Below are 144,179 nucleotides of genomic sequence, written 5' to 3'. Positions count from 1 at the left end.
TCTTCTTCCAAGCCCAACCCGCCTCTCTGATGTCATCTCCTGCTGACCTGTCCTAGCTCACGCCATCATTCCCACCCCCATGATACAACATCTCAGCACAAATGTCAGAACACACTGCCTTGACCACCTCCCTGACTTGGCACATACCATCAGCTGTCTGGGAGTCACTCTCTCCGTGCCTCCCTAGTCCTTCAAGTGATGCTTGTGATGTGTGCAATTGTTGGATTACTATGTTGTGCACCTGTACATTATATGTTAACTCTACTTCAATAATAAAATTTTTTTAACAATAACTTGAGGCAAAGAAATAATAACATGAGAAACTGTGTAATAGTTTACCTAGTTGCTTATTATTTATTATCTTATTCCTCTGGAACGTAATCACCAAAAGTCAAGTATTTTTATCTGACACATTGAGCACCATAAACTTGGGCAGCAGAATAGGACTTTGTACTTAGTAGACACTCAATAAACTTTTTTGATTGGATGAATGAGGAAAGAAAGAAAGAAAAAGAAAGAAAGAAGAAAGAAAGAAAGAGAAAGAAAAAGAAAGAAAGAAAAGAAAGAGAAAAAAGAAAGAAAGAGAAAGAAAAGAAAGAAAGAAAGAGAAAGAAAAGAAGGAAGGAAGGGAGGAGGGAAGAAAGGAAAGGAGAGGAAAAGAGGGAATAGAAAAGAAAAGAAGAAAAAAAGAGTCACTCGAATGTCACATAACCCTAACCCACACCCTCCCAGGCAGAGCCTGTCCCTCATCCTCCGTGCCCTCCCAGCACCTTCTCTATTAGAGCACTTAAGCCTTTGGGTGCTGATTGTTTGCACTGAGTTCCTTGAGGCAGAGACAATGTTTCATTCATTACAACTGTAGTACTTAGTAGGTGCTCAGTAAATATTTGTTGAATGGCCGATGTTATGTACTTATTATTTGTCTTTCCCTCCCAATTCATCTGCCAAAGTGCTAACCCCCAATGTGATGGCATTAGGAGATGGGGCCTTGGGGAGGTAATGAGAATCAGATGAGGTCATGAGGGTGGGACTCTGGTCTTCCCTCATAAGAAGAGAGGACAGGGAGCTCTCTTCCTCCCTCCCTCCTTCTCTCCCTCCCCCTCCCGCCCCTCCCCTCCCTTTCTATTTCCATCTCTCCCTCTCCCTCTTCCCCTCACCCCACCCTGCCATGTGAGGACACAGCAAGAAGGGAGCTACTTACAAACCAGAAGGGGGTTGTCACTAGCAACCAAATCCACCTGCACCCAGCCTCCCGAACTGTGAGAAAAATAAACTGCTGTCGTGTAAGCCACCTAGCCTTCTGTGTCTGGTTGCAGTGGCCTGAGCAGATCCAAAGGGCTGGATGGCTGAATAAATGAAGGGGACACTTTCTACTGGTTTCACCAAGGACTCTTCCCCAGACCTGGCCACTGTTACCTACGTGGTGTCTGCATGACACCCCATTGTGGACAGGCCCTGTCTGTCTCGTTCCCCTGACACCGATGAGCTGCCTCTCAGCCTCCGACATTTTCCGGGGGCACATCATCTGCGCTCTCTCCTCTTCCCATCCACTTTCTCCATAATTGCCTTTGACTTGCTAGAAAGTATGAAATTTACTGTTTCCACCCTGGAAATTCCTTGTCCCTTTCTTTTCCCAGGAGCCTCTTTGAGTAAATCCACCTCCGCCTGTCATCTTCCTCGTCCCGACTCCTCGCCAACATCACCCCGATCACAGTCAGATTATTCTCTCTGGGAGACGTGGTGCTTCTTCGGTTGGAGGCTTAGCTCCAGCCCGAGCTGCGATCCTGCGTGCAAACCCAGGACTCTTTAGATTCTTCTCTGGTTATGTCATTGCAATTTCCACAGGCTTTCTCCTAAAATGTTCATTATGCAGTACCATCAAGCATACCTAACTCACCTAGATTAGTTCGAACATACATTAGGCTGAAATGGAAATGTCACCCACCCGAGACTTCAGGCTCCCCATTTTGGGGTTAGCCGTTGCTCTCCTTCTACAGATGCAGAAAAAAAACTCGTGTCAACACACAAAATGCTTGGCGAAGAACTGAAATTTTCTCACCATACTCCTGACATTTCAGTAAGCCTTGCCCAGCGCACCCTCCCACCCTCCGTGCACAGAAGTCTGAGAGCTGCAGAAATTGCAGGGCAAGGAGCTGAGTGTTTGCTTACTTCCTCTCATGTCAAGGAGCCTAGAGAGGGAGGCTGAAGCGTGCCTGGATCACTTTCAGTAAAAAAAAAAAAAAAAAAAAAAAAAAAACCTGAATTTGGATTGGGAAGGTGCAGGGGAGGAGGAAAGCCCAGAAGGTACATACCAGCTCCGTAAGGGCGCTGTTCCATAGTGTAGCCCGCAGTCACTGACAGCGAGGCAAATTTAAATCGACTAAAATTACGGAAAATTTTAAATGTGGTCCTTCCGTCACACGAATCACATGTGAACTGCTCAAGGGCCTCGTGTAGTGGCTACGGTATGGGACAGCGCAGATACAGAATGTGTCCAGCATTGCAGAAAGTCCCTTGGGGCAGCTCTGACGTATACAGTAATCTTTACAAGGAATACCAAAATGTGAAGTTCCTCCTGTTGAAATGAGTGTTGGGAAAACAGGGAGTGAACTTTGGTGACTGCCAGAAGCGTGATTTATTTCTTTTTATTTCATCACCCGTGGGTTCTCTGTCAACACGAGAGAGGCGAAAGACTGAAAGGCAGAGAGAAGGAAATCCAGTCAGATGGTTATCAGCGCTAAGGTGTCTCATGGCACATCAAGAGAACCCACTGTTTTTTCCAGCCAAAGAAAGCCACGGGCCACAGGCCAGCTGGTTTGAAGTCCTGTCGGGAGGTGGCACACACTCTCTCGTCCGAAGAGGTGGCTTCTGTGCCATCGTACAGACGTGGGTCACGGGTCACGCAGGTGTTTGATGTGGCAATTTAAAAGACCCAATATGAAAGAGGAGAGTGATGTCACCTTTAAACAGTTCCTAACCCCTCTTCACGCAGCACTTCCTTTTCTTTTTATATATTTTTTAAAGATTTTATTTATTTATTTGAGAGAGAGAGAGAGTGCTGGAGCAGAGGGAGAGGGAGAAGCAGACTCCCCGCTGAGCAAGGATCCTGATGCGGGGCTCGATCCCAGGACCCCGGGATCATGACCTGAGCTGAAGGCAGATGCTTCACCGACTGAGCCCCCCAGGTGCCCCACAGCACTTCCTGTTCTTCAGGCCATGTTGGATGAGTGGCCAGTTGTGCAGTAACTTCCGTGGGCACCATTGCTGGGGAAGAAACACTCATGTGCTAAGGAACGGGCTGCACTATAGCCTAACTGAGCCTGTCGGGAGAGAAAGCCCAAGGGTCTGCAATCCCAAGGAGGCTCTGGTATTTGGATTCTGGGGCTCATGACAGTGAATGCACGCCCATGTTCTTGGCTTCTCTACTTCCCAGCCTGTCTCTCCAGGTTTTTAAACCATTATTCTGTTTAGTAAGACTTCATTCCTTCCTCCACTATCCTATAGTTAAGTGCCCAGTGCGTCTTCTACCACCACGTAGAGTTTTCAAGACCTCTTAACAGCAGTCCGTCCTGCAGGAATAGCCTTTTCTTCTGGGGCTTTACAAAACGTCTGAAACAAATCAGCTTTGCACACTCCTCACTCTAGCCGCCCTGTGTGGTGGGCTGGCCGAAGTGCAGAATTATCCAAAAAATCTGGAAACGAGCGGGACCGCTCATGGCAGCGAGACCCAACCAGGGCTAACTTGCACACTATCCATGCGTTCTTCCTCATGAAATCCTAGCCAAGGGTGGTTACCACGAAGGCAGGAATCGTATCGACTGCTTAGCAACAATGGCCTGGCAAACTGCATCCAGTAGATCCACAGACTGGCAGGATGTCTGAGGCTGGTTACTGTTTGTGGGGAAACCCACCTGTCATTCCCTCTGCCCCCAACTCTGCCCAGGAGAAGGACGATGATGGAACTCAAGCCCGGGCTTGGAAATAGGCCTCCCGCACCGCCTGGGCTCTCTCTGCTCCTACTGACTTCCCCTGCCCACCTACCCCCCCCCCCCTGCGCTGTCACTCACCCTCTCACCAGAACGAGGAACAGAGAAATGTCCCTGCACCCACATTTGGGAGAGGGCAGGCTTGTTCACCAGCTGACGCCAAAGCATAACCATTGACTCACGGGGATCCCTCAAGAAGGCTGTGTGCATACTTGTGTGTGCACACACATACACAGTCGCGGACATGCACACACAACCTTCTCACACATGCATTCACACTCATACACACAACATACAGCCTTCCCCCACGCACACATACACAGACACCCACTCACACATGCGCAGACATCCACACATATACACCCACTCACCCCACGCGTGTACCACGTGCGACACACACACACACACAACATACACACTCACATACATACCACACGCTCGTATACATACACCTCTGCTTTTGTATACATACACACAGAGCCCTTTGGCCTGGACACCCAGGAGGCAGTAGCAACTGGCCTGAGCTCAGGGTGGAGAGAGGGCTATGGTTCAGTGTTTTAGGCTGTACCTGCCACATTGGCCTATCTCTCATTAAAAGATAAATAATACTATTGACAGAGTATCTTATGGTCTGTGATGTTACAGCTATGGTATATACAAGGTTGATGATACCTACAGACAGGAGATCGGTGAACAGCCCAACAACCAGAGAAGAGACAGGGAGGAGGAATGTGAAGCCCTCTAACCGAAGGGCAACAACCTGCTTCAGAAACCGGCCCCCCAGCCGACGGGTAACAGGCCTGCGCCCCGCGCTGGTGTGTAGTCCCATTCACACCAGCCTCAGGCACTGCAACGTCTGTTAGGCCAGTAAGAGGCTCATGCTGCAACCTGCAGGCATCCAGCTGTTTCCAAGGACCTGAGAAGAAATAAGGGATGATGGAACTGCAGAAATGTGATTTTTTTTTTTAAGGTGGTGCTAACCGGCTAATAATATCTGGGTTTTCGGGGTGTGCTGCACACACTCGAAACTTCTGCAGACGTGAGCTAATTAACTTGAACTCGGAGGTGGGTGTGCATAGGAACTGTTAGCGCTTGAGCTTGCAGACTCACTTTTTGTAGCAACACGCCAGGTAATTGCTAACCACATGCTGGGCCTAAAATACCCGGATTTAAACCCACAGCTGGGGACCCCTGAGGCCGTCCATGCATTTGCGTTAGCATTCTCCCTCTCCCCTCCCAGCTCTGGGTTGCTGTGCATTCTTCTAGACTCCAGCACCACTCAGCTATCTTCCTCCTCTGCAAAGCCTTCCCCAGCTGTGCTTGCCAGCAAATCGATCCTTCGCCATAGTGACCAACTCTCCTGGTTGGCCCGGGACTGTCTCCATTTTAGTGCTGAAAATCCCACATCTAAGGAAACCCCTTAATCCTGAGCAAACGGAGACCATTGGCCACCCTGAGTCTCTTGCCGCCCTACAGGATTGGTAGCATGTGATTTTGCTCCTATTCATACCATATGCTGTCTAGTAATACAACCCACTGACATAGACTGAGTCTGTCCCAAGATTATAAACTCCTAAAGTCAAGGGTCTTTTATTAATCTCCTTGGTACACCTAATTTAGGCACCAAGAATTGCACATCGACTTCATTTCTTTTAATACCAGGTCTCTGCTTTGACACAGTTCAAATTAAGACCCCTAAAAGGTTTTGCCCTCTAAAGACAGGATGAGCTTTCCATCAGATGGTGTCTTGAACCCTGATCCTCAAGGTTGAAGGTCCAGACCAAGAAGAACCTAGGGGTCTTTCCCTGATTAGTAGGACAACCCTCACTGGGCAACTGTCTGTCAGTCCATAGAAGTTTTATTTAATATACATTTCCAGAGCCCCCTCCCAGAACTTTGGATTCAGGACTGCAGTTCCCCTGATGGTTCTTGATCCCGCCAGTCCTTGAAAAACAGAGTAGAAACTCTTTAATTGAACCCAAGTGGGACTAGCTATTGTTTGCTGATCAAAAAAAGCCCCTTACAGTGAAGATCCAGATTAAAAAAGTAAAAAAATACATTCTTGTCTTAAACACTTCAGTTTACCTTAAAATACATAAATGTCGGGGTGCCTGGGTCACTCAGCCATTAAGCATCTGCCTTCGGCTCAGGTCACGATCCCGGGGTCCTGGGATCGAGCCCCGCATCAGGCTCCCTGCTCAGTGGGGAGCCTGCTTCTCCCTCTCCCACTCCCCCTGCTTGTGTTCCCTCTCTCGTTGTCTCTCTCTCTCTGTCAAAAAAATAAATAAAATCTTTAAAAAATAAATTAAAAAAAATACGTAAATGTCCATTCCTTCCCCTGTTTTTTGATGAATGCCCAAAGCCTTTCTTGGGTCTGGGTTTGCTGATTGGATGGCTTTGTTATTTTTCTTGTATAAATCACATCCATATATTTCTAGTTTTGACTTCTTCAAAATAGAATGAGAATTTAAAGATACTTGTGAAGTGTTCTGAGTGTGGATTCCTTCCAGATCCTTGCAATGTTTTTTCAAATCTCTTTACAGTTGTCGCAACCATACCAAATTAAGCAAAACTTCTGAGCAACTTACATTTGTTGAGCCTCATGGCAGCAGGCAACTCAGTTCTCAGAGACACAGCTCCACAAGGTAGATTATATCTTTTTGCACAGAACATAAGTTACATGAAAAAAGAAATCGTTGTTGCTTTGCTCACCAATTTATTCCAAACATGAAGAATAGAGGCTGGCACGTTGCAGGTATTTAATTTGTTTTTAAAAAGATGATGCCTGGGTGGCTCAGTCGGTTAAGCATCTGCCTTTGGCTCGGGTCATGATCCCAGAGTCCTGGGATCGAGTCCCACATCGGGCTCCCTGCTCAGCACGGAGCCTGCTTCTCCCTCTGCTTGCTGTCCCCCCTGCTTGTGTGTTCTGTCTTTCTCTGATGAATAATTAAATAAAATCTTTATATTAAAAAGAAAAAGATGCTTCACAGGGCATCTGGGTGGCTCAGTCAGTTGGGCGTCTGACTCTCGATTTCAGCTCAGGTCATGATCTCAGGGTGGTGGGATCAAGCCCTGCAGTGGGCTCTGTGCTCAGTGTGGAATCTTCTTGACATTCTCTCCCTTTCCCTCTGCCCCTCTTCCCACTCATTCTCTCTCTCTCTCTCTCTCAAATAAATACATCTTTTTTTAAAAAAGATTGTTCACATAATATTTATTACAGTGATAGTATGACCAGCTTTCAAAAATGTTTGAAAGCTAACACAAGAGACTCGGTAGGCACAGCAGATAAATTAGCAAGTGGGTGAGAAAGTGGTCAAGCAGCTATGAGCATGCAACTTGCCACAGACATGGATTAGCGTGTGTTTTGGAGGTGATAGGAGTGTCCGTTAAACTGGGGAGTCCATTAGGTGAAGATTTGTAATGAGACCCCTCTCACTCCTGAAAAGATAAGAAGCCTAGGTCAACTGAGGGCTAAGAGAGAGTCAAGGAAGGAATCATATAGAATTTCAACGATTTTTGGTTGTCAAGGAGCTCTTCTCCCCCCCCCAAAATCATACAAAGTCTTTCAATCTGTTTGAAATAACTGGGGGTTGCTGTGGTTCCCAACTGGGCATAGACATCCTACCACGGTTTTAAGACCAAAATATCCCTCTGCTACTTATGTTCTTTATTCATGCCCTTCTTGGCCAAGAAGGCATTTGAATAAAAGCCTTTGAAACCACATCTAAAATGGTGTCATGGAGTCAGATGGTCTTGGGCAGATCCTAGTGTTACATCAGCGATGTTGATGCCTCCGACAGGAGTAAGTGCTTCCCTGAGGCTAGAATGGCAGCGAGTTCTGTACATGTGCATTGCCCTGGCAGGAAGACTGCGGTGGGGGCAGCAGGGGAAATGGCAGAGGAGAGGTAACTGAAGGCATTGAGGTCTTGGGGAAGCCACATATCCAGGTGGGCTGTGGTTCCATACTCTCCCGTGTGGTGCAGTTGTAGGCATTTCCCCGCTGCTGGCTTTCAGGCTCCAAGCCTAGTTCTTCAGGCCTCCAGAAGTTTCCATGAGTTAGATATCTGCTTTACATGCCACAGAAATTCCTTTTCTGCTTAAATCCACCAGTCATTCTGTCTTGCATACAACTAAGAATACTGACTGTGTGAGATTCCGCACTTATGAGACTGATCCTCAAATGCCCATTCTATAACCTGACCCACATCTCAGTCCCGAGGCCCATGACTTGACTGCCTTGAATTAATCTTTCTCCCTTCTTTCTGTTTTCACATTTCAGCAACCTCTCTCGATCCTGACCCTTGCCTCTGCTATGCCCCTTTACCTAATCCTTCTAGCGGCTCATCCAACTCCAGAGCCCCAAGGCACCTGGAAGAACGGAACTTTTAGACTCTGACAACTTGGGTAAAGATAGGGATTGTATTTGGCTTGAACAAAGGCTCGCCAAGTCTTATTACTGTGCTTCTAAGTTTCCACCAAATGTCCTCCCTCTCTGGCATTTGCTATTTTTGTTCTTGTTTTCATTCTTGTTTTCCCCCATTATCTGATGGCCTGGCTTCATGCCTACAGTTTTTGCTACAAAAGAGTGTCTAGCGATCCTCCTGTTACCTGTGCTGGCATCCAAACACTCCACAGGGCCCTCCACACTGGGACTGTCCTTCCTGGGTGGTTATACATTTCTAGGGCCCCCAAAGGTAGCCTCAGTCTTTCCTACTAGGCCAGAGGTGATTCAAGGGACACCAACTAGTACTACATCAAACACATTGGTCACTACACCTGAATAGGAACCCCAGAACAACCCAGGCAATCCCAGGCCATATTCCATACCTTCCTGAAATATGCCACTTGACTGTAGCCAAGGTGGTCAGGCTTTGCCTCCCTGGTTTGAGCAGAATTGTTCAATTAGGGATTCTGAGGCTCGACCATGAGTCCCAGGGATCTCCTTCCCATTTCTCCAAGGAGACTTGGAGTCCTCGTGCAAACAGGACTTCTGGCAACCTTCTAGAATCCCAGTGTCTTCAGGAGGGCAGACAGGTTAGCCTAGATCATGACTCTCATTGCACTGAGACAATCAGTACGGTCAGTGGGGAGGCAAATTGTCCTGTTTGTAGCACCCAGGAACATCCTGGTCTTAGCACGGACAGTCCAGCCTCCTAGGAAAACCTTAGCCTCAGGAAAACCAGGGCAACTGGTCACCCTAGCAATCAGCCAAAGTGAAATCAAGAATGTCTACAAGCTGAGGTCGACCACAGGTTAAGGCAAAATGATTTGATGCCCTTAATGTTGGCACAAAGCAGTGTTCTTTCTTTGTATCTACACACAGAGCATCTTTTTAGACCTGCCAAAATGCTAAAGTAATTATGTTCCCTCTTTGTTGTAGCTTGAAAATATTCACAGAAGTCCTGGAGCCTGCTTTCTTCCAGCAGACTGACTACTTAGTGAAGCATTCCTTGCTTAGCTGCTTCAATCTTCCTTCTTTTCATCCTTTTAGCTGATCTCTTCTGAACCTCTGCCAATTTATCAGCATCTTCTTGATACTGTGGCACTCCAGATTGAACGCCAGGCGCATTTATGTAGGCTTTCACCTCCCTGTCTCATTATGTGCCCCAAGCAGCAAATGCAGCAAAACCATGTAAGCATCTTATCCAATTATTGTAATTGCTTTCAAGGCACACGCACACAGAGACAGATATACTCTGTTAGTCAAGAGAATTAAACACCTTCTGAAGGTCAAAAAGCCACATCTCTTTGGGTTAGAAAATGCAGGGCAATAATCTTGGAAAAAATGATGAGCATAGGGGTAGGGAGGACAGCGGACAGAGCTCTGAAGTTCTCTGCCCCCACCAGCTTGGACCCTTTGGAGAAGGCATTCCACCAGCCTGACTCTCCGTTTCCTCATGAATAAAAATGCGGGGGTTAGACAGGTGATCACAAAAGTCCTTTCCATCACTGCTATTTGGGGAAAGACAAAGACTGCTTCAGGGTAACGCCTTACCCAGGGGATCTCAGTGGGAGTGGGGCTGAATCTGAATCACCTGCAGCACTTTTGTGACCTACACCTGCTTCTCCAACTGGCCTCCTACTGACCCTCCAGGGCACCTTGACATTTGGAGACCTTATGAAAGCTTGTCTAGTGATTATGATGGCGACTGTGGTAGGAAATTGTGCCCCTTCTAGAGCCCCGGAACCTCTGAATATGTTAGGTTTCAGAGAAAATAGGAACTGAGGTTTCATTTAGAATTAAGATTCCTAACCAGCTGACCTGAAGATAAAGGATACTGGATTAGCCAGGCGAATAATGCAGTGTAATCACAAGGATTCTTAAAAGTGAAAGGGATAACAGAAGCAGAGGGCAGGGTGTTTAAGGTGAGGACTCCATCTGCCTTTGCCGGCCTTGGAGACTGCAGAAGGAGCCACAAGCCAAGAACGCAGGCAGCGTCTAGAAACTGGAAGAGGGAAGGAACAGATTTTCCCCTAGAGCCTCCAGAAGGAACACAGTCCTGCTGACGCCGTGATTTGAGACCCATTTTGAACCTCTGACCTTCAGAAATAGAAGACAATGATTTGTATTGTTTCAAGCCACTAAACGTGTGGTGATTTGGCGACAACTGCAACAGGAAACCAATGCAGTGACCTCTGGGGCCAATGTGGAACACGTCTGCTCACTCTCACATACAGTTCCTTACACTTGTCACACACATCCTCACATCCTCCTGTGGTCACACTCCGACACATATCTCCGCTCAGCCGTACTCTCTCTCATACACACACACACACACACTCAGGTACACTCTCTCACACACTCTCTCTCACACACTCAGGTACACTGACACATACTCTCTTGCACATTCACATACTCACACACCTGCACACTCGCTCCCCGAATGCACACCCTCACACCCTCACACACGTACACTCGCTCCCCAAACACACCCTCACACGCTTACATACACGGACACTCACTTCCCAAATATACACACTCACATACTCACACACATGTACACTCAATCCCCCAAAACACACACTCATGTAGACTCTCACACAGTCACGTACACTGACCCCCACTCTCTCACACATTCACATACTCACACACATGCACACTCACTCCCAGAACGTACACACTCACTCAGACCTATGCACAAACTCACATGCCTTTAAGAACTAATCCATTCAACTGTTCAGGGTTGGATGGGATATCTATGGACTTTTCAGTATTCCCAAGAGAAAACTTTAACTCTTCTAACCGTACCAAGAAACAACGTGCAATGAAACAAGCTATGGAATGGGGGGGGGGTTCTGACAACCCCAACTTCAGCCAGGCTCACCCACGGCCTCCCTGGTCACAGTCGTGTGGTGACTCCACACGGCCCTGCCCTCTCCCATAGGAGAATCTCTCTTTCCCAGGCCTTGGCAATCTCCTCCCACTGGACATAGAGAACTCTCAGACCGTGAGGTTAGCCAGGCCGGAAACCACTCTCCCTGTTCCTTCCCTTTCTTTCTTTTAAGCTTTTATTTATTTATTTGTCAGAGAGAGAGCACAAGCGGTGGGCGGGGGGGCAGCAGGCAAGGGGAAAGGGAGAAGCAGACTCCCTGCTGAGCAAGGAGCCCGATGCGGGGCTCGATCCCAGTACCCTGAGATCATGATCTGAGCCAAAGGCAGATGCTTAACCGACTGAGCCACCCAGGCGCCCTTCTGTTCCTTTCCTTTCAATCAGTGTCTCTCCCCTCCTCCAAGATACACTGGAGATGCTCTTCCTGATACCAAGATCCGATTTTGTTTTCTTGGCTTAAAACTCCCGGAGGCATTTAGTGCACCATTTTGTACTGCTGTTGGTGGCGCTTATTGGGGTCGGTGGCGGCTGATCTGATGGGAAAAGTACTGGGCAGCGAGTCAAGAGGCTTATGGGCAAGTCCCAGCTTATCCTGTTATTTTGTGGTCACTTAATTACAAAATATGTCACTCTCCACAAAGTAAGTTAGGCTGCTGACCTCGAAACCCTGCATGAAATGCTTCCTCATTATTAGTGTGTTTTCATTCACAGGGAATGTTCTGTGCCCCCCAGAAATTAAAAAGCTCCTTCAAGGCATGAGTTGAGCTTCTATTTATTTTTAATTCACCCCCACACCTATAAAATGTGCCATACCCTGTGGACGTCCAGTAAATGTAGATTAGCTGACGGCTGGCTTCAAATGGAGAAAGCATGATTCGGTTCAAACTTTGCAGGTCAGGCACTACTGGGGAAGAGAAACTGCTCTGTGGGCGTGTTTGGTTCTTCTTCCTATCACCAGTGACATTGCGGAATCTGTCTAAATTTATAAAATAAATTTTGGCATGCTATAAAATAATTATTAGCATCATCTTATCTTCATGCTGTAATTATGTTTTTAAGGCAGAAGGTGTTTCGTGTGAAAACTATTTAGACATCCTTTTTTTTTGAGAAGGAAAGTGCTATGGACTGAACTGTGCTCCCGCACCCACCCCCCCAAAACCAGGAGTTGGACGCTTAACAGGCTAAGCCGCCCAGGTGCCCCCTCGAATTTTTGAAAACAGAAAGGAAAATAGAAACTTGATGAAATTTAAATTTTCCCTTCCCTCACTGCTATGTATCCTTCCAAAAGGTTTTCCAAACAAAAATATATGCATATAAATAGATTTTCATTTTATTTTTTTTAAAGATTTATTTATTTGAGAGAGAGAAAGAGCACGTGAGCACGGTGGGGAGGGGAAGGGGAAGAGGGAGAGAGAAACTCCAAGCAGACTCTGCGCTGAGTGCAGAGCCAGATAATGCTAAAACTGAGGGCCCACAGGTGCCTTCAACCTCATGGACATCAGTGGCTCCTACCTGGTACCTGAACCGGAGCCTCTCCCAGGTGACATCGTTCTCAAAAATCTGTGCTTTTTTGGGGCACCTGGGCTAGGTGTGTGCCTTCAGCTCAGGTCATGATCTCGGGGTCCTGGGATCAAGTCCTGCATTGGGCTCCCTGCTCAGCGGAGAATCTGCTTCTCCCTCTCCCCTCGATTCATGCTCTCTCTTGCTCTCCCTCTCTCAAATAAATAAAACAATAAAAAATATATTTTTTAAAAATCTGTGCTTTTGGCAATGTATGCATTTGAAAAGAGTATTAGTGGGTCAGCCTAGATCAGTTGCCGCTATTCGGAAAAAAATTAAACACTAAGCACACACACTCACCCGTACGCACCCCACCCCAGCTCAACTTTTTTTAATAAGGATAACAGAGCCTGCCTCTGTCTCAGCCCATTCAGGCTGCTATGACAAAATACCATAAACTAGGGGGCTTATAAGCAACAGAAATTTATTTCTCACAGTTCCGGAGGCTGGAAGTCCAAGATAAAGTGAGAGTCAATTCAGTGTTTGCTCCCTAGACAGCAGTCTTTTTGTTATAACTTCATATGGTTAGAGAGGGAGAGAGCTCTCTGGGGTCTCTTTTATAAGGGCACTAATTCCACTCATGGAGGCTTCACCCTTGTGACCTCATCACCCTCCAAAGAGCCCACCTCTTAATGTCATTACATTGGGGTTAGGTTTCAGCATATGAATTTGGGGAGGACACAAACATTGAGTCCACTGCAGCCTCCAACCTCCTCTTCAACAGAGATAAGAAAAGCAACCCTTTGTCTATAGCAGTGGACTATCTTTACACTAAATATCTGAATCATCTACTTTACTGTTCTGAAATGAAATCCATGCATAGCATGGCCAACCTACATGTATCAAATGCTCGTATGTGGCTACAGTAGAAGACATCAGTAGGTATTCAGGCACTTGCCTTCCCTGGAAAACTCCAGGAACAGGACGATTACAACTGCAGACTAAAATGGGGGTGTTGCATTGGCAACTCAAGTCCCATGAGCAGTGTTGCCATTAGCAACGTTCCCACAAAACAGAATGCAATGTTGTTTCAATTTATATGGTTGTTACCCAACTGGGTTCATTACATATTAAAAGTGTATAAAAATAGTAAAATATAGAGTGGAGTTCGGGTCAAGGATTAAATAACTATCAACACATGTTTCACTTACGTGAGTGACCAGCAAGACATTCAAAAGTAACGCAGGCTGGGGGCCAAGCCTTCATTGTGAGAGAAAACTCCACACACTGTAGGATGACTAGCAATCCAGGCTTCCTCCTGCAATTATTGCGACTACAAAAACTGTCCCACAAAGACTTGGAGAAATTGGAACCCTTGTGCTTTGCTGGTAGGCATGTAGAATGGTATAGCTGCTATGGAAAGTAGTAGGGCGGTTCCTTAAAAAACTAAACATGGTGGGACACCTGTGTGGCTCAGTCGGTTAAGCGTCCCACTTTGATTTTGGCTCAGATCATGATCTCGGGGTCATGAGATTGAGCCCTGTGTTAGGCTTTGCTCTGAGTATGGAGCCTACTTAAGATTCTCTCTCCCTCTCCTCGGCCCCTTCCCCTCCCCCACCCCACACGAGGGCACTCTCACTCTCTAAAAAAAACAAACAAAAAAATACTAAACATAGAAGTACCATATTTCCAGCAATTCTAATTCTGAGTATATACCCAAAAGAATTGAAAGTAGAGTCTCAGATCCTTGTACAGCCATGTTTATAGCAGCGTCATTAATAATAACCAGAAAGTGGAAACAACCCAAGTGTCCAGCAACAGATGAATGGATAAACAAAATATGGTGCATACATACAATGGAATATTGTTCGGGCTTAAAAAGGAAGGAAATTCTGACACATGCTACAACGTGGGTAAACCTCAAAGAGATTACATTAAGGGAAATAAGCCATTCACAAAATGGCAAATACTGTATGATTCCATTTACGTGAGCTGTCTAAAGTAGTCACATTCATAGAAACGTAAAGTTGAATGGTGATTACCAAGGGCTGTGGAAGTAGAACAGGGAGTTAATGTGTAATGGATATAGAGCTTCAGTTTGAGTTGATGAAATGTTTTGGGAAAAGCTCAACAATGTGAATGCCCCTGAACTGTCACTTAACAATGGTGAAAATAGTAAATTGCATGTCGTGTACATTTTACCACACACACACAAAACTGGAGGAGTTGATAATAGAAAAAAATAAACACCACCAAAAAACACGCTTCACAGATCTCCAAAACGCTCCAGTGGAACCACCTGATTAAGCATCAGTGCATAAATATGTTCCTTAAAATAGAAGGCCCCAACCCTGTACTTGGAATGGGGAGTGATGGGAGAAGTGTGAAGTAGAACATCTCAGGGATGCCAGGTTGGTTTTATCTCAAGTGCCATTGGCCCCTGGAAGGGGCCCTTCAGCCGAAGGGCTGTGTTGAGAGAGCATCTAAAGCGACCTTTGAACTCTGCAAGGAAGAACAGAACAATCCATCAGCAGCACCTTCCATGGGCAAGAGAGGAGGGAAGGCTGGCCCATGTGCCACATGTAGGCAGGCCAGAAACGTAAACCTTCTTTCTCCTATGAGTGGAGCCTAAAATCAAAATAGCTTTCTAGCAGTAAAAAAAAAAAAAAAATGCAACGGACATACCAAGCTTTATTTTCCTACATTTCACAGAACATTTCAGAGTTTAGAGCAAAGAGGAAAACATTGGGTTCAAATATTCAAAGCCATATATACTTCACTGAACGAGAGTGACTTCCTGTGACAAAGAAATAGAAAAAAAAATAGAACTGCTTAGGAGATCCATAGAGCATGATTTAAGGAGCTGTCTGGAGGAATTTACACACAGGCAGCTCCCAAATTCAAGAATTGAATAAAATTCTTGTATTTATTAACTTTGACCACGTTTTCCTTCTATGCATAGTCTGCCCTCTGGTGACATTAGCAAGCAGCAAACTCGTCTGGGATTGAATTTACTGAGGGAAAAGGAGCAGAGTCAAGTTGCTGCCCTGAGATCTTCCGATAATGGAGGAAAAACAACAATGCTGTGGTTGCTACTGGGGATGACAGTGATGATGGTGATGGTGATGTTGATGCGGGTAGTGATGGGGGTGGTGGGGGGCTGATGGTGATGGTGGAGGTGATGGGGGTGATGGGCATGATGGTGCTGGTGGTGGTGGCGATGGTGATGGTGATGATGGTCATGATGGTGGTGCTGATGGTGCTGATGGTGGTGGTGATGGTGCTGGTGGTGGTGGCGATGGTGGTGGCAGGGGGGTAATGGTGATGGTGGAGGTTATGGTGGTGATGATGATGGTGTTAATGGTGGCCATGATGATGGTGATGGTGGTGATGGTTGTGGTGGTGGTGGCGATAGTGGTGATGGTGCTGGTGGTGGTGATGATGATGGTGGTGATGGTGGCCATGATGATGGTGATGGTGGTGGTGATGATGGTGGTAGCGATGGTGATGGTGGTGATGGTCATGATGGTGGTGATGGTGGTGGTGATGTTGGTGGTAGGGGGGTGATGGTGACGGTGGTGGTGGTGGCAGTAGGATGATGATGGTGGTGGTAATGGTGGCCATGATGATGGTGATAGTGATGGTGATGGTGGTGATGGTCGTGGTGGTGGTGGTGGTGATGATGATGGTGGTAATGGTGATGGTGATGGTGATGATGATGGTGGTGGTGTTGGCAGCAGTCATACCTAATACATATGTAGCATTTCCCTATGCCTGGCTTTACTACAAATGCTTTACATGCATTCATTAACTTAATCTATGGGGAAGGTACTTTTATGACCCCCCTCTAAATGTGAGGAAACTGAAGCACAGAGAGGTTATGCCACTTGCCCAAAGTAACACAGCCAAGAAAGAAATGGAGAGGCCACTGACACCCTGCTCTAAAGTATTGATTCAACAAATTTTCCTAAATAGGAACAAGAGTTCTATTTAAAGTTTCATTGAGGTTCTCTTTCAAAGGAAAACTACAACCTGGTAAGTGAAGGCTATCGGTCATTCACACATGTGAATCAATTACTCCAAATACTTGGGAGTTTTCACTGAATGGGGGGACAGAGGGGTGGCACTGGAGAAAAGGGCTGGGGGGAGGGAGTCGCTGTAGTTGGGGAGGCTTGTCTCTAAGCAGCCAGAAGGCAGACACACTTGAGTCAGGAATGGGATGTCTGAAGGCGGGAGGGTGAGGCTTATGTGCCTTGTGAATTTCCCAGGAGACTGCCAGTGGCACGTATGGCCTTGGTTAAGTCTTCTCAGACCATCTTGGATTCACTCCTTGAATGGCTGGTTATAGCACTTCCCCAGGACCATGTACTGGTTAAATTGTCCCTGGAGATCATTACCACAATCATTGCACCATGCAGCAGCCTCCCCCCAAAACCAAAGCATGCATTTAGGAATAGGCTTAGAGGATTTTATGGTTCCACGTCCTGAGTTTTAACAAAAGGAAGAGGGGGCAGTGTTGGGGTGGGGGAGAAATTGATGCGGGGAGACTGGCCCTAATTATCATGACCTCCTCAACAACTGGCAGAGCATAGATGCTCAGTAAATGTTTGCTGATAATAACTAAAGGGATGAATACGTGAACGATGCCATATTGCTGTTCAACATTGGTGACGTCACTGTCAGTATCCCTTAGCTTCCCTAAGTAACTCATTTGCAGCCGTATTTTGCATGGATTTCCCCCCAGATGCTGAAGTCACTGCATCTCTGAGTGGACGACAATACTAAGGGGTTGTGGATGACCTCTCTGTTATAAAACAGCATATGCTTTTGCATGGATATGGTTAATAGAATCATGTCAATAGTTGGGATTTAAATATACATGCTTTACTAAAGACGTGCTGTGCTTTGTAGGTAATATCAGCCAATGGTGAGTATTTCACAGAGTTGAAGTAGGGTGGGTGAAAGAGTGACTGGCTCAGTATTTTTGATTGAGGGATCAGGGGTGGCTTCCTGGAAGCGATGGTATTTAAGCTGAGAATCAGATGCATCAAAGGAACCAGCCATGAGAAGATGGGGAGCCCACGTGTGCAGTGTCCACGGCACGGGAAGAAGGCGGTGGCATGGAGCGTAAGAAGGAATACGTGAAAGATGAGTCTGCAGATGCAGGAAGGGTGTGATCAGGTGGGTCTTACAAAGCCAGGGAAGGGTCTTGGCTTTTGTTTTAAGTGCAGCGAAGAAGCCTTAAGGGAAAGTAGGGGATTAAAAAGAAAGAAAGAAAGAAAGAAAGAAAGAAAGAAAGAAAGAAAGAAAGAAAGAAAGAAAGAAAGAAAGAAAGAAGGGGATTAAGCAAGGGAGTGGCCCTGGCGTGATTTGTTTTAAAAGAACACTGGCAGTGTTTGAGGAATAGGCTGAAAAGGACGAGAGAGGGAGCAGGGAGACCATGAAGGAGGCTCCTGGCAGAAATCCAGGCCAGCAATCACGGGGACTCCTGCTAGACTGCTAGCAGAGAGGATGGAGAGAGAAGGGCAGAGTCTCAGAAGGAGAGTAGGCAAGACCGTCTTGGATTAGAGGAATAGGAAAAAGCAGAATCAAGGATTTGATCTTTTGGCCTGCGCTGCTGGGTGAATACTAGTGCCACTTACGGAAGTAAGGAAGACCGGGGCTGGAGTGATGGGGTTTGCTTCATTTTGTGGTGTTAGAAGTGGGGTAGGGAGCAGATCGAGCATTCTGTTTCAGTTTCGTTAATTATGAAATGCTTGTTCCACATCGGGGAGGAACTTCACGTAGGACGTTAGAGATGCAGACCTGCTGAAATTCTAGAGAGGGGCCAGGCCTGGAGGAAGGGCGGAGCACCCCCATGCAAGGGGGCATCAACACACATGCGTGCAGCATCTAACGGCTCACAGAGCACCTAACTCATCAAGCTCCCAGCAATCTCATGAGGTTGTTATTACTTCTAGTTTGACTGATTAATAACCATATTTTGCATGTGTATCTCCTTAGAATTGCTGCAACACTTCCCCACAGGCTGTCTCTGCCCCATTTTGCTTCTTTCAACACCACTAGGGAACAGAAAGGCATGGGTGATGGAGGCCAGGAGCACAGGAATTACACCTGTTGAAACGTTTACCTGCAGAGGCACACAGATGACGACATACGCTTTTGTACCACCTGGGCTTAGGACGCTCTTCAGAAGCAGTTCAAATTCTTGTTATGTACATAAGAGCCCTCTGCTGTTCAGACTGGGTTTATCCATCAACCGAGATTTTTTCAGGTGAGCATGATAAAAGGATTGCATCCGAGTTCTCTTTAATTTTTGTAAAATGTTCTTGGGATAGAAATCCCACATGCTGACCATCAACACTTTTTCGAATGGCTTAATGTGTCATAACTGACAATAGCTCCATATTAGAGAACCCAACAGTTTATTGTTCAAGAAAAGCAACACTGAATGAAAACAAAGCGCTTTTATGTTTGAGACCGACCTTCAGTAATTGGATATTTCAAAAAAATGGTTGCGAAATCTTGTCATATTTACCAGTATGCCGGACCCACTCGTGGAGAGACTAGCAGCTGGACGGACCCGAAAAGGAGGTAGAAGTCTAAAAAGGGAAGGGAACGAATTGGTCCTTAATGACACAGAGGTCGGCAGAAACAAGCGTGAGAAGTTTGCCAGAGAGAATATCATGAAACCAAGAGAATTCTAGACTCTAGAGCTGGGACATAAAGCTGCAGGAATATCCCAGGAGGGTTGGCTGTGGGTCTTCAGCACCTGCTGAAACCAAGTTTGGCCTTCAGTTAGGGACCCCAGAAGGCTCATTAAGCGGTCAGTGACCTACATGAGCAGGGGTGAATTTTAAAGGAGGCTTTGGACAGAGGATTATAGGGGAAGGGAGGGAAAAATGAAACAAGACAAAGCCAGAGAGGGAAATAAACCATGAGACTCTTAACCTCAGGAAACAAACTGAGGGCTGCTGGAGTGGAGGGGGTTGGGAGGGATGGGGTGGCTGGGTGATGGACATTGGGGAGGGTATATGCTATGGTGAGCGCTGTGAAGTGTGCAAGACTGATGAATCACAGACCTGTACCCCTGAAACAAATAATACATTATATGTTATAAAAACACCCCACACAAAAAAAATAATAAATAAAATAAAATAAAGGAGGCTTTGGAAGGCGTGTGTAGGGTAGCCAGAAGAGGGAAGGAGCAGGACAAAGAATGGCCAGCTACGAGCCTCATGAAAGAAAATCACCAGGGCCTCAGCTAGGGTGGGGAGAATGGACATGAGAAAACAGGATAAAATTGAGAAGAAGGAAGGAAAAGAGAGACGAGATGTCTGCGAGAACGGAGGAACCGCTGTATGAACTTATTACACAGAAGATTTGGAAAAGAAGTTCCATTTTTATCAACAACAAAACAACAACAAATATTTTGTACTTCTCAGGCTTACTTCTCTACACTCCGTCTCCTTACTCCTAATGTCGACTGGCTTGTAGACCCGGGCTCATAGCTGCCCCTCAGCCTAGAGCTCAGGCTAACCTTAGACGGGTGACATCTGAGTAGCAACTAAGAGCAGTACCACCCAACAGGGGGACATTTGAAAATGCATTTTTGACTGGTACAATGACTGACGGTGGGTACTGACATTTAGGGCCAGGAACCAGGGATGTTAAACATCCTGCGATACTCAGGAAAGTTCCACACAATGCAGAATCGAACCGCCCGTAATCCGGCAGACCCGTCGTTGAGGAACATTAATGCCATCTCTCCCCGGGTCCCAGGTTGAGAAACAGGCGTCTGCTGTGTTCTCTCTACTATCTCCAGCGAGACTGGATATATCCAGAAACCCCTGAACACAAGGCTCCAAATGCCCAATTCCTGCAGTAAAGCCTTTGGTATTCTTCCTTGGATGCTCAGATCACCGCCTCCTGTCTCCGTGTTTTGAGAATTTCCCGAGTGCCCAGCACTGTAGTCGCAGTTGGTGGCCAAGAGAGGCAGGGAAAGAGCCCAAGATTTCATCCCTGCCCGCAAAGAATTTAACACCCCACTGAGGAATAAAAGGCTAGCCCTCAAGAGAAATCCTTAAACCAGATTGGATTTACGTACATCAGTTTATAAATCAGATCTAAGTGGCTCCATACAAACTAGAAGGACTGGAGTTTCAGAGAAGGGAATGAATGAAGACAGGTAAAGAGGAGGGAAGAATAAATAAAGGCTCTTCACTATTTCCCAAAGTGGGCTCCTTGGAGCACTGGTTCAGTGAAATAGCAAATATTTTGACTGCTGGGGAGAGGTTCTGTGGTCGAATAAGTTTGGGAATTGCCGGGCTGAGCAAAATTAATCAGTTTTCTTTACTCCAGGACATCTTAGATTGTCTAATAGCTGAGAACCGTTGCAATTCTCTGCGAATGGGTTTTACTCTTCAAAATTTGCTTGGTTTATTTGATCACGGCACACACTCTCTCTCTCTCTCTCTTTTTAAACAGTGGGTTTCATGGTCCTGGGGTTGTAAGACATATACTTGGGAAAGACCATTGTAATCAGAGTACCAGCCACAAGAAGGCAAGTGCAGGAAAGTTGGTAATGTGCCTGAAATAGTGAGATGAATGGCGCAGCCAGAGGGGAGGGGAAAGCAGGTGGGAAATGAGTAATGACTCTTCCATCAGACCATCTAGGTTCAAGTACTACCTGTGCCATCTACTAGCCGCATGAACTTGAGCAGGGCCTGTTTGCTCACACATAATATGTAGTTAAGCTGTTGTTAGGATCAGATACAGTAATATAATTATAAAGCACTTAGGGCAGTTCCTGGCACAAAGTGATGTTATTGTCCCCTAATATTACAGAGCTGGAGGCCAGACGGTGAAGGGTCTTTAAGTTGGACGGAGCAATGTAAGTGCTACCGGAAAGATAGAGTCCCATAGTTTTTTATTTGTACAGCTGACCCATGAACAACACAGGTTGGAACCACACGGGTCCACTTATACACAGATTTTTTTTTCAATAAATAACAAAATAGTACCATAAATGTGTTTTCTCTTCCTTTTTCTTGATGACCTTCTCTTTCCTCTAGCTTACTTTATTGGAGGAAAACAGTATATAATCCATAGAACACACAAAATATGTGTTCATGAATGGTTTATGTTACCGACGAGTCTTCTGGTCCACAGTAGGCTGTTAGTTGTTATGTCTCAGGGGAGTCAAAAGTTATACTGGATTGGGGCGCCTGGGTGGCCTCATAGTTGGGTATCTGACTCTGAGTTTCGGCTCAGGTCATGATCTCAGGGTTGTGAGATCCAACCCAGCGCCAAGCCCCACTTTGGATTCCACACTCTGCAGAAAGTCTGCTTGAGATTCTCTCCCTCTGCCTCTCCTCCCTTGCTCACTCTCTCTCTCTCTCTCAAATAAGTAATAAATCTTCCCCCCCCCAAAAAAAGTTATACTGGATTTTTGACTGCAGGGGATCGGTGCCCCTAACCCCAGCATTGTTCAAAGGTCAACTATAGGGGTGCCTGGTTGGCTCAGTCAGTTAAGCGTCGGACTCTTGATTTCAGCTCAGGCCCTGATCTCAGGGTCATGTGATCGAGCCCCACATCGGGCTCCTGCACTTAGTGGAGTTTGTTTCTCTCTATCACCTTCTGCTCCCCCTGCTCATGCTCGCTCTCTCACTCTCTCTCTTAAATAAACAAATAAATAAATCTTTTTTTTAAAGTAGCCTGTATATTTTTGTATTACTAAATATTTCATGCAAAATAAAGGACATACGTATATATGTAGGCGTGTGTATATGTGTGGGTAGTAGATGCACCTATGGACCCACTACCCAGCTAAAGAAATTGACCTTCACCAATGCAGTACAAACCCTCATAGTCTCCTCCCCAGTCTGTCTCCTTCCCTCCCCATCAGAGGGAACTACCAGTCTGATTGGGGCACTTGTATTTCTCGCTTTACCTTCCTAGTTTAACTACATTTGTATGTTCCTCTACATACACCACGTAGCTTGCTGCTTTCTGAACATTATCTAGATGCAGTCATACTGTGCTTATTTTTCTGTGACTTTCTTTTCTTGTTCAACTTCACGTTCCAGAGGTTCACCCATGATGATGCACTGGTTCTAGTTTATTCGTCTTCACTGATCTTTAGTGCCATATTCCCTTGAACACATCCTTTTCTACCCATTCTCTGGTTAGAGAACATTTGAAGTGATTCTCATTTTTGTTGTTGTTGTTGTTGTTGTTCTAACAAATATGCTGCCAAGGGCATGTCACCTGTCGCACTGGTGCAAGAGATTCTAGATGGCAGTTTACCTCCAGCTTTTCTAAGATCTCCCAAATTGTTTTCTGAAATGATCAAACTCACTGGCCCCCTAATTACATATTCAAGTTCCTTTCTTCACATCACTTACCCTGGAAACTTTTGAGCGGTAAGTACTGACCAGGCAAAGGCTATGTTAAGGGAGATCTGTTCACTAGTGACAGAGAAAACCCCTCACCAGCTAAGATGGATAAGAGAGCAGAGGACATCGGCCTGCCTGGGTGGCTCAGTTGGTTGTGTCTGACTGTTGATCTCAGCTTAGGTTTCAATCTCAGGGTCATGAGTTCAAGCCCCGCATTGGGCTCCATGCTGGGCATGCCTACTTAAAAAAAAAAAAAAAAAAGAGCAGAGGACATCAACAGGTGCATCCCTGAGAAGACCTGTGGACTCAGCAAGGAACAGGCTTCTTTGGGGGCAGAACGCTATACTCTCTCTTTTATGTATTAGTTGGTATCCACCAATATGCTCATGACCCTTAGAATGGACCTAGAAGTCTACATGGGTTACAGAAAATCAAATACATAGTTAAAAGCTGGGAATTCTAACATATGTCCTGGGCTCTGCTAAAAGAATCTGGCCCCAGGCAAGGTCCTTTGCATCTTCGAACGTCATCCTCCTCAAGTATAAATCAGGCATCATTATCTGCACAACAGAATTATTGTGTGGCATAATTAATTAATGGCAAAGGGCCCTTGGCACCTATGAAACCAGATATAAATGTTGAGTGGTGCTCTTAAGTAAGAACAGGTTATGCACGCATTAGGGTGGAAACAGGTTGAACGTGATTGGCTCAAGTGGTGTTTCCCAGCTATAGCCTGAATCTTAACTAAATTTTAAACTGGTTGGTTTGGGGGCGCCTGGGTGGCTCATTTGGTTAAGTGTCTGCCTTCGGCTCAGGTCATGATCCCAGGGTCCTGGGATCAAGCCCCACATCAGGGAGCCCGCTTCTCCCTCTCTCTCTGCGGCTCCCCCTCTCGCTCTCTGTGCCAAATAAGTAAATAAAACCTTTTCTAAAAAATAAATAAAAATAGGGGAGGCGGAGCAAGATGGCGGAGGAGTAGGAGACCTAGATTTCTTCTGGTCTCAGGAATTCAGCTGAATAGGGATCAAACCATTCTGAACACCTACGAACTCAACAGGAGATCAAAGAGGAGAGTAGCAACAACTCTCTGAACAGAGAAGCAACCACTTACTGGAAGCTGAGACGTGCGGAGAAGTGAATCCGAGGCGATATTCGGGAGGCTAGACGGCGGGGGAGGGGCCTCCGCCGGCCGCTTCTGGCAAGTGATAAAGCCGCGGAGCACAAAATCGGACCTGTTAGAAGTCGGCTCCGCTGAGGGACGTCGCTGCAGTGGCTAAGCGGGGGGTGGAATCCTCCCAGGACAGTGTGGTCTCAGGACCCTCGGGGTCACAGAAAGACCGGGGGAGCCTGAGTGCGCCAGAGCTCCCAGGTATCGGAGCGGGGAAGCCGGCTGCAGAGACGGAGCCGAGGCGCGGGCTCTCAGCTCGGGGTTGCCATAAACTGTGATCCGCGGCCCAGTCGGGCCACTGCTCCTCCAGCAGGGACCCAACAGGCTGCAGATCCGGGGAGACTCCCCTTCCTTCCCCGGGAGGAGCGGCGCGGAAACGCACCGCAGGGATCTGCTGGGTTTGGAGACTCCACACGGGGTTGGGTGCCAGAGATAGCAATGCTCGGTCACAGGCCAGGTGAGCACGGAGAGCGGCCGGAGACCGGGGACAAGGGAGTGACTGCTTTTCTCTGTGGGCACACTGAGGAGCGGGGCCCCGAGTTCTCAGCTCCTCCTGGTGGAGATTGGGAGGTCACCATTTTTGCCCTGGTCCTCCAAGGCTGTACGGAGAGCTTGCAGGGAACAAAAGCTCCTGAGATCAAACCCGAGCAGCTTGCTTAGCCCGGACCGACAAGGGCGGGGCAATTCCACCTCCGGCAAAGACATTTGGAAACCACAGCAACAGGCCCCTCCCCCAGAAGATCAGCACGAACAGCCAGCAAGCCAAGACCAAGTTTACCGATCAAGGAGAATGGGAGAACTCCAGCGCTAGGGGAATACTGCACATAGAATTCATGGCTTTTTTTTACCATGATTCATTAGTTCATCAAAGTTAATTTTTGTTAATTGTTTTTTTTTTCTTTTTCCCTTTTTCAACCAACATCTTATCAATCTCTTTAAAAAAAAAACATTTTTTATTTTTCATTTTTAGAGTCATATTTTATCCCTTCATAGTAGTTACCCTTATTTTTGGCATATATATATAAGTTGTTCTCTCTTTAAAAATTTGAGATACAGTTTCTTCTAACAGATCAAAATATACCCTAAATCACTAGTGTATGGCTCTGTTCTAGTCTCCTGCCTGATCACATTCTCTCCCTTTTTTCTTTTTTTTTTAAATCTTCTTTCTTTTTTCAAACAACTTCTTATCTTATCAAGTCCTTTTATAAAATCTTTTATAATTTTCATCTTTACAGTCATCTTCTATCCCTTCATTGTATCAACCCTTATTTTGTACATATATGTCTTTCTTCCTTTAAAATTTTAGGAGGCACTTTTTTCTAACAGACCAAAATACGCCCAAAATCTAGTGTGTGGCACTGATCTAGGCACTAGCCTGATCATATTTGACCACATTCTGCTTTTTTGTATTGTTCTGTTTTTGTTTTTATCTTTTTTTTCTTTTTTTTTCTCTTTCTTTTTTCTTTCTTTCCCTTTCTTTTCCCCTGGTTTCAGGTCTTTTCTGATTTGTATACAGTATATTTGCTGGGGACATTGTAAACCTGTTAGCATTTTGTTCTCTCATTCATCTATTCTCCTCTGGACAAAATGACAAGACGAAAAAAATCACCTCAGCAAAAAGAACAAGAGGTAGTACCGTCAGCCAGGGACCTACTCAATATGGACATTAGTACGATGTCGGACCTAGAGTTCAGAATCATGACTTTAAAGATACTAGCTGGGCTTGAAAAAAGCGTGGAAGTTATTAGAGAAACCCTTTCTGGAGAAACAAAAGAACTAAAATCTAACCAAGTCAAAATCAAAAAGGCTATTGATGAGGTGCAATAAAAAATGGGGGCACTAACTGCTAGGATAAATGAGGCAGAAGAGAGAATCAGTGATATAGAAGACCAAATGATGGAAAATAAAGAGGCTGAGAAAAAGAGGGAGAAACAACTACAGGATCACAAGGGCAGAATTCGAGAGATAAGTGATACGATAAGACGAAACAACATTAGAATAATTGGGATCCCAGAAGAAGAAGAAAGAGAGAGAGGGGCAGAAGGTATATTGGAACAAATAATAGCAGAGAACTTCCCTAATGTGAGGAAGGAAACAGGCATCAAAATCCAGGAGGCACAGAGAACCCCTCTCAAAATCAATAAAAATAGGTCAACACCCTGACATCTAATAGTAAAACTTACGAGTCTCAGAGACAAAGAGAAAATCCTGAAAGCAGCTCGGGAGAAGAGATATGTAACCTACAATGGTAAAAATATTAGTTTGGCAACAGACCTATCCACAGAGACCTGGCAGGCCAGAAAGGACTGGCAAGATATCTTCAGAGCACTAAACGAGAAAAATAGGCAGCCAAGAATACTATATCCAGCTAGGCTGTCATTGAAAATAGAAGGAGAGATAAAAAGTTTCCAGAACAAACAAAAACTAAAGGAATTTGCAAACACGAAACCAGTCCTCCAAGAAATATTGAAAGGGGTCCTCTAAGCAAAGAGAGAGCCTAAAAGCAGCAAATATCAGAAAGGAACACAGACAACATACAGTAACAGTCACCTTACAGGCAATACAATGGCACTAAATTCATACCTTTCAATAGTTACCCCGAATGTAAATGGGCTAAATGCCCCAATCAAAAGACACAGGCTATCAGATTGGATTAAAAAACAAGACCCATCAATATGCTGTCTGCAAGAGACTCATTTTAGACCCAAAGACACCCCCAGATTGAAAGTGAGGGGGTGGAAAACCATTTACCATGCTAATGGACACCAAAAGAAAGCTGGGGTGACAATCCTTATATCAGACAAACTAGATTTTAAAACAAAGACTGTAATAAGAGATGAGGAAGGACACTATATCCTACTTAAAGGGTCTATCCAACAAGAAGATCTAACAATCGTAAATATCTATGCCCCTAACATGGGAGCAGCCAATTATATAAGGTAATTAATAACAAAAGCAAAGAAACACATTGACAACAATACAATAATAGTGGGGGACTTTAACACCCCCCTGACTGAAATGGACAGATCATCTAAGCAAAAGATCAACAAGGAAATAAAGACTTTAAATGACACACTGGACCAAATGGACTTCACAGACCTATTCAGAACATTCCATCCCAAAGCAACGGGATACACATTCTTCTCTAGTGCCCATGGAACATTCTCCAGAATTGATCACATCCTAGGTCACAAATCAGGTCTCAACCGGTACCAAAAGATTGGGATCATTCCCTGCATATTTTCAGACCACAATGCTTTGAAACTAGAACTCAATCACAAGAGGAAAGTCGGAAAGAACTCAAATACATGGAGGCTAAAGAGCATCCTACTAAAGAATGAATGGGTCAACCAGGAAATTAAAGACGAATTAAAAAAATTCATGGAAACCAATGAAAATGAAAACACAACTGTCCAAAATCTTTGGGATACAGCAAAGGCAGTCCTGAGAGGAAAGTATATAGCAATACAAGCCTTTCTCAAGAAACAAGAAAGGTCTCAAATACACAACCTAACCCTACACCTAAAGGAGCTGGAGAAAGAACAGCAAATAAAGCCTAAACCCAGCAGGAGAAGAGAAATAATAAAGATCAGAGCAGAAATCAATGAAATAGAAACCAAAAGAACAGTAGAACAGATCAACGAAACTAGGAGCTCGTTCTTTGAAAGAATTAACAAGATTGATAAACCCCTGGCCAGACTGATCAAAAAGAAAAGAGAAATGACCCAAATCAACAAAATCATGAATGAAAGAGGAGAGATCACAACCAACACCAAAGAAATACAAACAATTATAAGAACATATTATGAGCAACTCTATGCCAGCAAATTAGATAACCTGGAAGAAATGGGTGCATTCCTAAAGATGTATCAACTACCAAAACTGAACCAGGAAGAAATAGAAAACCTGAACAGACCTATAGCCACTAAGGAAATTGAAGCAGTCATCGAAAATCTCCCAACAAACAAAAGCCCAGGGCCAGATGGCTTCCCAGGGGAATTCTATCAGACATTTAAAGAAGAATTAATACCTATTCTCCTGAAACTGTTCCAAAAAATAGAAATGGAAGGAAAACTTCCAAATTCATTTTATGAGGCCACCATTACCTTGATCCCAAAACCAGACAAAGACCCCATCAAAAAGGAGAATTACAGACCAATATCCTTGATGAACATGGATGCAAAAATTCTCACCAAAATACTAGCCAATAGGATCCAACAGTACATTAAAAGGATTATTCACCACGACCAAGTGGGATTTATCCCTGGGCTGCAAGGCTGGTTCAACATCCGCAAATCAATCAACGTGATACAATACATTAACAAAAGAAAGAACAAGAATCATATGATCCTCTCAATAGATGCAGAAAAAGCATTTGACAAAGTACAACATCCTTTCTTGATCAAAACTCTTCAGAGTATAGGGATAGAGGGTACATACCTCAATATCATAAAAGCCATCTACGAAAAACCTACAGCGAATATCATTCTCAATGGGGAAAAGCTGAGAGCTTTTCCCCTAAGGTCAGGAACAAGGCAGGGATGTCCACTCTCACCACTGCTATTCAACATAGTATTAGAAGTCCTAGCCACAGCAATCAGACAACAAAAAGAAATCAAAGGCATCCAAATTGGCAAAGAGGAAGTCAAACTCTCACTCTTTGCAGATGATATGATACTTTATGTGGAAAACCCAAAAGACTCCACCCCAAAACTGCTAGAACTCATACAGGAATTCAGTCAAGTAGCAGGCTATAAAATCAATGCACAGAAATCAGTGGCATTCCTATACACCAACAACAAGACAGAAGAGAGACAAATCAAGGAGTCGATCCCATTCACAATTGCACCCAAAACCATAAGATACCTAGGAATAAATTTAACCAAAGAGGCAAAGGATCTGTACTCAGAAAACTCTAAAATACTCAGGAAAGAAATTGAAGAAGACACAAAGAAATGGAAAAACGTTCCATGCTCATGGATTGGGAGAACCAGCATTGTGAAGATGTCAATGCTACCTAGAGCAATCTACACATTCAAAGCAATCCCCATCAAAATACCATCCACTTTTTTCAAAGAAATGGAACAAATAATTCTAAAATTTGTATGGAACCAGAAGAGACCCCGAATAGCCAGAGGAATATTGAAAAAGAAAAGCAAAGCCGGGGGCATCACAATTCTGGACTTCCAGCTCTATTACAAAGCTGTCATCATCAAGACAGTATGGTACTGGCACAAAAACAGACACATAGATCAGTGGAACAGAATCGAGAGCCCAGAAATGGACCCTCAACTCTATGGTCAAATTATCTTTGACAAAGCAGGAAAGAATGTCCAATGGAAAAAAGACAGTCTCTTCAACAAATGGTGTTGGGAAAATTGGACAGCCACATGCAGAAGAATGAAACTGGACCATTTCCTTACACCACACACAAAAATAGACTCCAAATGGTTGAAAGACCTAAACGTGAGACAGGAGTCCATCCAAATCCTAAAGGAGAACACAGGTAGCAACCTCTTCGACCTCAGCCGCAGCAACTTCTTCCTAGAAACATCACCAAAGGCACGGGAAGCCAGGGCAAAAATGAACTATTGGGATTTCATCAAGATCAAAAGCTTTTGCACAGCAAAAGAAACAGTCCACAAAACCAAAAGACAACCGACAGAATGGGAGAAAATATTTGCAAATGACATATCAGATAAAGGGCTAGTATCCAAAATCTATAAAGAACTTATCAAACTCAACACCCAAAGAACAAATAATCCAATCAAGAAACGGGCAGAAGACATGAACAGATATTTTTCCAAAGAAGACATCCAAATGGCCAACAGGCACATGAAAAAGTGCTCAACATCGCTCGGCATCAGGGAAATCCAAATCAAAACCTCAATGAGATACCACCTCACACCAGTCAGAATGGCTAAAATTAACAAGTCAGGGAACGACAGATGTTGGCGGGGATGTGGAGAAAGGGGAACCCTCCTACACTGTTGGTGGGAATGCAAGCTGGTGCAACCACTCTGGAAAACAGTATGGAGGTTCCTCAAACAGTTGAAATTAGAGCTACCATTCGATCCAGCAATTGCACTACTGGGTATTTACCCCAAAGATACAAATGTAGGGACCCGAAGGGGTACGTGCACCCCAAAGTTTATAGCAGCAATGTCCACAATAGCCAAACTGTGGAAAGAGCCAAGATGTCCATCGACAGATGAATGGATAAAGAAGAGGTGGTATATATACACAATGGAATATTATGCAGCCATCAAAAGGAATGAGATCTTGCCATTTGCAACAACGTGGATGGAACTGGAGGGTGTTATGCTTAGTGAAATAAGTCAATCAGAGAAAGACATGTATCATATGACCTCACTGATATGAGGAATTCTTAATCTCAGGAACAAACTGAGGGTTGCTGGAGTGGTCGGGGGTGGGAGGGATGGGGTGGCTGGGTGATAGACATTGGGGAGGGTATGTGCTACGGTGAGCGCTGTGAATTGTGCAAGACTGTTGAATCACAGATCTGTACTTCTGAAACAAAAAACGCAACATATTTTAAGAAAAAAGAAAAAGAAGAAGATAGCAGGAGAGGAAGAATGAAGGGGAGTAAGTCAGAGGGGGAGACGAACCAGGAGAGATGATGGACTCTGAAAAACAAACTGAGGGTTCTAGAGGGGAGGCGGGTAGGGGGATGGGTTAGCCTGGTGATGGGTATTAAAGAGGGCACATTCTGCATGGAGCACTGGGTGTTATGAACAATGAATCATGGAACACTACACCAAAACAAATGATGTAATATACGGTGATTAACATAACAATAAAAAATTTTAAAAATAAATATAAATAAATAAATAAATAAATAAATAAAAATAAACGGGTTGGTTTTGTATCAACAGGACTTTTCCCAAACCATTGGTTTCCTTTGCCTCCTGCATAACTAAACAGGACGACCCTGGGGAGGTAGGCAGGTTTCCTGAGAAGTCACACGTCTCCATTCAAGCCTGGCCAGCTCCCAGCCCCCTTACCTCACCCCCGCCCCCGCACAAAGGCCGTGGCCCCACCTTCATCACTGGGAGTCTAAACGTAGACAGCTGATGCAAGTAGGTGTTCTCACACAGCCTAATTGGAATGCTTGGAGCAGCAGCGAGCCTCTAATTTGTGAACAACTGCAGAGCAAAAATGAGTACCAAGGGATGTGATTACAGGACCCTCTCTCCCGCAAGCGTGAGGACAGCTGGACCAAGAAGTTCACCGCAGCAGGTGTTTGTCTATCCAAAAACCAATCTCAACATCAAAACATCAGTAGGGGAATGGATAAATAAAATGATATATCCATAGGATAGAATTCCCTACAGCCATGGATAAACACTACTAATTAGATCGGGGAGGGGGGTGGCCAGCTCTCAGAAATATACTGTAAAGCAGAAAAAAATACGTTTTTTTTTTCCTGTGGAGAATGCAAATTTTTTTAAATTTAAGTTAAATTAGCCAACATATAGTACATCATTAGTTATTTTTTAATTTTTTAAATTTATTTGTTTGTCAGAGAGAGAGAGAGAGCACAAGCAGGGGGAGTGGCAGGCAGAGGGAGAAGCAGGCTCCCCGTTGAGCAAGGAGCCCGATCTGGGACTCGATCCCAGGACCCTGGGATCATGAGCTGAGCCGAAGGCAGATGCTTAACCGACTGAGCCACCCAGGCCGCCTATCACTAGTTTTTGATGTAGTGTTCAATGATTCATCAGTTGCATATAACACCCAGTGCTCACCACATCACGTGCGCTCCTTAAAGCCCGTCCCAGTTACCCCATCCGCCCTCAACCTCCCCTTCCACAACCCTCTGTTTGTTTCCTCGAGTCCAGAGCCTCTCAGGGTTTGTCTCCCTCTCTGATTTCTTCCCATTCAGTTTTCCCTCCCTTCCCCTACGATCCTCCACGCTATTCCTTATAATTCCTCATATGAGTGAAACCATATGATAATTGTCTTTCTCTGATTGGCTTAAAATAAGTTTCTAAATGAATATTTAGTAGAGTATCATCTCTTTTATAAACACATAAACCTAATGTTATATTTTGTTCATGGAAAATATATTTAAAGGTAGATACACTTAGAGATGTGTAATATATATATATATTTGTTAATGGGCCAGAGCACACACATCAAATTTACAGCAGTGATAATCTTAGAAGAAGGAGAGGACGTAGGGACTGAGGAAGAACCAGGGGGACTTTCTTTCTATTGGCAACGTTCTATTTCTTATATCAAAAAAGGGGGGCGTGGAAGCAAATGTGGATGGTTAGCCCTTGTCCATCCTGATGGTAAGAGCTGATGCCAAGACCAAGAGCCTACTGCCTTTATTTGGACAACAGGGCTCTGGACCAATCCGGGAGGAGCCCTTCTCATCCTCCCCTGCCCTATGAAGGGAGATGAACCTGTTCCCTGCACCTGTGCCCAGGTGGGATGCTTAACGCCGATCCCATCCCATTGCTGCAGAGGCTCACAAGGATTCTCCCATCAGGCTGAAAGCCTTGCTGTTCCCATCTCCCTCCTCAAGGTCACAGACGACAGCCTTGAATCAGGAACACCCGTGATGTCAGCCCAGGGGTGACCTCTCCAGAAAGTCACAGAAGGGTCTTGTAAGTCACTGGATGCCCCCTCCTGGGAGCACGTACAACAATAAAGCTGAAGTTTACCAACAGAAAAGAAAAACAACAAACACTGATCCTCAGGCCAAGGGTAAATCACAGCCTTTACATCACACATGAGGGTCTCTGTGGCTGTGTCTAGTCACCCCAGCTCAGAGATCAGTCCCTCAGTTCAGCTTGACCTTGGTCAAGGGCAAGATTTTCTTTCTGCCTCGCCCACCTCTTTTCACACAAGGAGTGTCCACGGTTGTCCACCATTGTTAGACTTTGGGGAACCCATACGTCGATCCCAGGGTGTCCCCTCTGCTCTAGGGACCCTGCTCCCTCCACACCTGCCTCTTGCATCCTACACATTGTCTACTGTCACTTCTTCCTGCTCCCAGCCCCCAGCTGTATCTCCTCGTTGGAACAAGCATCCAGATCCTTCTGTCATCCAGGAATCTGTTCATGCTTCTGGGTGACCTGGGGACAACCCCAGCAGAGAGGAAGGAAAATGCACAGAAAACTGTTTCTCTGCTCTGATAGAAAACTCCCTTCCCTGTCCATTGGCTGCGTTGATCCTTCCACGCTTTGAGACGTGGATTTTGCCGTTACTGCTACTTGGCAGGCGAGGGAACCAGGGCTTTGACTCTACCCCATGCCTGTAATCACTAAGGAGAATTCCCATCTCTTTCCTTCCTCCTCCCTGCAAGGAGAATCTGTTGGGATAGAGACTTGGGAGGATAGAGAGAGAGGAGAAGAAAAACGAGAGGTGTGCAGGGGACGGGGCAGGGCTGGGGGAAGTCTTTTGAGTGAAGTGTTTTTGAGAACAGCACCTGTGCTGTACCTTTCGGTGAATGGGAGAGAGACAAGCAGGATTTCAAGAGCTCCTGGTAGGTGATTATGGGTTTCCAGGTGTTCGAGAAACAGATGGAAACAAATCTGAGTCGTTTTGAAATTACTTTTGGTTATTTAGACTGTCTTGTCTGAAGGCAACAGCATATCGCAGCTGATCCATGAGGGTCACACCTTTATAAGCTTTGTGGTAAAAAGTGAGGGCCGGGATCCAGCCTGAGGCCTCTCAGTTCTGGCGCGGAATCCTTTCCACTGGTCCTGGGTGCCTGGTCCACTATGTGTGAAGCCTCAAGCCAGTCGCGGGGCAGCGGGCTTGTTGAAGAGTCCATCAGTTAATGTTCTGCCTCTGATATGCAGAACCACGCCAGCAAGGCCCCGGTAACACCTGCTAATGATGGCTGTTCTCCTGCAAGGGTGTGGCTGACCTTTAGCTACAGCATCTTCTCTGCAGGAAGAAATTCTGCTCCTGGGTCCTGAGCCTTGGTCTCCTCTTGCACTGCTCTACTTCCCCCTCAAGGCCTCTTGCTTGACCAGCCAGGGGCCATGGAACCAGGATAGGGCAGGGACATTTCTCACTGAAACTGTGGCTAAGCAAAAAAAAAAAAAAAAAAAAAACAGAAGAGAGTAGAACCTAGACAGGTGTGGAAATAGGAAGCCAAGGACCAAGATGACAGAAGGAGAGTCTGAAGAACCAGAAGCAGGTCCCAAAGGCTTACAATTCCAATAAGCCTTCACCCATCCATTTCTCCATTCATTCACTCATTCCCTCATGCACTCATTCCTTCTACAATTATGTCAGGTGCTGAACTGTGTGTTGGGGACACTATGGAGAACTTCACAACACCCCTAGTCCTTGAGGGGCTCATATGCCAGTGGAGGGGGCGGACATCAAACAACCCCTTTTGTGAGAGAAGGTCAAATGGTGGTAAGGGCTACAAAGAAAAATACATCTGAACAAGGGGGGTGAAGAAAGCCTGGAGTGAGGCTGGCTCCTTCAGTTTGGGTGGTCTGGGAAGGCCTCTGAGAAGGTGACATGGCTGCTTGGATAAAGGAGGAGGATGTTCCAGGCAGAGGGAACAGCAAGTGCAAAGGTCCGGAGGCAGGAAGGCACTAAGGGACGCTAAGAAACTAGTGTTGTGGCCCACAGGGAGCAAGGAAAAGAGTGGTGGCAAATGACGAGAAGAAACAGCAAAGCTTAGGCCACGGGGCCTTTGTCAGCCAAAGGATGGGGATTTTCAGATTCTTTTGTTTTTAAGCGAGATGGTAATCCATTGAACAGTTTTAAGCAGTGGAATAACATGATCTGATTTTTTTTTTTTTTTTTTTTTTTTTAATGTACCGCTAGCCCGGCCACACTCAGGTCAGCTCTCCTCACTCTGGAGTCCCAGAAATGGAACCCACTTCGCAGTACTCCTGCAAGATTCAAATTTTCTACCCCTGCCTTCCAGCTGTTTGCCGTGGTTTGCTTGTGTGTTGACTCACACTTGCTGCCCCCTGAACCCTGCTCCCTGCCGCTCCAGCTCCCACAACTGTTCTGCCTCCTGTCTGTCAACTGGGGCCCAGGCGACACAGCAACAGTCACAAAAGGCACATTTGCATCTCACCCGCATTGGTAGAGCAAAAAGGGGGCAGGATAGCTGCAATAAACAAATATTCGGAGTAGGAAGCAGTCAAGCAAAAGGAGAAAGGAAAATTATCCAAACACAACTAAATCAAGATTTCACTGCGGCCCCGTTGCCGAGGTGCAGACATTTAAAGTAAGTGTTCACTTCTGCTTCGGACTCTTTGCAATCATTCTGAAGCCATACAGCAAGGGGGTCCTTAGGGAAAGAGCCCCGCCCTTCACTTTGTAGATGGGGAGCTTGAGAAGCAGAGAGGTGACAAACTCACCCAAGTTCGCATGGCTGCCAAGTGTGGGGGCTCAGCTCCATCCGGGGCTCCTGACAACCAACCAAGGCTTCTCTCGGCAAAGATCTATGAAAGGCTGGGCAGTAATAAGGGCAGCTTGTGCCACCCTTCCCCCTAATGCAAATGAAGAAGCTGATTTGAGGAACAGAAACCTGGTTAAGATTTGCCCACCTACAAACAATGCTGAGGAGAAAGTTGAACGCCGAAAATAAAAGGAAATACAAGAAGAAAATAGCCTCTCATGTGACTGAGAGCATGAGTTCTACTCTGAATAATGGAAGGGTTGCCTGTGAGAAGCCATACCCTCCAACCAAGCAAGTTCGAAGTCTGATGCAAGCCTCCCCGAGTTACCATAAAATCATCGATATTATAGAGTTCGGTGGTTTGCAAAACGCTAGCATCAGCTTCGTCCTTTTATTTGCTTTTTGCAACAACCTGAGAGGAGATGAAAGTTGGTATCATCATATCCCCATTCTACAAATGAGGGGGCTGAGGCTCAGCACAGTTAAATGACTTCCCAAAATCAAGCAAAAGAGCCTGGAACCTTAGGCTGCTGAATTCTTTCGATGAGGTACAGTAGAAGGAAGGGAGGAAGGAAGGAAGGAAGGAAGGGAGGGGGGAGGGAGGGGGGGAGGGAGGGAGGGAGGGAGAGAGGAAGGAAGGATGGATGGGAGGATGGGAGGAAGGAAGGAAGGAAGGAAGGAAGGAAGGAAGGAAGGAAAGGAAGGAAGGAAGGAAGGGAGGGAGGGAGAGAGGAAGGAAGGATGGATGGGAGGATGGGAGGAAGGAAGGAAGGAAGGAAGGAAGGAAGGAAGGAAGGAAGGAAGGGAGGGAGGGAGGGAGGGAGAGAGGAAGGAAGGATGGGAGGAAAGGAAGGGGAAAGAAAGAAGTTAGGAAGCCACAGATTGGAATTCCAATTTTGCTACATACTTACCACACCAAGCCTCAGTTGGCTCACCTGTAAAATAGGGAGAATACATAACACCTACATGGCAGCCATCGTGAGGATGAAATGGGGGAATGTGTGAGAAGCAGCCAGCTCAGTGCCTGACACAATGTAGGTCCTCATTGTTATTAACATATACGACTTCTTTCTATTAATCTCATTTTGCAGACTTCCCAGCTACCCACTGCCCAACACAGGACTGGAAGACACAAATGGGAGACTCTTTTCCTATGGTGCCACTCCCAGATTCATTGGCCTGGTTTCTTATTGAGAAAGATGTTGGCCTAGTTTAAGCAGAGATTCACTTATCAAAAGAATCCACTGAGGGGGTCACCAGAAAGCAAATATACAGGAGATGACCAGAACTTCATTCCTTCATACAATACATATTAATGAAGCGTTTACCAAAGCTGAGCTTTAGGGAGACCATGGTAAACCAGGTGGGCCTCCGGGAACTGAAGTTATAACTTAAGTCACAGATGACAAACGTCAAGCAGGTCATTTGCATCACCAACATGGCTGTCTTCGTCTGCTATAACAAAATACAATCTACTGAGTGTCTCATAAATAATAGAAACAATAGAAATTTATTTCCTATACTTGGAGAGGCTGGGAGGTCCAAGATCAAGGCGCTGGCTGATTCCGGGTCTGGTGAGAACCCACTTCCTGGTTCACAGGCAGCCATCTTCTCGCTGGGCCCCTCACGTGGCAGAAGGGGTGAGGCAACTCTCTAGGACCTCTTTCATAAGGGTAGTAATTCCATGATCTAATCACTTCCCCAAGTCCCATCCCCTGATACCACCACCTTGAGCATTATGACTTCAACATATGAATTTTAGGGGACACGACCATTCAGACTATAGCGATGACTTAGATATCTCTGGTCTGCCCTGGCTCTTTGAGGGCTCAGAATTAATCAACAAACAGAAGCACCTTCCTTCCCTCTGTTTCCTCCACTTACCTGCAAAATCATCTCCCGTTAAGTGAGCATCCAGTCAAAGCAGAGAAAATAATAGTCCTTGGTGATGCCTATCACTGCTGCTCACTTTCCATTGCTGAGAACTAATCACATGGACATCATGTTTTGACTGGGCAGTCACTTTCCACACTAGGGAGGGGGGAGCATGACTTTTTGGTGGTTGACTGGCCACCTCTGCTGCAGCCAGAAAGGAGGCTGACCATACCAGTAATCATAACACCTAATGAAAATAACCCAGGGAAGTCAAATATAAAGACATGGAAAGAGACTGAGAAAAGTATGTCAGGTACACATTAACACTATTCATTTCACACAAAGTAAAATTCAAAGTGAAAAGCACTGAAAGGAATATATCATAATGACAAAAGTACAACCTACCAAATGTGTCACAAACCTTTATGCACCTAATATCTTAGCCTCAAAATGTACAAAGCAAACCCTGATAGAAATGCAAGCAGACACTGATGAGTTCTCAAAATGGTGACTATTTTTTTTAAATTAAGTTTTTATTTTGATTCCAGTATAGTTAACATACAGTGCTATATTAGTTTCAGGCATACAATATAGTGATTCAACAATTCCATATGTCACCTAGGACAAGTACACTCCTTAATCCCCATCAACTATTTCACCCATCCCCCAGCCACCTCCCCTCTGGTGATCATCAGTGTGTTCTCCAGAATTAAGAGTCTGTTTCTTGGCTTGTGTCTCTCTTTATTTTTCCTTTACTCATTTGTTTGGTTTCTTACATTCCACATGTGAGTGAAATCATATGGTAGTTGTCTTTCTCTGACTGACTTATTTCCAGCCACTGTGGAAAACAGTACAGAGAAAAACTGCTATTACACTATACTTCAACTAACTGGAATGTAAATAAAAACTTGAAACTACAAAACAATTAAAAATCAATAAAATTTTAAAAATCTTAAAAAAAACAGCATGAAGTTTCCTCAGAAAGTTAAAAATAGAACTACCCTATGATCCAGTAATCACACTACTGGGTATTTACCCAAAGAATATGAAAACACTAATTCAAAAGGATATACGAACCCCTATGTTTGTAGCAATATTATTTATCATAGCCAAACTATGGAAGCAGCCCAAGTGTCCATCCATAGATGAATGGATATGGAAGAGGTGACATATATATATATATATATATAAAATGTTGATTATATATATAGATAAAGAAAAGGTGATATATATAATGTTGATTACATATATAATAATGTTATATTATATCTATATTATATATAATAATAATGTTATATATATAATGTGGATACATATAAATGTTGATTATATAAGAGGTGATTCCATAAGAGATGGAATATGATATTCCAATAATAATGGAATATTATTCAGCCGTAAAAAAGAATGAAATCTTGCCATTTGCAACAACATGGATGGAGCTAGAGAGTATAATGCTAAGTGAAATAAGTCGTGCTAAGTGGTGGCTTTACACAATTGGCTGATCAAGTATTACAGAAAGGAATAAAGCTCCAGAAGTCCTGGCTAATAAAATGAACAATTATGACCTAATAGATATATGGAGAGAAATAACTTTGCATCCAACAGAGATTATACACTGCTTTCAAACTCATGAGACATCCTCCTGGTGTATTAGGTCACAAAGACACTCATAACAAATCCCCAGAAGGAAAACTCTGGCAGTACATACTCATGAGCTATAATGGAATAACATTGGAAAATAATAGCAAAAGGGTAACCAACAAAAATCTATTCTCTTGGGTATTTTACATGACTCATGAGTCATAGGCTTGAAAGAAAATAAAACCAGAAATGACAAGCTATTTAGAATCACATTAAGAGCCCTGCATACATATCAAAGCCCATGGGCTATGCTGAGGCATCATTCAGAAGAAAAATAGATAGCCTTAAATGCTTAGGGTGGAAAACCAGAAGGGTTAAAAATATATGAATCAACCAAGCTTTCAACTCAAGAAGCTGAGGGCAGAGATGGGGAGGGGGAGAGAGAAAATAAATCTAAAGAAAGTTGAAGGGAGAAATCAAGGAAGATAAAAGTAGAAGTTAATAAAAATAGAACACAAAAAGGCAATAGAATTGACAAGTTAAACTGGTTCTTTGGAAGAACTGATGGAAGGACAAACCTTTGTCCTTCCTGTCTAAAGAAAGAGGACAAAATCATAAGTCAAAAATTGTAAGAATATAAATTACAAAATTATAAAAATTGTAAGAACCTTTATGGCGAGCATTTTGAAAATCACTAGATGAAGTGACTAATTTCCTAGGAAAATATTTGTTATAAAAATTCATTCAAGGAAAGGTAGGAAACTTGAATAGAACCTTAACCACAGGAGGGGGGCCTGGGTGTCTCAGTCGGTTAACCATCCGACTCTTGATCTCAGCTCAGGTTTTGATCTCAGGGTTGTGAGTTCAAGCCCCATGTTGGGCTCCATGCTGGGTGTGGAGCCTACTTAAAAAAAAAATAAGCATCAAGTCCAGAAGGCTTTTCAGAAGGTAGATTTTACCAGACCTTTAGTGAAGAGCTAATTCTATATAAACTATCTCAGAGCCTAGGAAAAAACAGAAAGCCCATCTAAATCATTTTATAGTTTCAATATAATACAGATCCCTGATATATATATCTTTATCTCTTTCTATCTCTCTATCCAAACACATATATGTACATTTACTTAAAAACAAAGATGCAAAATTCTATATCCAGAAGTGTATTAAAGGGATAACACAAAATGGTCATTCTAGGAATGTAAAGATTTTCAATGTTAAGAATCTATCAAAGAGATGAAAGTAGAAAAGCAATATGATTGTATTAACAGATCCTTTAAAGGCATTTGCTGAAATTCAACACCTATTCATGAGAGCAACCCAGGAAAAGAAATGCCTTAAATCTGATAAAGTGTGTTAGTAACCTAAATAAGCACCATTTTATGTGTCAGATATAAATCCCTCCCATAAAAGTCAGAGATAAGATGAGATTCCTATTCAACATTGTACTGCAATTACTAGATGTTACATTAAGGGTAGGAAAAGCTAATAGTATTCATCTTTTTTCTTTTCTTTGGCTTAATGGAAGCAATCCTGTTTGCACTTTACAGTTTACAAGAGTTCCATAAGCCCTATTTTTTGTGATCCTCACAATGACCAGGTGAGACCAGGTCAAGTATTGTCATCCCAACTTTGAGAATGAGAAACCCGAGGATCATAGAATTTTTAGATTTCCCTAAAGACACATAGCTAGTAAGCAGTGATGGGGAAGAGACCCCAGGTTTTCTTATTCTTAATCAAGTTCAATTAGGAATAAGAAATCAAACTTTAAATACAATACAGTTGTCTCTTGAACAACATGGGTTCGAACTGCACAGGTCCACTTACACACAGATTTTTTTCAATAAATACAGTACTTTAAGTGTATTTTCTCTTTCTTAGGATTTTCTCCTGTTTACTCTATCGTAAGGATGCAGTATATTAATACATATAACATACAAACTATGTGTTACTCCACTGTTTTTGTTATCAGTCAGGCTTCTGGTCAACAATAAGCTATTAGTAGTTAAGTTTGGAGGGAGTCCAAAGCTATGCATGGATTTTTGACTGTGTGGGGGTCAGCACCCCTAACCCCCGTGTTGTTGTAAGGTCAACTGTATATCTCATTGCTCCCAGTGACTGACCCTGAGCAGGTCATTGTCCCTCTGAGCAAGCTAAATCATAGCCCTGGGAGCTGACTGGGGTGAGGATGGGCACAGTGAGCAAGAGAGAAGGAAGAGAGAGAGCACTGAAGACAAACTTCTTGGTGTCGGGGTGTATGTCCCTGGATGCCACCTGATAGATGGGGCTGGCCAACACTCCGGTTCATTCCCATGATGCTCCAGGTACTCTTCTGAGCATCTATGTATGTCAACCTGCAGATCCTCATAAAAACTCTCATGAGGAGGCGCCTGGGTGGCTCAGTTGGTTAAGTGTCTGCCCTTGGCTCAGATCATGATCCCAGGGTCCTGGGTTCGAGCCCCGCATCGGGCTCCCTGCTCAGCCGAGAGCCTGCTTCTCCTTCTCCCTCTGCCCCTCCCCCGTTCATGCACGTGGGTACACCGACACACTCTCTCACTCTCTCTCTCTGTCAAATAAAAAAATAAAATCTTAAAAAAAAAAAAACTCTCATGAGGTTGGCACTATTACTATTACCTTCATTTTACACATGATAAAACTGAGTAATGTTCCCCAATTTATAGATTTAATAAGTAGTAGTGTCAGGATTTGAACCCAGGCAGCCTGGCTCCAGAGTCTTTGCTTATAATCACTACATTACAGTGTCTTTAAGCCAGTCTCCTGGTTCTGGGAGTGAGAGTAGAAAGCAACCTTTCACAGGTGTGTTTTAGATATAAAAACAAAATCACTGAAAGAAAAAAGCCTTAATTTGCTCACTCAATTTTTTCGATATTGCATGAGACCTGGAGAAAAAAAGTTCACACACACACGCGCGCGCGCGCGCGCACACACACACACACACACACACACACACACACACGATCTGCTTAGAAACATCTGTTTTTATTATCTGTTTCGCTGCTTCCTAGAATTAGACTTAACCCAAAAAAGAAAGGAAGAAATGTTCTCCTTGGCTTGTTTCCTTCAGTCTGTAGACCTGTACGCTAAGAGTCTTACTCAATAGAACTGTAAAAGAAAATCAGTAAAAAAAAAATATGATTGCCCAGTTAAGAATCAAGATAGGGACCATAAAGAAGTGTTATTCTAAATAATTACCTACATAATTATAATTCATTACTCTAAACTTCTTTTATCTGCCACTACACTTGCTTTTTTATGTCAGAGGTCCTTGTTTTCTTTCTTGGCCCTGAAACCTGTTCTAGACCTTGCTACATCTCCCAGAGAAAGTGTGTTAAGCACATATGAGTGCAGAGTTAGATAGTCTGTGTTCATGTGGACCTGCTGGAGATTACCCAAACAGAATTACTTTACTTTGCACAACCTGTTCCTTTATCCTGGGATACCTGTCCCAATCCAGCAACATCCTACGCTTCCTTTAGGACCTGGTTCATCTCTTCCAGGAAGCCCTCCCTGATGATGTCATCACACATGCTCCAGTAAAACCTATAGAACTCACCCGGAACAGTAGCTTCTTTAGCACTTCCCATTTTGCTAATTTTTTTTAAAACTTGTCAGACTCTCACGTGAAATTATGAACTCCATGAGGGTAGGGACTCTGCTCTATTCAGATCTGGATTAGGAAATAAATTAGTATTTCAAACTTAACAATTTGTTGTAAAAATTGAAGATCAATGCTTTCAAGATATGAAAAATACATTATAGGAGCATCTGGGTGGCTCTGTCGGTTAAGCGACTGCCTTAGGCTCAGGTCATGTCAGAGAGAGAGCCCCATGTCAGCTCTCAGCTCAGTAGGGAGACTGCTTCTCCCTCTCTGCCTGCCGCTCCCCCTGCTTGTGCTCTCTCTCTCTCTCTCTCTCTCTGTCAAATAAATAAGTAAAATCTTTAAAAAAGAAAAGAAAAATACATTATAGTCTTTTTTACAAATGGGCTTTAAAGTTTTAAATTTCCATAAATATTAAACTTTAGACAGAGGCACCTTGGAAACAATTTAAAATGCTTCTAATAGGGACATTATAAATAATGTTTATAAGAAAATAATAAAACAATGGTCCTTTATCATTAGCAGTATTTTTGGATACTTCCTTAAAAGTTTGTTATAAAAGCCCATAAACTATCTCAATAAATCAGAATGCAGACTGGGATTGGGACAGCTACTGTCCTTTAGGTAAAAGCATTTCTTTACCAAAGTAGCGATTAGAGAAAAATACGCAAGGAAATAGGCTAAAAAGAAAAATCTTTGAATTTAAACTTTGCATGGGAAAAGGGGGAAACTTTGCATCTATCTTCTGATAGATGGATGGAGGAAAGATCAGGTATTAAATCTTACCCAGGCTGGGATGGCAATAATGTCACTTCACCAAAGAAGTCAATGAAAATATCACAGATAATAAGTACAAAATCTGTCAATCTGATTAGTAACATACATTAAAGATTTATGAAGCGATGTCATTGTGTTACAGAATGATAGGAATTGTGTCTAGGGGAGGCAGATCTCAGAGTGGCAGGTACTGCAGAATACCAAGATAAATTTAAGGCGTTTTAAAGACAAATCGCTGAAAATGATCTGTGAAAAGCAATTCAACTAAAAGAACCAGTGTGGGACGATTTTCCCACAGCCACCGTCTAATAGGTCACTTTAAACCATGCAACATTGAACATTAAAAATACACAATGATACAACCACATGCCAGGCACTTATAGTGGGTCTGTTTATGCAAGAGACACATGTCACGTGCCCCAGACTCTTTTCCCAGGGGAAAAAATAAGAAGGGATTTGGCCTGATCCATCCCAATTCTTGTTGAAGCTCTTCTAAGCACAGATTGAGAAGACCAATACCCAAGACGAAGGGGGTGGCTGCAATCATGAGAGAGCAGAAAGCTGACTGGTATAGCCCAAGATCAAACTTGGGAACTGCTCTGCTCCAGGAAGTATGAGCGAAGTGAGGGGTGGGGAGGGCAGGAGACCTAGGACCCCACTCTGGCTTTGATCTGAACTCCGGGGGAAATGAATCACTCCTTTGATCTCAAGGGAGAGCCTCTGATCATAGACATGTTTAAGGAGGGATATAAGCCTCCCCAAATACAGAAGACCTGAATCCACAAGCTTCTTGGCAGGCATGAGCTGGGCAATGACAATCTGTACTTGATATAATAATAACAGATTGATGATAACGATAATAATATTAATTGCCTCTTATCTGTGATATAGGAAAGGTGGGTGAAGTTTTGTGGGAATCATTTATATTTGTAATCCAATTGGAACAAAAAGGAAATATTTGCTTTTTTTTTTATTTAAAATGTGTGAGATTTCCTCTCTCGAAGACTTTTAACACTTTAAGTGTGTCTCTAAAAAAATATGTATCTAAAACAGGGGTCGGCAAATGTCTTATGTAAAGGGTCAGATAATAAATATTTTAGGCTTTTCTGAGCCATACTGTCTCTGTCCCAGCGTCCTGGGATCAAGCCCTATGTGGGGCTCCCCGCTCAGCGCGAAGCCTGCTTCTCCCTCTCCCACTCCTCCTGCTTGTGTTCCCTCTCTTGCTGTGTCTCTCTCTGTCAGATAAATAAATAAAATCTTAAAAACAAACAAACAAACAAAAAACCCTGCAGTGGGCCTGTTCCAGATAAGGAAACTAAGGCATGAAGAGGCTAAGTCCCTCGCCCAAGGTCACACAGCTAATCATCATAGAATTATCAGAAGACAGAATTAAAATTCTCCTTTCCCGAGTAACTGGCCAAAGTAGTCTGCACACTTCTCCGAGTACCAGTTTTCTCCTCAGAAAATTTTGATCATAATACTGCCCTCCCTCCCAACTCCACAGAGTTCCTACACCGCTCAAATGTGATTAGACATTTGAAAGTGCTTTATTTCTTCTGTTTACCTTCCCAAAATATTAGTTATTATCAATCTTCTGTTATCTAACAAAAGTAGAGAGAGAATATCAATTAGGAAGCACTGGGAGATACAACGCACACCAATAGACCTGCTACCTTTTTCAAATATACAAATCAGCAACCAAAATACGAAATGAAGTATGTATACTAGAACTAACATTCATGGTTGAAGAGTGTGACCTAACAGTCCTCCAGGATCCAGACAACCATAAAACCTGCCTTTTCACTGCCCTTGGCTCTATAACAATTTTTCACCTATATGAATTAATTTGATACTAACAATTGTTTTTGCAGCCTAGCAATCTAAGATTCAGAGGACCAAATTCACCTGCCTAAGGTCATATTACAAACCAGTTCCCCGGACTCTTTCCAATGACTCGTAATAATAAAGTAGCTCAGTGGGAGAGAACGGGTATGGTAAGGCATAAGTAGGTTTCTTATTTTACTTTCATAAGTGTTTTCTAAATGCTTAAGGGTGCCTCATTTATTTATATTACTTGGAACTGAATTGTCAATACCCTTCAAATTTTGGGTAACTAAAGCTTATCTCTTTCATTATAAAAATTATATATCTCAATCTTCCTTCAATTAATATTTACTTCCTTTCCTATCAATATTCACATGTTTTATATTGCCCTCTTAGTCCAGATTTCAGCCACCCCCATCTTGCAGGATAGTAGTGATTATTATAAAAGAATACCAATTCTGGAGCATGCCATTAGGAGTTATAAACAACGAAGATTCTATATTGGATCAATTCGGATCTTTTCAATCACTGAGAACAGAAAACCCAACTCCAACTTAAACAATAAGGAAATGGATTGGCTTTCAAAACCCCAAGACCAGAAGTGTAGGCTTCAGGGCTGGTTTCATTCAGCAGATCTAGTTCAGTTTCTCTTGGACAATCTTGATTCTGCTTATCACCCGACGGCAGCTTCATACTCAGGCGAGATTCAAGATGGTTGCAGGCATCCCATAAAGAAGATACTACTGTCTTATCTAGCTCTCTGGAACACAAGAAACTTTTCCCTCAAAATCCCCCAGAACACATCATTTTGCATCTAATTAGATCAAAATGTGTCAGATGCCTATGTATAAGCCAACCTTTGAGGTCAGAGGAATGCCCTGTGCTATCTGGCTTAGGTCTGAATTTGTGAACAAATCAAGGAAGGTTACATTATTAAACTTGGCTTGCATAAAGCATGGGGTACATTTGGAGCTGGGATTAATCATCTAAGCCTCATTGTTGTTAAACAATAGTGGGGTGAAATAGATTAGGGAAAGCATTTGTCATTGTTTTTGGCTGAGCAAGCTCTGAACCTCCTTCTTATGTTTGGGATAAAAATCTGGATTTATTTCCCCAGATTATAAAAAGCAGACTCTACTTCCCACAACTGAAACTGAAAAACAGATCTGTGACTCCCCAGTTGCCCACTAGCGGGCAAGTGACCCAGGTTTGACCAGCTTAATACCTCCCTTCACCCAAAGCCACCCTTAGAGAATCAGGAGAAAGTGACCCAAAGAAGCGGGCCAAAATAGAATCAGAATGGTCTGCCTTGCAGGGATCTTTCACCATGGCTAACTGACCCTAGAATCTCTAGGACCAAAATCATAAGGCGCTCACTCAGGTCTGATAAAGAGAGGCATGATCTGAGCACTGCAATAGAGATTCTCAAATCCTGGGCTTGAGTAAGTTCACAGACGCAGAACCTCTTGAATGAAGGAAAGACCAGAAACTCTTACTGAAGAATACTACAATAAGATCACAAATATATATTGTAAATCTTCATCCTGATCTTCCTCCAAAACAGATACCATTATTAATCAGGATAAATGTGTGCTACAGAAAAGGAAATACCTAGCTCTTTGGAGGATTAATGGAAACTGGGACTATTACTAATGCTAATTCCTGTGGACCCAGAATGCTACTGTTGTCCTCCAGTCAGAGAGGAAATTTATAGGGAGTAAGGTAGTAAATTGAGTTTTGATTTAAATTTATCTTCAATAGGCTTAAGGAGCCCCCAAATCTGTATTTATGTCCTCAGTTCATGAAAGTATAAGTAGAAGAGATACACAGAACAAACAGCAAACCCCCACATTGGCTTTCTATCCCATGAAGTAAGGGTCATTATGATAGGAATGGCCCCCCTGTAAGCTCATAGAGCTCTCCTTAGGTAAAACAGCACATCACAACGGATACCACATCCCTCATAGAATTTCAAAGATTAAAAGACTGAAAGATCCAGAGGTGATGACCGCTATCATATTCCCATTTAACTCTCTAGTTTGGCTGGTGAAGAAAACCAGGTGGGTCTTGGAGAGGACAATGCATTATCATAAACCTAATCAGTTACATCTGCTATTCCAGCTGGCTTCAGTTGACAAACACAAATATACAGAGCCCCTGGCACATGGTATGCATCTACGGATTTGCCAAAGTCATGTTTTCTCTGTCCCAACACAAAGAATACCAAAAGCAAGTTGTTTGTTTGTTTGTTGTTTGTTTGTTTTACCTGGCAAAGACAATAGCGGGCCTTTATTGTCTTACCTGAGTATTGTTCCGTCTCTGGTGCTCTGCCACAGTTTGGTCTGTGGGCACTGGGTCATCTCACAGAACATCCAGCTGATAGACTCCAAGGAGCTGAAGTAGCAGACATGCAGGATGCCTGGATACGAAAGTTCACCTCGAAGCGTGGAAAATAAGTCTCACAAAGTGGCAGGGGATGTGGGGCAGAAATGGGAGGTTTCCAATAACTCAGGGCATGCAGGGCTCTGTCTCCAAAATGAACAGGAGTCTGCTCTACCTTGCATGTCCTATCACTAGGAATCAGGTGCAATGTTTGTGGGCTTCTACAGGATTGTAGACCTGCATAATCCATTTGGGTGCGCCATCTGAGTCCATGGGGGACTCAGCTGACTCTCGGCTTGGAGAGTGAGAAGGTCCAGAGCTGGTCCAGGCTGCAGGGCAAGCAAGGAACACTCTGCTGTTTAACACTTGTGATCCAGTGGATCCAATATGGCCTGAGTATCTCCGGCCCACTGGGATGCAGCAGAGCCCATGGCAGGTGCCAAGAGGAGAACCCAAGTAGAAGACCCTATGGTTCCAGGGAAAGTCAAGACCCCTCAGCAAATAACAAACCTTTAGAGAACCAGCTCTTGGGGTGCTGTGCTGGGCAGCCTCACATAGTGACTGAGAGCTTCTCAGCTCTGAGCTGCCCGAGTTTGAATCTCTTCTTCTGCTACTCACTAGCTCTGAGGCTATGGACCATAGCTTATCTTTCCTTTATCTTGACTTCCCATCTGTAAAACTGGCTTCGTACTAGAGACTTGATGGGAAGATTAAACGTGCTAACGCACGAAAAGTGCTTGATGTCTGGCACATGTGAGTGCTCCATAAATATTATTGTACCCAATATGTTCAACAAGCATGAATCGTGCCACAAACAAAACCCTAGTTCTATGTTTTTCCCCTCACCCTTCAAGCTTTCTTCCACGGAGGTCATCTTTTCTGAGCCTGGATGAAATTCTAGCAGGTCTCGTAGCTTATCAACTCATTTCTGGGCAATCCATGAGTCACATTAAGTCATTAAACAATTTTGATTTAGTCATTAGAATTTCAGAACACTGAACGTGACAGTGTTAAAACTTCCTTCCCTGACTTTTTGGCTGGGAGCTTGCAGTGGGGAAGAGTGGTAGCCCTCTGCCCCTTCTCACCTTCTCCTCCACTTGCCACTGGTTGGTCCAGGCCCACCCAGGTGACGCATTCGTGGAGAAGATGGAGAGGTAAGGGTCTAGCCCAGCTCTACAGCTTGACCTTGGCAGGTGGCTTCATGCTCAGGCTGGGGGCTAGCAAGATGGTCAGCGCTAGCACTTTCTCAAGGATGCTTTGGTGGGCTCTTCAGAGACCCTCTTCTGGATCTTCCTCCCCCACTTCCTTTGACCACGAAGGGCACACCAATTCTGTGCGGTCTCTTGTAATTCTTTCTTTAATCCCAGCACATGCAATCCCTGGTCCCAATTCCAGGCTCTTCCTCCTCAGGTCTCCAGGTGGCCTATCCAGTGAGACCCAAGTTGAACCGTATCACTGCTGTCTCCCAGTCAATCCTGAATGGGCCTCAGGAAACAGTCCGTCACTTCCCCTACTTATCCCGGATCCCACTGTCCTAGCACCTGCCACCAACGTAGGTGTTCAGCCCATTGCTCACCCTCTGGATTTCCTAGGAGTCAGACCCCAGCCCACAGGCTGCCTTAGCCGCCTTAGACATGGCTTAGGCACCAGTCCTCTCTCTCCCTACAGAGAACACATTTCAAAACCCTCCTAATGACACCTAAAGTCTTTCTCATGAGTTGTGAGGTGAGAATAGTCAAAAAACTTTTTTCTCAAGACAGCCAGGTGGTAAATATTTCAGGCTTTGTGGACTATCTGTCTCTGTCATAGCTACTCAACTCTACCTTGTAGCTTGAAAACAGCCATAGACAACACACAAACTAATCAGGGTGGCTGTGTCTCAATAAAACTTTATTGATGAAAACAGGCAGTGACGAGATTTGGCCTGCAGGCCAAATGTCTGCCAACCCCTGGGTTAGAGGTAGTGTTTCTCCACCCCTTCATTTCATGCCCCATTCAGGGGAGGGATGGGAGCCTGAGACAGGCAACCACTTTCTCATGACAAGCCTCCTTACACCAATTTCTCATGCTCTGTGCTCTGGCCATTTTATCATCTGAAAGCGGGGGAGGGTGTTTAAGAGTGGCGAAACACCTCAGACCCTTCCCTTGGAAACCTGCATTTATGGATTTCCCTCACAATCACTTTTGTAACTGATAAGAAATGGGCACCTGAACTGAAAATGAGGCAGGGAAGAGTTTCAAGTGTGTTGAGCCTGAGGTAGCTGGGGACCTGCGCCGGGGCATCCGGTAGAGAGCTGGAATCTCTGCCTTAAAAGTCACAAGGGGTGACCTGGGCATAGTTTGTTTCTTGCAAAAGGCGTAGCCATCATCCTCCCTTCTAGCACAGGCTGTCTTGCTGTCTCAAACAGAGAATGCAGTGCATACCTTCAACTTCTTTGTTAACTGGGATCTGATATCACAGCAGCCTTGCTGTGACTTTGCTGTAAAAAACCTGCCACCCAGGGGGGTGGAGGCTCCTAGAACGAGTCGCCTTTAAACCCAATGGCCCCGACAGCTTTGCCTTGTGCGTTCTCGCAGCTACTATCCAGATTTCTCTCTCCTCTGTCGCCTTCAGCCTGTCAGCAGCTGCTTCTGGATGCCGCAGTCTGCCTATCTCCAGCAGCCTCCTTCCCTGTTTTGCTTTTAATGTGTTTGTACTTAAAAGACTCAAGGGGTTAGAATTGTTAGATAATTATCCTAGGAGTGAGTGCTGAGTGTCCACTGGGTGGCATGTGTGACCTTAATATATGGACAATATCTATTTTGGCTGTTTACAGACTTGTTTTCATGTATTTGTTTGTTTAGATGGAACATGTACTATGGCTGCTTACAGACTTAACTGATTTATTCATTCCCTCATTTTCGTGTATTTATTTTTTGCTTGAATTCAGGTACTCAGGTACTCAGGTACTCAGCCATGTTGCTGATATGTTGTCCCAAAAAGGACCTAACGACCTCTGTGTTGGACCCCCCCCAAAGGGGTTGGGATCCCCTTTCTAATCTTCTCCTTTTTTTTTTTTAGTTAAGATTTTGTTTATTTATTTGTGAAAGAGAGCACACGTGAGCACAAGCAGGGGGAGCAGCAGGCAGAGGGAGAAGCAGGCTCCCCAAGGAATAAGGAGTGTGGGACTCGATCCCAGGACCCTGGGATCATGACCTGAGCTGAAGGCAGATGCTTAACCAACTGAGACACCCAGGTGTTCCCCTTTCTAATCTTTTAATTGATATATATATTCACATATGTACAGAATTTTAACTAAATGCATACATGTGATCTACGTATTTTTAAGGCATTTTTTTTTTCATTTTTGCTTGTCTCCCCTCCTGCTTTCACTTCCATTAAGGCGTCCCTTTCCCCACTGTGATGTAGCATGCCAACAACTGGGTATCTATCCTTTCATATTTTCTGCATGCTTATACAATCACAAACACACCCTCACACACATAGGATGTCTTTGTTTACATGGGATTCAATCTTGCCCACTCAACAACCATACTTTTGCTCCTTTCCTCCCCCTCTTTCCTTGCTGACATAATTTATTTGTTCACATGTAGGCAAATATCTCTTGGTCTGAAGGAAAGGCACCCATATTTTAGCCAACAAATCGTGCTTTGGTTTTAAATAGACAATTCCATTCTTTTTTTCATTTGTTTGGGGATGGGCATGTGGCTCAGTTCTGGTCAATAAGAAGTAAGGAGAACTCTGGAATAGCTTCCTTTCCTTACATAAGGAAATGTAGTGTGATTGCTGGATTTCACAATGGGCCCACTTGAGATTCATGGTCATGAATATCAATTGAGAATCAGATATGTCCATTAAAATACCAATGGATTTTGTTTTTTCTCGAAAATTGACAAGCATAAGCTAAAATATATATGGAAAGGCAAATGAACTAGAATAGCCAAGATAATCTTGAATAAAAAAATTAGAGGACTTACACTTCCAGATTTCAAAACTTTAACTATAAAATATTAGTAATCAAGTGTGGTATTAGTGATCAAAGGAACAGAATAATGATTTCAGAAATACAACCCTACATATGCAGCCATTTAATTTTTGACAAAGTTGCCAATGCAACTCAATGGAGAAAGAAAGCTTTACAGTAAATGGGGACAGAAGAACTTTTTTAAAAAGTGAAACTTGAACCCTATCTTACATATATACAAAAGTTAATTTAAAATGGACCATAGACCCAATATGAGCACTACAACTTCCAATAAAGCTTCCAAAAGGAAACAAGAAGGATATCTTCATGATTTCAAGGCAGGCAAAAATTTCCTAGGCAGAATACAAAGAACTATAAAAGAAAAAATTAACAAATTTTATTCCATAATAATTTAAAACTTCTGGAAACTTCTAATCATGAGGTAGTAACAAAGTCCAGAATTACCCTTCCACCATAAAACAAACAAACAAAAAACCGGAAAACTGGAAAACATACAGGAAACAATACTAATACTAATATATTGTGGGTTTATAAAACATATGTAGCAGTAAAATATAAAACAACAATAAGCACAAGGATTGGAGAGGACACAGACAGGTTAAAAGAAAAAGGATGGAAAACATATGTCATGCAAATACAGATCATAAGACCAGAGTGGTTATATCAATATTAGATGAAACAGATTTTAGGGTAAGGACTATTACCAGACAAAAAAGGAAATTTTCCTAATGAAAACAGGGTCAATTCATCAAGGAAAAATAATAATCTTAAATTTGTACAAACCAAATAACAAAGATTCAAAATACATGAAGAAACTACTGACAGAACTGAAAAGAGAAATTGAAGGGGCGCCTGGGTGGCTCAGTTGGTTGAGCGACCAACTCTTGATTTTGGCTCAGGTCATGATCTCAGGGTTGTGAGATTGAGCCCAGGGTCAAGTCAGGGCCTACTTAAGATTTTTCTCTCTCCCCTTCCCTCTGCCCCTCCCCTCACCCCACTGGCACTCACTCGTGCTCTCTCTCTCAAAAAAATAAATAAATAAATAAAATACATTAACAAAAAAAAAATAGATCCATAATCACAGCAAAAGATATCTAAGTAACTGAGAATAAGTAGACAGAAAATGAAGAGATAAATACTTAAACAATACTATCAACCATCCTGACCTAATTGACATTAATAGAACATTCCATGCAACAACAGCAGAATAAACATTTTCAAGTGCACATGGAACAATTATCCAGAGAGACCACAGCCTGAGGAATAAAACAAGCCTTAGTAAAGTCAAAAGGATTGAAATCACACAAAGTCTGACCTCTGACCACAATGGAATTAAATTATAAATCAAGAACAGAAAGGTCTTTTTTTAAATTCCCAAATATTTGAAATTTGAACAATACATTTCTAAGTAAATGTGGGATAAAAGAAGAAATTATAAAGGAAAATTACAAGATATTTTGAAGTAAATGGAAATGAAAGCACAACGTTTTGAGAGGGAAATTTAATGTTTTAAATGCTTATATTACAAAAGAAAAAGCCTCAAATCAATGATCTAGGCCTCCACTTTAAGAAACTAGAAAAGCAAATTAAATACAAAGCAAGCAGAAGGAAGAAAATAATAAAGGTAATAGTGAAAATTAATGAACCAGAAGCACATAAGCAATAGGATTAATCAATAAAATGAAAAGCTGTTTCTTTGAAAAGATCAACAGAATAGACAAACTTTCAACTACACTGAACAAGAAAATTTTTAAAAGAACATACAAATTACCAACATCAGGAATGAAAAAGGAGACATCACTACAGACATAAAAAGGGCAGTAAGAGACTCTTATAAGAAACTGTATGGCAGTAAGTTGTTAACCTTTAAGTAGACAGATTTCACAAAAGATACCAATTATCAAAACTGACCCAAGAAATAGAACATCTAAAGAGCCCTGTATCAATTTTAAAAATTGAATAAAACCTTCTCATAAAGAAAGCACTGGGCCCAGATAACTTCGCTGGTGAATTCTACCAAAATCTTAATGAGGAAATAATACGGATTCTACACAAACTCTTTCAGAAAAGAGAGAAGGAAGGAAACTGCTCTCAATTCATTTGATGAAAAAAGGCTGCTCAGATACCAGAACCAGTACAAGAAAGGAAACTACAGACCAATATCACTCATAAACATAGAGGAAATACTCTTGACAGAATCTCTACAAATTGAATTCAGCAAAACATATAAAGGGTAATACTCCATGACCAGTGGGGTTTATTCAAGAATGCCGAGTTGGTTTAATATTCAAAAACCAATCACTAGAATTCATATTTACAGTAAAATAGAAAAACCATATGAGTATCTCAGTAGATGGAAACATCTGACAAAATTCAACACCAATCCATGATTTAAAAACAAAACAAAACAGGGGCACCTGGGTGGCTCAGTTGCTTAAGCAGCTGCCTCTTGTTTTGGCTCAGGGTATGATTTCAGGATTCTTTCTCTCTTCCTCTGCCCCTCTCCCTGCTCGCGTGCTCTCTCTCTCTAAACCAAATAAATAAATCTTTAAAAATAAATAAGTAAATAATAAAAAAATAAAAACAAACAAAACAACCTCTCAAGAAACTAATAGAAGGGAACTTCCTCCACCTGTTATAGGGCATCTATGGAGAACCTATAGACAACAACCTAGGTAATGGGGAAAGAATGTTTGCCTCTGAGATCAGACACAAGGTACGCTCACTACTTTTATTCAACATTGTGCTGGAGGACTAGTGATTGCAGGGAAGAAAAACACATAAAAGACATACACAGTGGTTAGGAAAAAATAAATAAACTGTCTTTATTTTCACAGGACATGATCATCAGCAAATGACCAATATGCAAATGAAAAAAAAAAGCTCAACCTCAGGGCCAGGTGTTAGACTCTGGGGGAGTAGTTCCAGGAGAAAGGAACTTCTGTTTTTGTTTACCATAGTATCCTAAACACCTAGCACAGTGCCCATCCATAGAAGCAGTCATATTTATATTGTGAATGAATGAATGAATGAATGGGCAAATATTAGACTGGGGTGGTTCAGTTCCGGAAGGTGACATTTCACTTCAGCCAAGATTTGATTTTAATAACTTTGAATTTTGGAAAAAATATCTTAGATCTCAATCTTAAGTCAAATAGGAAATTGCCAAAAGAAACTGTCTTCCTTTATCAGTTACTTGTGATGGTTAATTTTACGTGTCAACTTGACTGGGCCACGGAATGCCCTGGTTAAATGTTACTTCTGGGTGTGCCTGTGAAGGTGTTCCTGGATGAGATCAGCATTTTAATTGATGGAATCAGTAGAGTGGATTGCCCTCTCCAATACTGGTAGGCATCATCCGGATCTGTTGATGGCCGGAATAGGACAGAAGGTGCAAAAAGGAGGAACGAGCTTTTCTCCTGCCTTAGTGCTGGAGCTGGGACATCTCACCTCATTTTCTCCTGCCCTTGGATTGGAATTTATACCACTGGCTTCCCTGGTTTTCAGGCCTTTGGTCTGGGACTGACTGCTAGTTTTCTTGATTCTCCAGCTTGCAGATGGCAGATTCTATACACTATAGACACACACACACACACACACACACACACACACACACAGATATTAGAATATATATATTTTCTCTATATATCCCAATATATATATGTAGAGAGAATATATATTAGAATATGAGAATTAGAATATATTATTATAAATTATATATTTAATTATACATGATTATAGTTCTCTATTAAATATATTTATATAAAATAATTCTAAATTATATTAAAATTATATTAGATATATTAGAATATATATATAAATATATTCCGTGTGTTTGTGTTTAGTCTAATAGTTCTGTTTCTCTGGAGAACCCTGATTAATACATTACTCATATGCTCACTCATATGCTCCTATGCTTACTATCATAGCTAAGATTATCAATCCAAAACATTATAGGTTTGCTGCACACGTATCTATATTTCCTTTTTTAAGGAGCTCATGTCTTCTGATTACAAAAGTAATACATGCCTTCTTTTGGGAATCTAAAAGATACTGAAAAATTAAGAAGGAAATAAAAATTCCCTAAAATCCCATTGCCCCACCTGCCACTGAGCTCTTCTTCCTTCCGGTTCCTGTTTTCCTCATAATCTGTTCCACTAATTTGGCACCAAAGGCTACAGGCATGGAGATAGAGGTTGATATGAAAAGGAATCAGGTGGGTACCTTGGGGACAGAGGGGGACATCCATGTGGAATTTTCCAGCAGGAAATGCAGTCGTAAACCAGGAGAGATTTCCAGTCCCCATGTGAGGAGGGAGAGGGATCCCACTGGCGTCAGGTGAAATCTCGGGAAGGGAAGGAGCCTAGCCAGAGAAGAGAAGCAGACCAAGAAGAAAGGAAGAATCTCTTACAATATAGTTAGTTTATACTTGCTCCAGAAAGTATATGGAATAAAGCATTAGAAAGAACTTATTTTCTCTTGAGTTCTTATCCATAAAGGTTTTCCCAGGCTCTTCAGGAGTGAGATGCTTTCTGTATTTTCCACACCTGTGGACTGTGGCCAGCATTCCTTTCACAAAAGAACAAGTTGACATGTGAAGGACACAGAATTAACCAGACAATTACTTCCTGAATGCCATCTTTTCCTTCCTCTGAATATTGATTTCACCTACTCTTTAAAAACACGAATTTGTTTGGAATGGCTTTTCAGAACTGTCTATTTTCACACCCACATTAAGAACAATGAATCTGCTTAAATCTATGTTCTCTGAGAGAAGGCAAGTTTGCAAGTTGTTAAAATGTCTTGCTGAGTTTTATCAGTTGCATGTATTTATCATCTTCCAGCCATCTTCTTAATAGGCTGCATTCCTACTGCTTCCAGGTCTGCTCACAAAGGACAGCTCTCCTGAGTTTTTGTCATTTGCCAAAAATTTCCTATTGGAAGATTTGACTTGTCTGCCCGGACAGAGACAGAAGTCCAGCCATAGCTGTACGAATGGTTGCTACATGTCCCCTAGCAGACAGAGGAGATGCCATCTTCCGAACAGAAAAATGGGAGAAAATACCACCAAGGCACCCACGATCTAGCTGATAACACGTTCCCCCAAATAACTTGTTTAAAAGACTTCCCGAACAAAAGCAACATAAATACGAACAACCCTATCCAAAAAGAACCTTCTAAATCTAAATTGTCTACCTCAAACACAAGAATCATAGAAGCCAAATTTTCCCCCTTATGCGTTCAAATCTCAGTAGGATGGTACACAGAAAATGTTCTCCTTCAGGCCCTCAATCCAACAGTCATTCTAGGGCCCAACCTCCACAATGCGTTGGATCCCAAAACAACATGCTTTTTTTTTTTTAAGATTTTATTTATTTACTTGACACACACAGAAAGAGAGACAGGGAGGGCATAAGCATGGGGAGCTGCAGTGGGAGAGGGAGAAGCAGGCTCATGACACGAAGGCAGACACTCTTCACTTATTTGCCCCAGGGGCCCCTCGAACTCCACAGGCCACAGAAGCAAATCATCTGGCTCTGGGCATGTTAGTTAATGGAATTGGGCCTCGCTTCCTCAGCTATAAAACAGGGCATTACTGATAGCCACCTCATACAGAAGTCTGTTACAGAGATGAAATGAAATAACACAGAATTGTATATTGCGTAGATCTAGCACATGGTAAAGAATCTACAAGTGTTTACCATTATTCTACCTTCACTCAAACCCATTCCTTCCTCCCCATATAGTCCCCAAATTGACTCACAAATCCACCACCCTCTCATCAAACCAGAACCTTGAGCATTCTCCTTGAAACCTCCCCGTTCCTTAAATTCTGTCCCAGCTGGTTCATTCCACTTCTTAAAGATCTAACCTTGTCTTTCCCTCTCTATTGCCTTAAGTCCTCTGCATCCCCTGGGACTTAGAGCCATTTTTTTCCCTGACCTCACTCCTGCTGCTGTACACCTTTGTTCTAAAGAGCACATTGCGTGACACCACTCTCCTCTTAAAATCTTTCAATGTCTCCCCACTGCCCCGGGGCCAAAATCCAAACTCCCTGGAAGGGCACAGAGGCTCTGCAGGACCTGGTCTCAGTCACTCCCTCTCAGTCCACCCCACCCCTAAGCTCCAGCTGGTCCTCCTTAGGGGAAGGTGATACCGAAGTACTCATCGGCCTCAGTCCACAACTTCTCCAACTGCTGCTGCTTCTTCCAGATGTAGTTTGGGAGCCACTTCCTCTGACGAGCCTTCCTGGACTTCTAGTCAGATGAGTATCTTTCTTCTTTGTTCCCCCTGGGTCTCTGCCCTAACATTTATCACGCTTTAGTTCTTATCTGCTCACTTGTCTGTCCTCCCCAACTAAACGGAGTTGTCTGCCGCAGAAAGATCGCCTTTTATTTCCATATCCCCAGAACCTAGCACAGTGGCTAGCAGATAGTTGGTACTCAAGGTACGTGAACCAGGGCAAAGTGTTTCCACCAAAAAGGAAAGGTTTGGGGGAATCTGTATCAAGGGTTAGCGAATCCCGCCGCACAGGGCTTCACAGGGGTTCTTTCGGGCCTGCGTGGGTAGCCACTGCCTGCACGTCCTTCTCAGTGCTCCACTCTCGCACAGTTAGAGCAGACACAGGGCGGCACAGGCGGAGTCTGCACCGGCGCCTGCAAGTGCACGCTTAGCGGGCTGAGGTTAAATCTTGCGCCCTTTGTTCCAGGCAGCGGAGAGCGAGTGGGTCCGTGCCCGCCCAATCGCCCCGGCCGGGTGCAGGGCCTGCTTGGGCAGAATGGCACGAAAACGCACGGGGGAACGCCGCGTCGGGCAGGGGCGCGCGTGTGCGCGGGCCCTCTCCGTGCCAGCCTCCCGACTTCGGGGCGCCGCGCTCTCCGGCGTCGTCGCCGGGGCCCAGCCTCAGTGCCAAGCAATCTCCCGGGCCCGCCGCCACCGCCGGCGGGAAAGCGCCCGGCGTCCCAGCGTCACGCGCCAGCAACCGGGCGCGCGGCGCGCGGGACGGGGGCGGGGCGGGGGCGGGGCCAGCGCGCCCGAGGCGGGGCGGGGCGGGGCGGGAGCCGGGCACAGGAAGCGCTGGGAGGCCCGAGCCGTCCCAGGGTGCCCCGCGCGGCGTGGACTCGGGCCGCTGCCGCCATCCCGCTGGCGAGAGGGAGAGAGAGGCCCGCCCGCTCGCCGGTCGGGCCAGTGTGGGCCAGTGCGTGAGGGCGCGGGGGGCCGTGTCAGCGAGACGCAGAGCGCAGCCGCCACCAGCAAACGGACATGTTGGAGCCCATCGCCGCCGCCGCCTCCTTTTCCTCATCCTCCGAACGGGACTGAGAGGGGGCCCGCCACCCTCCGCCTCTGCCGCCCGCCCCGCCGCCTCGGCCTCAGCCTCTTCCTGCCCGGCCTCTGGCTCCGCCGCTCGTCGCTTCCCCCCCGCCCCTCAGGCCCGGCCGGTTCCCCGGCCCCGCTCCGCCGCGGCGCGAGGTCTATGTGACCGGCGGGCCCGGAGCAGCCGCCGCCGCAGCGTGAACATGGACGCCGTCAACGCCTTCAACCAGGAGGTGAGGAGTGCTCGGGGCTAGGGGGTGCCGGGCCTGCCGCGGGAGCCAGGGCTCCGTTTCTCCCGCCGCCGGAGGTTTAAAGCTTTGGTCGGGGTGGGGACGCTTCCTGCCCGGGTTTCGGGGCGGCGGGGCCTGCGCAGAGCGGCCTGTGGTCTGGGAGAGGTCGCGGCGGCCACGGGAACCGACCCCACACCCCTCCCCCATCGCCCACCCCCGGGCGGCGACCTCGGGCTGCCCCCCTCGCCCCCTTCCGGCCTCCCCCAGCCCGCGTCTGCGCCGGTGCCTCTAACTTCGCCCTCTTTCAGGTCCGGGCGCTTTCGCTCTCTGCTCCCAGCCCCGTTACTGGCTTCGCAGTGCCGGGAGCCCGCAAGGGGCTAAGAAAGAAGCGCGGGCGGGCGTGTGGGGTTGGGGGCGGGGGAGCGGGAGCATCTGCCGGTCGCTGGGCTGGCGGAGCGGCGGCCTCGGCTCTCCTGTTGCTCAGGCCGCGGCGCGGCGGCTGCTGGACTCTGATCCCGGGTCGGGGAGGAGTTGGAGAGGGTGTTCATCCCCTTCTCCCGGGATTCACATACTTGGGAAATGGGGTTCCCAAATGAAAAGGGGTGGCTCCTTATTTCCAGTCATGAACACAATGCTCTTAATGGTCTCGGTGGCCCCAACGTAACACCTAAAAAGTTGAATGGGAGAGGAGTACTTGCTCCGCCTCGGTCCGGTAGAAAGCCGGCTTTGGCCTCCAGTCCCCCACCCTCGCACTCCTCCCGCGGTAGTTAATCCGCGGCTCCCTTCTAGGGGAACATTTACATGTGAAAACCTCCCAAAACCGGGAACAAAGCTGCCTGCCGCCTTAAAGCTCTATAGTTTTATCTCAAGTCTGATTCCAGGTGCTGTTTTGGGAGCGTAGAGTCCACACATCCTCTTCATCAGAGTCGATTTGGGGAGAGGGGACTTGACCATTGGTGATTTAAAAATACAGTTACAGAATGGAAACTGTTGTCATATGCTGAGTTGGATTATTTTCCTTTTCCAAACACTAAAGATAAACCCAACATTGAAAAAGTGAGATGTAGTGCTGTAGCTCTAGATGTCTTGATACGGCGTTAAAAACTTGCATCTCACAATAAGGTTTTGTAATTTCACTTGGAACAGAATTAACGTGCGATAACTTTCCTTTAGATTTGCAGTCGGGTAATATGGGATCCTCCAGTAACACTGCAGTTAGGATCTTTTATTGCCTTACAGATTATCCTAGAAATGATTTGTCTTCAACCGATGGGTGCATAAAATGTCTTAACTGGAGTAGCAACTGGTGTTGGCCAGTGTGATGATTTTCAAAATAACGAAATAATATTTCCTAATATTTGATGGCTAGAGAATTTGTCATAATGCTCCAAAGATTTCAGGTCTGGAAATTGACTTGGTTTCTTGAAGGCAAAGTTTACTGGAATGTTGGCTCCATGAGGGTAGGGAGTTTCTGTTCTTTCCTCCTCCCCGCACCATAGGAGGCCAATACTTGTTGAATGCATGAGAATTTTACAAATGGTACAAGAGTTTTTAAAAATTATAAGTACATTTCTTTCCCAAGATAAAACCTTATTGACTCTTTTTAATGTTAACTTTTAATGAAGAAGGGGATTTTTAGAGTATTGTTAAGATCAGAAGTGTTTAATTCTGAGTTAAGCAGTGTGGAAGTTGACAGTAAGCACATTAAGCAAAATATCTTATGTTCTGGAAAAGTGTGATCAGGAGTTTATACTTTGAAAAACAAAAATAAGGTAGGATACTGACTTCTCAAAAAAGGGAAATGGTATTTTAACCTTTTTAAAATGTGCAAAATGAGAGTTTTCCAATCATTATTCACCTTTCTGCTCAAATTTTTATTTCCATTCCTACTCTTTATGAGCTGCAGATTACATTATGTTAGGTGTGTGTTGCCAGTTCTGACTTGGGAAGAAACTTTCTTCTGGAGAAATTAGTCTGACTTTAAAATTCATCTTCTTGTGTTGTTTGATTTGTAGTGCTTCTCAGTTATTACTCCCCATTCATGAAATGTTATTGGTTAGTTTGTAACCTCAAATCTCCCAAGTCTTACTTTAATTTTATAAACTTTTAAATGCGGGCTCAGCTACAAAGCTGTGTCCTGAGTACTGTGGTACTACCAAGGATCTCTGTCCCCTAGGAGCCTGATCTAATAGAGGACACAAGACTAAGGCAAATAACTTTAACATGTGATAGAACAACTTCCTCTGGGGCTCTTAAAAAATACCCTGGGATGGCTATGAGGGATCAGTGAAGACTTGGAAAGAGAAGGTGGAGTCAGTTTTAGGATTTCAGAAGGTGTAAGAAAGTAGTGATTGAAGGGCAACAGTGCTGAGGAGTGAACAGTGGTTTGATTCCAAAGGCTACTGGAAAGTAAAGATGGTTAAGTAATTTGGGGCCTGACAAGTTTCATGTCTGTCTAATATGTTTAAATTCCAGTTTTAGGCTCTGGATAAACTGAAGGTTTTAAGTAGTGGAGTGATATGATCAAGAAAACTGCTTGATTTGTATATATTGTAGAAGGCAGAGATTTGAGGAAGATTGGCATTTTGAGGACTGAGGTAGAATTGAGTAAAATCTGAACTTGGCATGTCTATAGTGGCAGGGAGAGGAGGGATCCGTGGACCTGCCATCTGAAAGGCTAATAAGCCCCTTTTGCCCCCACATTCTAGGTGCTGGGAAAGTGGTGATGCTACTAGCACAAGTCAAGCAGTCATCATAAGCATATTTAGTGGAAGAGGAAATGTTTGGTTTTTTAACAGGTTGAGATTGAGTGGAAAAGTCATGTGGAAATTTTTGGCAAGCAGTTGGGCATGTAGGACTCAAACTTGGAAGCAACCAAGAAATAGAGGAAGGCATATGGGAGTCATTCTCAGATGTGCCCTGGAGAAAATTGAGAGGGGGTGAGAAAAGGAATTGATATTTAATAAGCATCTCTGGCGTATCAGGCATTTTATAAATACATGTCGGATATTCCCACAACCTTGCACAGACATCCATTTATAGATGAGGAAACTGATTTTCAAAGAAGTTAAATAATAACTGGCCCAGGGGCATACTGTTAGCTAATGGTAGAGCTGGGATTTGAATGCACATCTCTCCATCTTAATTGCTGCCTAAAGATAATATTTTGTATAATACCCAGGGAGCAGTTAACAGGTTAAGACTTAAGAAAAAAGCTACTAAAATTTGAGAGTAATGGGATCTGAAGTTTAAGGTTGAATGGTGATGAAGGAGATAAGGAAATAAAGGTCACAAATGTAGTCTTTTTTAGAAGTTTGGTTCTGAAGGATTTAAGGACAAAGTTGCCTCAAGAATGAAGGGAAAGAAGAGCATTTAACAGGGTAGTAGGCACTAGTGGTAGGCCATTTGTATGTTTGTATAGCATATGTGTGATCTTAGCCTTAATAAGTGATGTTGAAGCCTTGGTCTCAGGAGTGGAAGTTTGAGCGTGTTGGGGGAGGGGAAGTGTAGAGAAGCACAGTTTAAAAATAAAAGGGCTTGCTTAGAACACAATTGTGGCTAAAAGGAAGGGTACAGATCACAGGTAAAAGAGGTCAGTATCTCTGATAAGGGAAGGAAGATAAAAAGAATGAAGTTATTAAAGATACCCTTTAAACAGGAGTTTTATGGTGAGACGCTTTGTTAAGTGTTGTAAAAAGTTGAGTGAAAAAAATGAGTGACTAATTATAGCCAATACTTAATTGTTTTCTGCTATGTTTATATATTCCTTAATGTGAAGAGTTTGGTATTTTGTAAGTTTGTTGAATGAATGAAAGTTACAGATTGGTTAATCCATTGATTTCATTTTTAGCCTTTAACCAGTCTTTTCTAATCCCAACAGATTGTATCTTCCCACACTTTTGGGAGGGAGCAGCATTTATGATTTTAAGACTTTTAATTAGGGGCAGCTGGGTGGCTCAGTCCGTTAAGCATCAGACACGATTTTGGCTCACAGTCCTGAGATCAAGCAGGTTGGGCTCAGAGCTCAGCATGGAGTGTGCTTGAAATTCTCCCTTTCCCTCTGCCCCTCCCCCCATGAGCACAGGACACCTGTACTTACTTGCTCTCTCTAAAATAAAATCTTTTTTTTAAAAAAGACTTAAAAGTATAAAAAAGTGCAGAGAAGATATAACAAGAATGGACAGTTGTTACTATTATAAGTGTTTTTAACTTAAGCTTAAAATATTACAAGTTAAAGTCCTTTCCTCCCACAGAGGCAATCAAAATGCATTTAGTATCAATTTCTGTGGTACATAAGCAGTATATAATCTGTATTTTGATATGCATAAGTGGTATATTGTATATACTCGTGGGCTTTTTTTTTCTCAAACGTTGTTAACATTAAGATTTCATTCTAATGCTGGATATGCCATCATTTGAATAAACCATATTTTATTTATCTGGTTCCCCAGTTGATGAACATTTAAGTTGCTTCTCAATTATTGCTGACAAACACTGAATGAACTTTCTCAAACATATCTATCTCCATTGTATAAGAGTTTCTCTGGGACAGCTGTTCTCAAACTTTGGATTTTGACTCCTTTAACTCTTAAAGGTTAAGGACTACAGAGAGCTTTTGTATCTGTGGATGATATCATACACATAGATATATATCATATGTCTTTGGGATATTTATCATCTTAGAAATTTAATCTGAGAAATGCATTTATTGAAAATAACAAATCCATTATATTTTAACATAAATAACATTTTAAGTGAAAAATAATGTTTCCCCCCCAAAAGTGAGAAGAGTGACATTGTTTTACATTTTTGCAAATCTCATTTCAACTTTGGTTTGTAAACCTGTATTCTCATATCTACTTCTTTATTCAGTCTCTTGTAATTAGACACATCAGGTAGCCTCTGGAAAACTTTGCTGTACACTTGTGAGAAAATGAATGAAGGGGGCAAGAAATGTTTTAGTATTAAAATGAAAACAGTTTTCACCTCACAGACCACTGAAAGGAACTCAGACTCCCAGGGATCCTCAGATTTTTAGAGAACTACAGCGCTGAGATACTGAGGTGATGTACATACAATGTTATGCTGAAGTGCAGGAAGAAAATACAAGAACTTTAACATTCATTTTTATCTTTAAACTCAGATTAAGCTTTATGAATATTTTATGTATGAATTTATGTTGGTACCCTTATCCACTGGGCTGTCAGTCTTGAACCACCACATTATCCTGAAGGAAGAGTTGTGTTACACATCTCAGCGGGGAGCTTGCCACCCCTTTCTTTTCCCACTGGAAATTTTTGTGTATGGACTATTGTATGTTTTACCTCTTGATTACCAGGTATGGAGAATTTAAATCAGATGATGAAGATACTTTGTTAAGTATTTTTTTTCTTAATCTGTTCATGTTTATCTTTAGTTCTTGATCATTTCCTTCCAAGTCTATCTAAAGCAGTGGAAAAGAGTTGACACAAGATTGTTACTGTGTGAAAGAGATGTAAAGGACCAGGCCACAGTTGAAGTAAAATTGGAGGTCTTTTTCTTGCCTCATTTGACCATGTTATGCTGTTACCACAGGAGTTTTAGATACTAAAAGTTATCTTGGTATTCTGCTCTTTCTTGACTCTCAGAATTGCTTATCTCCAACAACAGTAGACGTCTGGCCTTATGGTGAATTTTAATAATGCTGGCTCTTCAGAGCTTTCTGTTGCAGCATTTATCACTGATGTTCTTGTTGAAAATATCCCCTACCCTAGAAGTCTGGCATTTCATTTAGTATTTTGTTTCAGAAAAAATTACATGGACACGTGATAAGGAACTAATTCAGAGAAAAATTGGAATAATGGAAAAGTTGGCTTATAAATCTTGTGAAACAGGGTTCAGGACGTAAAACTACCTGGCAGAAAGTTGACAAATGGTAGTTGGTATTGGGGCAGGGTGTTTTTTGCCAGATACAAATTGTAGGTTCTCTGCCATGGAACCCAAGTGAATATAATTACTTCAGCATTCCGGGTAACTTGTGTAGATATCTGCACACATTGAAGTCTTGTTTTAAATATATTTTGGTAACATGGTAGGAAAAAAGTTCTTATATAAATGATGGACCCTTAGTATTGTTCATAACATTTGTTGAGATAATATGCCAGATCTTTTTTTTTTAAGCATACTTCAGAGCAACGGCATACATCTTTAACGATGAGCTTAAAACAAGCTACACGACGTCATCAGCTATATAGAATAAGCAATTTGCCCATTATTCAAATTTTTAGTACCATTAGTTGATTAATATTCTGTTCCTATGGAACAGGGAAAAGTAGAGTTTGGTAGTAGTTCAGCTTGCCTTAAAAAGATCCGTTGAAAGCTTAGACTTGAAGAGACGTGTCTACATTTCCGTGTAAATATTATGTGTGATTAGCAGTGTACTATCATGATTTTTTGTTTCTTGGGTTTTTTTTTTTGAGAACTATTAAGATTTCACAAACAGTATTATAATTCATTATACCCTGGTCACCTTCGTCCTATTAAGTATTTGCATGGTTTATTGATTACATTTCATTGCTTTATAGCTAGAGTCCTTGTGAAGGCATAAATATAGAAACTTTGATATTCCAGTGAAGCACATTGTACTGATTAGTAGTGAATTCTGCAAGAAATCCAATGTGACTCTGGAGTGAAGTTAAGAATTAGAAGCTAAGGTTTTGATGGAGTCACGGGGTGGGTAGTTGGGGAGACGGCAGGGCTCAGTGAAAAGTAGAGGGCCATCCAAGTTCTTCTGAAAGTTATAATTTGTGTTTGGATAATTGGTGATTTTGGTATAAACCTATGTGGGTCAGTAATCCTAGTTGGAAGAGACTGTAGAGCAGTGGCACGCCTTGCATATTTGACATCCAGAGCACAGTTTTTCTCTTTAATACATCCCTTTTTAATACAACAAAATTAATTCCAGAATAATCATGAGAATGGCCAAGAAAGAAACGTGAACTTTATGCCGGTTGCAAATATATATATACTACAGTGGAAAAAAGTTAGTATTTTTAAATTGCATTGATACTTTTTTGGGGAAAAAAACAGAAAAGCTTACCTACATACTGGCCTGTCATACTGACTTACTATGATATTCCAGTTTCTTTTCAGGCCTTACCTTCTGCATATTTGTCAGTGACTATCAAGATGATCTTCACATATTTGTGTTCCGTAGACAGTATTAGCCCGCTTGATCAATCTTCACCCATAATTGATTAAAGAACACTTTTTATTAGTTTTAATTATGAAAAGCTGTATATAAAGCAACAGACATACACTAGTTAGGGAGTCTTAAATATAAGTTACCTTTGGTTAGAAATTTAGGAAAAAACCACTTCACAATAAATCTAGAAATCTAGAATGTCTTTCCACATTGATTGTAGTGACTTTCAAATGTCTCCTCACTAAAAAAAAAAAAAAAAAAAAACTCACTGAAATGTTTCCACCGAAAAATTCAGTATAGATTGCTATTAGTTAAACATTCTTTAAATTATGTGTAAATGTCTACTTCCTTACATTTTGTAAAGTAGTAATGGCATTTTCCATGATTTTTATTCGTGGATCTTCAAGCTCTGTGTTCCACTATACCGTTGTTTTAGGCTGATTCTGGCTGTTTGTAAATATTTATACCAGAAAAATAGATTTCAGAAAGAATTGCACTCAGCTATCATATTTTGAATGTACTCTTTAAACACACACACATATATAGGAACCACAGGATTGAAGAAACTAACTGAGCTTGAGTGCAGGCTATCCTAAATCTCTTTGTACTGACGCTCCAGATGAACAGGTATGGCGAATCTGCATATTTTGGGCACTGACCACATAACTAGAGGATTTCCTAATGAATTTCCACTTAGAATAGATGGCTTATTAGAGGATATGTAGTAAAAGCGTATAGATTTGATGCTTATATATTGTTAAAACTTAAAGTCACCACAGCAACAGATTAAAACTTAAGCATCTCAGTCAACAACATATTTTAGAGGAAGGACTATTTTATACCTGATATTATTTAGAATTGCCAGTGCTTAGTGATGATAAAATGATTTCAGGTTTATTAATTGTATTTAGAGTCTTTAGAGACAATTTACCCACTGATTGCCTGACCTGTATTTGCTTCTCCCATTGTCCCACTGTTACCTTAGAGAGTAGTAGTTGACCAACTCTGTAGTCTGTAAATCTCCCTCTGCAATATTTTTAATATATCTTTATGCATTTTATCATGATTATTCTGCTTTTTTCCCCCTTTTGACTTTGTCGGAGCTGAGTTTTAGCTGAAGCAGAATTACACCCTGCTGAAAAGAAGCCTATAATATGGAAATTTACAGTAATATGCCTTTTAAGCCTTTAGGAAACATAAAATATTCTTTAGACTTTAATGGCTATATATCACCTCATTCACCTTAATTAAGAGATGCTGAATAATAAATCACTTTGGAAAGGACAGCCAAGTTTGGGGTTTATTGGAGATATGTTCAAATCTTTATAAAGGCTTTAATTATTGTTTAATGTCAAAAATAGGCAAATCCATAGAGACAGTAGATTATTGGTTGGTGGCAGGGAGGAATGGGTATGGAATTTTTTGGAGGGGATTAAAGTATTCTAAAACAAAATAATGCTGATGGCTGCCCAACTCTGAATATAGTAAAAAAAAAAAAACAAAACAAAAAACCCACTGAATTGTATACTTTAAAGGGGTGAGCTTTATGGTATATGAATTATATCTGAAACCTGTTTAAAAAATAGGAAAACGTTAGTTTTTAGCACATCATTTCCATTGTTTTGTTGCTTAATCTGATTTTCTTTCCATTGAAAACAGTATCTAGTAGGTACCGAGAGGCTCTGTAAATTATTTTGTTGATCCTGAATCGTAAGTTTGTTTTATAGGGTATCTTTAGTTTTTACGTGCTATTTTAAGAAGTAATCCACTGGGGACAGTTCAGGGGAAGGACAGGAAAGGAATCGTGCATTTGCTCCTTAACCCACCAGCCAGATGCAGCTAATGGGCTGAGAGTTTTATATAGGTGTGTCTTTCCATTCTTTTCATTTTAAAGGTAAGGAAACCGAAGAGGTGGTGTGAATTGACCAAGGTCACACCGTGTAGAAGTGGCAGTTGGGAGATTTGACTGAGTACTCTAAGTACCCATCTGAGCCCAGTCCATAGCCCCACATGGTTGTGCTGAAGGTTTTTGGGCAGTGGATCTTTGTCTGCTGGAGTGTTGATGAGAGGAGAGGGCTCACTAACAACTTTTGTACGTCTGAAGCATGGTAACACGTGCACCAAAATGTATACTTTTGGAAGGATTTGTAGAAGTTTAAGAATAATGAAGTTTGGTAAGTTTTTAAGTCATGCACAGATAATCCATATTTAAAACTTAAATGCACTTTTAGGCCTTTATATTTCTTTCACTAATTTATATTCACAATTAAAATTTTAAATTGATTGAGGATTTAATAAATGCTAACATTTTCAATTTTAGTCCCATACTTGCACATAAATCCATTTGTGACAACTTTGTGGAAATAACTGGTTATAAATGAGATACATTAAGTATGGGATAATTTTTCTTTTTTCTTTAGGATTTTATTTATTTATTTGACAGAGAGAGACATAGTGAGAGAGGGAACACAAGCAGGGGGAGTGGGAGAGGGAGAAGCAGGCTTCCCGCTGAGCAGGGAGCCTGATGCGGGGCTCGATCCCAGGATCCTGGGATCATGACCTGAGCCGAAGGCAGACACTTAACAACTGAGCCACCCAGGCACCTCTAATTTTTATTTCTTATATTGAAGTCTAGGAGGAAATATTTAATTCACAAAATTTTTTTTTTTAAGATTTTATGTATTAGCACAGGCAGGGGCAGAGGGAGAAGGAGAAGCAGGCTCCCTACTGAGCAAGGAGCCCAATGCGGGGCTCCATCCTAGGACCCCGGGATCATGACCCCCAAGCTGAAGGCAGATGCCCTTCACAAAATGTTCTGTAGCCAGTTTTGGGGGACATAAAGTTCACTAGTGAGGCACAGTAAAAGTAATTTTGCAATCTGGAGTCTGCTGGTAGAGGAATGGCACAGATAAAATATTTGCCATTTCTTAAAATCACCTTTTGCCTATTTCTTGATCAAGTAAAAAGAAAGAAGTGGAGGATTGATTGCAGTTCAGTGAACCAAAATGTAGCTAAGGAATAGAAAAATTGTTGTCCTAAGCTGGAACTGAATGGGTTAAAAGCCCTGCTGAAGAGAGGAAGCCTTGGTTCTAAAGTGAAAAGTTTTGAATGAGGGGTGCCTGGTTGGCTGGGTGAGTAGAGCATGGGACTCTGGGTCCTGGGGTTGTGAGTTTGAGCCCCAGCTTGGGTGTAGAGATTATTTTAAAAAAATTTTTTGGGTTAAGGGTAGGTTCTTGGAAATGATAGAAGAGTTAGTTTTAAGTGAAGAATAAATTAAGGACATAGTTTACAGAGTAAGTTGTGAGAAATTAACTGCTTAGAAAATTAGTTCTGCCAGCAGCAAATGGTGACAAATAGGGCTTGATGATATAATTAAAAAGTGGGGAATAATGCAGATGATGTTTAAACTGTTGTTTGCCATATTCTGTTTTCTTTCTTTCCTTTTTTTTTTTTTAAGGTTTATTTATTTTAGAGAACTCCAGAGCGCTGGCGGGAGGGGCAGAGGGAGAGGGAGACAGTTCCAGGTGGACTCCCCGCTGAGTGCAGAGCAGACTCAAGACCCTGAGATCACGCCCCGAGCCAAAACCAAGAGTTGGGCGCTCAACCAACTGTACCACCCAGACGCCCCTGCCATATTCTATTTTCTTAATGCACATAGAAATATAAGTAGTTAACTCAAAAGTAGTTTCGTATTTAATATTAATGTTTTTTATTTGCACTTACAGATGTGTATTTTGTAAAGCATTACTCCAAATTCTGGAACTAGGAGAAAAGTTGGAGAGTTTGTAGGAGGATGTAGTGAGGTAAAGCAATGTAGGAAAAGTACGAAATTTTTTTTTGAACTTGAGAATACTCTCTGCAGCTGTGTTGCTTGTAAAAATATCTGGTTAGGGATCTTTAGAAATCTGAAAAGTGAATTTTGTGGAGAAATAAATGGAACTATTTTCTAGTGTTTAAGTCAAATGAAAGACTGCTCAGTAGGAGCAGGGAGACAATGGTTTCTTTTTCCTGACTCTTTGTTTTAAAAGGCCTTGTACATTTGCTCCGTCTTAGGAATATTTCATATTAATGCCAGACTGTCTTGTCTCTTTATACCTTCGTCTAAGCAAGTTTTGAAAATTGGTTAAAACATTTGGGTTTCAAAGGACTTTTGACTATGGAAGTCAGTAGAATTTGCTTGGCAGTAAAGTATGTCAGTAATTAAAGGGATTCTTTAATGTGCAGAGATCAACAAAATACAAAGATAGTGATTTCTCAAATTTGGGTTTTATATCCAAAGGGCATCAGCTATTATAAGGATTTAAAGGGGCAAAATTTTAAGTTTATTTTAAAAAACATGTTTTAATAATTTTGAAAAATTGTGATAACTGTTAACTTCAAAGACAAGGTTTAATCCATGAATAAGATATATCTGATAATGATGGTTCTGTGTATTTATTATATTTATTTTATTTATAATCAAAAGTTGAGAAATGCATTTTTGTCTCACACACAAAGTTTTTGATTTTTAAAATCAGTGGATTTTAATTTTTTTCCTTTTAAAATTAGTGCAAGTTATGTAAACTTAAATTAGGAAATAAAAGAAAATACCATCCCACTGAATAGCATTAACATTTTACAGTGTTTTAGTCTTTTTCCCCCTCCACTTGTGTTTGGAAATTTTTATATGGGTACCAGATCTTTTTAATAACAAGAAATTATTTTCTAATTTTAAAATAGTCATGGAAGATTTGAGCACATACGATTATTGTTTTAGATAAACTTCTAGAAGTGGAATTGTTGGCTTAAAAGATAAGTTGTTTTTGTTTTGTTTTGTTTGTTTGTTTTTACTTCTTGATATATAGCTTTAAATTTCCTTCTGAAATTAAAACTCCCCAGTTAGCTCTCATCAGTAGAGGGCTCTCTCTGCTTGATGCTAATCTACATTCATGCAGGTTAGACAATTGAAGAATTGTATCTCGTTTTAGTTTGTACTTTGATTATTGGTAAGGATGAACTTTTTTTTCTGTTAATTGGCTTTTGGTGTTTCCTTTGTTAATTGAGTTACTTTTCTCTACATATTTTTCAATTTTACTGTCTCTTACTGTTTGTACATGTTCTACTTTCAGGTAAAATGGCATAGTTGGTAGAATGGCATTGTTCATGTGATTGGTTTGCAACTCTCTGTACCTCCCAACCCATCCCCCATCATGTCAAATTGCCCAGTATTAAGAAAGTATTAGTTTGAACAAACTTTTGGTAAAGTGTATTTAAGGCATAAAGTGAAATGCCATGTGAAAGGAGCTGTTAACTATCCCTTTCCTAATTGTCCTAGCAATATCTTATAGAGTTGTCTTCAGGCTGTAATTAGATGGACAAAAGCATCTTTGCAGAAAAAATGATGTTAATTTTTTTCTATTTGTTTCCTTTTGTTAAGAAATGCAATGTGTACTTTTATAAAGTTTATATGTTAATAACCATTAAAGTTATGTTGAGTTTAACTCCTTGATTTGGTTGAAACCCATGTGTCTGATATATTGAGTCAAATGAATGAAACAGGAAGAAAGACTAGAATTAATTGCTATCTGCATTTATCAGTAGGGAGATTTGAGTACCACCCTGTCATTGTAAATGTACATACTTCCTTTTGGAAGCATTCATATTTTTCCTTTAAAGTTTGTAAATAAGTATTAATAACACCAGCTTAAGGCAGAATTTATCATCTTGGAGGTGATAATAGCAAGGAAGGAATACTGCATATATAATCAGTATAATTCGTTATAAAATAAATTTCAGGAAAGCAAATTTTTTAAAGTTTAGGGGGGGAAAAGGTAGCGATAAGTATTCCATTGGAAGATTCCTAAAGGAAACATTGAGGGATTAGGGATTAGAAGAATTATTTTTTTTTTAAAGATTTTATTTATTTATTCGAGAGAGAGAATGAGAGCACGAGAGGGAAGAGGGTCAGAGGGAGAAGCAGACTCCCTGCTGAGCGGGGAGCCCGATGCGGAACTCGATCCCGGGACTCCAGGATCATGACCTGAGCTGAAGGCAGTCACTTAACCAACTGAGCCACCCAGGCACCCTAGAAGAATTATTTAGACTAATATGGTCTTCTAATTCTTTTCATTGCTTTTCCTATTTCAAAGAATAGGAAATGGCACATTCCAGAAATCGAAGACTCAATGCCAATAACTTTTATCTTTCCTGGTTCTGTTTGTTTGTTTTATGAACTTCTAGAAATTTCTAATCTAGGAGCCAGAACAGATTCATTAACAATTCGTAGCAGACCAAATTAAACTTTTTTCTTTTGTGAAGTGTTTTATCTAGTGAGGACTATAAGCCAAATATTTCAGAAAGATATTTGTCATTATTTCATCATGAATAAGTTAGAAAAATATAGGCAGGATGAGAGTATTAAGTGAATTTGAGCTGACAGGCAGTGTCCAAGGAATATCCGGGTCATCCCACAAGTAGGTCCTGTTTTTACTAATTTTTAAAAAACCATTGAGTTGGAAGAAGGCATATAAAGCACATTCATGAAAGTTCATGAAATTTATAAGCTCATCAGAGTAGCTGCTACATCAAGTAGCAGAAAATTATTTCCAGATGACCTAAGTAGATTGAAAGGACTGTCAGAAAACAACATAAAGTCAACATGAAGATCTAGTTTTGATAGAGATTCCATTGAAAACAGTTTGAGGGTTTTGGTTCATTATAGGTGTGAGTTAATGAATTAAGCACTGTTTTTTGTTTTTGTTTTTTTTTTTAAATGTTCCAGGGACCCTGGGTGGCGCAGTTGGTTAAGCGCCCAACCCTTGGTTTCAGCTCAGGTCATGATCTCAGGGTTGTGAGATGGAGCCCTATGTTTGGGCTCCGAGCTCAGCGAAGTCTACTAAAGTTTCTCTCTCCCTCTTCCTCTGCCCCTTCCTGCCCACACGTGCACTTTCTCTCTCAAATAAAGAGATCTTTTAGAGAAGGAAAGAATAAGTTCCTCCCCTATCCACTTCAGACTCCTAGAACTTATTATATGTTGCCTTACTTTGCGGATCTGATTGGGTTAAAGATCTTGGAATGGGTTAATTATCCTGAATTATCTAGATGAGCACAATGTAATCCCAAGGGTCCTTATACAAGAGATGGAGGAGAGTCAGTGATGTGACAGCAAAAGCACAAAGGTAAGGGAGGAGAAGATGCTACCCTGTTGGCTTTGAAGATGGAGGAAGAGACACCAAGAACCAAGAAGCTGGAAAAGCCAAGGAATGTATTCTGCCCTAGAGCCTCCAGAAGGAATATAATAGCCCTGTGAACACCTTGAATTCAGACTAGCGAGATTCTGACCTCCAAAACTGTAAGATAAGTTTGTGTTGTTTTTAAGCTAAGTTTGTGGTAATGTGTTATTGCAGAAATAGGAAACTTAAAAAAAAAAAAAAGCAATTCGCTAGATTCCATTAACACAGTAATACATCTGGACGATGTCCATTTGGTGATATCATACTTAAAAGGAATAGCCAGGGTAGATCTAGAAATACCATTTCACTAATAGTTGAAGAAGATAGTTGAGTGGGAAACATGTTTAGTTATCTTTAAATATTTTATCATGTAGGAGAGATCACTATTCAGAATTGGAACAGGAGAGAAGGTATCAGAAGGGAGATTGGGAGTTAGTACACAGGAGGCCTCTATGACCATTGGAGCTGATTAGTTATGAGTTATTAAGCCTTATGTCATTTGGCGGAAGCTGTAGATATATTATAAAAGTAGTTCTAAATTTGGTTTAAGTACCACATTAGGTACTAAGGTGCTATACGGCTTTAAGGGTCTTTGATACTATGGTATTGTCACTGTAGAGAAGATTTCTCTAAATGCAGTGTTTGAATAGTAGATGTAATACGAGAAAGATTATTATGGTAAGCCATAACAAAAAATTAAGCTCAATGTGTGTGTAAAGATTCTCAGGGCGTTGTATAGCTTTATTTAGTGAGTCACTTAGATGTCAGGTACTAGGCTGAGATTTATGTGTATTACCTCATTTAATCCTAATAGCCTTATGAAATGTATACTGTTAATCCCCCTTTTCATATTTAAAAGATCCTTGAAATTTAGAGAGGTTAACTAAACTTCTCAAAGTTTATACTGTTAGTAAATAGCAGATTATCATGTTACTTTGACTACTTCAAGCTATGAATTCAACAGGTGTCACAGGCCAAATATTCTCATTCTTTACATTCTCTTGAAACTATTCCTTATTGATATAAGGGATCGTGATGAATGATCCCTTTGTGTCAGCCTTCTCTATATGTCATATAGCAAGACTGTATTCACATATATACTTTCTGTAGTCATTGAGCTAGTGACAGAGCAAAAAGCCAAACACATCTGTGTTTTTTCTACTAATGCCTTCCAAGCGGGTCTTGTACCTTTTTCAGCCTACTGCTGGTTCTGCTATTTTGTATGAGAATTGCATGGGTTTCTCTGGCTGCTTTGACATACTTGCTTTCATTGACAAATTACACTAATTGTGAATAGAGGCTGTAATAGTAGGGAGAGTGCTGCTCCTAGTGATATTTATTGAGCACTTACAGGTGATACACTAGTCATTCCATCTGCAAAAACTAACTCAGTTCTCATTGAAACCTCTGAAAAGTAGATAACTACCATGTCTTTTTTACATTTGAGGACACTGCATCCTACAGTGTTAATGTGATTTGTCCAGAATTGTGTACATGGCTGGACTCAGAATCAAAACCAGGTCTTTCTGACTCTTTCCGGAATACCCAAATATCTGGGGTTTTTTTTCACTAGTAGAGTTTGTTGGAATTATATTAAATTTTATGGTTCTCACACTTTTATATAAAGCCAGTAGGTTTTTTCCCTTGAGGTTTGTTGGCTGAGATTGGATGTTGGTCAGAAATAACTAGAGCCCAAATTATCTTTACCCCTCTTTCGTCTCTATATGTACTGTGTATTCTAAACTTGATTGAAAAATATGAAATTTTTTTCTGACTCAATGGTGCTGCTTTTTTCCCCACAGTTTATTCATAAGAAATATGTTAATGGCTTAAGGAATCTACTCATTGAAAGTTGACAGCAGTTAGTTTGGGCTTTATTTCCCTCATTTCTAAAACAGAATTTTTCTCTGAGTCAGCGCCTTTGACTGTCACCCCTACAGTAAGATTAATAATTTTACATAGGTGTTTTTGCATACATACCCCCACACAAAACAGAGAAACTTCACCAAACAGTACTTACCCTTGCTGTGTACAATGCTGTTTATTTTATTTTTTTACTCTATTCCACTAAAAAAGTTCTGTCACACCCGTTAAGCTCATTTTTATATTCTAATGTATCTCAGCCCACAGTTTGAAAAACACATCTGGATTATTTCCAGAATTCTTTCTCCTTTCAACGAAATTATGTGTGGTGGTAATAATAGGTAATGTCTATTGTGTACTTACTCTGTGCTAGGTGTTGCATTAAGTGCTTTTTATATGTGTTTGTTTTAAACTTCCCTTAATATAAGTAGGGGCTATTATTTTCATTTTACAGATGAAGAAACAACTTCTCATAGCTAGCAGGTGGGGGAGTCAGGATTTCCCAGACAGTTGATTATTGGTCTTGTGTTCTTATCATTACTTTAACAGAAATTTATTGTTTTTAAAAGTTCAGGAACTATAATCTGAGTCTTAGAGCACCACAAGGTTGTATACTTCTGAGAGATTCCTCAGCCAACATGTCAATTAACTCTTTCTTATCTAAGCTTATTAAATTTCAGCTTTGCTCTAGATCTGGTTAAGGACTTAGTACATTACCTCTAACTTACTGCTTGGCTGGACATAGCACTTTACCTCTATGTCACTTATTTTTTGTTATTAAAAGATCTTTGGGTTCAAGCCTTCCATAACAGTTGCATATTGGTATACTTTCTTATTTGGGTCTATATGCATACATATATGTGTATATATAAAACTTTTTTTATAGTCTATTGTCTTTAATGTCTGTGTGCTATTCATTCCTCCAGGATAATGTATTATAGTATTAATGAAATAATTTCTTTATTGTTAGGTAGTTATTGGAAAGAACTTGAGCTTTGGGTGGTGGTGGACCACAGATTAAATTTACCACCTAATCAGCTTTATGATTTTGAGCAGATTCTTAAACTTTTATGCCTCAGTGTTTTCATCTGTAAAATGGAATTATATCTAACTATCACAAAGGCTATTAGTGTTTCTATTTAAACAGGTAGTGTCAGTGCACATAATTACAGTAAGGTATATCAATTTCAACATAATGGGTCTCTGTATCCAATGAAGGTATTGATCTAGGTATCTGGGAGAACCTTTTTGCCTTGCAAAAGGTAGAGACTGATGAATTTGTATTTTGAAGAAGTCAATAAAATATCAGTAACATTCATTGAGCTTTTAAAAGGTAATTTTTTAAACCTCCAGATTTGAAACTTCTCTATCTGCCTATAGTGTTTTTCTTTATAAATTATATCAAATACAGATTTTCACCTTTAAGATTTGAGAAAGGCATTTGTAAAGGAAAGCAAAGAACATCTAAAAAGAAACAAATGTGATAGAAACATCGCAGTGCTTGCAAGTTAGAGGTGTTTTAAGGGTGGTCATGTCTAAAGCACTGAAACACGGCTCTGCCTCCTCTATGTACCAGTCACTGAGCTTAACACTTCCTAAGCGCTCAGAAATTTGTTAAATGGATGAAAAATGATCCAAAACTGCATTTCTACCTCCTCACTTGCCACTTCTTTACCAGTTGGACTTTGAAATCACTTTAAAAAACTGGTATCTGTTCAGCCACCTAGTAGTCAAACCAAACAAGGTTTGGTTTGCGCCTCTTACCACATTTGACCATGCCAAATGCCTTTAATTTCTGGTATTTGTCCTGGTATTATTCATTTGTGCAACCCCTTTCTCTATACCCCAGTGGCATTTTTTATATACCCTAGGTTATATGTTCTTGGCTTTCTTCTTACTACAAATTTCTTCTCACACATACTCATGGCTTTGACTCTTTTTTCTAGCCTGGACCTTTTCTGTGTTCAAGATCCATATTCTCTTGTCTGCCTGAATTTCAGTAGGCATCCCAAATTAAATTCAGTATGTTTAGTCATTATCCCTGAGTCAATACTCTCTCTATATATATATGTATGTGTATATACATATATGTGGCAGAGATGCCTGCTTGGTATTTTGTCTGTATTCCCCATCATAGTTAATGGTTCTCATATGTATTTAATCCATAAGCAGCATTGCATTAAGGATATGAATGTCCTATTAGGAATTGTGAGCTATAGGGGCGCCTGGGTGGCTCAGTTGGTTAAGCAACTGCCTCAGGTCCCAGGGTCCTGGAATCGAGCCCCATGTCAGGCTCCCTCATCCACAGGGAGCCTGCTTCTCCCTCTCCCTCTGCCTGCCAGTGCCCCTGCTTGTGCTCACTCTGTCAAATAAATAAATAAAATCTTTAAAAAAAAGAATTGTGAGCTATAAAATCTTCAAATTATAATTTCGAACCCATTCCCTGGGCATCATCCAAAACAGATGTAAGTAACCCTTTTGAGTATCATCTCAAACAGGTGGAAGAGAATCTGTTAGTTGTTAGTATGACTTTTTTTTCTCCCATGTTTTTATTTAAATTCTAGTTAACACATACGGTAAAATGGGTTTGAGGTGTAGAATTTAGTAATTCCACACTTCATGTAACACCTAGTGCTCATCACAAAAAGTGCCCTCTTTAATACCCATCTCCCATTTAGCCCATCCCCCACCCACCTCCCTCCAGTTGTTAATATGATTAAATAAAATTATATACCACTAAATTTAATTCTTCCTTATACATCGTAGGCACTCAGATGTTGTTTCCCTCCTCTCTTCCCAAGTGATCCTTTCTTTATGAAATGTTTAATACCCTTTTTACTGTCTGTTAGATAATAGCACTTGAGGGTTCTCTTGCTGGTATTTTACATGAATGGTTATACTGCTGTATGATATAGGCTGTATTTTAATTTTTTTAACAAGTTGTGATTTCAGTATAGACTGTGGAGTATTTTATCCAATGATACATTGGTCTGTTTTGTGTGCTCAGTTGGCTGAGGTTTTTTAATATGGCAGGTTGCTTATTGCTGAAGTAATCAAGAAGTGCTGTTTGACACATTAAATGAATAGTTTTTGCTTAGGCTTCATGAAAATATGATTCTCTAAGCTTTTAATGACCAGGGATATAGTTTTCACTGTTGTTCATTCTTAAAGATCATGTATAAACTTTTTTGCATCCCCTTTCTCTACATTAAGGTACAGAGAAGGAAATAGAACAAGTAATAAACAGTTGTCTTAATAAATTTTATAACTTATAAATGGTAATATATCCTTTATAAATGCATGCTATATATTTCATGCAGTTTACATTTTTAGAATTTGTATTTAAGTTGTAATATTTTAAATTGGTTTTTCATTTCCCATCGGTTTATATAATCTCAGATTACTGTCTCCTTTCCAATTGTTTTCTGTTAATGAGCATTTATTCTTGATAATTTTTATTACATTGGTAAAAACATAATAATAATGATCCTCTTTAGAGAATCACATTTTTAAAAAACAAATTCCTTTGTTAATATCTGTGTTTCTCCCTTTTTTTTTTAATCTTAATATTACCTATGGAAGAATTCTACCTTTCTCTGCTTAAACCAGAGTATCTGGTTCTTGTATTGATTATCTCTGGCATTCCATGCCTTTTCTAATATTAATGTTACTGTTATCTATAGTCCCATTGTGTCTGTAGTTGTGTGAAAAGCTATGAAAATTCTCTGAATTTTTAGGATATGTTGCCAGATAGGGCAGTTTACCCTATGAAAAGAGACTTTTGTACTTAGGTTAACTTCTTAGTGATCTAGTAAAGATCTGTGTCTTAGAGATTACATATTTGGAGTATCAACATTATTTGGAAAGAAATGGAAATATTGATATAAAGCCCCGAAACTTTAATTATTTCACAATATCTTTTTAGGGGTGCGGGTGGCACAGTTGGTTAAGCATCCGACTCGTGATCTCAGCTAGGTCTGGATCTCAGGGTGGTGAGTTCAAGCCACATTGCATTGGGCTCCACGTTGGGGGTAGAGCCTACTTAAAAAAAAAAAAACCGCACAAATTATCTTTTTAGAAGTCCTAGGGTGAGTATGTGCCCATGATTAAACAAAATGCAAACGGGCACCTGGGGGCTCAGTTGTTTGAGTTTCTGACTCTTGGTTTAGGCCCAGGTCATGATCTCAGGGTCCTGGGACGGAGCCCCCACATGGGCTTCCCGCTCAGCCAGGAGTCTGCTGGTCTCCCTCGGCACCCCCCCCAACCCTGTGAGCACACGAGTGCTTTCTCTCAGATAAATCTTATTTTTTTTAACCAAAACAAAAAAAAAAAAAAGAATTTAAGAAGCTAGATAGAAGTTTCTTAATGTCAGGATTTTATCTTTGTAACTCTTAACGGGCTTTCATTACGTCTTGGTTGGATTTAAACTTTGGAAGAAGAATGCATGTGTGGTTAAATCTCATGGGCAGCACCTGATTGTTGGATTGACTGTCATGAGATTTGTTAAATATGGTGCCATTTTTATGCCTGACTAAATCAAGAAGTTGTGAATGCCAGCATTTTAAATTTCTTGCCTAATGTAATACATCTTTCTCCAAACGACCCTTAAATTATTTGAAGATCTCCAAAATCTCAGTGAGGTTTGCATTAAATATTGAGTCATACAATTGCTACTTTCAGTCCAGAAACCCCTGGTATGTTTGCATTCAAATTATTTTTGAGTTCTTCAGTAAAATTTTACATTTTTTTCCGTTACAGGTTTTGTAAATTTCTTAATGTTTTTTGTTTTTTTTCTTTTTTGCTGTTTTTAATATCTTTTCCTATTGTGTTTTCTTGGTAGTGATGCAGGTATATAGGAAAGTGCTTGGATTTTCTTTATTAGCTGAATTGTTCAACTTAGTTCCAAAAGTTTGTTATTCTTTTAGTTAATAAATTGTACTATCTTTGTAGAACTGGGGGGAACTGACCTCTAACTTTATTTTTTTTAATTATTTTTGTTTTTTAAGCTCTTTTCACTTATGGATATGAAACCTCCCATCTCTCGAGCCAAGATGATTCTTATCACTAAAGCTGCCATTAAAGCTATTAAGGTAAGAATAAAATGAATATATTTAATTCGAAAAATGTTTTTGAGATTTTGAAAATATTGTTAAACATGAGAATTCGTCCTATTAGTTTAGGCCTGATTCAAAGAGCACTAACTTTTGCTGAAGATACATGTTAATACAGTACAGTATATTTGAACTGTAACATATAATTTCAAAACCTGCTTTTTTCCTTTTTTGTTGTTGTTTAGTATCTCCACTTTATATTTTTTCCAGCTTTGTTGAGGTATAATTGACAAATAAAATTGAATGTATTTAAAAATTTAATAGAACAAGATGGCTTGATAAACATACACATTATGAAATGATTAACACAGTCAAGCTAATTAATTAGCACACCTATTGCCTCACATAGTTGCCAATTTGTGTGTGTGTGTTGAATTAATAGAAGTAGAGAGTTGAATAAAAGGGGTTTTTTCTTTGTTGTAGTTTTTTTTTTTTTTTATTAGAGAGGGAGAGAGACCTAGAGAGCACGAGCAGGAGGGAGGGGCAAAGGGAGAGGGAGAAGCAGACTCTGCTGAGTGGGGAGCCTGACGTGGGACTCGATCCCAGGACCCTGGGATCAGGACCCAAGCCAAAGGCAGACGCTTAACTGAGCCACTCAGGCACACTGTTTTAGTTAATTCTTTTCGTAAGTCAGCTGAGTATTAGCTTCATACTTTTATTAAAAAGGGAAAAAAACGAACTCAGACTTCACGAAGTGAAATGTTTTCAAGATCACACCTAAATAGCTGACTCGCTTTAGAAACTGCATTATTTAGTTCCAGTTCCACTGTTCTTATCAGTCTCATAAAGTTGCCTGAATACACTACTTTATTAACGTTTATTGATTAAAAATCTAAGAAAAGGACCTTCTTTTGGGGGGATTTTTGTAGTTTCTGTTTTAGTTAATTCGCTTCTGATTTATGAGTGTTCACTTGTTGACTAGGGATTATTTGTCATGGTTCATTCAGTATTATTTTGAGAATTCAGATTGTGCAATTTTAAGGCTTTAAGTATTTTCTAATTACATTACTGAATATGTAGAAATAAGTAAACTACATTAATTTTCTTTTAATTCTTTTCAGCTTTATAAGCATGTAGTTCAAATAGTAGAAAAGTTCATCAAAAAGGTAACTATCCATTTCATTATTATATCATTTTAGTTATGATTAGTACTTGTAATTTACTTTGTAAATTGTAAGTTGGATGCTTGCTTCTAAAGCTACTCTACAAAAAAAGTTGTCACTAGGTGTTCTTGTTTAATCTCTTGAGTTTGTTTTTTTTAACAAAACAAAAATCTATAGCAATAGCAATACTGTTGATTGAGTGCTTAGTATGAGGTGGGCACTCAAGTTTCTGGTGTACTCAACACGACTCTCACCTGAGTTTGATGTCCCTCCTGTGCCATTTGCCCTGTCTACTTTGTTGACATTTAACTCATCTTGAAGTATTTCAAGTGAAATCACTTTGTAAAGTTATTCCGGATTTTCCCTGCTCCTATCATAATTAAATCATCTTTCAGTTTTACAGTTGTATCTGGTTTTATAACCATGTGATTAGCACACATCTGTCTCACCAGAGGACTGAGAACAGAGACTTAGACATCTCTATCTTCTCCCCCAACCTGGAGCTGTGCCTTGTAGTACATACCAGTAAATGTGTGTGAATGTCTTTGATCCATGGCCTTTGAATACTAGATGAGAGATAGGAGTTAGAATCCCAACAGACCAAAAAAAGGTCAGTAGAAGTTTTTATAGTAGCAAATCAAAGTACAAATAAGTAAAATGGGAAAAAATTAAAATTACCTACATGCCATCACCCCAAATTACTATGATATTTATATTTGGATCTATTCATTTTTTATTATGTACATGTACATTCATAAAAGAGAAACTGGTGACTGATAACCTGCTTTTCCCACTGAATTTATCATAAAATGTCTGCAAAAAAGTATTCCATTGCTTATTTCCACATTTACTCAGCTAGTTCCTTTTGGACATTTCACTTCAGTGGCTGGCCTTAAGGAAAAAATTAGATGAATCTTAATGGTTTTCCTTACGATAAATTTCTAGATGTATAATTGTTGGATCAAATAAGGCTTTGCTTTTATTGCTAAATCATCATCCACAAAGGTTGTACCACCAGAAATATATATAGGTGTCTGTTTCTCTTCTTGTTAATCTGATAGGCCAAAAATGTAATCTCTCCTTAGTTTTTCTTTTCTCTGATACTCTACTTTAGTAGAATTAAAATTGATGTTAAAATTATCTTTTTGATGACTTTAAAAGGTAGAAATTATTTTTTTAAGTAGGATGAATTGGAGTAGAGAGTATCATAAATAAGTGGATTAGTGTGGAAGTGGCTGGTAAAGTAATGTTGATTCTGGGAAATTGTGGGGAGGTAGAGGGATCAGAGGAAAGTAAAATACTGGGGGTCTGAAGTATCAAGAGAATTGGTAGTTCTGTACAGGCCTGTGGGAAATTTGACATGCTAGCCAATAAGAGAGCTAAACATTCAAGCGGTTTCCAAATAGAAACAATCACTGGATAATACAGTTTTATAAAAGGGAGATTAATGTCAAATTGTGATTTTGCTTTTCTTCTATTAACTTTGTATCTTTATCTTTGTAGTGTAAACCAGAGTACAAGGTTCCAGGATTATATGTAATCGACTCAATTGTGCGACAGTCTCGTCATCAGTTTGGAACCGATAAAGATGTTTTTGGGCCAAGATTCTCTAAAAACATAACTGCCACATTCCAATATTTATATCTTTGTCCATCTGAAGATAAGGTATAGTTAATAATTTTTAAATTAAAACTTGTATTCTTATTTCTATATTTAAATCTATTTAAATATATATTATATATTTGAAAGAATTATATGGGGATCTCTGTGAACTTGAAACAAAACCCAGTGTTTTCTCTTGTGGCCATCTCATGTTTATATATTTTCTTGTGAAATTTCTTCTGGAATGTTGTACTGTTGAAAAAGGAGTTGGAAAGATTTACTTGTAGTTGAGTGATAAATTCTGCCATAGAAAAAGGCAGTACTCATCTCATATTGTTGCTTATTCCAGAAAGAAGGGACCAATAATTGATGGCTTTCCCCAGATTTAAGAGGCTGCAGCATAAATGGTAGTCATTAGCAATCAGACTACAGTATTTAATTCCTTATACTTACAGCTGATTTTACTATACTATAAAAAGGTAGAAGAACATTACAGACATAATAACTGGACTCCCAGCAGGTGGGAGAAATATACTAAATCTCAGAAGAATGAAGAATGAAGATATTCTTGACAGTAAACAGTATATAAATTTGAGTGTTGTGGATTCTTTCTTTATATTCTTGGAGGAGTGTTCTTGTGGGAAAAATAAACGAGAAAAGATCATTTTTTGAGTAGGACATAAGAGTTATTTTTCTTATGAATAACACATCTCTGGATCTCCATCATATTTACTGGGCCATAAAACAACTTACCTATCAGTTACAGACCAGTTTCTTAAATATTTTAACTGTTAATATCATCCTGAAGAAATTCTTCACTTCATTTACTTTTCTAAGATGATTACTTTTTTTGTCAGTGATGGTATTTCTTTGTGATCATAAATAAATATAATGAAAAGGTGAAATACATTTTTTGTTATATTTGTTTTGATTATCTAGGTTATATTTCTTTTTTGTTTCTTCCCCCTTTCCTCCCCCATCTTTGTTTTTTATTCTAGTTTGTACTACTGAAGAAAGGCTGATTAGGGTAGTTTTAACCAGGTCATAATTCTAAAGATAAATTTTTTTTCTGTTTATAAAATGCTTAGAGATTTATTTCTTTATGCAAATATTTATTGTATATTCATGTTTTGTTACACATAACAGAGTAAAATAGTTCGTGTGCTGAACCTTTGGCAAAAAAATGGAGTATTCAAAATTGAAATTATTCAACCTCTTTTGGATATGGCTGCAGGAACCAGTAATGCCGCCCCGGTAGCAGAAAATGTTACTAATAATGAAGGTATGGCCAAGTATATCGGTGAACTTAGAAAATGGTATAACTTTTGTACATGAGAAGTTTGGAGTCTGTTTATATTAGTGGAACTTTTCCATAAGAAAGACATTTGAATTTACATCTTGGAAGGTATGGTTTTCTTTCCACAGCTCTTTCATGTATTTGCTATAGTACAGAGTCTAGTACCATGATCTTTATTTTAGTAAAAAAGCTTAATGGAGTTTAAAAAGGGAAACATGAAGATTAAAGTTTTCATAGGTCTTAATGACCTTTTCTTTTTTAGGTTCTCCTCCACCTCCAGTTAAAGTTTCTTCTGAACCACCCCAAGCCACTACAAACTCTGTACCAACTGTACCACAGTTGCCTAGCTCTGATGCTTTTGCTGCTGTGGCCCAACTGTTTCAGACAACTCAAGGTCAACAGGTAAACTACCTATCTCAAGATTAAATTCCTTGCAGTTAGGTACTATTGTCAGTTTTTATTTTCCATTCCTAATGAATGAGCACATTGAAGGGAGGAAATATTTCTACTTTTCACCTAGAAAAGCCTTTACTGGACAGGTAATGGCATAGGGATCACAGGGGAAATGTGGGAAAGGTGAGAAATAAGGGAGCCATACACTGAGCAATAGCAATACCACTGTGACGAGGACTTCAGAACTGGTGACCGGTTGGTATTGTTGCTCATGATTCTAGCATTTCGGATTAACTTCAAAATTATTTGTATTGGAGATGATTTTTACATTTTTCTAGAAAACATTTCCTTACCTTGTTCACAGTTCAGTGTATTTTCTCTTAGTGTCATTTGCTGCCCGTTGGGGTATCAGCATACATGTTTAACCTTAAATGACACACATTGTATCCCTGGTATTTACAACAGACTTAACCTTTGCCAAAAGGTGTATTCTTTTTCCAGTTTACTTTGTGCCTGTGCTATTTTGAATCACCTTTAAGTTTTTTGTTTTTTCAGTAAATCAACCTTTGATACTATGATTATACTTTGTTATGTGGTTTATCAGTTTTCCCATTCTTTAAGCTTCAGCAGATCCTTCAGACTTTTCAACAGCCTCCAAAACCACAGTCTCCGGCCATTGACAATGCTGTGATGGCTCAGGTCCAGGCTATCACAGCTCAGTTAAAGACAGCTCCTGCACAGCCACCTGAACAAAAAGCTGCTTTCCCCCAGCCTGAGCAAAAAACTGCATTTGACAAGGTAGGCTAGCTTCTCTTATATAACCCACCTTAACTGTCTATACCACTCAATTTAGGATATGGAAGTTACTCCTTCTCTACTTATTCTCTGGATTGTTCATTTTGTTGTTTTTTGGTTTAAGGGATTTTCCCCATTGACAACAAAACACTGATTATTTTTCCTGGTTATAAGTGTGTAATATATACTCATTGCAAAAATTTTCAGTAAATAGGAAGTAGAAAAGTAAACAGGAGAACTTTTACCATTAACCCCCATACTAGGAGATAGCTACTGTAAATTTTTGCTGTATATCTCTTCTGAACTAATTTCCTATGGATATATTTTTTATTTGGTCATATGTATGTATATTGTAATATATAATATATGGATGTTTTATGCATAATATATAAATATATACACACAGTTTTTAACTTGCTTATTTTGATCCTAATCCTCTTGTCTGTTGTCATTGTTAAGGTTAATAGATTTAGATTTTTTTTTTAAGATTTATTTATTTATTTATTTGACAGAGACACAGCAAGAGAGGGAACACAAGCAGGGGGAGTGGGAGAGGGAGAAGCAGGCCTCCTGCTGAGCAGGGAGCCCGATGTGGGGCTCGATCCCAGGACCCTGGGATCATGACCTGAGCTTAACGACTGAGCCACCCGGGCGCCCCTAGATCTACATTTTTACTGAGAGCTTATTATGAGGAGCATTCCATTATGTGTACACATCACAGTTTAACCGTTCCCCTCTTGACAGACATTTAAGTTACCTTTTGCTTTTTGCTCTTAGAACTTAGTTACCATATGTATAACTTGAGGGTTTTGTTGGTTCAGTATCTTCCAACTGCTCTGTTGTAGGCATGTTTAAGGAGCTGCAACTAAGGATATAGATGTGCTGGATTTGCAGAGCTCAGAGCTTCCTGTAGAAATGTTAACCCAGACGACTCTGTCTCAGCTGTTTTATATCTTGTCTGTTCATTGGGTTTATGACTATATAAAATTTCATTTTTTGTTTCACTGCCAAAAATACAAGTTTGAAAACCCTAGAACTAAGTGAAATCTTTTAGCTTAGTCATCTCTAAAATGTTTTATTCTTTCCAGATTTTAATTTTAAGATACAATTTTATTGCTGGTAGTCCACATTAAGAATCCATTTGGTAAATACTAGTTATCATTATATCTTAGTGATTTATGAACAACTACTGATTAAAAGAAATTTGGATAAAATTTCGAGTCAAAAAGGAGTATGTGCTTATAGGGGACAAAAACACAATACAGGAAGTTCTAAAGTAAAAAGGGAAGCAGTTATCTGCTTGAAACAGATTTGTGTATGTTCTTTCAGAGTTTAGGAAAACTCTCCCCACGTATGTATTTTTTTAATTTTATATTTTCTTTTGGTAGTTTTATACTTTTGTTTATGTTTGTCTCTTCCATCTGGAGCCTGTTTTAGAATATGGTTCAAGAGAGTTGAATCTTGAACTTTTTGGAAATAGCCAATTCTCACTCACTGTTTTTGTCATACATTGAATTCTGAATTCTCATTTGTTTCTGTGTCTATTTGTGGACATTTGGACTCTTGTGCCCCACTAATATAATTATTTCTGCATCATGACAGTTTAAATGCAGCTTATGTACTATATTCTGTATTTCATTTCCAAGTATTACACACACACACACACACGCGCGCGCACAGAGGGAAACGGGAGAAGGAGAGATTGGTTGATTTTTAAGGAATTGTTTGACACAGTTGTGGAGGCTGGCAGATTGGAAATTTGTAGGGCAGAAGGCAGGCTGGAAATTTAGGTAAGAGTTAATGTTGCAGTTCTGAGTCTGAATTCTACAGGGTAAGGTTCCTATGTTGCTGTCTTGAGAATTCCTTCTACAGGAAACCTTAAGTTCTTACCCTTACGGCCTTGGCTAAGTGGTTGAGGCTCCACCCATATTATGGAGGATATTTCTTTATTCAAATTCTATTAATATAAATGTTAATCACGTTTTTAAAAGACCTTCACAGGAACATGTAGATCAGTATTTGACCAAACAACTGGGCACTGTAACCTAGCCAAATTGATACAATTAAACATCACAGCATACTTTTCAAGATGAACTTTAACATAAATTTTATTTAAGAAGTACCAAGAGCTTTACACAGAATCTCTATTAAAATCCCTTTTTATACAAGTCTCATACATTTATTACATCATTTATTCCTAAGATATTTAGTCATTTTTCCTGTTTGCTTCTTTTATCTTTTAAATGATTATGATACCAAACAGTTCTTTCAGATTTCTGGATAGCTATTAAATTTGACTTTTCCTCTTCAATGTCTGCCTGTTTCTTTTTCTTACTGTATTGGTGGCTAGGACTTCAAGAAATGTTGAATAACAGTAATGCTAATGGAATCCTTTTTTGTTGTTAATTTGAATTGTAATTCCTCTAGTGTTTTACCTCAAGTGAGTTGGTTGGTCATGTCAGTTACATGAAGTTTAGAAAAAAAATTCTGTGCTTTTCCTTTGACTAAAAGTCTGTTTTAAGCTAGTAGAACGGCTTGACTGGGAACAGTTCATTCAAGCTGCTTCATAGATCTTCAGTTTCCTAAAAAGCAACAAAAATGTCTTTTTGGATCTCAGTTTAATTTTTTAATTTCCTCAAATCATTTTCCAAAGCAATAGGTATAAATCTTAAAACTTTAAAGAACATACCTACATGTGAAAAACAGCAAAGACAGAAGTTTTGTTTTTTGTAGACAATTTAGACCTGAGTTTTAATTTTGACTCCCATCACTGACTCTGTCTTGATGCTGAGTCGCTTAAATACTCAGTGTGCAGCACTGTAAAATAGTGATGGCAGTGCCTAGACTTTACTGTTGCTGTGAGGGTTAGATACACTAACGTGTGTTAAGGCAACAAGGTGTCTGGGTCATAATTAGATCACTCAGTTACTATAAGAACTTTTAATGACATGGCCTAGGATTACAAAGAAACTGTGTTGTCCAAGAAGGGGACTTGCCTTCTTAATTTAGAGATCTCTTGTCCAGTAAAGTAGAACCATAATTTCTAGGCAGAATTACCACAGAACAACACAAGTTTAGGAATTTGAAGTTGAAAATCCATGACCAGAATGGGCACAGGTTGAGGGAAAAGACTGCTTGTTGAATGTCAGAGACTGAGAGATTTGAAGTCGAAAAGAACAGTGTCCACATCCCATTTCTACCATTTGTTGGCTGTGCAGTCTTAGTAATGTTTCTTAATCACCTGGGCCGCCAATATTTAAACACAGTAGATAGTAATAGAAGTAGTAGGTGTTGTGTTACCTTCCTTCCTTTCTTTCTTTTTTTTTTTTTTTTTAAGATTTTATTTATTTGACAGAGACAGCCAGAGAGGGAACACAAGCAGGGGGCGGTGGGAGAGGGAGAAGCAGGTCCCCCGCGGAGCAGGGAGCCCGATGCAGGGCTCGATCCCAGGACTCCGGGACCACGACCCAAGCTGAAGGTAGACGCTTAAAGGACAGAGCCACCCAGGCGCCCCCCCTTCCTTTCTGAACAAATGTCATCTTATTTTTAAATGGCTCTTCTAGGCATGTGATTTTGTGAAGTGTTGAGCTCCCTCCCACCCTCCCTCCCTCCCTTCCTTCCATGTTTCTGGTAATCTGACATGAGCTGTGAAGTTTTGAGGAAGAAGTTAGTGCCCAGGTAGTAAGTTCTTTATGGGCCTGCCTATACCATTCTCTTTTTTCTTGGTCATATTAGTATGTTTTTGACCAAGCAGCATATGGACATTTTTCTTTAGGCCTTGATAGTGATTGGATAAGGCAGTCTTGGTACATTTCACAGTTAACTGAAAATGTACACCCATTTTCATGTGTGCAAAGTTCTAAAAGTTATGAGTGTGTGAGAGTATTTTAATATTTATATTGCTAAATTAACTTTAAAATAAGCATATAGAAAATAGAAAACACTGCATTTATAATTGAAGAAAAGCAGAGTAAAAAATTTTCATTTTTTTTTTTTTTTTAAGAATTTATTTATTTGACAGAGAGACACAGTGAGAGAGGGAACACAAGCAGGGGGAGTGGGAGAGGGAGAAGCAGGCTTCCCGTGGAGCAGGGAGCCCAATACGGAGCTCAGTCCCAGGACCCTGGGATCATGACCTGAGCTGAAGGCAGACGCTTAACGACTGAGCCACCCAGGCGCCCCAAAAATTCTTTTTCAGATGGCATTTGTGTGGCAGTGGTTTGTCTGTGAACCAGGGTCCTAAGGGGCAGGTGGGAACGTGAGACAGTAGGTACGTGACGACGGCACTGGCATCGTAGATGATAGGAAACCTCTGTTGTTTTTACCAAGTCTTTTGTGTAGTGTATCCCAATCCCAGTTTTAAAATGGAATATTGATGTGCCTATTCCAGAAGCTCCTTGATAGATTTGATTATGATGATGAGCCAGAAGCTGTGGAAGAAGCAAAGAAGGAAGACGCCGCTGCTGCTGCCGCTGCCGCTGCCGCCGCCGCCACCACCACCACCACCCCTGCTGTGGCTGTTGCGCCTCCAGCGCCCGCCTCTGCCACCGCGCCCGCCACTGCACCCACCGCTTCCCCTCCACAGGCACCCTTGTAAGTTTCTTTACCGCACTCAGTGGGTATAGAGTTGGGCATCATTATAAGGCATGAGACAAGTACATTTGATCCTTGGCATAGCGTGATGATTAGGTAGGGGTGTCCACCTGCCCAGAGCCCAAAATCTGCGTTATAACTTGCCTCCCCCAAAACTTTTATATAGCCTACTGTTCACCAGAAGCCAAACCTGTACACATGGTTTGTATGTCATATGTATTACATGCTATGTTCTTCGGATGAAATAAGCTAGAGAAAAAACAATGCTAAGAAAATCATAAGGAAGAGAAAATATGTTTATAGTACTATACCGTAGCCAAAAAACTGTGTAAGTGGACTCACACAGTTGTTGAAACCCATGTTGTTCGAGGGTCAACTATAACTTTAGTAACAAAATCATTTTTCATGTAGTCATTGTTTTTTAAAATCAGGATGTTTTGGGTTTTCTTTTGAATGGGGAGGGGATCCTATCAGATTTATAGTTAAAAATGGCTTTTATGTTGGGAATAATGCTGAGTGTATAAATTAATATAGGCAAGTACATGATTCAGTAAGATATTAATTATTAATGACTCCTGAACAACATTCTTAATGTTTCTATAGTATAAATGTGGCTTAGAATCGTGTGTGTTTTTGAATGGATAAAATGAAGATTGTTCATCTTTTTTTAGTGGGTTCCCTGGAGATGGCATGCAGCAGCCAGCATATACGCAACATCAAAATATGGATCAGTTTCAACCTCGAATGATGACAATACAGCAGGATCCAGTGCACCATCAGGTATATACATTTTTCTTGCTGCTGAGTTTTAGCATGTGAAGATCTATTCATTAGAGCATATGGATTGCACTTCACAGACCATTGTTATTTAACTGTGTGTCTGAGTAGTACTGCAGCTGCAATCAAAGCTGTTGAGCATATAATTGACTTGAGTTTTTTTAAAAAGCTTTAATTAAAACAAGCATACTAAATAGTACATGCTTATAATTTAATAATAGGTATTTTTGTTAAAATCGTTTAGAGAGAGATTATAGCTCTGTTTCAGGGACCTGGCCTGCTTAGTGGTTCAGCTCTTTCCCTTGTGAGAAGCTTTTTTGGGGGTAAATGTTGTTTGGGATGCTTTAGAGGGTTTTTAGTCTCAGCATTCAGGAGTATAGTTTGAAATCTTCAGTGAAACGAACATAGCAGTCTGGAAAATTGCAAGAAGTTAGTAGGGATTTGTTTATTGGGTTTATTTTTGCAAATCCTTTATTCAGAGTTTCCTAAACTTGATTGCACAGCTAAATTACAGAGGTAGGGATCTAATGCTAAAGTCAGATCTAAAGACTGTATATTTTTTTTTTTTTAAAGTGTATAGATTCTGTTTCATAAACAGCCTCGGGAAATACTACTACTTGGTTTAAAAAGGTTTCTAAGAAATCTCTTTAGAGTGTGTTCATTTTCTTATGTGTATCTGTAACTTGCTAATATGAAATTGATACTGTGATTTTAATGACTTACTGATAAGCTTGTTTAAAATATGAAGAAAACCTGTGGACTTATTTCCAAATGTTTAACAGTTACTGAAAGTTTACAAATAAATTAGAAGGAGGGCGCCTGGGTGGCTCAGTTGGTTAAACGACTGCCTTCGGCTCAGGTCATGATCCTGAAGTCCCAGGATCGAGTCCCGCGTCGGGCTCCCTGCTCAGCGGGGAGTCTGCTTCTCCCTCTGACCCTCTTCCCTCTCGTGCTCTCTATCTCTCATTCTCTCTCTCTCAAATAAATAAAAAAAATCTTTAAAAAAAATAAATTAGAAGGAGTACTTCTTTGTGATGTTATAATTACACTTTTTTTTTTTTTTAAGATTTTATTTATTTGAGAGCACACAAATGGAGGAGAAGGAGAAGCAGGCTCCCCGCTGAGCAGGAAGCCTGATCCACGTGGGTGGGGCTTGTTCTGAGCCACAGGCAGATATTTAACCAACTGAGCCACCCAGGCTCTAATACTTTAATATTGTTGGTATTGGAATGGCACATACAGAAATATGTTACATTGTGGTTTACTCTCATTATTATTATGGTATTTTAAACCCTAAAAGTAAGGATGTCAATTGAAATTCCCCTTGCAGTAAATTTTTAAAAAGTGAACCTGTACGTCAATGCTATAATTGCCTTTGAAGTTGAAGGGAGACAGTTTGCAGTACAGTAGTACCTCTCTGACTTCTAAGTTTATTCTGTCACATTGTTCCTCATATAAATGAAATTAAATATATTAAGCCTGTGCATTCATAATTTTAAAAATGAGTTCTAGAATTTTTAACCTATATACTTGGATATGTAAAATTCTTCAGATAAAATACCTATGGAAATTGTTAATCGTTAATTTCTTGAAGATATTTTAGTTTTATATCAGGTAACTAAGGGCTTTCTGAATTATTTTTGGTAGTTGTTACTTAAAAGTTACTTAAAATCTACTCACATGCTTTCTTTAAAAACAAAAGGTTCCACTTCCTCCGAATGGACAGATGCCAGGATTTGGCCTTCTTCCTACACCTCCATTTCCTCCCATGGCTCAGTCTGTGATTCCTCCAACTCCACCCGTGCAGCAGCCTTTCCAAGCTTCTTTTCAGGCACAAAATGAACCACTTACACAGAAGGCACATCAGGTAAAACTTTATTCTCAGATTGGTTATCTTTTTGGTTGCTTTGACTTATGTGCAGTTTCCTGCCTGTTTGCTTGTTATCTTCATTTTTGAATGTGAAGATAGACTGTTCATTGGGCACATATTCACCATTTCTGTGCCTAAAGCGTTTCATCTGGAAAGTGGACATAGTAATAACACCAATTTCCGTAGGATTCTGTGAGGATTAAGATAGAGTACAGAATGCTTAACCAATGCCTAGTTTACCACTGTAATCAATGGTTTAGTAAAATTGTATGTAACTTATATGAAGTTCCAGAACTAGAGAAGTGTTTCTTCTAATCTTGTAAACCATATAAAAAAATTTTTTTCTCACCGATGGACAGTCATTATTAAACTAGTAACTTGGTGTCAAGTAACCAGAGTAAAACTGCCAAGGTAAGAGATTTGTAATTTAGCATTTTTTTAGTTTTTGTCATCTTGCCTCTATAATTTCCAGTTCTCTCATTTAATGATGGGTGGTTATTTTTTGTTGTTGTTTTTTATTGATTTTAAAGGAAATGGAAGTAGAACAACCTTGTATTCAAGAGGTTAAACGGCACATGTCTGATAACAGAAAGTCAAGATCTAGGTCAGCATCCAGGTAATTGACAGAAAATGTTTTTCCAATCCTGTATGTCTTAGGAGACAGATTAAAATCAAACTGGACTATTTTTAGATATGCAGTGTTAATAAAATAGCATTTGGTGTGTTTGTATGTCTATATGTGTAGAGTGGGAACGGAAGTAGTAATTTAAAAAACTGAGGTCGGTCATCTTACCCATGCTTTTCTCCTTAGTTGTTCCAATGCCTGCAGGCATATGTGCATAGAATGAGAGCAATTATGTATTCACAGTTCTTTTACAAGTTTATCAGGAAACAAAAGTGGAAAGGTAATAAACAATACTATAATCAGATAACATTTTTAATTGCTGCAGAAAAGAAGTTAACTGGTAGATACCAGTAGTGGCCAGTCTGTCTCAATGACGACAGCTTCTTATACTAAGTACTGAGTTATCAAAGATGAGAGACATTTTTATAAGCTAGCAACCTTACTTATCTCATTTAAAATATGTGCATGCTTTTTAACTTGCAACATATTAAAATTTTAAAAAATGAATTCCCTGCTCTTCAGTTATTATTATGTATTCAAACATTAAACTACCTAGTTCTATTTTTTCTTTTTCAGATTAATACCTGCCTACATTTTCAGTTTTTTCTCTATGTTCTATCCATTCTCCCCCTCATGAAAATGTTAGGTCACCAAAAAGAAGGCGATCTCGATCTGGCTCTAGATCTCGAAGGTCCCGTCATCGACGTTCTCGATCACGGTCCAGAGATAGACGCCGACATTCTCCTAGATCTCGGTCCCAAGAAAGGCGAGATCGAGAAAAAGAAAGAGAACGCCGACAAAAAGGCCTTCCTCAAATCAAACCAGAAACTGCGAGTGGTAAATTAACCTTTACATTCAAACTTCTTGCATTATTTTTTTCGTATCCTGAGTATAACAAAATGTTTTATAACTGTTAGCAAAATACTGCTTTATTTTCTCTTGTTTGTGCTTTGGCGTATACCCTTGAGTTTGCTTTGATACGTTCAACTAGCTGTAAAACAGCAATAAGGACTGAACCCAACTAATAGTGATGAGGAATAAAGTGATAGCATGTCTTGAATTTAATGTATGAAGTGGAAAGCAATCAACTAGCTCTCCTGTATATGGAAAGGTTTTTTCCGCCCCAGATTAACTCTTTTTTAAGTATTTACAGTTTACAGAATATATTAGCTTACATTGTCTTCTGAATCTCATCATGCATTCAGAATATGTTTAATAAGGTATGCTAGACACATTCATGCTATAAGTTTGTAGTTACTGTTGACATTTTAATTTATAATACAAGTAGGGCATATGTAGAGCTTCTGCTTCTGGGAGGCTTATTACGTAGGATACAACATAAGAGAAAACCATCCGTGTCCACTCACAGTCAGAAAGGGACAGCTGTACTAGTGGACAAAAACGCTGAGCTGGTTGCTTATCAAGAGAGTTGGGATCGGGTCTTTTGCTCACTTGCCAAGGGTGGCCCTGGACAGGTTATTGCTTCTCTGGCCCAGTTTAGATCTGTCCACAAAAGAACCAGATTTTTTGAAGTCTTGTGTTGTTCACTATCCCATTCCATTTCTGGAAGTCCTACCGGCATTCTCTAGAATGTTTTTAGATGTATATGGGATTTACTGCTTAATCTTATTGTATTGTGTGACTTGTGCTTTCTTCCTATAATGATTTTTTTGTTGTAGAAAAGTACAGTGCTGCTCATTATCAAAATGTGTATATTTTTATGATTATAATTTTATTTTAAGTTTGTAGTACTACCCTCTGGGTGGGACAGCTGGACAAAAGGACTACTCAACAGGATGTGGCCAGTCTATTAGAAGAGTTTGGTCCAATTGAGTCAATTAATGTGAGTTTTTATTAAATTATGTAATTACAGTGGACACTGATTAATGTCACTTTATGAAATTATGGACTTGAGACCCAAGTTAAAATTTGCCCAGCTTTGTAGAGGATATGGCTAGTGTAGGTGTGGAGTCCGTGTTTAGCACTCTCTGCGTTTAACCACATTTCTTAGATAACCAAGTTTAATTTGAAACCCTTTTCTGGAAAAGTCTATATTAACAAAGCTTGGAGAACTGTAAGTTTATTAAAAACTGGTAGTTGAGACCAAATTTGAATTGCCAGTTTATGATACCTTAATCTCAGATTATAGACCCTGGCTTGGTGGGATGGGTAGGGGGCAGGGGAGTTGGGGTTGTTGGAATTGGTTATTTAGTATTTATTTTATTTTATTGCTCTGATTTTATTATATTTTATTAAAATGTTTTGGAGCAGATGATTCCTCCCAGAGGTTGTGCCTATATTGTTATGGTTCATAGGCAAGATGCTTATCGTGCCTTGCAGAAACTGAGCCGAGGAAACTATAAAGTGAACCAGAAATCCATAAAGGTACAGTTTTATACCTTGTAATTCATTTAAATTTAACACATAATACTGCTTGGCTTTTTAAAAACTAATTTTGGACACTGAGGCATTTCGTGTATGTCTTCTTCAAGAGGTTATCTCCTAAATGTTAACATAAAATTTTAAATGTTGAATTCATGTAGAATTTCATTTTTTAACAAAAAATGTAGATAGGTTTATCAAGGTATTTTTAATTGGTTCTTTAAATATAATGTTTAGTAAAAGATTTTGTCATTCAAGATTTTTTGGATTTTATACATTAAAAAAAATTTTTTTAAGTTCTATTTATTTTGGGTGCCTGTGTGGCTCAGTTGGTTAAGCGTCTGCCTTTGGCTCAGGTCCTGGAATCGAGTCCTGAATTGGGCCCCTTGCTCAGCGGGGAACCTGCTTCTCCCTCTGCCTGCCGTTCCCCCTGCTTGTGCTCTCTCTCGCTCTCTCCATCTGACAAATAAATAAAATCTTAAAAAAAAAAAAGTTTTATTTATTTAAGTAATCTCTACACCCAACATGGGGCTTGAACTCATGACCCTGAGATCAAGAGTCTTTCCAAATGAGCCAGCCAGGTGCCCCTGGATTTTACACAGTTTTAAAGTTCGCCATCTCATTCTTAGAATAAACTATTAAAAATACTCAGCAGAGGTAGAGAAAAGGATGTAGTAGGTACATGGGTATTCTTCCCATAAGGGGCCAGAGTCAGCATTTCCTCAATGTCATATAACACTCTAGTCTACCCTTAGATTGCATTGCAAAAGGATTTTGTCTAATGTTGAATAATTCCAAGGTACTCAAGACTTTGGAAAGTGGTCCCCAGTATGTTGGACTGTACAGGGAACTTCATTCAGCCTTTCCCTGATAAACATTATTTTCCTTTTCTCTAAGTTTTATGTTGGCTAAATTGAGAAGTGAGTGATTGGAAGAGTGAATAAGGAGGTAATGCCAGTTAAATTTGTACAAAGTGGGAGAAAAGGTTAACCAATTTCCTGGCATCAAAGTGAAATCCGGGGAAAGCAAGCCCAGATTGTTCCCCTCTTGCCTCCGAGTCTGGGTGATTAGAAATTCAAAAAACAGTTAACTCTCAAAACTGATATTCTTCTCCCTTCCTTTCTTTTTATATTTTGACTAATGGTGATACAGATTGCCTGGGCTTTAAACAAAGGAATAAAGGCAGATTATAAACAGTATTGGGATGTAGAACTGGGTGTTACTTATATTCCATGGGACAAAGTCAAGCCTGAAGAACTGGAGAGTTTTTGTGAAGGAGGAATGTTGGACGGTGATACACTTAATCCAGGTAAAGCAGTATTTAATTTCTTTTAAAATTCATCTATTTTCTTGATTGTACATAGGAAAAATGTTTCTTCATAGTAGGAAGTGGATTTTGAAATTTTTCAAGTACCCACCATGTGCCAATCTCTCTCCATTATAAACTGAGGAAAAATGGTAGATAAGACAGATGTGGTCTTTGCCCTTGAGGCAACTTCTGTTTAGTGGGACAGATTCAGACATAAATGAAATACTGCTAATTGTGGGGTTAATCATTAATTACAGTAGAATTTTTCACTGTGAAAACCTAATCAAATGAATCTTAAACTGAACATTACTAGGTATTGTGTTTTAATCCAGTGCTTCATAATGTCTTTGAAAGCATTTACTAGTCCAGAGAAGCAGTCGGAAGTAAACATGTAGACGAGGTGCGTTACCTGTGCCATGAATATTAAAAAGGCCAGATTGACAGTAGGGTTACAGTGGGGAAAATAGCAGGTGTGGGCATGATCTGGAGATTGATAGATAGCTGGATAAGGAGGAGTGCAGGGTAGTATGGCAAAATAGTAAGTGATTAAAGGAGTTTCAAGCAAGCAGAGTTGGTTTGAGAGCCAAAAAGGTGAAACAATGCTGGGCCGTTCCCATACCTTGACCTCTTTACCCTCGGTGCGTGATGGCTTCACCTAGGTGTCTGTGCAGGCACATAGGTATCAGGGCTCAACTGTGTGCCAGGCATTCTGTCAGAGTAAAAAGAATCTTGCTCTTCCCTCCTGGGATCTTTATTCCAGACAGTACACTGTTGTGGTTAAGAACATAGACCCTAGAGCCAGATGTGTGTTGAATCCTGCCTCTGCCACTTATTGGTGTGTGTGACCTTGTTTTCCTTAATTTCCAAATTGTTTTCCTCATTTATAAAATGGGAATAATAATGGGACCTACTTACAGATGGTTATGAGAATTCACTGAATTAATACATAGAACTGTAGGCATTCTTTTGCATGTTTGTTACTGTGGTCCATTCACTTAATATTTATAAGATTAGCATAGGCATTTCTTTAATAATCATACTGCTGAGTTTTTTATATAATCAGCATTTCAAAAATAATTTCTAGATTTAAAGTTATAAACTGAAAATGTTAAACTTGTATTGTTAAATTTCTTTAACTCTTATAGATTGGAAAGGAATCCCCAAGAAGCATGAAAATGAAGTTGCTCAAAATGGAGGGGCGGAAACCTCACACACAGAACCAGTGTCACCCCTACCTAAGCCTTTGCCAGTGCCTGTCCCTCCTGTGCCCGTCCCTGCACCCATAACAGTGCCACCTCCACAGGTAAGAACATTTGGGGCACTATTTAAACTTGTGTCTGAAAGATAAGCCTTTCTAAATCTTATTTATTTAGATGTATGTCTAGATTAATGTTCAAAGACACGAATACATAAATGCGCATATTGTTCATATTTTGGTATGTTGGACCTACTTTTTATAAACCCTTAACACAGTTTTCATAAACATCAACAAAATCAAAATAAACTCACATATCTGTCTAGATTATTCAGTGTCTTTATAATGTTTCAGACTTGAGATGCAAACCTAATAGCATTTTATATTTGGCTTCCTCTTGTTTTCTTTTATTGGATCTTTATTCTTTGGGGACTTTATGTTCTGAGGGGACTTAAAGTATATATTCCAACAAGCAGCTGATTTGAGGGAAAGAGAGTTTCTTAATTCTCAATTTGTGTGGTGCTATCCTGAATTTTTTTAATGGATGAGCTATTTAATAAATTGAGTGCCACTTAACATGAGGGTGTATTCTTAAAAACGTCTGCTGTCTGGTCAGTCAGTGCATTCCTTCAGAGGAGAGAATCCGGAATTCTAACAGAACATAGTTTGAATCCCAGCTCCATTGTTTATTCTCCACAATGTGACTTTGGGCAAGTCGGAATTCTCTTTCTTGGCTTTGGCTCTGGTGTTCTTCCTAGGTCAGAGTTGTTTTGAGGATTAAATGACATAATATATGTTAAATACTCAGCATGTTTCCTGTACCTTTTTCAATTTCTCACATTAAATCTGAATCAGATAAATCTGAACTATCACAAAAAGTGAGTTACCTAGCCTTTTGATTTTCCCTCCAAGGAGAAAATTACATGCTTTGATACATACTTAGCTGTGATTATTTTATAAATGGATTTCCTAAATTGGCAAACTCTTTTGCAAATCTTTTGGACGTGCCCATTCAGCACAGGTTCTAAACAGGATTCAGTGTATATCCCCACTCATTTAAAGAAACCTGACTAATCCATTCAAATTGATCATACTTTTTTTTTTTTTTAAATAGTAGCTGACATTTGTTTGGTGTTTATTACAGGCACTAGCACTTAACATGTATTACCTCTTTAATCCCCATAACTATGTGAGGTTGGCACTTTTCCATCTTACAGATGAGTAAACTGAGGTCTAGAGATTGTAAACACCTTACTCAGGGTCACAAAGCTAGTTAAAAGGGGAGAGGGGATAGGCAGTTTGACACCAGAACCTGGGATCTTAATCACTGTAAATTGCCAGGTGGCTTTTCTTAGAGTTGTATTTCTCATGCTTACCTGTCCATACTCATGAGATAAAATGTGAATTTGCTATCATAGAGAAGCGAACAAAAATTTGAATTCTGTCATTTATAGTAGGTACTAATTACTATCTGTTAATAGATAAATTGATTCATACAGTAAGTACAAGTTTAGAAATAGCTTTTTCAACAAGATCTTTTCGTCTCTACTTACCATATGGATGGGAAGATGGCTAGATATGTGGCTTCATTATTCTTTGTTTTTAGGTCCCACCACATCAGCCTGGTCCTCCTGTAGTTGGTGCTCTCCAGCCACCCACGTTCACACCTCCCTTGGGCATTCCCCCTCCGGGTTTTGGTCCTGGTGTTCCTCCTCCGCCTCCTCCTCCACCATTTTTGCGCCCAGGATTTAATCCGATGCATTTACCACCAGGTACACTAAGTTGTTAAAGAAGACATTCTTTTTAGAGACCAAAATAAGGTGACAGAACATAAGTTGACATTATTTCTCTTATTCTAGGTTTTCTTCCTCCTGGACCCCCACCTCCTATAACTCCACCAGTATCCATTCCTCCTCCTCACACTCCACCAATAAGCATCCCAAACTGTAAGCATGTTTTTCCTTTGTGTTCACTCGTCCTCTTGGAGTTGGGAGTAGGAGGGAGAATGGACCAGTAATAAATAGGGTCTATAGTATGGCAAAAAAATGTTGACTGGGGAGATAATTATTCAGCTTCACATGTTGATGTAATTATATTCCTTAGCTACTATCGCTGGTATAAATGAAGACACTACAAAAGACTTATCTATTGGAAATCCCATTCCAACAGTGGTGTCTGGGGCTAGAGGAAACGCCGAGTCTGGTGACAGTGTGAAAATGTATGGCTCTGCCGTGCCACCTGCTGCACCCACGAATCTGCCCACCCCTCCTGTAACCCAGCCTGTTTCACTTCTTGGTAAGTTAATTTTTTTATCATTAGTTTTTTTTTCCCCCCCCATCCAAGTTAGGTGTTTTGTTTTGTTTTGTTTTTAAACAATGCTAATTTTGGTAAAATGTTCTCTGAGACTGATATTTTTCTTTGAGGAAGATCTTTCTCTTAAATATGTGCACTTGGTCTTTACCAAGGAGTAGTCCAAGAGACAACCTCAAAGATGAAATCATGTTTGTCGTCCTGAATAAAAGTGTGGATTTGTACATCTTAATTTGGTATAGGTGAGGGGGAATTGGTACAAAGTCCATGATTGATACAACCCCAGACATCCAGCTTTATAAGAGATAGCTTTTCTTTGACAGCCTAGAATTTTTTCCTGTCTGGACCAATTTCTATAAAACCCTGGGCTGTGATAACCTTCTCTGTTGGCTAGCAAAGAAATTACCTTTGATACATTGTAATAAAATGGCTTTATTGTCTGAGTGACAGTTGCACAGCCTGGGGCAATTCTTTCTCACCCCTCAGTTTTCTCCTGCTAGTTTATCTATTGTACTCTTAACCCACAATTTTACTACTGCGATCAAGGGAAGTAAGATTTAGATTGTTTACATCTTTAAGAGGCTTACTTGAATTATAAATGATTATTTCATATACTTGTTATGGTGACCATCTTTTAAACTAATAAATTGTATTTTGAAGTGGTTTTGCCAAGTATAATTAACACTTGATTCTCCTAATGGGTAGTTAATTCACCCTTAGTATTATAACATTGTAGTCCTGGAAGCCAATTGTATTCTTCAGAGGTACATGTATGTGCACATATGTGCTTTCATAATCTTAGATTTTTTTTTTAAGGAGAGAGCACATTAGTTGCCTCTGAAATGTAGGACTGTGGAACATTAGTTTGTGATACAGGACTTTTACTTTTCACCTACACCTTTCAGTGCTGTTGGAAATTTTTACTTTGTGCATATACTACATTTATAATAAAAATCAATTTGTTTTCAAATAGCATGCTGTCTTCTGCCCTCTCTAAGACTGAGCTTAGTCTGATAATAAACTTGATTTTTATTTCCTTTAGTACACAGACTGGGTAATGGTAAAAGAGCATTTGGGATTAAAATTGTCACCAGTAATGTAGCAGTAGTCCTCATAACGGTGGGAAGTAGCTTGTTTAATGAGGAAGTTGCTTAAGACATCTACATCATAATGAAAATCATGTAGTAGAAGGAACATTGTTCTAGGAGCCAGGAAACTTTAAAATCTTTGGATCTCAGTTTTGTTATGCATTTTGTTTTTCATATTTGTAGTAAGATCGTTGCATTAGAATCACAGAATCTGAGTTGTATAGTATTTTCTGATCCACCCCTTTCTTCCGCCTCACACTGACACCCCTGATTATGAATTCTCTTTGTAATGAAATTTCCTAGTCTACTAGCAATCCATGGATAGATATTAGGCTGCGTGAGACCTATTTATAAAGTGGCATGCATTTGTGCTTTTTTTTTTGGTGTTAGTAAATCCACTGAATGAAAGCTTTCTTCATCCCCAAGAGTTTAATAACCACTACTTTCAAACAGCCTTGAAGACTAAGTAGCCTGCCACTGATTTAACATTTAGGTCCTGAAGACTCCACCCTTTATTTCTTATTACTACAGAGGTGCATAATTTAAACTCTGCATCCGACATGTGAAACAAAGCACAGATCAAAAGTTGGTGAGCTTAAAAAAAAAACAAACTTAGTAAGTTAAGCACTGCTAGAAAAATAATTACATTTCTTAGCATTTATCATTGCCTGACATGCCTCTTTGTATGTCTTCCCCTCCTTCTCCCTCCCAAATACATACCAGAATAGAAATTCCATGAGAGAGGGACATTTGTTACTTGAGGATGTGGATAGATGGATGGTTTTCAATGCAGGGCTCTTTATACTTTATCTCTGATGATGATCTTTGTAACTTGCAAAACAAAATTTAGAAATTGAAGGCTGTTCCAAATGTGGAAAGATCAAAATGTGACATAACGTAAAAATGAAAACTGTCTTGTCAAAATAAGTACTTTTAACTAAAATGCAGTAGTTTAGTTCCAGTCACAAGAAAGAAAGCCTTTTATATTCCTTCAATTAGAAATCTTGAAAAGAATATCCCATAAATTTTGACCTTTAGAAAAAGACTTTTTAATGTGATGAAAATAAAGGAGAATTTACCCAAAAGAGGAATCACAGTTCCATCATTCCGATAAAGAAATGCAATAATCACATGTAATACTGCAGCACTGAAGGATTGCTAATTAGGTTGGGATATTGTTGATGTTGACCAAGTAATAGAATATTAGAACTAAGATGCTTTCAACTTTCTTCTTGGTGCTCTAATGTTTCTCTTATAATAAAAAGAAATTCTATGCTGTACCAGGAAACTTAAAGCCTAGAAGGTGATATGAAACTCCAGTTTCTTCATCTGTTTAAAAAAAAAAAAGAATAAAAATGACACACCAGGTGTTGTGGTGATTCAATGGGCTAATGTATATAAAATGACTGACATGTGGGGCCTGCCACAGGGTAGGCCATCTGTGAATGGTGGGTGCTTATTACAGGTAAGGAGTGCCCTGGGAGATTTAGAATACCTAGACAAGATCTATACTTTGTAATTCTAAAATTATATTACTTTAGCTGTGATTTGTAAACTGTTCTATTTGTTGGCAAAGGAAGCAAGCTTTTTAGGGAAAAAAATGTATCTTGACATAGTTGCCTCAGATATTTTCATGGTGGATTAGACCAGGTCATAAGTTCACACATTTTCAAGTTCCATCACTTGGCCTACTGAGGAAATAAGTTAGTTCATAGTGGTATTTCATTGAAACAGCATAATATGATATTTGTATTCTTCTCATTAATGATACTCAGGTAGTTTTCTTACAAGGGAAGGTGAACCTATTCTTGGGACCTTAACTCAGTTCTTGGATCTTACTTTCTGAAACATGGCAATAACAATTTAAAGTGGCAGGGGCCAAACAACTGTTCATCACATCTCCCAGAATTCAGTAGTTAAGACCTGATTATTATGGAGAGGAAGCAATGCAGTGCTGCAAGGATTGGCTTAAAGAATTTTCTGAATGATCAGATGTAAGTGTGGGCATTAGTTTGGAAGTGTTAACTACTTATTTCTGGAGTTGGGCTGAGGTAGCCCACATTACCAAATTTGTAGAGAACTAAACCTCCATCTTGTAGAAATTCTGATTATTTTAGTAACTGGTAAGCTGAAATTATGAAGCTGTATGATGCACAGTAATAATTCATTATCACTTGATTTTGAAGAAGTCCATTCTTCGTACCTCACATTCCAAAATAGCTAGTTAGGACAGTGGTGGTTTCATAAAAGCTATTGGTAACAGTTGTTGATCATTTAGGAGAGAAGGAATATTAATGATAATAGCAATTCAGTTTATTCTCTTTACTGTATTAAGTGTATGTGTTTAATTTTCAAAAACTTGTATAACATGTATCTCTAATATGTATAGCATATTTTTATTAAAAAGTTCATTGTAAATGTGAAATTTGGGTTACTTTGGTGTTGCAGACAATAAAAAAAATACACAAAAAAAATGTTTGTTTGTGTTACATATCTCTACTGTGTTACCAGTATATCCAAAATATCTTTTCAAGGAAAAATTATGCTAACTTGGACTCTTCCCTTTTGTGGAAAATGAAAGCCTTTTCTCTTGTCAGATACATTGATTCATTAATTGTTAATATGCAAATTCTCCCTAGTTTTGTCACACTGCTATAGATGATGGTGAAATTTATAAATAGGAATTGGGTATTTCTAAGATTGCTTCCTATTTACTGATGATTTTGGTTACCAAAGATCTAAAGCAGAAGTCACAAATTGGTGGCCTTCTAGGCTGAATTGCTAGACAGTGGTGTGATGGCCTTCAGACTTGGTTTCTACACATCCCTGCGTGAACTCAATAAGCATTTGAGTTGATGTTCCCAAATTTGGACACTTCAAGAAATTATGTGTACAGAATTGGTTTGTGAATTATTACATAAATGGGTGTGTTTGCTTTTATGCAATAGTTATGATCCTTAGAACTGCCTAGAAGAATAGTTTTATGATCACATTCAGTAATTTAAAATTGATATTTGATTTGTGGTGATTTCACTTAGCTTGGATTTCTCTGCCCAGAATTTTAATTTTTTTTATAGTTAGTAATTTTTAACATTTAAATTAGAACATTAGAGCACCAATCTAGTGTGAATAACATTCAAAGAAAATCTGAAGAAAATTCTAGAAAGTAGTTTCTTTAATGGTAATATTTAATTTTTAATATAACTTTTATGTTTTAATTTTTTTTCTTACTGTGAACTTCACTATAATATTTGGTTATTTTAAATTATAAGCTAGAGGGATCTATGAGGTATTTGATTTGGTACCCCAGAAAGCCTGTTGACTCTGTCCTATAAAATGTTCCCTTTGAAAGCTTTAAAATACCTGAATTGGAACTCTAAATATTACATTGGTAATTATTTCACTAGTGTTACATAGTAGAAGTGGTTCCCACATACTCATCGCAATACCTTCAATTTAGTATATAACATTGTTCAGTGGATACAGTAGAGAATTAAGAGCTATTAATCCACGACAAATACTTGCCTTGGATATGAGTTGATGCATGAATACACTATATTTTCTCAGAGGGTGAAGTATTTCAAATGAAAAACACAGGGAAGGTCTTGTACAAAAACTGGAAAGCTGCTTATCACATTGTCCCCATGTCCCTCTGTGCTTCCTAGGCTATAGAACTCCAGCCTAAAGACTCTTTCTTAAATTTAAATCTTTCTGACATATATCACTTTGGGCTTGAGGAAGGTGGGAGGGGCAGACACTCTGGGCTCTAGATTGATTTTGGTAGACAATGATGTTGCTGTGAAGAATTTCAGGTAAGATTTTTTTTTTCCCCCAGCTAATGTTGAAAGTAAAATTCCCTAGGGAAATCTCGTTCAGTGATAGGTTATTTATTCCACACTTCTTGACTCTAATAGTGTAACTCAACTCTAAGTCAGACCTGTAATACTTTGCCAGTTATAGTAAAATAGCAATTTGTGTGCAAATTCTAAAAAGCTACTATAAATAAACTATAGGAAATTGACCAGAGCCTATTGCACATTATTTTGCAAAAAGCCAAGGAGTCATTTTAAAATAATCTGTGTCTGATTTCTCTTCATTTGAAAATCTGGTTTTCATGTACTGGATTTTATCAAAACATAATGTACCCCTGTGCTAAAAATAGATCCGCCTCTCAGGATACCTGCTTATGTATTACTGAAAACTCACATTTCTCTTAAAGATCTCTGATTAACATTCTAGGCATGATTTGTTTTTGGTATAATCTTAATGTGTAATAATATCTAAATGTGCTTTCTCATTCTTTGAAAACTAGCTCCTTATTTTGTTCTCCCCAGCTCCCAACATAATAACTGCTATAAGAATTGCCTGGGAGTCTTTACAAAATAGTTATGCTCTAAATGTTACTAAATGGTAAATCTAAGCAAAGGAAAGACATGTATGAGTTGTATTAGTATTTTCATTTTCTGAAGGTCTGGAATGAAAAAAAGACATTTAGTGATTTTTAAAAATTACATATATATATTATATATATGTGCACATGCCTAGGGCTTTCAGGGTATTGGTGGGAGAGAGAAGAATGGTTGATAAATTTTTTTCCTTGTGGGAAAATTTCATTCTAGGTTCATGCAAATGCCACGGTAACATTCATTTTATTGGGATCAGATCAAAAAAGGTGGAACTGCAACTAGGAACAGAAAAGGAGGTTGTGTGCAGCTTTTCTCAAAATAAATTTCAGATCTTTGTAGGTTAACAGCGGAAAGACACTCCGCGCCTGGGGGAGAAACCTGGACTTAAAGCCTCTGCTCTTGCACCCTGAGAGAGATTTTCTCCTTGATAATTTTGGTTATCACCTCTGCCACCACCATTCATTCGTACATTCAACATGTGTTTATTCAGTACCTACTGTGTGCCAGGCACCCTTCTGGGTACTAGAGATACCTGAATGAAAAAGACAAAAGCCTGTGTTTATAGAGCTTATATTCTAGTAGGGACTTCACATGGAGATAATCCTACAAAGAGTGAAGCAGAGAACACAGGGATTTGAGGAGTGTCGCGTGGGATGTGCTGTTTTAAAGAGGATGGCTCAGGAGGGCATCTAAGGAGGTAATATGGAGAGAAATGATGGGGAAGAACCATAGAAATAGAGAAAAAACATTTCAAGTAGAAGAACAAAAGGAGGCCAGGATTGAGAATGAATTCGGCTTATTTGAGAAGGACCACAGTGAGCTAGTGTGGCTGGAGCAGGGTGAACAAAGAAAAGAGTGGCAATCCGTTCAGAGAAGGTTGTCAAGGGCCTGGTTATGAGTGCAATGGGGAATGTTGTGGTTCTAATCCAATGTATATTTTATAAAGGATGACGGCTGTTACATAGAAAACAGACCATAGGAGTTGGTAAGAGTGGAAAGAAGACACTAGTTTACATGCTGTTGCAGTCGATGAGATGCAGGCTAACCACTTGCATCGGGGGTGGTACAGTGGAGAAAATGAGTTGGTTGGACACTGAATTTATCTTGAGGATAGGGCCTCCCTATTGCCTTATTAAATATGGGATATGAGAGAAGGGAGTCAAGAATGAGTATTTGACCTGAGCAATCAGTAGGGTGTAATTTCCATTCCTGAGATGGGCAAATGGTCAAGGAGGAGTGGATTTGCAGAGAGGATATCAAGTTAAAATGTTGGGTATTTTAACTTTGAAATTTAGGTGCAGATGGTAAGTAAACAATTTGGTGAATAAAGTCTAGAGATATAATTTTGGATGTCATCCACAAACACATCAGCAAACCCACAGGAAGCAGTGCGAGTACCTACGGAGGGAATGTAGACACATAAAGGGATGAGCCCAGGAATACTTCAACACTTGAGGATACAATACTGAGAACTAAGGTGGGCATAGTTCCATATGCCAGGAACTCTTCTGAAGAGTGTGTATGTATCAGTCATTTGAGCCTTACAGTCCTAAGAGGTAGGTACAGTTAACCCTATTTTATAGAGAAGGAGGCTGAAGCGTAAAAGAGAGGAGGTAGCCTGGCCAAGTCAGCAGCTACAAGTGGTGGGTCCAGAATTGAAGCTAGCATTGCTCCAATACCTGTGGTTTTAACTGCTATTCTGTACTATTCTATTCAGCAGAGGATACTGGAAGGTGCAGCCAGTGGGCTAGGAGGCAAAGTAGAGGGGGTATTCTGGAAGCCAAGTAGAGTTCCTAGGAAGACGGGAGGGATCGACTGTCAGTTGTATTGATGGGTCAAGGAAGGACACTAAAGCTTGCTGCCTGGATTTAGCAAAATAAAGGCTCCTGGATAACCTTAGAAATGTGGTCTCCCCAGAATGAAGGATCCAAAAGCCCAATTATGTAGGATCAGTGGAGAATGAGAGCTGAAGAAACGGGTACAGTGATTTTGGACATCTTTGAGGCTATTTGTTGTATAGAGGAACAGTGAAATGGGGTGATAGTTGATAGGAGATGCAAGGTAAAGGAGGGTTTTTGTTTTTTTAATTTCTAAAAGACGGATGAAACTAAAGCATCTTTATTGGATTCACCAGAGGGGAAGTTTTTGGTGCAAGAAGAGGCGTTTGCTGAGGGCATGCATGGATTCAGGGTTTGAATAAAGGGCTTAGCCCTTGGAGCATAATGTTCTTGGAGTAATAGGGGTACAGGTAACTTGGTAGATGTGGTAGGTAGGTGAGTGAACTTCCAACGACCTTTATTTTCATGATAAAGCCCTATATATATATATGGTTTCCATTTCAAACAATATAATGGAATAGTACTTGGTAATTAAAAAAACAAAAAAAACCTTAAACGTGCTACAAGGCGGGTGAACCTTGAAAAGATAAGACTAAGTGAAAAGCCAGTCACAGAAGATCACATATTGTATGATTCCATTTAAATAAAATGTTCAGAATAGGCAGATCTATAGAGACAGAAACCAGAGTATGTGGTTGCCTTGGGGTTGGGGGGGCGGCAATTGCCCGGAAATGGGGGTGATAGAGTTTGGGTTTTTTGAGGTGACGAAAATATCCTAAAGTTGATTGTGATGGTTTCCCAGCTCTGAATGTACTAAAAACCACTGAATTACACACTTTTATGTGGATGAATTGTACACTATATGAATTTATCTCACTGAATTTGGTATAAAACAAACCCCCTAAGAGTAGACAGGATTAAGGAGAAACGGGAGCAGGTGAATTAGATATCTAGGGAAATGAAAATGCCAACAGACTAGGAGAGTTAGGATCACTAACCCGAATTAAGGAAGCACTTGTGGTTGCAGTTGTAAACTTAAAATGAGACCAGTCGGCATGTTGGGGGTGGGGTGACCCCTCGGCCCTGTCTGTGTACAGATTAGGTAGAAGAGTTGCCTTCAGAACCATCGAGGTTTTTCCAGGCAATTGTGAGGGGGAACCATGGACTCCGAGGCAGGTAAGGAGGGGAAGGTAAAGAAATGAAGGGCATTGTGGGGCCCTGACCTTTGTGAGATAAAAAATTATTCTGAGAAGGGGGTCAGAGAGTGGGATGCTTGCAGATGAGAAATTGGAAGTAATACAGGTATTTGTAACAAAAGGTCCAGGACTTGAAAGAAGCAGTGGTTTTGGTAGGATGGAGGACAAGATCCTTGGTGAAGAGGTAGAACTGCCTTGCTTTTTAGATGTTTCCTTCTCATATTTTTCCTTCCTCCCCTTTTCACCTAGCAAGTCCTTGCTTTCCTTAAAAGATCCCCCTTAAATTTACATCCTCTTTAAAGGCATCCAGCTAACTGATGCATTTGGGTCACTCCTGTAGTGACCTTTAGTAACTTTTTATGTGTCTCCCTGTCCCCCCCCCCCCCCCGTCCGCAGTCCTTAGCAGAAAGTTACCTGTTGGGCAGAAGGACTGTGTCCCTTATTTATGCTCTGAGATTTCAAGGTCCACATTGGACTCCAAATGTGTACCAATTTCCCCTTCCTCTCTGCCCCTTTAGCCTTTACCTGTTCTTTATGTCACATAATTCTGGACAGCTTTGCGCTATATAGCAATGGCACCTCCCCTTTAAACTTGACTTATTTTTTAATTGTGAAGTGTCTTGTTTTTTACTCATAGGAATATTCACAGTTAAGTCTTGGTTATTTTAAGTTAAACTCCAACGTATTTCTTATACTTCTCAAATTTGAATACAGACGTTTGGGGCTGTCCTTTTCCTGCATTAAAATCTGCTGTATTAAAATTTCGGAGACTTTAAGGTAGTGTTTCCTCAGGTCTGAACTCTTCGCTTTTCTCACCTGAACTGTGGGTAACACTGGGACTTCTCTTGCGAACTCTAGATACACATACCAGTTTCTTCTGCACATTTCCACCAGATCTCAGTCTCCTCTAGCTCTCGCTAGAAATTTGTCCTCTGTCTTCCCAAAAATAGCTTTTCTTCCTAAATTCCTGCACTGTGTTGATGCTTCCATCTACTCATTCAGAGCAGAAAGCTGTGTTTCTCATCTCTGTCCCCTCTGTCGCGGTTCAGTCTCTCATTTCTGTCTGCTGGATTGCGGGGGTAATAGTCCCCCAGCTCTCCACTGTCTTTCCCTTCCTGGCTCTCTTGTACACTGCTGGCTAGGAAGCTCTTTCAAAAATGAACACGGGATCATCCCTGCAAGTAGTGCCTTGGTCCTCGCCCCATCACTTTGAGTCAGAGTCCAGCTTTCCTCTTGCAGCGGCATAACATACCTCTGAATTGCCCTAGCCCGTCTGCTCAGCCTCATGAACCTCTTTCAGTTTAGCTGATAGTAAGTTTGTATTCGCACAAATTCTCGCTTGCTGCTTCAGTAATAAACCTCATCTTGCGTATTTGTTTTCTCTCTCTTGTCAGAAGATATTCTGTTGCAGTTCTCTTGTCTGGTGATGTCCTTCCTTCCTTCCTTTCTTTTGAGACCCCATTCAGACACCCTAAGCCTCACACTCAGATTCATGCACACCAGCTTCATCAGCTCCACCTTTGCCACCATACTAGCTTGTGCCATCTCTTCCAGCAGCTGGCATGTTTCTTTCTACTTAGGCTATATCCTGTTTGAAGTAAAGGACTATGTCTTATTTATCTTTGTATCTCTAGCACATGAAATGAGTTAATGTAAAAGTTCAGGTGTTCAGTATGTGTGAGTTAATCTTTTCTTAATTTGTAACTCTAGAAGACTTGTCAGTGGCATTGCATGTTATACTTCCAGATCGAATGAATAATTGCTTTGAATGCCCTTTAGACCAGAGTAACTCATGATATAGTCCATTGATGTATGTATATTGTGAACTTGCCTAATTAAAAATGAAGTTCAGCTAGCATGCCTATCGAGGGCTTATGCCACCTGGTGTATTTTTAGTTAAATATAGCTTTCATTATAAAAACAACACACGTTGACTGCCAACAAACAAATAATCACAATTTTATCACTTCTGTGGCCTGAAGGTCAACATTTAGGACTATGGGAATAGTCTGTCAGGGGAATCTAAATGTTGGTCCGTGAAGGATTAAATGGAAATCTGCTTATTTGCAAATGAGAGAAGGGATTTGAGCATGTAGTATTTTAGGCAAATACAAATGTCCACACATACAGAATCAATGAATTAGGCAATATTTTTGCTTTATAAAAATATTATGCTTTGTAGGTAGTTTAAATACATGATTACTATAAATGTTAACCCTATTAAAGCAATCTCTGTGTACTCTCATATGCATGTTATAAAGGACTTAAGAGATGTGTTCCTAGAGACAGGTTTGTATTTTAAAGAGTATCACTGCCAATTTATCTGTTGTGTGCAAGGGTGAGGTGGCCTTGCATCCTTTGGCCACTGTCAGATTGGTAGTTGAGGAAGCCAGTGTTGGGTAAATCAGGAAATGGGACCTTTCCATTATCCTGCCAGAGTCACTGTTTCCTTTTAAAGATTCATCTGAACCTACTTCTTTTGTTACTATAAGATGCTTTGAACCTCTTTCCCATGTTTCTATCGTTGTTTAAAAATTTGGCATTGGCCTCTTGAGCCTATGAAGTACTCGAATGTGCCACACAGTTTGAACTCTAGAACAGAGTAAACAGTGGTCATTTTAAAGGCTAGTGGGAAAGTAAAGCTCAGTTTGTTTGAGTGTATCTGTGTGTGGTATCTCCATTAAAAGGGCAGTAACTTCGGGACATACATTTTATGTTGTTTGAGTTACAGTCCACAGATGTTGGGACTAATTTCTTTTAAAAGTGAGAGAAAGGAGGTATCTTAGGTGATTTTGTTGCCCCGCTGTATGGTATACTCTCGGGGTTTACTAAGTGATAGGAACAGCGTTTGCCATTGTGAATTCATTTAGATCTGAAATGTGGGTAGGTTCTGTATATGTTCATTGGGATTTTCAAGGAGAGTCTGAAGAGTGTGTGAAGAGACAAGGTCTGTGCCTCATTTGTCCATTTCTAGCTTTTTACAGTGGTGTTTAGCATATTTTACTTTTAGACCTGACAGGTGGAAGCTCAGTGCATTCACATTTTTCCCAACTACCAAAGTGCTTGACTTTAAATTGTGATGGATATTGGGGGGCCACAAGAGGTTCATAAGATCCAAATGAGAAATGGAAAATGCATTCATTTTAGTGAAGTCAGATATTTAATGTTAGGATATTTATCACTTGTCACATAGATGTTATTTCAGCATTTAACTATAGACAAGGCTCTGAGCTCACTCTTAGTATTTTATCCCATTTAATCTCAACAAGAGGCAGGTATTATTCTCATTTCTGAGGCACATGTCCAAGGTCATTCCTAAGTGAGATTATATTTCACCATACTTCTTTTTAAGCATTTGAAGGAAGATGATGTGTGTAAGTAAATACCAAGGCTGTTGAGTCTTCATGTTAAAAGTTACAAACTGCTGTACATATATTTTCAGGTCCACTCTATTTAGTCCGTAAGTCAGACAGAACAGTATTGGACCACATGTTGTGAGGAGCAGAAACTGAAGTTAGACTTTTGTTTCGTATTTCTTATACGAAAAATTTAGGAGCGAGCAGGACTTGTTAAATGTTTGCTGAAGCACGTGGGAGGAAGTGGTTCAAGCTGATGTTAGGGTGGCGGGGGGCGGGTGGGAAGTACTTAGTATTAAAGTACTGGGTTTGCTCTTGGGTTGGTTTTTTATCAGCATCACCCAAGCATTTCTCTTACCATTTTTGGTCAAGAATCATAACCCATAACTTGCTCAGGGGCCTTTCTGCAGTACATGGGTAAATAGTACATATTCCAACATCTGGAATATTTTCCAATGTTACAGTAATGAGTTACTCCTGTTGGTCATTGTATTTGGCTTGTGATGCTATTTGCAAAGAGAGAGATGATGCCTTTCTGTTACTGTGGTGAGCTGAAACAGAAATCCATACTGTTTGCTGTATCATTTTAAATGCTGGATTATTGAATTTGTATGACTTAAACCAAAATGTGAGCAAACTCATGTAAATGGGAAATAAAACCAGTACGTCCTTGTTGCTGTCAACAGCACCAACTTCATCTTGTCGCCTTAGGAAGAATGAATAGAAAATGAATGGCTGAACTTTGAGCATACTTCCGACATTGTGGCCTAGCAAGTTACACCTTATGCTGTGCTTTGAAAAAGAACCTGTAAAAATAAACTCCACTGGTGTATCAATCTTTATTTTATAAGCATTTACTGTTCCAGTGATGCTTATTGCTGTATAGTACGGCATCTAAACGACATGGAATCGAAGAGACCTCCCTCTTCGGTGGATTTTCTGGGTCAGTGACCCCATTTGTTTCTAGTATTAAGACTTTAAAGTGTAAAATTTCCTAATGGTACACCTGAGCTGGCTTTCAGTTGGCTCAGATAGTTCAGCCTTTTCTCATTAGGCCTAGTCTACTGTATCTCTCAAATGTTTTAAGTACTTTAAAAGTATTTTACCAAAGAGCTGCTAGTGAAGGCTACAGGAGACTTTCCAAAATTGGTATGTTGTAATTTCCTCTTCCAGCTTATTTTGACCTCCACCAATGTTAGATACCAATTATCCATACACTAACTCTATAGACATATATCTTCATAGAATATAGATATAGGTATATATATATATATAGATATATACTATATATATCTAAGACTGTGCCATGGTTGTTACTGGGCCATCACATCGAGTCTCTCACAGGTAGACTGGCAAACAACACAAAATTGGGAGATTCTGGATTGAACTTCATTTTGATTCAGGCTCCACAGCAAAACAGGTGAAAACAGAATGCCATCTTCTCTGTTCCTTTACATACTTTTTTTTTTTACTTTCTCTTAGGTACTCAAGGAGTTGCACCTGGTCCCGTGATTGGGCTCCAGGCACCATCCACTGGTCTTCTTGGTGCCCGCCCTGGCCTGATCCCACTTCAGCGCCCTCCAGGAATGCCTCCACCTCACCTACAGCGGTTTCCTCTGATGCCACCTCGCCCCATGCCGCCACATATGATGCATAGAGGCCCCCCTCCAGGACCGGGGGGCTTTGGAATGCCTCCACCTCATGGAATGAAAGGTCCCTTTCCACCGCATGGCCCCTTTGTTAGGCCGGGCGGAATGCCAGGGCTTGGGGGCCCAGGGCCAGGCCCAGGGGGCCCCGAGGACAGAGACGGCAGGCAGCAACCCGCCCAGCCGCCGCCGCCACCCCAGCCACAGCCGCAGCAGCCGCCACCTGCCCAGCCACCGCCGTCCACGCAGCCGCCGCCACAGCCGTTTAGAAATGATAACAGGCAGCAGTTCAATTCAGGTAGAGACCAAGAGAGGTTTGGAAGAAGATCTTTTGGAAATAGGGTGGAAAATGACCGGGAACGGTATGGGAACCGTAATGATGATAGAGAGAATAGTAATCGTGAAAGGAGAGAGTGGGGAAGAAGGAGCCCTGACCGGGACAGGCACAGAGACTTGGAAGAGAGGAATAGACGCTCTAGTGGGCATCGGGACAGAGAGAGAGATTCTAGAGATAGAGAGTCTCGTAGAGAGAAGGAAGAAAACCGAGGAAAGGAGAAGCCTGAGGTCACAGACAGGGCAGGTGGTAACAAAACCGTTGAACCTCCCATTAGCCAAGTGGGAAATGTAGACACTGTTTCAGAACTTGATAAGGGGGAGTCTGAGTCTGCAGTTGTAAAATCTTCTGAAGAGTTACCTGCTGAGGCTACCTCATCCGTTGAACCCGAAAAGGATTCTGGCTCAGCAGCAGAGGCTCCTCGTTAGAGACTGGAATTTGTCAAAATGTGACAGTGACACTTCGGGAGTGTAGAGCTTGAGGTGTACAGATGCTGTATTATATTTGCTCCTGCTATATCACAGCCCCGCAGTAGTTGGTGGGGAATTGTAAGCAATTTGATTGCTTCCCTTCTATTTAAAAATAGCCACAAAATAACAAAAAATACTGAAAATATGAATAAATATTACCCTTTTTGCTGTAACTTTTTAAAAGTTTTGACTTTAAAAAGTTTACAAATCGTAATTAGAAGTGCTCTCTATTTTTTTTTTTTAATTTAAGACAAGGTAACGGTGAAAGCTCCTCAAAACAATAGGGATGTTTTTAATAAACTCTATTTTCATAACAAACTTTAATGTGTGCTATTCTTCCTACACTGCATTAAGGTGGAAAAGGATTGTTCACCATCAAAGTTTGAGCTGTTAATACTGTATTGGAGTCTAAATTAGACTTGTTTATTTGATGGAAATAGACATCTTTATGTAGTTATTCTCAAACACTTTCATTTGTAATACTTTTGAATTTTAGCATTTCAATCATAAGGTGTAAAGGTTAGTTGTTTTAATGTTAATCGAAAAGCTTGTTAGTTTGCAGTTCAATCAAGGTTTTCTTTTTTGCCATTGGATTTGTGGTAAATGTTGCCCTAATTAATTTGTAAAGAGAAATTTTGCTGGGGGAAAAACTGGATCCCAAAGTACCCGACTGTACTATAGAATTATCTGATTGCCTGGGTATTACTTACTAGAAATAAGTTTGAGTGTTTTCTTAACATCCCATTAAATTTTTCAGAAGGGTGAAAGAAATCAAGGTTAACAACATTTGCAACCTAAAAGCTTTTTGTCTTATTTTATATGTTTAAGGACTTAAATGCAACCTATTGTTTCCTTATAAGCCTTGACTGTTGCCTTTCTTTACCATTTTTTAAACTCCCCTGCTGGGCAGAGGTAGACTGAACTTTTTGTCACATATAAGAACATACAAAGTATTTTCTTTGTTTAAATTGTCGGGTTAACTAGGAAAAATAGATGTAGGTTTTCCAAGAACTATTACTTGAAGACGTCCAAAGCCAAATCAAACCTGTATCTAAAATAGTCCATAAAACTGCTTTCCCCAGTGCCAAGGAAAAGACCTGTCATTACACAGTCCAAGTATTTATGGCCTTGTTGAAGCTTTTTCTTAAATTACCTTTTTAAACTGTCCCTAGTTTTAGTGTGCTGAGCAGGTAACTTTTTCTTTGCCCTCATCCCCAGGTGAAGCTACTTTATTTGGTTTTTAAATAGTACTCTGCAGCAAGACCTTTGTTTTGATGGGGAGAATGTATCTAGGACAATGTTGTGTTCCTGACTTTAGAAAATGAGAGAAAATCCAAGTTAATATCTGCACTTCAATTATAAAACTTGTCCTTCGTTTGATGTTGGCCCACCTGTGAGGTTTAAAAGTCCTAACTGAAACTGCTTCTGGAAAGAAATACACATCTGATTAGTGTTCAGATTTCAAGGACTGACAACCCGTATATCCAATTGTAAGGTATTGGAACCATGCTATTTGCACATGACAGCCCCCCCCCAGTACTAAGTGGTAGTGATTACATTTGAGGCTCACAAGTGAGGCCCTGTATGTGAGTCTTACCCCACATAGGTACACCAGACTGTACTTTAGTGAAATCTGTTACTGTGTTTAAATTCTGACAGTGATTTTAACCAGTTCTTCTGAGCATGTGGTTCTTTTTTCACCAATTTTAAAACTTTGAGAACACTACAAATTGTCCTTTTCCACATTGGCTTTTCCTCTCCTAACCAATATCCCACATTTGATAAAAGTATGTATTTATGATCAATCGGAATTGTAGCTTATTTCTGATTTCTCAGAAATATTCTACAATTTTCAGTTAATAACTGTAATCCAGAGTCAAACCTGAATTAGGTTAACATTTCATTTGAAAAGTTTCTCATAGGTACATAATTATTTACAATAAGAGAACCAGACTTAAATTTACTAACTGGATGTGTAAATTCTTAAATAGACATAACCCACATTCAAACATTTCCTTGGTTCCATCTTAAAATGCTATGGTATCTTTCTTTAAATGGCTAATTTGGAAGCAGATTGTGCCAACCTCTACTTAAAACTAAATGTTCATAGGTGTATAAAACGTGGATAATGTGCCATTTTGGCAGGTAGGTAAATTTACTCTTAGCTGAGGCTATAACTTGCTGTTCACAATTTCACTAAAAGTTATCAAAGGGTTCTCTCAAACCGTAACATCTTTTTAAAATAAACAAGTACTTTTTGAATCAAAATGCTAAGTAGCTAATCAGGAAAACCACCTTAATTTCCCTGAAACTGACAAAGGATATCTATCTGTCCAAGATTCAAGTTGAGGTTATTAGAGTTAGCTAAAAAAAGACCAGCTGCTAAAAATTTAAACTCATTTAAAACACTCTGAAAAGCGACCTCTATGAAACAGGTAGTGTCTGTCAACGTATTACTAAATCTGTTCCATTCAAGCTCTATGTATGAGTATCAAGAGCTAATTCAGAGTTTCAATTTGGATACTTTAATAGGTTCAAAATTCAGTGCCATATGGTGTATTTATTGCGGGCTTGAATGAGAATTGAAGAAATTCAGACAATTTTAAGTTTAATACCCATATATGATTATTAAGCCTGGCAAAATACAGAGATCGTTGAAACAGACAATTTTAACTGAATAGGAGTTTTATAAAATTATACAAATCTTCCAAGTGATCATCAATCAGTTCTCATTACAGGTACTTAAAGCAATTAAAAAGTCACACAAATTACACTTTTAAGGTTACAGTGTTTAATGTTTATCAAGTTAAATTTCTACAACTAGCAAGGTAACATAGGAGCTACTAGGACTCAGATCACATCCTAGGGAATATTTACTTGGCGATCCCAATGACACCACAAGCCAAACGACTCCCGGCGTTTCCCGTCTGTGTACTTTCTTCATTGCCACCTTTGCCCAAGTCATCTCGTTTCTCGTGGACCTTTAGAAAGTTTTAAGAACATTAACATAGCACTGTCAAATAATTACCACCTATTCCCAACAATACCCAAAAGACTTAAGAACCACTTAATATTAGAAAAGATTATGTTAAGATAATCCTAGCAAGGAAATATGCTAATATTTAATCTAGTGGTAAACAGTAGAAACTACTACTCAAAGCTTTTTCTTCATGATACAGACTAAGTTTGTTGTAAACACTAGGTAAGTGTTGCTATCTAAACGAAATACTAAAAACCCGAGACAAGTGTTACAGGCTGCCATGTGCCAGTTTGAATCCTCTGGGAGAAATTTTAGTAGCCTGAGTAATAGCCGCCTTTTATAATAAACACTTTGCGGGGGGGGAATGAAAGTGAATTTAAAGAAACTCAAAAATGTGCCTAATGAACTGTGAGTCTGTAAATAAGTATCTTCAACTATTTAAATAGTATTTTAGATTTGGCTCCTCAAACATTGATCAATGATTTTTCTGCTTCGCAACTATAGCTGAAGAAAACTCTAGGGTCACCTGGAAGGAAAGGACTACAGAACGTTAACTGTCCTCTGGGGCAGGCAACACAGAGCCTACGCTACTTGGTGTCTGCGAGAACCAAATGCAGCTCCCGTGGGTAACTCAGGGCAATCGCTTCCCACACGTTAAACAAGTGATGGTGACCTGCAGACATGAATAAAATACTAACACTGAGGTCCAGCTCAGATTTTAGACTTAACAAAATGTTTAACTATAAGGGGGACACTCAAATGTGGCAGGAAAATCTGGCCATTTTAAAACTAGACAAAGACTACTTGTTTCCACAGTACACATCTAATATGACCAAATGTAACTTACTTAACGACCACAGTTCCATAGAAGAGTGTCATAACCACCTACATCATTAATTCACCTTCACTGTAATCATCAAATAAAGTAATTGCTTTTCCTAATCTGAACTAAAGGTACAATGTACGTGGATCCTTAGAAACCAGGATTAATAATCATGAACTCGTGAAAAGATACATGTCTGTGTATTAGAAGAAATGGTACGCATATCCTAGCATATGAAAACTCACCACCATTGTGCGGCCAATGATGGAATGGTCTCCTGAGAGTGCGATCAGAGAATCTTCCAAGGACACAGTGGCCACACCATCCTTGCCAGCAGTCACGTTGCCCAGGTCTCCAACATGCCTAACAGTTTTGAAAAAGCATCAGGAATTAGGACTGACTTCCATTTAACATCAGGCTAGTTGGTGAGTCAGATACATAAGGGTGGACACTAAGAGGTGGATATGGTATGTGTCAGATAGGACCCACTCTTCCAGACGGACAGATTTTTAGAACATACACAACTAGAAACAACTTGACATTCTAGACACATTGCTCTTCAAACAAAGCTTCAAATCTACACAGTAGTGCTCTGGGAAGAATCGTGGGATGGGGGCACATCTCTAATGTCAGAGGTAAAGTACCAAAGGGTAAACTCTGAGTTAATGAGTTACACCTGTTAATACTTGGCATGGCTAAGAATGCTATATGCTAGGCCTCTGTTATTAAAATAAATTAATCCCTGTCCTTAAATTTAATATTTTCCTGAAAGGCTCTCAGGAAACACACAAATGGACTCACTGAATTTTCAGTATCAAATTTTTATCTACAAGGCTTCCTATGTTTCACAATGGTTTATGTTGCTAGTGGTTGACAGTACTGTTTGTTATTCATGACATTTCCTGTATTAGTTCCCTTTGGCACTTGTATTAGTTCTATATTCAATAAATGCTACAAAACCAAATCGTCTTAATTGTCCCCATTTGTCAATTCCTCAGCCCAGAGAGTAAGCCGCTCTAGCACCTGGAGCCAAGGGGTTACTTGGGGGGGGCAACAAATTTAAGAGCAGAGGTGGGGAGGCCTACTCACAGTTACATTAGCATGCAATCTGCAAGTAGTACACCCATACGGACCCCAACAAGCCATCGTCATAATTTTAGTAAGCATTAAAGCACTTTTGTCACTCACCTCTCTTGATCATTTGGCCCACCGTGTTTTTTGGATAGAGGATTAAAGTGAGGACCTGCACTGGTACAGCCTATTTGCCAAAAACAAAAACAAAGGTAGCCAAATTATGAATCAGGATTTCAAAATAAATTCTAAAAAGAAACTGGTCATTGCTAAAACCTCAAATACAGAAAATACTGACCTACCATCATGACTTCTAGGTTCATAAAAACAGGAAGCAACACTTTAGTATAAACAAAACAGGCAAGCAGTAGAAACAATTTCTATAACACCAGTAAAGCTAATACCCTTCTCTGGGCTTTGGTTTCTTCACTGCCCTGTAAAATAAGAGGGCCAGGATTTGATCTTCATGGTTCTTCTATTATTAAAATCCCATGATTCTGATCCTGGTTTATACGGTAGCGAACCTTAACTACAAGAAACTCACCTCCCCAGCAACATACTACCAGCAACTACTGTTGGTGCCTTTACTTGGTGCAAGCAGAATATAAATGGCACCTTCTAACTATGAGCCAAGGCTGTTGCCTCACAGAATTCCAAGGGGCGGCATTCAGAATATATTCTGGAAAAATGGCACTCCTGTGCTTCAGGGAAAGCCATTCTCACAGAACCACCACCACAGTGCAGGAGGTTCTTTAGTGACAGGCTTTCTTCACTCAGCAGGTGACAGAGGAGAGTTTCCATTGTTTACAGCTTCAACCCAGCTTCCCCAGGGAGAAGACACACAGGTTACGGGAAGTAGCACAGTAAATCAAAGACCCAGGGCAAATGCCTCCCAAAGCAGAGGCAGTAAAAAAAAGGGCAACCTGAGGAATTTCAATCGGCAAAATGGATCAAAGCTGTCATTAAATCACAATTTTTATAGGAACCAAATCATAGAACATAAAAACAAATCCAGCAAGACGAATGAATCAGGTTCTCATCATAAAAAGTAAACACTGAGTTCAGGTTACTTGAATATGGTAAAAGATGACTAAATGCATTTTAACCCATAAGCTTTTAACTTGCTTCTAATCCCAAACTGAGAAAATGAAACTCAACCAAAAGCACCGCTAGTTTACATTCATTTTTCAGATTTTACCTTCTGTCCCGCTAAGGCTCTTGTGTTGGAGGGATGGAGCTATTCTTACAGAATAATGCAAATAAATGCAGACCCTGTGCCTGAAGCACCCACCCTCAACCCCAGCTCACAAACACCTGAGATTACTATGGAAGGTAAGAAAGTAGGTTAATTTTTTGTTTTTTTATTGTTTTCTTAAAAAATACTTGACTCTTTCTATAATCAAGGTATAAACATGTTTAAAAAACATCAACTTCGGGGCGCCTGGGTGGCTCAGTCATTAAGCATCTGCCTTCAGCTCAGGTCATGATCCCGGGGTCCTAGGATCGAGCCCCTCATTGTTGGGCTCCCTGCTCTGCGGGAAGCCTGCTTCTGCTTCTCCTTCTCCCACTCCCCCTGCTTGTGTTCCCTCTCTCACCTTCTCTGTCAAATAAAATCTTAAAAAAAACCACACACACAAACACACAAAATCAACTTCTTCCCCTTCCTTTCCACACTTAAGAGTCGCAAACCAGTCTTTTGGCTCATTTCCCTAAGGTTAACCTTAGTAATCCTACTGACTTTATTTTTTTTCCTGCATGTTGAGGGTTTTTAATATTTAGGGGTAGCTCTACCCAGTCCTATTTATCTTACTAGCTGAGACAAGTAGGAGTCACCAGACCAACACAATACTCACCTTGGGTATTATCTCCAAATTGATGGACGTGGAATCCATGCTCACCTTCAGTCAATCCCGTAATGGTTCCTGACACCACAACAGGCCCACTTCCCTTTAGTCAAAGAAAAGTGCAAAAAGTTTGAGAGAGCAAGTGCTTCTGAACAAAGAAAACAGTTGAATTACCTTTACCAATCACAAGAAAATGGAAGGAACATGGACGTGGGAGTTGAAAGATCTGTGTCCAAATCCCAGGCCTACCACTTTTCTACCAAGCTATTTAACTGTTCTAGGCTGGGGACCAACACAAGGGAGATGTGACCTTGCTCTAACACTCAGAGCCCAGGAGCCATGCAGCAGGTATCACAATTAATAGCACAGAAAACGCACCTAGCAGAGGGGCGAGTGAGCATGAAAATGGAGGATTTGTAGACTTTGTAGGGCTTGACTCCCCTACAATGGATATATAACAAGAATAAGTTCTTCTTTATTTTGCAAATGCTTTTGAATACATTATATTTGCACCTGCTGAATATGAATATGTATCAAACTTTTTAACCCAAATGGTAGCACCAACATAGCACCTCGTTTTCTTCATGCAGACATTCTTCCATAGAGCAAACATACAGATTTGCCATCAAAAAAAGAAAAGAAAAAGACACCTTGGAAATGTCCAACTGGTTGCCGCAGGATCCCTGTTCTCTACTCACCCACTAGGTGGGTATTTATCAGTCTCCAGCATAGATATTTTTTATTAATAGCCAGAAAATATTCTATCCCACTTTCCCTGGGGGACTAATTCTGGTCTGTTGTTTTCCAAACTCATTTTAGGCCCTCAAACCTAGATAACCTTTCCACTCGAGACCAAAAAAAAAGGGCAATAAAAACACTAAAGCAGAAAAACACACAGGTATCGCCATGCAGGCAATGGTAATAGGTAATAGGGCTGCAGAGTGCATAAAGAAATTAAGGAAGTTACCTTTTACAACTAAGAGATCTTAGGAACAAAAATAAAATACACACAGCATCCATACCACACAGTTATACACATGATGGTGTCTCTGTTTTTAGCTAGGTTTTTTAACAGCCAGGGCCAACAGTTACAAGGGGTTAATGTTTGACTTTCCATTGGATAAATACCACTGCTCAACGGAAGCAGTATGTCAACTCCTGCCCCCTTCTTTGCTTTTCTTTTTGAGAAGAGACTAGGATTCTTCTAAGCTTTAATTCTGGAAAAACTAAAACATGAATGTTTCTCCCCAAAACGCACTGTGTTATCAACAGCAGAGACAAAAGGGCAGGTTCTTCCAAGCTTCCATTAATGGGTAATGGGTAATGCACAGAGCACATATGAGCATTTCAACAGTAAGCTGCCTGGGTACAACCCTATAGGGGCCAGGCTGTTATCTTAAATGACTGAAACAGGTCAGGGAAGCAAAAAGGAATATAAACTCAGTCCTGCAGGGTGCTGCCCTGAGCTAACGAGGGCTCAGTGTGGGCAGATCTCCAAAGTTTTCAAGAAAAGCTAGTAATTTGGACTTACAGGTGAAAATTTCTGATTTTTAAAAATTGGAAATTAATCCAAAATTTTAACACTCTAGGCCAAACAAATACAATTTATTTCCAATTTAACATTCCTGCATAGCCGTAGAGCTATAATGCTTAACTACACAAGGATCTTTTATCAGGTACAAACAGCACCACCAAAATGAAGTTTGGAACTTAAAAGAGGGAGCCACACCCGCAACTCAGGTGAGGTGGAAAAACTCAATTATGTATGGATTCACAGCTTGGCTTCTGAAGGTAACACCCAAGCCATTTCTCCATGGCCAGAGGGAAGGAAGGTATCCCTCAAAGGCTTCTCAGATTCTCTAGTGCTGGTGAAATTACATAAGGAAAGGAGGAGCAAAACAAAGTCTGGCAACTGAAAACAGCAAAATTTAGTCAAATGACAAAGCCTTTTCCAGAAAATCTGGAAACCACCTATTAAAGGAAAAAAATTAAGCTCCCTCGCATAAATTTCCAAGATTACTTTTCATGTCCTCTCACATTTCTGTAAGCCACTTTAAAGATTAAATCTCATTCGTATATTAAATATTGTTACGATTATCAAGCCAAGTACAACCACAATTTTCCATCAGTTCCTAACCTAAGATTTGGGGGACAAGTCTTATCACAAGCACCTTCCTTGTAAAACGTGTTTTGCAATTTTTTAAAGATTTTATTTGACAGAGAGAGAGAGAGAGAGAGAGAGAGAGAGAGAGAGAGAATAAGTAGGCAGATCGGCAGAGCAAGAGGGAAAAGCAGGCTCTCCGCTGAGCTGGGAGCCCGATGCAGGGTTCGATCCCAGGACCCGGGGATCATGACCTGAGCCGAAGGCAGCTGCTTAACCGACTGAGCCACCCAGGCACCCCATGTTTTGCAATACTATTGAGTACTTCTGTATAGTTTATTTTTTGACCATTTCAGCAATGGGCCTATTGGTAGAGCAATTTCAAAACCATTTTACAAAGAATTTGGTTAAATGAATGCCCCAACAACAGAGTTAAGTGAAACTCTCCACATCTGACTTCCAACTCCCAAACCCCACCCACTACCCTCTGCCAACAGTTCTCAATTCTTGGTGCAAATTAGTACTACTGTGGAAACTTTAAAAACAGCAAAGGTCAGACTGCACCCTGACAGATTTAGATATAACTGATCTGGAATCAACATTTTTTTTAAGTATTGGTTTTATTTTATTATTTTTTAAAGATTTTATTTATTTGAGAGAGAGATAATGAGTGATAGCACGAGAGAGAAGAGGGTCAGAGGGAGAAGCAGACTCCCTGCTGAGCGGGAAGCCCGATGTGGGACTCGATCCCAGGACTCCAGGATCATGACCCGAGCCGAAGGCAGTCGCTTAACCAACTGAGCCACCCAGGCGCCCTGGAAACATTTTTTTAAAAGCTCCCCAAATGAGCCTACTGTGCACCCAGGGGTTTAAAAAAAAAAAAAAAATCACAGGTTTGGAAAACAACCAACAAGGGAGTCGATTAGATCTCCAGAGGTGGAAAAGGAGCTTTGTCCAAGGCCATCTTCTCTGCCTTTACAGCCTGACCGTGACCTACAGCAAGGGTCAGCAAACTTTTCTGTAAGGGGCCACATAAGGTCTCTGTCCTGTTTAAAGTCAAAAACAAATGGACACCAGCCTTGAAAATTCCCTAATCAGACAAAACAAATTTAGTCATACAAGCATAGCTTAATTGGTTTATTTTGCAAGACTAACTTGACCCGGGTCATTTCCTATTTATGCTCCTGGAAATCCTAAGCAAAAGCTAAAACTGTTTGAATCCCTAGGCCGGTATGCGGTAACCACCAACCAATTTCTCACCATTTAAGAAAACTATCATGACCCATCACTGTGAAAAATAAACAGTCCCTGCCTTCTCACTATATAAGCTGCTTTATAACAAAATACCCCTCATCCTCATTCCATGGTTTGGTCTGAGTGCTCCCGGTTCACGACTATCTTCCGGTGTGTGTGCACATTTAAGCTTTCACTAATTACTACTTCAGGGACTCAATGGTTTTCATCGCTGCCTCGACAGTCACGTGATTCCTGTTTTTCAGTACCCTCTCAACTAACCAAGTTCCAGCCACCCTCTGAGCTCCGGGCCTGTACAACACCCGCCCCGGGACCGGCTGTGCCCCCAGGCTGCAAGCTGCAGACCCCTGAGCGGAAAGGAAGCCCCCAAGTGGGCTAACGGATGCGACCGTATCCAGGCGGCCCTGCCGCACTCTCTGCTCCCAAAGGCGGGCCAGGCCCGGGACTGCGCAACTCGAGTCCGCAGGAGCCTCAGGACCCACAAAACGACCCCGCAAGGGAAGGGCCACAGCCTCTTCAAAAACGTCACGTCTCCGCCCCGGGCTACAGACGCCACGGAGGCGGCCCAGGCCCTCGGGCCAGCCGGCCTCCGCCCTCCTTCCCGGGCCCGCGCTCCGAGCAACCCCACCAGGGTCGGCCGCTGCTCCTTCCCTGCACCCGCGCCCAGGCCTCGCCACGCACCGCCGCCCCCGCCGGGCCCGCCCGGTGACTCAGCACTCGGCCGCCGCACCGCCGCGGGGCAGAGGCCTCGGGCGGCGCGAACCTGCAGACACGGCGCGGCGGGGGCGTGACGAGAGCGGCGCGAGGCCCGGGCGGCCGCCACTGCCGGGCACAGGTGCGCGGGCACGGCCTCGCCGCCGGCCTCCGCCCCAGCCCTTGCCTTCTGCACGAAGTGGATGGTGCCCTCCACCGGGCCCTGGCCCTTCAGCACGCACACGGCCTTCATCTCCATGACTCGCGAGGCCGCGCTCCGGTCCCGGTTCCAAAGGCTGTGAGGACTCGGAGCGTAGCGGAAGACGCCGCAGCAGACGCCGACGCAAACCGAGGTGGTCGCGCCGCGCGCTCTTATAGGGCCGGAGCTCCGCGCCCCGCCCACCCTGGCCCGGAACCAATCGCCGGCCGCGCGCTCAGCCCGCTCCCCACGAGGCGTCGGCACGCGAGTGGCCGGGAGTGACCGACCGGGGGCGGGACCAAGGGGCAGCGCGGGGATCCTTGCGTCCCGCGGCTCTAAAACGCCCGGAAACATGGAATTGTGGAAAAATTCGGCCTTTCTCTTCCCTTCCGTAGATGACAGTACGCGAAATTGGGAAAATGAGGTATACGTGGCACGCCTTTAATATTTTAAGTCACTTTGTGTGGTGACTTTTGGTTGTAAGAACATTGTCTCATCTGTTTCTTAGAAATTGGCTCATCTGTTAAATTGGGACGCGTCGAGCTGGGGGTCCTTTATGTCGTTTCATTTCTTGTGTTTTGGGTTTCCGAGGGTGTGTTGAGTCGGCGCATCTCAATCCCTGCCCTCGCCTTTTCTTCCCTGCAGTTTTTAGTCCTTAGCACACGGCGTTACCAATTTGGTTAGCGGAATTCTGTGTTCTCGTCACCTTTTCCCTGTTTGACTAGGCCCACAACCGTAAAAATACCAAATCGTCAGCACACTGACTTCTGCACATCTCTCGGGTGTTGTCGGGCTCTGCTGCCTCAACCGTCAGGGAGAAGGGCAGAGTGGGTACAAGTTATACCCCCACGCGGAGTCTTACTTAGCCTTCAAGAGAGATATTTCTTTTCTTTTTTTAAAAAGATTTTATTTATTCACTTGAGAGAGAGAGGCAGAGAGAGAGCATGAGCAGGGGAGAAAGGCAGAGGCTGAGGGAGAAGCCGGCTCCCTGTTGAGCTGGGAGCCAGGACGTGGGGCTCCGTCCCAGGACCCCCGGGATCATGACCAGAGCTGAAGGCAGACGCTTAACCATCTGAGCCACCCAGGCGCCCCCAAGGGACATATTTCAAAAACATGTTATGAAATGAGCCAACAGTACGAACTATTTTTGTGTATTTTAAGGATAAACATATTCACTGTGTGTTCTGAAATGTCTACAAAGATATACAGGAGACTGTAGCACCATTTATTAAGTTCTCTTAGAATTTTTTTCACAACGGCCATGAATTTGTTTGCACAGACAGGGCTTTGAGACTCCTACCCGCCCTGTCTTTTGTTGGGAAGATAGTTTGATAAGCCATGGGGGCTGGGGGCATGGAGGGGAGTAGAGTCTTCATCTTCCATCCCCACAGGGCATGCCTGATGGAATGCCAGCAAAGGTGGCTGAACTGTTTTTGGAGGAAGGGGTGAGTTTACCTTCACATGGAAGTGTGCATTACACTCACCCAAAGGGCTTGTTAAACTGCAGGTTGCTGGGTTTGACTCGGTGGGTCTGGGATGGGAACCCAGAACTTGCATTCCTAACTTGTTCCAAGGTAGCACTGGTGCTGCTGGCCTGCTACCTCACTTTGAGAACCTGTGACTTGGCAGGTGTTCTTCTTGCCCAGGGAAGCAGGCAAGTTGGGGCCAAGAGCTGGAACTACTCGACTCCAAAGAAGAGATGGGGAAAGTGTCCTGAAAAGAAAAGTGGAAACAAAGAGACCAGGACAGGGACCAAGAGGGGACAGACCTAAAGGAGAATAGCTCTGCCTGCTGGGGATTTCTGTTCCGTTTGCTTTGTGGGATTTTTAAATCCTCCCCATTTCCTGAGAACTCTTCACCACAATCTGTATTTCCTTCTAATGCTCATTCAGGAGGATTCACTTGTAAGGATGACAAAATACTGAGGCCTAATTGAACGCCAGAGTGAAACAAGGACAGTGGCTGCTTCAGCCGCACGTGGGCTACACTTCATCGTATTTACTTATTTAGACCCTTGGATTCTAAGGCGTCCTCTATCAAAGATACACAATCCCCATTTTTTATCAGCCTCTAGAAAGTGCACATATTCGTAATTTTCCTGCTTGTACTTACTAGTATTCGCCAGATAATTGGCGTATGCTAGTAAGTTGCATAAATGTGCAAATGCTAGCCAAAGGGCCTTTGCCCAAGGTCTAAGTTTCTTTGGGTTCCAGGAAATTAGGAAGTCAGGTTTCAGTTCATTATATGAGCTGGCCAGGGGACCAGCCCAGGGACCAACTCCTGGATACAAAGAGCAGCCCTGGGACAGGGAGCTGGTCCTCTTTTGAGATAGTCAGATGAAGCCTGGAGAGCCCCCTGTTTTGGTCAGTGGAAGGGCTTTGTCTCCTACAGGTTTAGAGGACCCCAGAAGGTACTCTAAATTCATTCCCAGTACTGCCCTCCTGCCTGCACAATGGAGTCCCTGGCCCTGGGCCCGTACTTTAGAAGGCTCTGTTCTGTCCCTCCCCAAGCCAGATATCCTCTGAGGGAGAGTCTGTGGAGCCAAGAGGGTGTTCCCATCCAGATCCTTACCCCTCCTTCTAGAACAGGATTAAGGAATTTAAATGCAGGCATACCCCCATTTTATTGCGCTTCACTTTATTGCACTTTGCAGATGTATTTTTTTGTGAACTGAAGGTTTGGGGCAACCCTGATTGAGCAAGTCTGTGGGCACCATTTTTCTTTTCTTTCTTTTTTTCCCCCAAAGATTTTATTTTTAGATAATCTCTACACCCAGTGTGGGGCTCACACTCACAACCCTGAGATCAAGAGTCACACACTCCACTGACTGAGCCAGCCAGGCACCCACTGGCACCGTTTTTCCAGCAGCCTTTGCTCACTTCATGTCTCTGTGTCACGTTTTTGGTAATTTTCGCAATATTTCAAACTTCTTTATTATCCATTATATTTGTTGTGATGATCTGTGATCAGTGATTATGAACTGGCTGATAGCTCAGGTGATGGTTAGCATTTTTTAGCAATAAGATATTTTTCAATTAAGGTATATACATTTTTTTAGACATAATGCTATTGCACATTTACTACTGTGTGTGTAAACATAACTTTTACATGCACTGGGAAACCAAAAATTTCATCCAACTTACTTTATTGCAATATTTACTTTATTGCGGTGGTCTGGAACCAAACCTACAATATCTCTAAGGTATCTTGTGATCTTGAACAGTATTTGTTGTCCATCCTACAGCAGGATATCTCAGTCTTGGCACTGTTAACATTTTGGGTCAGATAACTACTTGTTGTGGTGGCCATCCTGTACCTTGTAGGATGTTTAGTAGCATCCCTGGCCTCTACCCACTAGATGCTCTTAACACCCCCTTCCTCAAGCTGTGACAAACAAAATGTCTCCAGAAATTGCCAAATGTTCCCTGAGGGGCAAAATTGCCCCCAGTTGAGAACTACTGTTCTAGAACACTCATTGAATACTTAAGACATTGGAATTTCTTGGCATCCTCGGTCTGTTTCCAGGGCCTAGACAGGCTAAAGATGGACTGTGCCACCATGGGTATACACCTAAGTTTGACCATAGGCCCCCTCAGTGCAGCATGAAGCCTGCAGTGGGGAAAGAAGGAAAGACCAGGGACAGGGGCCTGGCTCTCATTCTATCGCCGCCACCTTCCTACATAGAACTCAAGGAAGTCCAAGAATGCCATATTTGAACCTGCCTTCCAGGTCTTTATTAAGATATATTTGTTAAACCAGAAGATAGGATCTATTTTATCTGGCTGTTATCTTGATTTATATCATTTAAAGATCTAGTGTATGGTGTGAGGGCCTCCATTTGTGCTCTTGACCCAGTCTAGTAAATAATTAGGGCAGGCCTATTCATTTTGACCTTGAGATTCCATGGTGGCTTTGGAGTGCTCCTGCCCCAAAATTTTGTGCCCCAGAGTTCATGTGTTTCAAACTGCAGTGTGACCAGAGTACTCAGGTAATTTTGAAAAGTTCACTTTTGTACCAGGCCAATCCTATTGAGAGTCATTGTTTCCAAGAAGTCAAAAAAATCCAAAAGTAGCTTGGGTTGTCTTGAGCCCCAAAATGTGGCCAGAATCTGACGGTCAGAATGGCGCACGAGTAATCCAGAGAGACTTTGATTTTATAGGGAATGATGAGGAGGGATAGATATCTCAGATATCACTGCAGCCTGAGTGGATGACTGAGCAGCTTATGGCGTGTCTTTCTGGCATTCCTGAGAATGAAAGTCAATGTTTGGGGACCTCTGTAGTTAGGATGTGAGTGAGAAGGTAGACCAGAAGTTCAGTCTTACATTTCTTTTCTTTTCCCCTTCCTCCTCTTCTTTTCCTAGGGTTCATTTTTCTATTTTTCTCCTTTAACTCTTCTTTCTCTTCCCTAAATCATTTTTATTTCTGTGACTCAAGGCAATTTTCCCTTTATACCTTCATCATTCTCAGTAAATATGTAGTTTTCTATTAATCTCCTTCACATCACAAAGGGATTATTACCACAGCCTTTGCTTATGAAAGACATATTTTTTTTAAGATTTATTTATTTATTTATTTTAGAGAGAGAACGGGAGGGAGGGGCAGAGGGAGAGGGAGAGAGAGCATCTCAAGCAGACTCACCGCTGAGCATGGAGCTGACGTGGGGCTCAATCTCAGGATCCTGAGATCATGACCTGAGCAGAAATCAAGAGTTAGGTGCTCAACTGACTGAGCCACCTAGGGGCCCCCCAAAAGACATATTTTTATGTGACTTGTAGAAAAATGCCAGAGTTAGGGAAAATTCAAAAGAAGCAAAGTACAAAGAGAGGTTTTTAAATGCTAAGAAACAAATGCACTAACAGTTAGGAAGCAAAGGAGAAACAAGAAGTGGCATTAGCTAGTTCTGCCTGCAGATACTAAAATGCAGATGTCAGTAAATCCCCAAAACTGAAACCTATTACCAATAAACCCTCTAGGAAGATTATATCACAGAATCATGAGGTATCTGAGGCATTCTTAAAAGTTAGAAAGTGAAAAGTGTAAAAATTAATGTAGATTGCTAGTAAGCAGGAGTGAACAGTCTGCGATTAGAAGTTTGTGAACTGTAATTGCGAGTTAGCTGTATATTTAATAATCTTGTCAATAACCTGTGTCATAGGCTATATTTTTAGCAGTTCCAGCCTGGGCTCTGGCTCAGTCTGGCCCACTGTATCTTCCTGGATAATCCTCTCTAGACCTCAGCTGTCAATCACAGGTACCTGGGCTGCACATTAGAACTACCTGGGAGCTTTTTTGAAAACACTGGGCTTGTGCCCGATTACATTCAAATCTTCAAATTGTATATATACAAGCTATAAATGCACATTATGTTACTGTAAGACATAAGAAACTAACAACGGTTTGGGGTGCCTGGGTGGCCCAGTCAGTTACCTGACTGCCTTCAGGTTGGGCTCCCCGCTCAGCAGAGAGTCTGCTTCTCTGTCTGCCCCACCCCCTCCGCTCGTGCATGTGGACTCTCTCGCAAATAAATAAATAAATAATCTTAAAAAAAAAAAAGAAGAAACTAACAATGGTTTGCATTGGGAATATGCCACTTACCTTGGCACTTCATCACGTGAGAAAAATGCACCTTTATTTGGTTAAACAAGCATAACCAGGTTTCTGGTACATGTAGTCAAAAGCAGTTCCTAACTGATAAAGATGAGAAGCCACCAAAGAAGTTTTAGCAGGAAGCAGTATGAGTATGTCCATGTGTAAGAATGATCCCTGGGAGGGGCGGGGGCTGTGCCTGGGCGGCTCAGTCAGTTGAATGTTGGACTCTTGATTTCGGCTCAGGTCATGACCTCAGGACTGTGGGATCAAGCCCTGTGTGGGTTCTGCACGGGGTCTGCTTATCCCTCTCCCACTGCTCCACCCCCCCCAACTAGCGTGCCCTTTCTCGCTCTCTAAAATAAATAAATAAATAAATAAATAAATAAATAAATAAAATCTTTAAAAAAAATGATCCCTAGACTATCTTGAGTGTGGACTGACAGGGGGTGGGGTGAGACTGAAGGCAGTGAGTCCATTTGCAAGTCATGATAAGGTCCTGGCGTAAGGCCATTACTGGAAAAAATGGAGAGATAATGGAAACGGAATGCAAGCCTCGGTGACTATCTAAAGTGCAGGATGAGGGAGGGGGAAGGCAAATGTAGTTCCCCTGTTTTAGGCTTGGGCCACCGGGTGGATGGTGGTGCCATTTACCAAGGAAAGCAAGTAGAGGGATAAAGAGCCTCATTCAGGAAAGGGTGCATCTGGGGTACCTGAGGGACCTAGAAGTGCCAAGCTTGAATTGTCCACTTGGATATGGGTCTGAATCTCAGGGTCACTTCTAAGTCTGGACTCTATGTCAAATTTAACATACATGCTATTCAGATTTGTAAAGAAAATGTAGTTATTTATTCCCTCTAGGGGATGTAATTGTCTTCATGAACCTCTACCACTTTGGATGGGTAAGAATCAGATAAGACTTGGATGTGCCAATGATGTTATGTCAAGTTCATTTGTTTTAAACAGTCTCTTTAGAGCAGTGATTTCCATACCTTAGTATAAGAATTAGCTGGAAGGCTTATTAAAACCCAGATTGCTGGTCCCCATCCCCAGAAACTTTTAAAAAAGAAATAGCTTTATTAATATATAATTAAATACTATAAAAAAATTCACGCTTTGTAAGTGTACACTTTGGTGATTTTTTTTTTTTTTTTTTTTTAGTAAATTTATGTAGTTGGCCATCATTATCAAAATGCAGTTTTAGAACATTTCCATCAGCCCGGTAAGTTTCCTCCTGCTGGTTTTTGCTTAATCCCTTCTCCTATCCCAAGCCCTTGGCAACCACTGATCTGTATTTTTCTCTATAAATTTGCCTTTTCTGTACGTTTCTTATAAATGGAACCATACAATATGTAGTCTTTGCATCTGGCTTCTTTCATTTAGTATGTTTTAGAGCTTAATCTATGTTGTAGCATGCATCAATAGATCATTCCTTTTTATGTCTAAATAGTAGTTTATTATATGGATATACCACAGATTATTCTCCCACTCACAAAAGTCGCTGGACATTTGGATTTGTTGTGGTTTGAATTGTGACTCCTCCAAAATTCGTAACTTGAAGTCTAACCCCATGTGACCTTACTTGGAAATTGGGTTTTGTAGATTCCTGATCTATTGACTCTTTTATCACTATGAAACATCTCTTTGTCTCTAGTAATATTTCTTATCTTTACATCTATTTTAGCTAATATCCACATAAGCCACTTCACCTTTCTTATGGTTACTGTTTTCATGGTATATCTTTTTTCATCTTTTTACTTTCAGCCTATTTGTGTCTCTGAACCTAAGTGTGTCTCTTGCATGTAGCATATATTTGGATCTTGCTTTTTGTATCCAATCTGAATATCTCTACTCTTTGATTGGGATATATAGGCCATGCACATTTAATGTAATTCATAATATGTATGGATTTACATTTGCCATTTTGCTATTTGTCTCCCATATGTCCCCTCTCTTCCTTGTTTCTCTGTACCTCTTTTATTGCTTTCTTTTGTGTTAAATAAGTATTTTTTGGTATATCATTTAAGTTCCTCTGTTAACTTTTCTTACTATCTTAAAATGTATTTTCTTAATGGTTACTCCCTAGAGTATAGCATCTTAACTTACCAAAATCTAGTTAAGACTAATACTAATTTAATTCTGGTAAAATAATAGAAACTTTACTGCAATATAGCTCAATTTTCTTCCCTCTCTTTTGTATTATTATTGTTATACATATTACATTTATATATGCTGTAAACCCAACAATACAGTGTTTTGAGTATTGCTGTACACAATCTTATGTCTTGTAAAGAAATTAAGAGGAGAAATGAGGCAAATATATTTATAAGTCTTATATTAACCCACATATTTACCTTTTCCAGTGCTTTTCATTCTCTCCTGTGCATCCAATTGCCCTCTGATGTCACTTCCTTTCAGTCTGAAGGACTTCCTGTAGTATTTTCTGAAAGGCAAGGCTGTTACTACTTCCACTGACAGTGCCATTGGCCATGGACATCACCCACTACACCAAATCCTGTGAGCCCGCAGTGGCATAGCTGCCAGTCCTCATGACCTGTCCTGCCCTAGCAGAACCCCTCCACCCACTGGGCTGGAGGAGATGGAAGAAGTGCTAGGCCAGAATGCCTCAGACATCTACTATTCTTACTCACAGTTCGGCAGTTTTCAAGCATAAACACTTCTCAAATTGTCATCTGCCTTTGGTTGGTTTCTAGAGCACTGAAATGGTCATTCTTGTCAATTTTGTCTAGCTTTATATTATAGTTGCATTCTGGGGAGAGGATTTGCTGACCTTTTCACTTGACCATAGCCAGAAGTCAGCTTTCTCCCCCTGTGTCTCTGGTTCATTAGGACGTGGGTGTAGCTGGAGAATTTACATTTTAGTGAGTTCTCAGGTAATGCTGCTGGCCCAGAGACCACACTTTGAAAACCACCACTTTAGCTTAACTCAGAGTCTTTTAGATACTAAAACAACTTTCTTATGAACTCATTATGAGCACACATAAAATTTTATTTAAAATTGCTGCAGGGTTGTGAACCTGCCTGGCTCAGTCGGTAGAGTATGTGACTTGATCTCAGGGTTGTGAGTTCAAGACCCACGTTGGGCATGGAGCCTGCTTAAAAAAAAAAAAAAAAAAAAAAACAGTGCTGCAGGGGAACAAGGCCTGAAATAAAGCCAGTTCAGAGATTTCTTTTTAGTAGAAACTTTTGATAGAAGTAAAGGTGACTAAAAATATTGTTAATATTAGGTTCAAAAAGGCCTTTCAGGTGAACAGTGGTCTATTTAGTGCCAGCCTGATGGTGTTAGCAGTTCAGGTGATTCATAACAAGACAATATAGGTAAATCTAACTGCCCACAGAGGCTCTTAATCTCATCAGAGTCTATGAGAAAATTGCTCAATTATTTTCTCATAAATGCTAGTCATTTTCCAGAGGGGTTGTAATTATCCCAAACACCACAGTGCTCCAGACTGCCTTCCTTAGACTGTGGACAGTTTCCTGTTTCACTGATAGATGCTGAGTTTCCTCCCATTCCTGTGATTGCACTCCAGGATAGACCCTGGGCATCTCTGGCAGCATTGGAGGAAAGCACCTCCTATCCATCCATGTGATGTCACCAGGAACTTTGTTGGTTTCAGCAGCTGCGCTGGTCCAGTCTGGTTCTGAACTGGTGACAGCCATGGTGTGACTGGTCCCACCACTGTTGTCTGTGGTTCAGACCATTTGCTTTGTCACCAAGTGCCCACTTTTCTGCACTGCTCCTGGTCTTCTGCTAGTCTACCAGTTGACTCATTTTTTTTTGTAATCCAATACTGGGCCCACAGAAACTTCTGGGTGCTGTAGGTGCTAGGCATAGGTGATGTGAAGCTCTTCAGACTTCCCTCTTCTTACATCACCCTCCACACCCAGCTGTGCTGGCCTGGTACCATGTTGAAATCTCTCCCGTGGACCCTCTCCAAGATCTTTGATCTTCTTCTACTCTTAAAGTAGGCCACTAGCCACTAGCCACTCTTAAAGTTCTCAAGATCTTTCATTTCTATCTAGGTGTTTCTACCTCTGCCCTCAAAACTCACAGGGAGGGGCGCCTGAGTGGCTCACTTGGTTAAGCGTCTGCCTTCGGCTCAGGTCATGAGCCCAGGGTCCTGGGATGGAGCCCCACATGTGGCTCCCTGCTCAGGGGGAGTCTGCTTCTCCATCTCCCTCTCCCTCTGCTCCTGCTCCTGTGCTCTCTCTCTCTCTCAAATAAATAAATAAATACTTAAAAAAAAAAGAACTCACAGGGAAAGAGGAAGTAAGGACCCATGTGGCTCACACTGCTTGTCTCCCCTGTAGCTCTCCTTTTCCCTCTCTTCCCACAGTATTGAAGAAAAAGTGTTCCACTTTTTCCACCTCAGAGGATCTCACACTTTCTCTGAATCAGAACCCCCTGGAGAGCTTGTTAAAGCACAGATGACTAGCCCCACCCTCCAGAGTTCCTGATTCAGCAGGTCCGAGATGGGGCCTGAGAATGTGCATTTCTATCAACTGCCAGGGAGATGCTGCTGCTGCTGGACTGCTAACCACACTTTAAGAACCACTGATCTCTACCTTCAATGCTGATTTCTTGCTACCCCTGATTTATAGTAAAATTCTATACTCTTTTTATAAGGGTTGACTTTTGATTTGTTAATGGATGCTAAGGAATCAAGAAAAGGTTTTCAAACTATTATCTTCTAAAGTGGGGTGATTCTATAGTTTACTGTCCAAACTGGGACACCTTTGATAGTAAAATGGATTGATACTTAAAATAATGCTAAGACCACAAGTGTAGATGGGACTGTGCTAGAAAAACCAGGATGGCTGGTCACTCCATGCTACAGCCTCAGGAAAGTCTACTTTGGCACTCAAAGCAATTACATCCTTGTTCTGGGGGTGAACAGCCTCTCCTTTTCTGGGACAAAAAGGCCCATGACTCAAACTTTCGAGTGGGAGGCTACCAGGGAATGTGATTTCAGAGAGAAACAAAAACACAGTAGTTTATATATTTTCACAATGCCATCTCCATCATACATACTTGTAGTTATCCACCGGTAGTCCCGAAGAGCCTGATTAGCCTGTAGCCACAAATAAAGGCAGTTTGCATTTTCCTCCTGGCACAAGTCCCCACCAGCCCTTCTCCTCATCCCCAGGTGTCCTTAGTTATTTCCGGGCATATCCAAAGTAGCAGCTCATGTGTCCACAAATGAGAGTATCAGCTACAGCTTTCACATGCTCTGGCTCCTTGTCCCCATCCATAGTCCACAGAGCTACCTGGAGAAGTTTCATCCCTGCTACTGCCCATCATGAGGACACCCAATTCCATGCCAAGGATGCTGCCTCCAGATGCTCCTTAGTCTGATGCTGGAGCATAGCTGGGTTTTATGCAAACCTTCCCCCAAAATCCCTGTTTCCTGGGCCCCGAGTTGGATATATTTTTGAAGGCAGTGTCAATAGGATTTGCTGATGGTTGGGATGTTGGGTGCAAGAGGAGAGAGGTCTAGCATGATTCCAGAGTTTTGGCCCAGTGCATGAAGTTGTTAATAATTAAGATGGTTGGGAAGACTGTAAGTGGAGCAGGTGTGAGGGAAAATGTCCGTGGTTTCATTTTGGATATATTTAAGTTCATGATGTCCTTTGGTTATCTAAGACAAGAAAGGTAATAATGGACCTTCCTTTTCAACGTCTAAGCAATTACTGTAGACAGAGTTGAACTGAACCATAAAGATTATTTTCCAGGGGTGCCTGGGTGGCTCAGTCGGTTAAGCGTCTGATTCTTGATTTCAACTGAGGTCATCATGTCAGGGTCATGAGATCAAGCCCTGAGTCTCTCTCCCTCTCCCTCTGCCCCTCCCTACCCCCTTCAAAAAAAAAAAAAAAAAGATTATTTTCCAGTTCCAGCAGGCACTGTTGATCACCAGCCCAATAGCCCAGATTTTGTTTCAGAGTCTGCCCTCCCCTGTGACTGGAGGAAATCATAAATCCTGATTGTCTAAACCAGCCAGGGTCACCCCATTCTGTAGGTCAGTGATGAGTTTAGGGGTAAGCCTGACACCTACCCAGTCCTGGTTAGTGAGACATGAGGGGCATGCATTTGGAGGCTTCTGGGAAATGTTCCCTTTCTTTAAAAAAGATCTGCAAAATGAAGGATTGGTCAGCTTCTTCTGGATGTCCTGGGGCAACCATCTTTCAAATGTGACGGGAGCTGAACTGAGTAAAACAAGCCGAGGGTGATCAGGCTGAAAGATGGCATCTTCTAGCCTGTTGATTCACAAGCTGGAACCACCTATCTCCAGAACTCTTCTTCAGTATACCTCTTCTTCATCAGTTAAGCCATTTCTGGATGAGTTTTCCTCACTTGTTAAAGCATCCTAACACAACATATGAGGGGAAGGTCATCCTAAGGAGGAAACCACAGAGAGTTCCAGGCAGTAGATTAAGAGGCCCAGTTAATTACTGGCAAGGTCAGGCCAGTGCAGCAGCAGGAGGATTTCCAGTGCAAGGACCTGACTTGCTCATGAACTTCCACAAGAAACTACTCGTTTGCTCATAGATCTGTACTTTTCTTTTGCCAGTAAGGGCAGGAGTTCCACAAGTGAGGGTATCTGCACCAGTGGCCCTTGTGGGATGAGGCCTCCCGTCTACTCCTAGCTTGCCCCTCATGCACAGGGCTTTTCCTCGGCACCCAGAGTAGAGTCTGTGAATTGTTCTCATGCTCCTTATTCCATGCTGTACTCACAAGTACCTGTTAGAAGGCCAGGATGGTATCATAATTTCCATTATTTATTTATTTGTTTGTTTGTTTATTTATTTATTTTAGTGGGGGTTTTTTGGTTTTTTTGGGTTTTTTTGAGAGAGAGAGAGCAGGAGAGCACAAGCAGTAGGAGCGACCGAGGGAGGGGGAGAAGCAGGCCCCCCGCCAAGCAGGGAGCCCAATGTGGGCCTCAATCCCAGGACCCTGGGCCAAAGGCAGTGGCTTAACCAACTGAGCCACCCAGGGGCCCCATAATTCCCATTTTATAAATTGGGGATTAAGACTCAGGGAGGTGGTCATAACCTCGAAAGGGTAAAACCCAGACTTGAACCCAGATTTTCTGAATTCTAAGCCAGCACCCTTCAACAATACCATGGAATTTGTTTTAAAGTCTAAAATAACATCTTATCTTTGTCCTTGCTTGATTACTCTAATCTTACATTTTAAGCATGATTTACTAAATACCATAAGATTCCCATGAGTCTTGATTCAAACAAAACACACACTGAGTACTTAAGGTCTGTAGGACAAATTTGGTTTTACCACACTGTCCAAAAACAACAGTAATCTTTTTTTTAAGATTTTATTTTTATTTTTATTTAATCTCTATACCCAACATGGGACTTGAACCCACAACCCTGAGATGAAGAGTTGCACGCTTCACTGACTGAGCCATCCAGGTGCCCCCCACTCCCCAGAATAACAATAATCTTCCTTCATATGCCACTTGATCAGGACTCTTTTTCCCCCTTACAGTTTTCTTAAAACATGTGCTTTCTGTTAACCTTTTAGTGCCTTAGAGAACAGGGCTCAGAATCACATTAATTCTAGAAGCAATCTTTTTATTACTCTTGACAGTGAACAGGGATTTAAATTTATAGCAATCCTGTTGCACATACATTAACTGTACGTGCAATGGCATGATAGGTTTTTCTTCTTGCGAAGCTCTTCATGTGCATGGGACTGAAAACCCTGAATTGGCTTGAAGTGAGAAATCTAGTCCAGTTTTACCAAGGAAGATAAGCCAGTTCAGCTGGGTGAAAAAATGGTTCTTAATAAATTGGTTTGAGAGTGAGTATGGAATATCCTTATTGTTTATTTTTGTTTTTAAGATGAGAAATGTTCCAGAAATGTTAATAAGCTGAACTTTTCAAGGAACAATTCATATTTTAAATGTTCCAGAGAAGTCAATTATAACAAAACATGTTTGACTTGAAAGGATGTTTATCTTCTAAGTTATTATTTGTGTAACACATTTTATAGTGAAAACACCCTTATTAACCAGGAGACCTGGGGTTGAGTGTTGATTCTTCTCTCTGGTGTTCCTGGATCTCAGTTTCTTCCTCTGGAAAAGGAGGAGTTGACAAGATGTCTGTTTCCTAAGGCTGCTATCACAAATTACCACAGACTTACTGGTTTAAAACAACACACTTATACTGTCTTACATTTCTGGAGGTCAGAAGTCTGATGGGGATCCCACTGGGCTAAAATCAAAGTGTCAGCAGATCCATGTTCTTTTTTGAAGTCTCTTAGAGTGAATCCATTTCCTTGTCTTTTCCGGTATCTAGAGGCTGCCTGCCTTCCTTGGCTCCTGGCCACTTCCTCCATCTTCAAAGCCAAAGGCAGCAATGACCAGTTGAATCTTTCTCACATCGCATCACTCTGACACTGCTTTCCTGCATCCCTGTCTGATTTTTAAAGGGATGGCACTGAGCCTACTTTTATGATTATATCGATCTGGCTCATCCAGAGTCATCTTTTTATTTTAGGGTCAGCTGATAAGCAACCTAAATTTTCCATCTGCAACGTTAATTCCCCTTTGACACATAACCTAATGTATCCATAGGTCCTAGGGATTAAGTAAGATGTGGACATCTCTGGGAGCCATTATTCTTTTTTTTTTTTTTAGGATTTTATTTATTTATTTGACAGAGGTAGAGTCAGAGAGCACAAGTGGAGGGGATGGCAGAGGGAGAGGGAGAAGTAGGCTCCCCACTGAGCAGGGAGCCCAACACAGGGCTCAGTCCCAGGACCCTGAGATCATGACCTGAGCCGAAGGCAGACACTTAACCATCTGAGCCACCCAGGCGCCCCTGGGAGCCATTATTCTGCCTACTACACTAGGCAATCTCTTAGCTCTTTCCAGCTCAAAATTGTATAAAAAAGAATCAATATAATTGTCCACTATTATTTAAAGCAGACTGCTTTAAAGGGCAAAAAAAATAGGGATGCCTGAGTGACTCAGTTAGTTAAGTGTCCGACTCTTGATTTTGGCTCAGTCATATCTCAGGGTTATAAGTTCGAGCCCCACATCGGGTTCCATGCTCAGCAGGGAGTCTGCTTGGGGTTCTCTCTCCCTCTCCCTCTGCCCCTCCCCCTGCTCGTGCACACACACGCACACTTGCTGTCTCTCAAATAAATAAATCTTTTTAAAAAATAAAAAAGCACAATAAGTAAAACTCAAATAACTAGGTTATAGAGAAAGAAATAGAATCGTATTTTATTTATTGTTTGAATTTTATTTTATTTTTTAAAAGGAACTATATTCACATAGTTCAAAGACCAGAACATAATAAGGAATAGCTCAAGGGTCTCACTCCCAACCCTGTCATGTTTATATACCATCATTTATTGAACTGATCCCTTTTGTATCAATCTCCTATATCTGCCATAACAAATCACCACAAACTGGGTGGGTCAAAATAACAGAAATTTATGCTCCTACAGTTCTGGAGGACAGAGGTCTAAAATCAAGGTGTCAGCAGAGTTGTGTGATTCCTCCAAAGGCTCTGGGGGAGAACACTTCCTTGCCTCTTCCATCTCCTGGTGGCTTCAGGCATTTCTTGGCTTGTGGCCACACCCCTCCAATCTCTGCCTGTGTGGTCACATGGCTTTCTTCCCTGTGTGTATGTCTGTGTGTCCTCTCTTCTTATAAGGATACCAGTCACTGGATTTAGGGCCCACTCTAATCCAGTATGATACCATCTTAACTAATTACCTCAGCAAAGACCCTATTTCCAAGTAAGGTCATGTTCACAGGTACTAAGGGTTTGGACCTACCTTATCTTTTTGGGGATTACACCTATGGGTGGACTTATGGATATTTCCCATGATTTGCTGTTAGAACAGATGCTGCGTATTTTCTTATGGACTTGCATTCATATTCTCGTGAACTTGCAAAATGTCTCTGAGATACGAATTCCTACAAGTGTACATGCTGAGTCATAGGTTTTTGCCAAATTGTACTTGCAAAAGGTTGCGTTGGGGTGCCTGGGTGGCTCAGTCAGTTCAGCAGCCAACTCTTGATTTCAGCTCAGGTCATGATCTCAGGGTCGTGAGATTTGAGCCCCTCATCTGGCTCCACAGTCAGTGGGGAGTCTGCTTGGGATTCTCTCTTTCCCTCTCCCTCTGTCCCTCCACCTGTTCCCACACTCTCTCTCTCAAATAAATAAATCATTTTAAAAGTAATTTTTAAAAGATTTTTTATTTATTTTATTTGTGAGAGAGAAACATATGAGCAGGGGGAGGGGCAAAAGGAGAGGGCAAAGCAGACTCCCCGCTGAGCAGGGAGCCTAACTCCGGGCTCAACCCCAGGACCCTGAGATCATGACCTGAGCTGAAGACAGTTGCTTCACCAACTGAGCCACCCAGGCATCCCCATAAATAAATCTTTAAAAAAAAAGAAAAGGTTGCACTTATTTTCATTCCCACCCTCAGCGTTTGTTTCCCTGCATCCTCACCAGACCTTCATAGGACCAGTCTCTTTATCTACCAGTCTGAGAGCTTAAAAATAAAATCTCATTTTTAATTTCCATTTCTTTGATTATTCACGCAAATGAGCACACACCTTCCTGTGTTCAGTTGTCTCCATAAGTCTGTGAATTGCTAGGTGTTTCCTATACCCCTTTGAGCAGCTGGTCTGCATTTTATTTACTCCATTTCAGACACTTTAAGTGCTTATTTTTTTAGGTCACCATCCTTTCTTTGTTCTGTCACTTGAATGGAACTTGATCTTTTACATAAACCTAAGGCAAGAGATTGTGTGAAAGAATGCATCTCCAGTGAAGGGGTATTAGCTTCTCAGTGTTGAAATTGTTTGATGCAGCTGTGATGTGGGTATGCAAAGCCCCTAATAAGATTATGGATCTGGGCTGTGTGCAGTTTCTGGACACACACACGCAGAGCGTAAACAGTTACACCAGAAACAAGGTACGTTTGAAAGTATGTCAGTGAGTGGGACTTTCTGTGAATCTGTGAGAAGGCAAAAATCCCTCTCTCCTTAAATGAGAGGGCTTCAGCTGGGTTATCAAACTGGTGCTAAACATCCAGCAGACTACCTGTCCATCCTGACTTTCTCTTGCAACAGAGTCATTTAGTCTGTAAAGAAAAGCAAGGAGGGCAACTCCACTTCCAGGCATATACACAAAGGAATTGAAAGCAGGACCTTAACAGCTCTCTGTACACCCAAGTTTATAACAGCCTTATGTGCAATAGCCAAGAGGTGGAATCAACCCAAGTCTCCATGGACAGATGATTGGGTAAACACAACACCGTATAGATTACGGTGGAATATTATTCAGTCTTAAAAAGGAAGAAAGGAAATCCATACACTTGCTACAACATGAATGAACCATGAAGTGATATAGGCCAGACACAAAAGGACAAATACTGTATGATTCCACCTATATGAGGGACCTAGAGTAGTCAAGTTGTAGACACAGAAAGTAGAATGGTAGGTGCCAGGGGCCGGGGGTCAGGGGAATGGGAGCTGTTGTTAAATGGGTACAGAGTTTCAGTTTTGCAAGATGAAAAAAGATCTGGAGATGGATGGTGGTTATGGTTACACAAGTATGAATTCACTTGGTACCACTCAACTGTGTACTTAAAAATGGCTCAGGTAGGGGCACCTGGGTGGCTCAGATGGTTAAGCGTCTGCCTTCAGCTCAGGTCATGATCCCAGGGTCCTGGAATTGAGCCCCACATCAGGCTCCCTGCTCAGCGGGGAGTCTGCTTCTCCCCCTCCCCCTGCTTCTCCCTCTGCTCCTTCTCTCTCTCTCTCTCTCTCTCTCTCTTTCTCTCTCTGTATCTCGACTGAATAAAAAAATAAAAATAAAAAAAATAAATAAATGGCTCAAGTAGGGGGTTGCCCAGGTGGCTCAGTTGGTTAACTGTCGGACTTTGGCTCAGGTCATGATCTCAGGGTCCTGGGGTCGAGTCCCCACATTGAGGCCCCACCTCTGGCTCTGTGCTCATCGGGGAGTCTGCTTGTCCCTCTCCCTCCGCTCCAACCCACTGGCTACAAGAAGTCTTCCTGGAAACCAGAGATAGCTCCTTGTCCAGAAGTGGCAGTGCAGAGCACTGCTTGGAGACAAAAAATGGGTGACTTACTGGACCCCTGTGTTGTGAGGTCTGTTTCATTTTGGTGTTGAAGGAAAGCGCAGTAGAACATTGTTCGGGATCGCTTGTTCATATTAGAGGCATCGGTGGTAGCCACAGATCCCTTGCACTGTAGAAGATTAAGGAAGGAGGG

General features: G+C 41.1%; 3 protein-coding genes across 7 annotated transcripts; 2 read left to right on the top strand and 1 right to left on the bottom strand.

The window, feature by feature from the left end:
• The first annotated feature begins 58,904 nt into the window (after window positions 1-58,904).
• On the top strand, window positions 58,905-119,369 carry SCAF4 (SR-related CTD associated factor 4). 5 transcript variants are annotated; one of them, XM_027586108.1, is made up of 21 exons: window positions 58,905-59,377; window positions 80,638-80,721; window positions 81,804-81,848; window positions 83,349-83,510; window positions 84,594-84,729; window positions 85,007-85,146; window positions 85,759-85,935; window positions 90,323-90,525; window positions 91,197-91,305; window positions 93,005-93,169; window positions 93,703-93,788; window positions 94,444-94,634; window positions 95,540-95,640; window positions 96,069-96,182; window positions 97,332-97,488; window positions 98,634-98,791; window positions 100,290-100,455; window positions 100,543-100,629; window positions 100,787-100,978; window positions 114,360-114,821; window positions 118,812-119,369. In XM_027586108.1, the coding sequence occupies exons 1-21, from the start codon at window positions 59,348-59,350 to the stop codon at window positions 118,859-118,861; spliced, it is 3,015 nt and encodes a 1,004-aa protein (XP_027441909.1). In that variant the 5' UTR covers window positions 58,905-59,347; the 3' UTR covers window positions 118,862-119,369. The 5 variants fall into 5 exon arrangements, with proteins under 5 accessions (XP_027441909.1, XP_027441906.1, XP_027441908.1 ...); XM_027586105.1 differs by lacking the exon at window positions 118,812-119,369 and having other exon boundaries at window positions 85,765-85,935; window positions 114,360-116,186; XM_027586107.1 differs by lacking the exon at window positions 118,812-119,369 and having other exon boundaries at window positions 100,853-100,978; window positions 114,360-116,186.
• SOD1 (superoxide dismutase 1) lies at window positions 117,919-126,490 on the bottom strand. The gene is made up of 5 exons (XM_027586109.1): window positions 126,281-126,490; window positions 122,055-122,148; window positions 120,319-120,388; window positions 119,376-119,493; window positions 117,919-118,308 (listed from the first exon to the last, which is right to left on the bottom strand). Exons 1-5 carry the CDS (start codon window positions 126,350-126,352, stop codon window positions 118,201-118,203), a joined length of 462 nt encoding a protein of 153 aa, XP_027441910.1. The 5' UTR covers window positions 126,353-126,490; the 3' UTR covers window positions 117,919-118,200.
• Window positions 124,868-126,267, top strand: LOC113917991 (proline-rich protein HaeIII subfamily 1-like). The gene has a single exon (XM_027586110.2). The coding sequence runs from the start codon at window positions 125,783-125,785 to the stop codon at window positions 126,107-126,109; it is 327 nt and encodes a 108-aa protein (XP_027441911.1). The 5' UTR covers window positions 124,868-125,782; the 3' UTR covers window positions 126,110-126,267.
• Window positions 126,491-144,179: the final 17,689 nt, after the last annotated feature.

The sequence above is a fragment of the Zalophus californianus genome, chromosome 1 (genome assembly GCF_009762305.2).
Source record: "Zalophus californianus isolate mZalCal1 chromosome 1, mZalCal1.pri.v2, whole genome shotgun sequence".
Taxonomy (NCBI): domain Eukaryota; kingdom Metazoa; phylum Chordata; class Mammalia; order Carnivora; family Otariidae; genus Zalophus; species Zalophus californianus.
This window is presented reverse-complemented; position numbering and strand designations above follow the sequence as displayed.

Bases quoted from the DNA above. Each gene is read 5' to 3' on its own strand.
- SCAF4 (XM_027586104.1), top strand. From the start codon at position 59,348: ATGGACGCCGTCAACGCCTTCAACCAGGAG. The intron at 59,378-80,637 runs GTGAGGAGTGCT...TTGTTTTTTAAG, and splicing joins TCAACGCCTTCAACCAGGAG to CTCTTTTCACTTATGGATAT. The intron at 93,789-94,443 runs GTAATTGACAGA...TGAAAATGTTAG, and splicing joins AGATCTAGGTCAGCATCCAG to GTCACCAAAAAGAAGGCGAT.
- LOC113917991 (XM_027586110.2), top strand. From the start codon at position 125,783: ATGCGACCGTATCCAGGCGGCCCTGCCGCACTCTCTGCTCCCAAAGGC.
- SOD1 (XM_027586109.1), bottom strand. From the start codon at position 126,352: ATGGAGATGAAGGCCGTGTGCGTGCTGAAGGGCCAGGGCCCGGTGGAG. The intron at 119,494-120,318 runs GTGAGTGACAAA...CAAAACTGTTAG, and splicing joins GGGCCAAATGATCAAGAGAG to GCATGTTGGAGACCTGGGCA. The intron at 118,309-119,375 runs GTGAGTTTTCAT...AACTTTCTAAAG, and splicing joins TCATTGGCCGCACAATGGTG to GTCCACGAGAAACGAGATGA.